Source organism: Eschrichtius robustus, chromosome 4, assembly GCF_028021215.1.
Source record: "Eschrichtius robustus isolate mEscRob2 chromosome 4, mEscRob2.pri, whole genome shotgun sequence".
NCBI classification, from domain to species: Eukaryota; Metazoa; Chordata; class Mammalia; order Artiodactyla; family Eschrichtiidae; genus Eschrichtius; species Eschrichtius robustus.
In genome coordinates, this window is record NC_090827.1 from 87,890,583 (window position 1) to 88,024,399 (window position 133,817).

General features: G+C 37.5%; 1 protein-coding gene, 1 non-coding gene and 1 pseudogene across 2 annotated transcripts; 2 read left to right on the forward strand and 1 right to left on the reverse strand.

Moving 5' to 3' along the window:
• Positions 1-3,219: 3,219 nt before the first annotated feature.
• UBE2K (ubiquitin conjugating enzyme E2 K) lies at positions 3,220-74,976 on the reverse strand. Its single transcript, XM_068543081.1, has 7 exons — positions 74,718-74,976; positions 38,785-38,878; positions 34,521-34,579; positions 24,928-25,010; positions 6,920-7,019; positions 3,819-3,947; positions 3,220-3,487 (listed from the first exon to the last, which is right to left on the reverse strand). The coding sequence occupies exons 1-7, from the start codon at positions 74,778-74,780 to the stop codon at positions 3,413-3,415; spliced, it is 603 nt and encodes a 200-aa protein (XP_068399182.1). The 5' UTR covers positions 74,781-74,976; the 3' UTR covers positions 3,220-3,412.
• On the forward strand, positions 31,313-31,438 carry LOC137764497 (U6atac minor spliceosomal RNA). The gene has a single exon (XR_011074000.1). It is a non-coding gene; the product is annotated as a U6atac minor spliceosomal RNA (small nuclear RNA).
• On the forward strand, positions 63,303-64,918 carry LOC137763784 (polyglutamylase complex subunit TTLL1-like; annotated as a pseudogene).
• Positions 74,977-133,817: the final 58,841 nt, after the last annotated feature.

The following is a 133,817-nucleotide window of genomic DNA, read 5'->3' on the forward strand; positions in this document are numbered from 1 at the left end:
CTGGTACTAAAAGAATGGAAATGCAAATTTTTAAAATCAATGGTTTGTACCCTGGAATTGAAGTTTCTTGAACTAGAAAAAGTGATTAATACAACATCATTTTGTACATCTCCATGAAATCAAGTTAACTGTAAACAGCTTCCTTTTCCTATCCAAACACTGTTTCCATCTAGGTACAAGAGTATACCTGGCTCCAACTCTTCCAAGCCCAAATCCATCTTTAAAACACCACAAAAAAAAAAAGAAAAAAAAAAAGAAAAGCTTTTGTTTCCTGTGCTAACAAGGATCGTGTAATATTATTATACCCCTATTGTAGAGTTTTAAAAGCTCAAATCAGGCATACACTTAGAGCCAAGAACTGCTTTTCACATTGATAAACTTATAAAGCAGTAGTAACACGATATGCTGCATTCTGTAGTGCATAAATAAGCAATACCCACTTTATCTGCCAATTCTTTCTTATACTTTAAAATTATTTTGCATAGTTTTAAGCGCCACCAGCAATCACAAACATTAAATACTTCCAAAAAAAGAAAAATTATGTCTTTCATTCCATAGATAACTCTCCTCAAAAGCAAAATGGTCAGAATACAAACACACATATATATACTTGAACGTGTTATTTAAGTAAATCATAGTCACAATTCCAAACATTTGGGGGAGCCAACACAGAGCATCTGATTTAGTACCAGTTTCTCAAATATTTATATATCTTACCGTATACTTATTTGGGTCACAAATTGCTACTCATTCATTCAGTCATCTGTACTGAAATATTACATAACTATTTGTTCTTTTAAAGGTCAGGCACATACTCAGGAAACAGACCTGATTACAGTAAAAGCCTATAGGAGTATCAGTGACTTGTAGCAAATCTGTCTGCCCTAAATGGGATAAAACTATTTATATTTTGTACCATAATTTTTGAGGCCTTCACAACTGACAAATCACAAATAATTGAGAATTATAAAAATAATTTCCATCAGGGTACCTCTTCCCTAGACCTGCACTTCTAATGTTCTTTTTCCAAACATATATAAGACCACAGAAAAGAGCAACTGCCTTTATTTCTATGTTTGGGAAATAAATCTACCTGTAGAAAAATAGGAAAAAAACAAAAACAAACAAAACAGAAGGCGACAGTAGGAAATGTACCAGAAAAAGAAAGAGATTATCACATTAAATGTAAATGAGGTAAATTTTAGAAATGAAAAATCCATTATGAAGAACCTCTCATACAAAATATTGTACTTTTCAATTTCCTGGGCATTGGGGATGTTGAATTGTAGTTAGATGAGTAAACCCTAAGGGGCTAATGTGCATAAAAGTCATAGGCAAGGTATAGCTGCCTCCAAGAGCAAAGTATATGATGCTTGACCCTTAGTAAATTCTCAGTTCTTTCTCTCTCATTTGTCAAACCACAGGACAATTAAATATACCCTGATAAAATGGGCAAATAGTAAACTGGGTAGAGGTGTCTGATATTTAAAATAATCCAAATATTATTAATATTACCAAGCCACCCGCCACTAAAAAAAAAATTAATTCTAACCAACAATGGAACAAAACTGTCCACATTTTCACACAATTCCAACCTTACTTCAAAAATATAAAGAAAAGTACATGGTTTTAGCTATTTAAAATAAATAAAGAAAAATCTTGTTTCCTTTGGCATCTTTAGAAAGTAACTAAACTACAACAAAAGGAGGTGACTGTGTAAAGAAATTTATACTTAAGCAAACATATGGGGAAAAAACCAGCAACTTGTGTTTAGTATGCAATAAAATCAACTACAAGAGTTTACTATTGATTAGGAAAGCCTTACAAGTTTTTGGAAGAACCTCCACATCTTAACATTACAATATATTTAATAATGGTTCTTTTATTGCTTCTAAGATTGAGAAGTCAAATGAAATTATGCTGAATTTACGGTTCAAAACTATTTTCCAAACACTTAACCATTATAATTTAGGATAAGTAACACTTGAAGAAAGCAAACCTTTTATAATATGACTTTCAGTATACAGCCTTACTTTAATTCATTCTGATTCCATTACATTTTTGTTATTTTTGCATTGGTCCTGAATATGTAATAAGAACTGTGTTTCTATGTATAGAACAGCCTACACAAATCCATTTCACCCTTCATAAAATGGTCACATTAGTGTTTGAGCTTGCAAAACTAATAATTTTCAAACTTTTGAACTTAGAATGAAATGTAAGTTTAATACGTATAGAAAGTCTGACTATGTACAAGAGAAGGTAAAGTTTTCAATTCTCATGTTATCAGAAACATCATAAAGAAAGCTAGATTTATAACACACTTCTATTCCTATGTGCATCTGAAGTATGTACAGTAAAACACCAACACAGCTTTCATGTGTCAATAGGGGGAAATGCAAGCAAGAGTGACTTTTAAAGGATCTGATAAAGCAATCTCTTATAAAGCCAAAATTAGGCTTAAAAAACTGCTAACAGTTGATTTCATCCTTGCAAGTTGTCAAAGAAAAATTTCATCAGTTTAAAAATAGAAAGATGTTAAACTCACTGAAAAATTAAGCTGGGTTCTTTCATTAAATCTGAGAATACTGCAACATCAAGTTTTTACTGTTTTTGCAAGAGAAATGAAACTGGCAGCTCCATTTTTACATTATTACTTACTTATATATGAAAGTTCTAAGAGTGAAGAATTGTGACAAAACATACCAAATGGACAACGTAAAAATGGAGCAAGGGATACTGTCCCTCAGCACATTTCCCCACCAAATAGAGAAATTTACTATTAGAATATTAGCTGTGTGTGGTAAGAGGGGAAAAACAGATATGGTGTCCCAGTCTGTTGACAAGGACAAAAAGGCTCTGAATAGGTCACCATCTTCAATTCTGAATAATCTCTTATTTAAGAATTCTCAAATGCTTAAAATGGTGGTCTTTTCAGCTACCCATCCTAAGAAGTCAAGTACAAGCATGCAAGTAAATTCACAGGCACAGAGGATCCATGTTAAAAACAGTTAAGGTAGCTGTGATGCAACATCAACAATTTGAATGGCCCTGACACACTCAAAATATTATCTTAATTATTCAACGAAATCCTGAAGCAAACTCTTGCTAGTCTTGGTACACTGCTAAACACTAAAGTAGCATGTTTTTTCCATGGTTTTAGCTTAGCTCAAAGAATTTTTACACTATTAAGTAAGAAAAAAATTAAAGTATTTCCCCTTTTTAAATTTACAGAGACGTTTAATTAGCTTTATTTACAGAGCAGAGATTTTTTTCAGTCTCCAATGGTGCCTAGATAACATCATTAGGCAAGAATGCCAGTTTAAAAGAAATCTACGCAGAATCCTAAAAATAACAGATGTTGATGCTCCTCAAGAAGGGGCAAGCTTGACTATATCAGCAGCTCTATGTCTCAGTTACTCAGAAGCAATTCTGTTGCAGTCTCTACATCCCAAGATTTTGAAGACAAGGCCACTATTACTGCATTCTGTAGAAAAGAAAAGGGGACAAAATAAATAAACAAATAAAATCTCAAGGAAACATTTTTAAAATACTGCATCACCCACTGTCTTTATATTAAGAAACCACACCTTGCTTTTTCATTTTTAAGTTACCTTGCACTTCATAAAAAGAAGCTTCTAAAACCAATGACTGGAATCAGCCAAAAAAAAAAAAGAAAGAAAGATCACTGGTTTTAATAACAAAGATTGTTTATCAAAATTAGATTTAGGGTATTTTTTGAGCCACTTTTGTCAGCCAAGGATTTGCAGCAATAATTTAATGAATAAGTAAAAATCAACATGCCTTTATGTACTTACCCTATCAAAGCCCATAGCACATAGGTTTTCTATTTTTTTGGTGTATTCTGGACTAGAAACTGGTGCTCCAGCATACACATGTGCCCAAAGTCGAGCTGTCTGTTTGAACATTTCGGGATTTTGTTTGTACTAGATGGGGGAAAAAAATTGATTGGCATGACAATGCAGTTATAATATTCAATATAGTAACTCATCTCTTAATTGCCTAAAAACCTGATTTTTCTAAGTAAAATGTAAATAAATGTAGATTAGATTTTTTAAATGTGACTGATTCACTTTCCACTGCAAACAAACTATGTCACTCAAGAAAAGACTGTTTAACCTGAAGCTGTGATTCACAAGTTTCACTGAGGAAAGAAAAACAAAAATAACGTTTATCAACTTTAATCTCCAATTTCAACAAAGTAGCAGAAAACTAATACTAAATGGAGTTATTAGAGTTGTCTCTAAACACTGTGCAGTGGTAAACATTACAGAGATAAACAGAATTACTAGCTTCTAAAATTATGTGGACATTAATAAATGTGACCAACTTTTGTATTAATCATAGCTCAGGCTAGAATACAACCTGACTTTGCTGTTTTGCTAGAGCTGTATTAGTGTACAGTGATTTAAGAAAACCCCATATGCAAAGTCCTAACTTACAGCACGTTTTGAGATGATTATGAACTCACCATAGAGTACTTTTTAAAAGGTAAGACTTTCCATATGCATTGGAAAGAAGTAAATTTATTCTCAAATATTCTGGGACTACCATTAATTAATAAAGCCAAGTATAAATTTAAAATATTAAATTCACTTTAATATTTCTTAAGATATTTTATACACATTAAATATTTCTATACATTAAAATGATAAATCTAGTTTCTACCATTATTAAAAGGAAATAAGTCAAACTACTGAACAGAGTTAAAAGAAAACTGAGTCCAACCTCAAACTTTGAGGCTCAGAACTCAACAGGAAATCAAAGCTGGAACTCAAGCCATGTTTCTGACTATCAAAAATGAATGAATAGCACATATATAACATGTTAAACCATAATTCTAAGCACTCTAAGGCAAATAATAGTAGACCACATTAACCAGGATATGCACAACATAAGGAGTGACGAACTTTTCAAAGGAAAGGAGGAAGTTTCTAAAAGGAAATGTTTTCTTAGGCAGAGGAAAAATGGCGGACTGGGTGAAATGACATGTAGGAATGACACCATCTTGAACAGCATGAGTTTGAAGAACAGTAAGAATTTAGGAGATGAAACTGGGTTTATAGACAGTTCAAATCATGGAGGAACTCTTCAAACTAAACAATTTGGACTTACCAAGTAGGTGATAGTAAAGCTACTAATAGGTTTTTAACAGTAAAGTGAAATAAGATTTACACTTTATAAAGCTAACTGCTATCAGTGTAGAATATGAGGGAAAGAAGAGGCTGAGGTAGGGAGCTCCATCAGAGCAGTCAAATGAGAAATTTTTAAACATGTGAATTAAGGCAATCAGAGAAGTATTACGACAGAGAGATACTGGGATACGAGAGAAAAGGAGACATAGAGAAGTACTCCAAGTCTGTGACTGGGATATATAAATAAGCTGATTATATTACAGAAGGATGAACAGGTTCACAGGTTTAAGATTCTGCATCCAGTTTTGGGAATGCTGTACTAAGGTACCCATGGAATATTCATACAGAGCTATCCATTTCCAAACAGGCTCTTGGGCTCAGGACAGAGGTCAAGCCTGAATATCGTTATCAACATACAGGTGGTAACATCAGCGTGGATATGATCATCCAAGTGAGAGTATATCATGGAAAGTGAAAGAAACAATGTAAGAACTGAGAAAGTATATTTAAAAGGGAGGAGAGGTAATTCCTTGGTGGTCCAGTGATTAGGACTCTGCACTTCCATTGCAGGGGGCACGGGTTCAATCCCTGGTTGGGGAACTAAGATCCCACAAGTCATGCAGTGTGGACAAGAAAAAAAAACAAAAACAAAAATGGAGGGTGGGGCAGAGGGGGGCAGAGTGGAGAAAGAAGAGAAACAACTGTAGGAAGCAGGAGGGAACAACCACAACTATGAAGATAGGAAAAGAAAGTAGTATCTCAGAAGTCAAGAGAAGAAAAAACTTCTAGGTTAAAAAACAAAAAAACACAAGGCTCAATAAATCCTAATGGCTTAAAGCAGGGGTCCCCAACCCCCAGGCTACAGACCAGTACCAATCCTCGGCCTGTTAGGAACCGGTCCACACAGCAGGAGGTGAGCAGCCAGCGAGCAAAGCTTCATCTGCCGCTCCCCATTGCTCGCATCACCGCCTGAACCATCTCCACCCCCCACCCTCCGCCACTGGTCTGTAGAAAAATTGTCTTCCACGAAACCAGTCCCTGGTTCCAAAACGGTTGGGAACCACTGGTTTAGAGTATGGGTTGGCAAACTTTCTTAAAGGACCAGATAATAATAATTCAGGCTTTCAGACAATACTGTCTCTGTCATAATTATTCAATTCTGCCACTTGTAGCTGTGAACAAATGGGGGTGGCTACGTTCCAATAAAACATTATCTACAAAAACAGTCAGCCTGGCTGTAATTTGCTAACCTCTGCCTTGGAAATCAAAGATCACAACTGAAAAATATTTATTCCATTTGGCAATTACAAGGTTTTTGATAACCTTCACCATGCAACTTCAGTGCCACAGTTGGAGCTGATTAACATTATCATCAGGGAAGGATCATCACTGAATTAAGAGACAGATAAATGGATACACACATGGTAAACCACATGTAGTAAAATGTTAATCATAGAATCAAGATGGTAGGTAGATATGTGGGTATTCACTGTGTAATTCTTTCAACATTGTGTGTTTGAAAACTTCATAATATGTTAGGAAAAAAGCATCTACCATATAAACAATTAAACTACTGTGTTAAAAAAAAATCACAAAATTAGGTTTTCACTATTACATCTGATACAATAATCTCACAGCAAGAAAGGAAACCATTTCCAAATTTACTTTCAATAGACGTCTGCTTCTGTTCTAACCACTGCAAACCACTAAAGTAAACACTCATAGGTAAGTAAAAGAAAGTCTTTCAAAAGCAGCTACCTTACCTGATTTGCTACTACTGCATCTTGTGGATCATCTGGTTCTGCAGCTGCCAGTAGCGCTTGCAATGACAATAATACCGTGCGGAGAGTCATTGCTGCTGCCCTGAAATTCAGAATAGGAAGATATCCCAGTTAAGAACACTTTGCATGACGAACCAAAATAGAGGTTTTCTGAATAAAACTGAAGCTAAAAATAATCTAGTTTTTTATCTTAATCATATAATTAAGTCTTAGAAATTTATAATTATATATCTGCCTACCATTTTTTTTTTTTTTACAACAAATGAGTCCTTCTATTTCTTAAGACAACTCAAATTGCCCTTAATTGGCTTAGTTTTTTTCGTTTTGCCCGTGTTGCTGACATATCCTTATGGTCAGCTTTATCTACTGACTTACTTTCTATCCATTTCTCTAGACACAAACTTAAAATAAAGTGATAAAGTAACATGTGAAACTTCCTTTCTGTGCAATTCTGAAAACAAGATACCATCAAGCAAATATCCTTTATTTTCAAGAAAACGTAAAATTACTTGGAGGGCATTATGCTAAGTGAAATATCAGATAAAGAAAGACAAATACTATATATGATAGCACTTAAATGTGAAATCTAAAAAATAAAACAAACTAGAGAATATAACAAAAAAGAAGCAGACTCAAAGACAAAGAGAACAAACTAGTGGTGACCAGTGGGGAGAAAGGAGGGAGGGGCAATATAGGGATGGGGTGTAAAAGGTACAAATTATTAAGTATAAAATAAGCTACAAGGATATACTGTACAACATGGGGAATACAGCCAATACTTTATAATAATAATAAATATATACTATAAGTATAAATGGAGTATAACCTTTAAAAATTGTGTATCACTATATTGTACACCTGTAACTTATAATATTGTATACCTGTAATTAACATAAAATTGAACACCTGTAACTTATATAATACTGTACAGCACCTACACTTCAAAAAAAAATGAAAGAAAATTAAAAAATCATTCTACAACATTCTGAAAAGGGAAAATTTTTTGCTTAATATACATAATATTCATGCCCCTAAATGTGTTTATAAAGCAAATATTTATCTAGAAAATGGTATCTACCTAATCAAAAAGGACTCTTAGCATTTCTGTTAAAAAATTACTTGACCAGTTAATATACAAATATTTCTGAATACAATAGTGAAATACCATAGTAGTGAACTATTTTAAATGTTGAATATTATTTTTTTTAGAAGATCATATGGTTTTTATTCTTCAATTTATTAATATGGTGTATCACATTGATTGATTTGCATATATTGCAAATGTTTGATAGAATTCACCTGTGAAGCCATCTGGTCCTCGACTTTGTTGGAAGATTTTTTTTTTTTTTTTTCTGGCTGTGTTGGGTCTTCGTTTCTGTACGAGGGCTTTCTCTAGTTGCGGCAAGCGGGGGCCCCTCTTCATCGCGGTGCACAGGTCTCTCACTATCGTGGCCTCTCTTGTTGCGGAGCACAGGCTCCAGACGCACAGGCTCAGTAGTTGTGGCTCACAGGCCTAGTTGCTCCGCGGCACGTGGGATCTTCCCAGACCAGGGCTCGAACCCGTGTCTCCTGCATTGGCAGGCAGATTCTCAACCACTGCGCCACCAGGGAAGCCCTGTTGGAAGACTTTTAATCACAATTTCATTACTTGTGATTGGTCTGTTCATATTTTCTATTTCTTCCTGGTTCAGTCTTGGAAGATTATACCTTTCTAAGAATTTGTCCATTTCTTCCAGGTTGTCCGTTTTATTGGCAAAGAGTTGCTTGTAGTAGTCTCTTAGGATGCTTTGTATTTCTGCTGTGTCTGTTGTAACTTCTCCTTTGCCATTTCTAATTTTATTGATTTGAGTCCTCTTCCTCTTTTTCTTGATGAGTCCGGCTAAAGGTTTAGCAATTTTGTTTATCATCTCAAAGAACCAGCTTTTAGTTTTATTGATCTTTGCTATTGTTTTCTTTGTTTCTACTTCATTTATTTCTGCTCCGATCTTTATGATTTCTTTCCTTCTACTAACTTTGGGTTTTGTTTGTTCTTCTTTCTCTAGTTCCTTTAGATGTAAGGTTAGATTGTTTGAGATTTTTCTTGTTTCTTGAGGTACACTTGTATTGCTATAAACTTCCCTCTTAGAACTGCTTTTGCTGCATCCCATAGGTTTTGGATCGCTGTGTTTTCGTTGTAATTTGTCTCTAGGTATTTTTTAATTTCCTCTTTGATGTCTTCAGTGATCTCTTGGTTATTTAGTAACATATTGTTTAGCCTCCATGTGTTTGTTGTTTTTACACTTTTTTCCCCCATAACTGGTTTCTAATCTCATAGCATTGCCGTCAGAAAAGATGCCTGATATGATTTCAATTATCTTAAATTTACTGAGGCTTGATCTGTGACTCAAGATGTGATCTATCCTGGAGAATGTTCCGTGTGCACTTGAGAAGAAAGTACAATCTGCTACTTTTGGAAGGAATGTCCTATAAATATCAATTAAGTCTATCTGGTCTATTGTGTCATTTAATTGATATAAATATCAATTAAATCTATCTGCTTCTATTGTGTTTCCTTATTAATTTTGTTTCGATGATTTGTCCATTGGTGTAAGTGAGGTGTTAAAGTCCCCCATTATTACTGTGTTACTGTCGATTTCCTCTTTTATAGCTGTTAGCAGTTGCCTTATGTATTGAAGTGCTCCTATGTTGGGTACATATATGTTTACAATTGTTAAATCTTCTTCTTGAATTGATCCCTTGATCATTATGTAGTGTCCTTCCTTGTCTCTTGTAACATTCTTTACTTTAAAGTCTATTTTATCTGATATGAGTATTGCTACTCCAGCTTTCTTTTGATTTCCATTTGCATGGAATATCTTTTTCCATCCCCTTACTTTCAGTCTGTATGTGTCCTTAGGTCTGAAGTGGGTCTCTTGTAGACAAGCATATACTTGGGTCTTGGTTTTGTATCCATTCAGCAAGCCTGTGTCTTTTGGTTGGAGCATTTAATCCATTCACGTTTAAGGTAATTATTGATAAGTATGTTCCTATTACCAATTTGTTGATAGTTGTGGGTTTGTTTTGTAGGTCCTTTTCTCTTGTGTTTCCCACTCAGAGAAGTTCCTTTAGCATTTGTTGTAGAGCTGGTTTAGTGGTGCTGAATTCTCTTAGCTTTTGCTTCTCTGTAAAGCTTTTGATTTCTGTCATATCTGAATGAGATCCTTGCCATGTAGAGTAACCTTGGTTGTAGATTCTTCCCTTTCATCACTTTAAATATATCATGCCACTCCCTTCTGGCTTGTAGAGTTTCTGCCGAGAAATCAGCTGTTAACCTTATGGGAGTTCCCTTGTATGTTATTTGCCATTTTTCCCTTGTTGCTTTTAATAATTTTTCTTTGCCTTTAATTTTTGTCAATTTGATTACTTATGTGTCTCGGTGTGTTTCTCCTTGGGTTTATCCTGTATGGGACTCCCTGCGTTTCCTGGACTTGGGTGGCTATTTCCTTTCCCATGTTAGGGAAGTTTTCGACTATAACCTCTTCAAGTATTTTCTCGGATCCTTTTTCTCTCTCTTCTCCTTCTGGGACCCCTATAATGCGAATGTTGTTGTGTTTCATGTTGTCCCCGAGGTCTCTTAGGCTGTCTTCATTTCTTTTCATTCTTTTTTCTCTATTCTGTTCCGCAGCAGTGAATTCCACCATTCTGTCTTCCAGGTCACTTATCCGTTCTTCTGCCTATTATTCTGCTATTGATTCCTTCTAGTGTAGTTTTCATTTCAGTTATCGTATTGTTCATCTCTGTTTGTTTGTTCTTTAATTTTTCTAGGTCTTTGTTAAACATTTCTTGCATCTTCTCGATCTTTGCCTCCATTCTTTTTCCGAGGTCCTGGATGATCTTCACTATCATTATTCTGAATTCTATTTTTTTCTGCAAGGTTGTCTATCTCCACTTCATTTAGTTCTTTTTCTGGGGTTTTATCTTGTTCCTTCATTTGGTACAAAGTCCTCTGCCTTTTCATTTTGTGTATCTTTTTGTGAATGTGGTTTTCCTTCCACAGGCTGCAGAATTGTAGTTCTTCCTGCTTCTGCTAAATGTTGAAGATTACTAAAGAACATGCCCATTTTCACCACACAAATTAGATAATTCTAAACCAGTCGTTTTCAACTGGGTTCCTCATTTTAACCACAGAACAGAGCAAATTACTAAGTATTTTCTCAATTTCCCCAAGGATGGTATATAAATAGTACCATCCTGGATGCTTAGGAAAAAAGTTAATTATCAACAACAAATGTCTTAAGGAAATGTGTCTCACACAACAGTGTGGTTTCTTCAACCGGTAGCAGCAACCTCACTTGGGAACTTCTAAGAAATGAAAATTATTAGCCCTGTCCCAGACCTACTGAATCAGAAACTCTGGGGCGGTTTAACAGATACTCCAAGTGATTCTGATGCAAGCTAATTTTTGAGAAATACTACTTTAGTGCATTACAGCTTAAAGCGAATTGAGAAAGGCTGTCTAAACCAATAAAATTAAACCAGTATCACAAACATGTCTATATTTTATCTATTAGAGAAAAATTACAATGCAAATGGTTCTTCATCTAAAATGCTATCGGAATTGTCATTTATATTAAATTCCACAAAATGCAAACTAATCTATAGTGACAGCAGATCAGTGGCTGCTGGGGAATGGGGGAGCAGGAAGGGTGGGAAGGAGCAATTACAAAGGGACACTCACTAGGAAACTTCTGGATATGTTGGTTATGTTCGCTATCTTGATTTGTGATAGCTTCATGGATGTATCTGTATGTCCAAACTTATCAAATTGTGCATTTTTAATGTGTGCAGTTTAAGATAAATCACACCTCAATAAAGCATTTTTAAAAGTTGTGTTTAACAAAAAAAGCTATCAGAATAAAAAATTTTATTGATCAACTTATCCTTTTAGAGAAGCTACAAAAATAGGAAAAACTTTGGTTATGATGTTTTAAAATTAGGTGAAATGCTAAACTAGCATTGAAAAGAGAATAAAATTTTAAAAACTTTTTAAACCGCTACATAGTTATATGAAATGGAAATTTTTTTTTTTTTTTTTTTTTTTTTTTGCCACACTGCACAGCACATGGGATCTTAGTTCCCTTACCAGGGATCAAACCTGCACCCCCTGTATTGGAAACATGGAATCTTAACCACTGGACCACCAAGGCAGTCCTGTGTAATGGAAATTTCTAATTCTGAAACAGGGCTGGGAAAATAGAAATTATTTTTCTAGACTAAATTTCTAAATTTCCTATGAGCGTGCACAACTTATTTTCAACCAAAAGTTTTAACATCTTTAGAATGGACAATATTCTTTTAAGACAGTAATCAAAGCATAAAATTCCAAATTTAGTCCTTAAATGTTAATTCTTGTTCTACCATTCATTATCACTATTAACAAGATGAAATCTTTCTTAATTACTTACTCACTCTAACTTCATTTTATATTTGGGTAATTGTAAAGAGAATGTTTAAAGGCACATGCGCGTCAAGAGCTGCCCAGATATATCACCTTGAAGCTAACTTAAACCACTCAAAAAAGGACAAAAACATACAAAATATCACAGAAATAGAATATACAAAGCTGGCTACTCTAATATCCCAGTAAAATTAAGCATCCTGATTTAGAAATCTTTTGTTTTTTGGCCACACCACGCAGCAGGCAGGATCTTAGTTCCCCAACCAGGGATCGAACCCGTGCCCCCTGCATTTGGACCACTGGGCCACAGGGAAGTTACGCAATTTAGACATCTATAACAACACTTTAAACAAAATATTAAGTTATATGTTTAATTGATCCCACATGATGCGTGGCACGGCCAACAGAATAAATAAATAAAATAAAATTATTTCAAGGAAATGTATCTGAATATGGAAGAAAACTCTTCACTCAGAGTATTTAACTGTATATACTAAAACAATTATAAAACTCCATAATTTTAATTTACAATAAAAACATATATGTTTACATCTCAACAAGGCAATAAACATTATTCTTTACAATTTAATGAGCTCTCCTATTTACGATAGCCAGAACATGGAAGCAACCTAAGTGTCCATCGAAAGATGAATGAATAAAGAAGATCTGGCACATATATACAATGGAATATTACTCAGCCATAAAAAGAAACGAAATTGAGTTATCTGTAGTGAGGTGGATGGACCTAGAGTCTGTTATACAGAGTGAAGTAAGTCAGAAACAGAAAAACAAACACTGTATGCTAACACATATATATGGAATCTTAAAAAAAAAATAAATGGTTCTAAAGAACCTAGGGGCAGGACAGGAATAAAGAGGCAGACATACAGAAAGAGAAAAACAAATATAGTATATTAACGCATGTATGTGGAACCTAGAAAAATGGTACAGATGAGCCGGTTTGCAGGGCAGAAGCTGAGCCACAGATGTAGAGAACAGACATATGGATACCAAGGGGGGGAAAACTGCGGTGGGGTGGGGATGGTGGTGTGCTGAATTGGGCGATTGGGATTGACATGTATACACTGATGTATATATAAGTGATGACTAATAAGAACCTGCAGTATAAAAAAACAAACAAACAAACAAAACAGACACAGACATAGAGAATGGACTTGAGGACACGGGGAGGGGGAAGGGTAAGCTGGGACAAAGTAAGAGAGTGGCATGGACATATATAAACTACCAAATGTAAAATAGATAGCTAGGGCCTTGAACCAAGATGGCGGAATAGAAGGACATGCTCTCCCTCTTGTGAGAACACCAGAACCACAACTAGCTGCTTTACAACCATCGACAGGAAGACACTGGAACTCACCAAAAAAGATACCCCACATCTAAAGACAAAGGAGAAGCCACAATGAGATGGTAGGAGGGGCGCAAGCACAGTAAAATCAAATCCCATAACTGCTGGGTGGGTGACTCACAGACTGGAGAACACTTATACCACAGAAGTCCACCCACTGGAGTGAAGGTTCTGAGCCCCACATCAGGCTTCCAAACCTGGGGGTCCAGCAACGGGAGGAGGAATTCCTAGAGAATCAGACTTTGAAGGCTAGTGGGATTTGATTGCAGGACTTCGACAGGACTGGGGGAAACAGAGACTCCACTCTTGGAGGGCACACACAAAGTAGTGCGTGCATCGGGACCCCAGGGGAGACTGAACCAGACCTACCTGCTAGTGCTGGAGGATCTCCTACAGAGGCGGGGTGGGCGGGGGAGGTGGCTGTGGCTCACCGTGGGGACAAGGACACTGGCAGCATAAGTTCTGGGACACACTCCCTGGCGTGAGCCCTCCCAGAGTCCACCATTAACCCCACCAAAGAGCCCGGGTAGGCTGAAGTGTTGGGTCGCCTCAGGCCAAACACCAACAGGGAAGGAACCCAGCCCCACCCATCAGCAGTCAAGCAGATTAAACTTTTACTGAGCTCTGCCCACCAGAGCAACAGTCAACTCTACCAACCACCAGTCCCTCCCATCAGGAAACTTGCACAAGCCTCTTAGATAGCCTCATCCACCAGAGGGCAGACAGCAGAAGCAAGAAGAACTACAATCCTGCAGCCTGTGGAACAAAAACCACATTCACAGAAAGACAGACAAGATGAAAAGGCAGAGGGCTACGTACCAGATGAAGGAACAAGATAAAACCCCAGAAAAACAACTAAATGAAGTGGAGATAGGCAAACTTCCAGAAAAAGAATTCAGAATAATCATAGTGAAGATCATCCAGGACCTCGGACAAAGAATGGAGGCAAAGATCGAGAAGACGAAAGAAATGTTTAACAAAGACCTAGAAGAATTAAAGAACAAACAAACAGAGATGAACAATACAATAATTGAAATGAAAACTACACTAGAAGGAATCAATAGCAGAATAACAGGCAGAAGAATGGATAAGTGACCTGGAAGACAGAATGGTGGAATTCACTGCTGTGGAACAGACTATAAAGAAAAAAGAATGAAAAGAAATGAAGACAGCCTAAGAGACCTCGAGGACAACATTAAACACAACAACATTTGCATTATAGGGGGCCCAGAAGGAGAAGAGAGAGAGAAAGGATCCAAGAAAACATTTGAAGAGATAATAGTCGAAAACTTCCCTAACATCGGAAAGGAAACAGCCACCCAAGTCCAGGAAGCACGGAGAGTGTCATACAAGATAAACAAAAGGAGAAACACACCAAGACACATATTAAGCAAACTGGCAAAAATTAAAGACAAAGAAAAATTATTGAAAGCAGCAAGGGAAAAATGACAAATAACATACAAGGGAACTCCCATAAGGTTAACAGTTGATTTCTCAGCAGAAACAATACAACAAGCCAGAAGGGAGTGGCATGATATACTTAAAGTGATGAAAGGGAAGAGCCAACAACCAAGATTACTCTACCCGGCAAGGATCTCATTCAGATTCGATGGAGAAATCAAAAGCTTTGAGACAGACAAGCAAAAGCCATGAGAATTCAGCACCACGAAACCAGCTCTACAACAAATGCTAAAGGAAATTCTCTAAGGAGGAAACACGAGAGAAGAAAAGGACCTACAAAAACAAACCCAAAGCAATTAAGAAAATGGTCATAGGAACATACATATCGATAATTACCTTAAACATGAATGGATTAAAAGCTCCAACCAAAAGACACAGGCTTGCTGAATGGATACAAAAACAAGACCCATATATATGCTGTCTACAAGAGACCCACTTCAGACCTAGGGACACATACAGACTGAAAGTGAGGGGATGGAAAAAGATATTCCATGTCAATGGAAATCAAAAGAAAGCTGGAGTAGCAATACTCACATCAGATAAAATAGACTTTAAAATAAAGAATGTTACAAGAGACAAGGAATGACACTACATAATGATCAAGGGATCAATCCAAGAAGAAGATATAACAATTGTAAATATATATGCACCCAACATAGGAGCACCTCAATACAAGGCAACTGCTAACAGCTATAAAAGAGGAAATCGACAGTAACACAGTAATAGTGGGGGACTTTAACACCTCACTTACACCAACGGACAGATCATCCAAACAGAAAATAAATAAGGAAACAGAAGCTTTAAATGACGCAACAGACCAGATAGACTTAATTTATACTTATAGGACATTCCATCCAAAAACAGCAGATTTCACTTTCTTCTCACGTGCGCACGGAACATTCTCCGGGATAGATCACATCTTGGGTCACAAATCAAACCTCAGTAAATTTAAAAATTTGAAATCGTATCAAGCATCTTTTCTGACCACAACGCTATGAGATTAGGAATGAATTACACGGAAAAAAACGTAAAAAAACCACAAATACATGAAGGCTAAACAATACGCTACTAAATAACCAAGAGATCACTGAAGAAATCAAAGATGAAATCAAAAAATACCTAGAGACAAATGACAATGAAAACACGACGATCCAAAACCTATGGGATGCAGCAAAAGCAGTCCTAAGAGGGAAGTTTATAGCTATACAAGCCTACTTCAAGAAACAAGAAAAATCTCAAATAAACAATCTAAACTTACACCTAAAGGAACGAGAGAAAGAAGAACAAACAAAACCCAAAGTTTGCAGAAGGAAAGAAATCATAAAGATCAGAGCAGAAATAAATAAAATAGAAACAAAGAAAACAATAGCAAAGATTAATAAAACTAAAAGCTGGTTCTGTGAGCAGATAAAACAAAATTGATAAACCATTAGCCAGACTCATCAAGAAAAAGAGGAAGAGGACTCAAATCAATAAAATTAGAAATGAAAAAGGAGAAGTTACAACAGACACTGCAGAAATACAAAGCACCCTAAAAGACTACTACAAGCAACTCTATGCCAATAAAATGGACAACCTGGAAGAAACTGACCAATTCTTAGAAAGGTATAATCTTCCAAGACTGAACCAGGAAGAAATAGAAAATATGAACAGACCAATCACAAGTAATGGAATTGAAACTGTGATTAAAAATCTTTCAACAAATAGAAGTCCAGGACCAGATGGCTTCACAGGTGAATTCTATCAAACATTTAAAGAAGAGCCAACACCCATCCTTCTCAAACTCTCCCAAAAAACTGCAGAGGAAGGAACACTCCCAAACTCATTCTATGAGGCCACCATCAACCTGATACCAAAACCAGACAAAGATACTACAAAAAAAGAAAATTACAGACCAATATCACTGATGAATATAGATGCAAAAATCCTCAACAAAATACTAGCAAACAGAATCCAACAACCCATTAAAAGGATCATACACCACGATCAAGTGGGATTTATCCCAGGGATGCAAGGATTCTTCAATACATGCAAATCAATCAATGTGATACACCATATTAAGAAACTGAAGGAGAAAAACCATCTCAATAGATGCAGAAAAAGCTTTGGATAAAATTCAACACCCATTATGATAAAAACTCTCCAGAAACTGGGCACAGAGGGAACCTACCTCAACATAATAAAGGCCATATACGACAAACCCATAGCAAACATCATTCTCAATGGTGAAAAACTGAAAGCATTTCCTCCAAGATCAGGAACAAGACAAGGATGTCCACTCTCACCACCATTATTCAACATAGTTTTGGACGTCCTAGCCACGGCAATCAGAGAAGAAAAAGAACTAAAAGGAATACAAATTGGAAAAGAAGAAGTAAAACTGTCACTGTTTGCAGATGACATGATACCATACATAGAGAATCCTAAAGATGCCACCAGAAAACTACTAGACCTAATCAATGAATCTGGTAAAGCTGCAGGATACAAAATTAATGCACAGAAATCTCTTGCATTCCTGTACACTAATGATGAAAAATCTGAAAGAGAAATTAAGGAAACACTCCCATTTACCATTGCAACAAAAAGAATAAAATACCTAGGAATAAACCTACCTAGGGAGACAAAAGACCTGTATGCAGAAAACTATAAGACACTGATGAAAGAAATTAAAGATGATACCAACAGATGGAGAGATAGACCATGTTCTTGGATTGGAAGAATCAACATTGTGAAAATGACTCTACTACCCAAAGCAATCTACAGATTCAATGCAATCCCTATCAAATTACTAATGGCATTTTTTACGGAACTACAAAAAAAAAATCTTAAAATTTGTATGGAGGCACAAAAGACCCTGAATAGCCAAAGCAGTCTTGAGGGAAAAAAACGGAGCGGGAGGAATCAGACTCCCTGACTTCAGACTATACTACAAAGCTACAGTAATCAAGACAATATGGTACTGGCACAAAAACAGAAACATAGATCAATGGAACAAGATAGAAAGCCCAGAGATAAACCCACACACCTACAGTCAACTAATCTATGACAAAGGGGGCAAGGATATACAATGGAGAAAAGACAGTCTCTTCAATAAGTGGTGCTGGGAAAACTGGACAGCTACATGTAAAAGAATGAAATTAGAACACTCCCTAACACCATACACAAAAATAAACTCAAAATGGATTCGAGACCTAAATGTAAGACTGGACACTATAAAACTCGTAGAGGAAAACATAGGAAGAACACTCTCTGACATAAATCACAGCAAGATCTTTTCTGATCCACCTCCTAGAGTAATGGAAATAAAAACAAAAATAAACAAATGGGACCTAATGAAACTTCAAAGATTTTGCACAGCAAAGGAAACCATAAACAAGACAAAAAGACAACCCTCAGAATGGGAGAAAATATCTGTAAACGAATCAATGGACAAAGGATTAATCTCCAAAATATATAAACAGCTCATGCAGCTCAATATTAAAGAAACAAACAACCCATTCCAAAAATGGGCAGAAGACCTAAATAGACATTTCTCCAGAGAAGACCTACAGATGGCCAAGAAGCACATGAAAAGATGCTCAACATCACTAATTGTTAGAGAAATGCAAATCAAAACTACAATGAGCTATCACCTCACACCAGTTAGAATGGGCATCATCAGAAAATCTACAAACAAATGCTGGAGAGGGTGTGGAGAAAAGGGAACCCTCTTGCACTGTTGGTGGGAATGTAAATTGATACAGCCACTATGGAGAACAGTATGGAGGTTCCTTAAAAAACTAAAAATAGGATTACCATATGATCCAGCAATCCCACTTCTGGGCATATACCCAGAGAAAACCATAATTCAAAAAGACAGATGCATCCCAATGTTCACTGCAGCACTATTTACAACAGCCAGGTCATGGAAGCAACCTAAATGCCCATCGACAGACGAATGGATAAAGATGTGGTACATATATACAATGGAATATTACTCAGCCATAAAAAGGAACGAAATTGGGTCATTTGTTGAGACGTGGATGGATCTAGAGACTGTCATACAGAGTGAAGTCAGAAAGAGAAAACAAATATCGTATATTAACGTATGTATGTGGAACCTAGAAAAACGGTACAGATGAACCGGTTTGCAGGGAAGAAGTTGAGACACAGATGTAGAGAACAAACGTATGGACACCAAGGGGGGGTAACCACGGGGGGGTGGGGATGGTGGTGTGATGAACTGGGCGATTGGGATTGACATGTATACACTGATGTGTATAAAACTGATGACTAATAAGAACCTGCTGTATAGAAAAATAAATAAAATTCAAAAAAAAAAGAAGAGCTTTGGCACAAGAAGAGAAAATAATATTCTTCTTCAAAAGTAAAAAAACATAAAAAAAGAAAAAGGAGGAAGCCCCCAATTTCTCCTAACATTATCATTTTTTTTTAATTTGCCAAAAATGTTGGATACATGTATATCTATAACTGATTCACTTTGCTGTACACCTGAAACACAACACTGTAAATCAATTATACGCCAATAAATTTAAAAATAAATAAATAAATAAAATAAAATAAAATAGATAGCTAGTGCAAAGCAGCCGCATACATAGCACAGGGAGATCAGCTAAGTGCTTTGTGACCACCTAGAGGGGTGGGATAGGGAGGGTGGGAGGGAGACGCAAGAGGGAGGAGATATGGGGATATATGTACATGTATAGCTGATTCACTCTGTTATAAAGCAGAAACTAACAGCATTGTGTAAAGAAATTATACTCCAATAAAGATGTTAAAACAAATAAATAAATAAAGCTACTGTGATAGAAAAAAAAACAAACAACTTAATGAGCTCTCAGAAAAGTGAAGTTGGACCTTTGCCATGCCTTATACCTTATATAAAAATTAACTCAACACAGGGAACTATACTCAATATCTTGTAATAACTTTTAATGGAAAAAAATCGGAAAAAGAATATACACATATATATGTATAACTGAATCACTTTGCTGTACACTTGAAACTAACACTACATTGTAAATTAACTATTCTTCAATTTTTAAAAAATCAGAAAAAAAATTAACTCAAAATGGATCAAGGACCTAAACGTAAGACTAATTTTTTTGCAGGGGGGCTGCGCCACATGGCTTGTGGGATCTTATTTCCCCAACCAGGGCCCCGGCAGTGCAAGCGCAGAGTTCTAACCACTGGACCTCTAGGGAATTCCCAAGACTAAACTTATTATTAAACTCTTAGAAGAAAACATAGGGTGAAAGCTCCACAACACGGCAGTTGGCCATGATTTCTTGGATATCAAAGGACAGGCAAAAGCCCAGGCAACGAAAGAAAAAAATAGAGAAACTGGTCTATAACTACATCAAAATTAAAAACTCCTGTGCAAAGAAAAAAAAATTTTTTTAAATCTTCCTAGGCAGAGAATACAGTCAACAGAGTGAAAGTCAATAGAGGGGAAGAATAGAATACAGTCACAGAATGGGGAGAAAATATTTACAAATCATAGATCTTACAAGGGAGTTAATATCTGAAATATATAAAGAACTCCTTCAACTCAACAAAAAAAAACAAACCTGACAAAGAAAGGACTTAAACAAGCATTTCTCCAAAGATGATATACCAGTAGCCGATAAGCACATGAAAAGATGCTTAACATCACTAATCATTAGGAAAATGTAAATGAAACAATGAGATACCACCTCACATCCATTAGGACAGCTACTGTCAAAAAACGGAAAATAACGGTGGTGAGGATGTGTAACTGGAATCCTGTGCACTGTTGGTGGGAATGAAAAGGGACAGTTTATTCTCAAAACTGAAGGAAAAATCTAGAGCTGTAACTTTAGATTCAATTCATAACAATCTCAATGAGCAAAGTTTTAAGTCTTCTGTATGCATGAAAACTTTCATAATAAATGCAATTGAGGTATTCATAAACCATTAAGAAAAAAGAAACCTAAATGAAAAGTTTTTAAAAGCTGAACACAAGATCAATGGCAAACAATGACCATGTTTTCATAATTAGCTGTAATAAAATTAACATTAAAACAAAACTTATTCTTTTGGCCCTAAATACTATAGAAACTATAACATCTTTGATGGTATAAAGAAATGTGTACATTTTTTGACTGCTCTACATAAATTTTAAAATCTAAACTTGGTAATGTGAAAAAATATACAAACGAAAATACAACTTTCTATTCCATTTATTTTGCTTTTCACAAACTACTGATTAAATTCATACTACATTAATATTTTTAGCATTTAATGTGTAAAATTAGCATAAATCTATTAAAAACAAATCCTAACAGGCAAACAGAAGTCTGAAATTTCAAAATGTGTTAGCTAATTTTAATTAATCAGTGGATACAAATAAGTGAGTACTTTATAAATCTATCTTCAGTAAATTAATTTTGCTCAGATCTCAAAAATCAATAAGCACAGTTAATATATGGACTAGGTGGGGCCTTTAATATGTAGAGTAAGCACTGAATTGTGTGTATTGTTGACTAACTTGTCTGTTAAGGATCTTCCAGAAAACCATTAATAAATAATCTATGTTCATTCGAAACACTGAATGCTACTTAAAAATAATGGCAGCTTTTTTGTTATATTTTTTTAAGGTATAATCAGAGTAAAATGCTTGACAGCTAGATGAATTTTTATACATGTATACACCTGTGGTAACCACCATCTAGATCAAAATACATAGTACTTCAGTACTTCCAGCACTCAGAAAGCCTCACTCTTGCCCCTGTTATTCACGACCCTACCTACCCACCACTGTCTTAGTTTCTATCACCCAAAATTAGCTTTGACTCATGTTGAATTTCATGAAATCATACAGTACGTACTCCTTTGTGTCTGGCTGTTGCCACTCAACATGTCTATGAGAATCATCCATGTTGTGTCAACATGTCTTTTTTTTTTTTTTTTTTTTTTTTTTACTGCTATGTAGTGCTCCATTGCATGATTATAGCATTATATATCCATTCTCTTGCTTATAGACATTTGGGTGACTTGCAGTTTGAATAAATCTGCTATGAATATTCTTGTACAAGTCTTTTGGTGGACATAGGCACTCATTTCTCTCAGATTTCTCTTGGATATATACCTAGGAGTAGAACTGCTGTGCCATAGTGAAGGTATATACTTATTTAGCTTTGGCAGATACTGCTGGTTGAGTGGCTGAACCACATTCTTACCAGCAATGCATGAGAACCATTTACAAGTGTGTAGTGGTATCTAATTGTGATTTGAATTTGCATTTCCCTGATGACTAATGGTGCTGAGCACAGCTTATCAACCATACAGATATTCTCTTAATGCCTGTTTGTGTGTTTTGGAAGAGCAGTATCAATGAATGCAATTTTTGTGTGTTGTCATTTTCTTCCCCAGGTAAACAGACACCTTTAGTCATAAGAAGTGTCAGCAGAAAAACATCAGAAGATGGTTTCCACACAGGGTAAGTTACAAAGTTAAGAAATAACCCATACTATCATAAGTTGTTAAATATTAAAGGTAAATCACCATCCACATGTATTAATAAAGACCAAGGTTAACAAACTGTTTTCTAAGATAACTGTTCCAAATTAGCCTAAACATTGACATTTAGATATCCACTGAATGTCAATTTACTTCAATAAAAGCGGGGGGGGGGGGAGGCTGACAGACCCATGGATATCCAATCTCACCTATTTTATCTGATGTCTCTGATATCTTTTATTATTTCAATGATATAGATATGAAAAGACTAAATTCAGCTATTTGACCTGCCTTAGGAAATAGGCATAGCTGATAAAAAGTGTTCTGATACAAAAATTCAAATTCTCTGTCTCTATATACACCATAATCTTTCAACTATTTATAGGAAGATAATCAGGTGGTAGTACTGCTGGTTTAACTCTGAGCAAATAGAGAAGACAGTGGAAAATTTTAGTGTGGAGTTTTGTTTTCAAAGGGGTGGAGGTTTCATTCCGTCTGGTGAGAATAGCCTGAGTAAAGTCAGAAGCAGAAGGACAGGCTACTGTAACCGTCCAGGCAAGAGGCAATGCAACTTTGGACCAAGGTAGTAGTAATGAACTGCTGCTAAAATGTTGGCGGTTTCAACAACAGGATTTGCAGATTTCTCTGGTATAAAGGTACCAGAGAAAGAAGAAACAAGCAGCACAATGAAGTTTTGGCCTTAGCAACTGCAAGGACGTAGCTGCCAAAACTTACATGGGGAAGAAGTAAGTTTTGGGTTGGGGAAATAGTTCAGTTTCCAACATGTTTAAGTTTGAGATGTCCATTACATATTCAAGTATAGATATTAAACAGGCAGCAGGACATGAGTCTGGAGTTCAGAAAACGTGAGTTGCTAGTATATAAACAGTGAAGTTATGAAATCAGATGAGCTCACCAAGGAAGTGAGTATAGATGGAAAAAAGCATTCTTAGCCCTGAGGTATTCTCATATACAAAGCTCCAGGAGATGAGGGAGGAACTAGTTGAGAAGTCAAGGAGAGGGAAAAGGAAGGGGAGAACAGAAGAACTGATGTCCTAGAAACCAAGTGAAAAAAAGGACAATGTCTCTAATACTGCAAATTTTCATTAATATCACTGAACAACAGAGCTATAAGGGGTCTTCGAGATGACTTTACAGATAAAAACATGGAGGCATAGAAATTCAATAAATTGTGAAAAGTCACAAATCAAAAGAATGACAGAAGATAAAGTTAGGTCTAGTTCACAATGTTCAATGTTTAACAGTATGGAATACAGATCAAGAAACTGGATCCCAAGAGATGATCTACTGAGGGAGAGGCTTTACTCAGGTGTGCCATCAGAATGGAAAAACAAAACAAAACCAGCAACTCTTGTCTGTTTATTCAATTACTAAATATACCAAGTGACCCATATGCTAAATGCTGTCATCCTGTTTCAGCTTATTCAGGTTCATTTCTTTCCCTTTCTTAACAAATCAAACGCATAACTTATTGTTTTCTTCCACCCCAATGTCTTTTTATATCTCTTGTCTTGGTTGTTCAATCCATACTGTTAGAATATGCCAGGCTCTAATCTAAGCCAAATACATAAAACAACTCATTTACTCTTCTCAACAGCCCTATGAAATAGGTATTAACCCCCAATTTTTTCAGATAAGGAAACGAAGGCAAAAGACCAGGTAATTTACTCAAGACCACAAAAATGAGTAAATGGCAGAGCCACGATTTTAACCTAGTGGTTAAACACTATACTGCTAAGATAAAATCAGACAAAACATGTGAAAGCACTGTACAAATGACGATACCACCTACAAAGGCACTTCTTAGAATCTTAGAACCTTAATCGCACTCAATTAACACAACTTTTAACGTTTTTGTTGTCTACATTCCATCCAAGTCAGAGCTGATTACTACAATACTTAAATTATTTTTGTCTTTCACAAATATCTTTCTGAGATAGCAAAAAATCAAATTTACCAAAACAACAAATATAATCCAAGATTTTTCAAGATGGAAAGCTAGCATCTGACATTACCTAATAAATCACTATTTAAATATAGATTCCAATTTCAACTGTAACATATTTTCTCTTATGTACTTAAGAGACTTCATCTAGTTTTAAAATTACTGCCAAATAAAAGTATAATATATGCTTATGTTTTGAGGCAAGTACACATTTAACACTCTAAACAGTCTTAGAATTCATATGAGAGAGGGTTGAAGGTGAATTCAACATCTCTTACCATTGATCTTTCAGGATATCCAAACAAATAGCCCCTGTGACGGAACTAATATTAGGATGCCATATTTTAGTGATAAACCGGACCTAGAATATAAAGCACATTTGAGTTTTAAAGTACAGAAGTAAAACATATATAGTTTAAGTAGAACTATAAGAAAATGAAATCCTCAAGCTAAAAAAAATGCTCATACTTACATCATTTTGCCTAAGTGAAGGGAAGGGTGTAGGAGACAAAGCATTCAGTGAGCCAAATGCTATCAATGACATACATTCTTTTTAAACCTTTTAATAAATGCTCAAAGAAACCCAACAATTAACTAGGTGTTTATAAATTACCTAGCATAGTGTTAGATGCTATGAGAAATTTAACATGGACTAAGATCAATTCAGGTAGATAAAGTAGTACAGAAAATCAAAATATAGATAGTAGATGGCAATTTTTTTAGAGTGAAGGGTGTAGAATAGGTTTGAAGGAAAAAGTAAGCAAAATCGGTACACGGAAACAGAAGTAGAAAGTGACTATAAGATTACTCCTGATTTTTTTGTAGCACTTTTTTTCTTAAATACTTTAAAAAATTTTTTGACAAATATTTTGACAAATATTTAAAGGCCTACTATTATTTGCCAGGCACTGAGGCTTAGAGTTTAAGAAATTTACCCAATATCAAGTAAGTAGCTCACAACAGAAGATACAAACTCACACAATCTAATTTCAGATTCTGAGTGTACTTATTTAAGCATGAAAGAATAAGAAATCAACAATGTGAAAATGCTAACTCTATCACATCACCTTGAAATGAAATCTAGTTCATCAGCTCTTACTTATGAGCTTTTGGAGGAGGAACAGGAGGAGGAGGAGGAGGAGGATTATATCTGACACATATATATGATAGTCATCTAAATCAAAATTCTTTAACATTTAACAGATTAATTACTATGAACCAAGCTATGTTCTAGTACCTTGCAAAACTTAACTCATCAATATATGCTCTGTGATGAATTGGGAGATTGGGATTGACATTATACACTAATATGTATAAAATGGATAACTAATAAGAACCCACTGTATAAAAAAATAAATAAAATAAAATTCAAAAAAAAATATATGCTCCAAATGTAAGCTATTTATGAAAAGAAGCTAAAAGATTTATCATGCTTCCACTTCTCTCCTTGTGACTTGTCTAAACTATCTGTTCTTAATTCCTCACATATTCACTCACTAACTTACACGCCATCTGAAAAAGCACTTCCAGTCACCAATGACTTCAAAACACCTAAAACTAATGGGGACTTTCCACTCCTTGATCCTTTTTAATTCTTAAAATAACCTTACTGCTCTCAATGATATCTACTTCTTTCCATCCACAGAACACCATGTCTTTAAAGGAGACTATCATTCTTTACCTGGGTTACTGTACAGTTTACTGATTTTACTGCCTTCAGTTTTCTTCCCTCCAATCCATTCTCCACACTGAAACCAGAGAGCCCTTTAAAACAAACCTGATTAATGTCACTATTCTACTTAAGGCCCTTTAACGACTTCTCATTCCCTTTATGTAAGCCCACACTCTTAAACTGATTCTAGCCTCGCTCTCAAATCTCACATCTACCCTACATTCAATACAAGTGCTCAACAAGTCATATTTAAAAAAAAAAAAAAATTTTTTCTTTTTGCCTCAGGGCCTTCATACATTTCTTCTTTCAATAACACACCTCGGCTTCCCGGGTGGCACAGTGGTTGAGAATCCACCTGCCAATGCAGGGGACACAGGTTCAATCCCTGGTCCAGGAAGATCCCACATGCCGCGGAGCAACTAAGCTCGTGTGCCACAACTACTGAGCCTGTGCTCTAGAGCCCGTGAGCCACAACTACTGAGCCCACGTGCCACAACTACTGAAGCCCGCACGCCTAGAGCCCGTGCTCCACAACGAGAGAAGCCACCGCAATGAGAAGCCCGCACACCGCAATGAAGAGTAGCCCCCGCTCGCCGCAAATAGAGAAAGCCCGCGCGCAGCAACGAAGACCCAACACAGCCAAAAATAAATAAAGTAAATAAATTTATTAAAAAAAAAAAAAAAACCTCGATATCCTCTTCTCCTGGCTAACTCCTACTTATCATTTAAGTTTCAGCTTCCATAATCACTTCTTCCTGACCTGTCCCATAGCACCCTGTACTTTTCCTATGTCACAGTACTTGATCACACTTCTATCATCTCTTTCTTATTTGCCTGGTTTTCTCTAAAATGCATGGTGTCTATCCTGTTTAGTAGAGCATTCCAAGCATCTAAAGTGCCTCACACTGAATGAATGTGCAATAATATCTATATATATATATATTTTTTTTTGGTTTGTTTGTTTTAATATTTTGGCGACGCCACATGGCATGTGGCATCTTAGTTCCCCAACTAGGGATTGAACCGTGCCCCCTGCATTGGAAATGCAGAGTCTTAACCACTGGACCACCAGGGAAGTCCCGAGGAAAACAGAATTTTAAATTACTACTGAAGATGTCAGAAGGTTTACAATTTAGGCAGATGATCTAAGGATGTGTGAATTGTAGCTTGCTTTTTAAAGAAGAATCTTCAATACATGATTCTCTGTAGACTCTACGTGAAAAACAAATATGCTTATATGCAGGACCAAGGAAATTATTAAACTATTTCTTTGTACTACAATCTACAGTTAGAAATAAATAACTTTGAATTTGCAGATAATCTAATAGAGAAATTAATTTTCAAGAGGCCACTCCATTATCTACCAGTACAGATGTAAGTAACTGTGCTATAAGTAGTTCTTTGTGTGGTTTTACACTCTTTTATCTATTCCTCTCTGTCATTCTTTATCATCAACTATCTCCTTTCTTAGATTTTTCACTGCTTTCTCAACTCCTAATATTACCAATGGTAACCACATATACCCCATCATTCTACGCTCAATTCATATCCACTGTATTCATCACTTTCTCCCAGAGTACTACCATCCCCGACCTATAGCAACAAAAACGTACAAAGAACTTGGAAGGGCTGAAGTATAAAAGTAACGATACAAAGACATTTATTATGACCTACCTGAGTCATACTTGACTGATTACAAAACAAATATGGGATGGTTTACAGTACTAAAATACTTACATGAATAACAATTCAAGTTTCCTTATTTTCACAAATGAAACTAATACTAGCACTGTCTGGGTAACTTGACAACACTCATTAGCTTTGAGGAGCACTCAAAGAATTTAGAAACAAAAATCTTAACACTATGTACACAGTGTTACCAGACTGAAACAAAGGAAGGGGACTATTTTTAGTTATTTATATTGGTACACCATCATCAGTAATCTTATCTCCTCCCACAGGATGCAGCCTATATTTATGCACTCTTCAGTTCAACAAATATTTTACCTTCCACCTCATGGTAGATGTGAGCTCTATTTTCATCAGGAATTTCCAGTTTCAAGCTTGGAACTCAAGGAAGTTACAATATTAAACCTGTTTTAACTAACTTATTGTACAAAAGAAAATGCTATTTTATTTTAAATATGCATGTGCAGAAGGGAAGACTCATAGAAGGCTATTAGCATTGGTATTTATACTCAATTTCATATATAAAAGTACTTAGGGCTTCCCTGGTGGCGCAGTGGTTGAGAGTCTGCCTGCTAATGCAGGGGATGTGGGTTCGAGCCCTGGTCTGGGAAGATCCCACATGCCGCGGAGCGGCTGGGCCTGTGAGCCACAACTGCTGAGCCTGCGCGTCTGGAGCCTGTGCTCCGTAACAAGAGAGGCCGCGATGGTGAGAGGGCGCGCACCGCAATGAAGAGTGGCCCCCGCTTGCCGCAACTGGAGGAAGCCCTCGCACAGAAATGAAGACCCAACACAGCCAAAATAAATAAATAAATAAATAATAATTAAAGGTGCTAATAATTAAAAAAAAAAAAAAATCTTTAAAAAAAAAAGTACTTATAACACAACACAAAGGAAAAAGAAGAAATTTCACAACCTAATCTCCAATAATAAGTTCGACAAATCACTGAGCTAGAGTTTTCCTAATTTAATGCGTTTTTCATTAATAGAATATTATTACAACTTACTTTAAAAATAAAGTATGCGGGCTTCCCTGGTGGCGCAGTGGTTAAGAATCTGCCTGCCAATGCAGGGGACACGGGTTCGAGCCCTGGTCCGGGAAGATCCAACATGCCGCGGACCAACTAAGCCTGTGTGCCGCAACTACTGAGCCTGCGCTCTAGAGCCCACGAGCCACAACTACTGAGCCCACGTGCCTGGAGTCCATGCTCTGCAACAAGAGAAGCCACCACAATGAGAAGCCCATGCACCACAACAAAGAGTAGCCCCCACTCGCCACAACTAGAGAAAGTCCACGTGCAGCAACAAAGACTCAATGCAGCCAAAAATAAATAAAGAAAATAAAATAAATTTTAAAAATAAATAAATAAATAAAGTATGCATTGAATCAAACTTCTTCTATGCTATACTCAGCTAATTCAAAGACACATCTTCTCTGTTCAGAAGTAAACCTTTTGCTCTTCAGGTCAATAGTTTACTGCAGAGTAATAAACAAAAAATACTCTAACCATGTTAAGATAAAATGTAGGTTTTCAATCGGGTGCAATTTTAGCTGTACAGTAGTGAGAATATGACAGTTAACTTCAATACTTTTACCTCAGAAGGCTTAAAATTAAACCTGAGGCTACATATTAAACATATGTGAACATAATTATGTAAGAAATTTACACAAATATTCCCCACTCTTTCCATCATTTATCTACCAACCAGTAAAAATTCAAATCTAATATAGTAAATATCTAGAACATATTTATCAACATTAACTAGCATCTACTCCAAAGCTTACTACCATAAATGGGAGGAGTACCATATTTAAAAGAATACTAAATTCCAAGTATAACTAACTGGTAGAAGCCAGAGGGAGACAAATGTGGGTTGACTGAAGGAAGACCTTTCTAAATCTTGAAGTTACCTCAACATGGTATGGCTGGAATTAAGACAGTAGTGGCCTGAAGAGCAACATGAACTAGTAGCAAAAACATCAGACAGACCTCAGTTCTTATGTTTTTAGCCCATTTTTCTTGCTTTTCTGAAAAAGGTGGGAGAAGGAAGTGTTAATAAAAGTGTTTTCAAAGATTAAATGAAATAATGTATCAAGTACCTAAAACAGAACTAGAACTATGCAATCACTTTGGATTTACATTTATAGACTACAGAGGGAAATAAACACTTTTATTGAGACAATAATTTGCCCCCATTTAAAGTGCACAACTTCATGGTGGTTAGTATATTCACAGTTGTGCAACCATCACCAAAATCTAATTTATGACCATTTCAACACCTCAAAAAGAAACTACAGGGACTTCCCTGGGGGTCCAGTAGTTAAGACTCCACACTCCCAATGCAGGGAGCCCAGGTTTGACCCCCGGTCAGGGAACCAGATCCTGCAGGCCGCAACTAAGACCCGGCGCAGCAAAAATAATTATTTATTTATTTATTTATTTAAAAAAAAAAAGAAAAAAAGAAGAAAAGAAAAAAAACTGGGCTTCCCTGGTGGCACAGTGGTTAAGAATCCACCTGCCAATGCAGGGGACACAGGTTTGAGCCCTGGTCCGGGAAGATCCCACATGTCGTGGAGCAACTAAGTCTGTGCGCCACAGCTACTGAGCCTGCGAACCACAACTACTGAGCCCGTGCGCTACAACTACTGAAGCCCACGCACCTAGAGACCGTGCTCCACAACAAGAGAAGCCACCGCAATGAGAAGCCCGCGCACCACAACGAAGAGTAGCCCCCGCTCACCACAACTACAGAAAGCCTGCTCACAGCAACGAAGATCCAACACAGTGAAAAATGAATAAATAAAATAAATTAAAAAATAAAATAAAATAAAAAATAAAAATAAACTAACTGTATTTCTATAAACTGTAAATAAACAATTTGAAAATGAATTAATTTAAAAAAAAAAAAAAGAAACTACATAACCAACAGCAGTCACTCCCCATTCCTCCACACTCCTCCAGCCCTAGGCAACCACCAGTCTACTTTTTTTCACTGTGATTTGCCTCTTCTAACGTTCATATAAATGAAATCATACAATGTGTGGCTTTTTGTGCCTGGCTTTTTCATTTAGCATGATGTTTTGAAAGTTCATCTATTTTGTACACATATCAGCACTTTTATCAATTTTATAACGAAATGTGGTATGGATATACCACATTTAATTTTTCCATTCAGTTGATGGACATTTAGGGCACTTCCATTTTTTGGCAGTTATGAATAGTGCTGGTATGAACATTTGTGTGCAAGTTGTGTGGACACGTTTTCGTTTCTATTGAGTAGATATCTAGAAGTAGAACTGCTATGTGTTGTATGAAAGGAGAGAAGGTTAGCACTGCCCTTGACAAGGATGGAAGAAGCTCTCGGGCCTGACAACATGCATATGGTTAAGGCACTGCCACCTATTTTGTGGCATCTAACCATTTTTTTTTTCAATAAAAAATAAATTAAAAAAAGAAATAAGTGTTGTAGAAGTAGAACTGCTAGGTCATAAGGTAACTCTATGTTTACCATTTTGACCAAGATATTTTCCAAAGCAGCTCCAACACTTTACATTCCTACCAGTAATGTATGAGAATTTCAAATTAAAGAGGAAATTTAAGCATCAATGCTACTGTATTTTACAATGTTGCAGAGGGAAGCCAACAGACTACTTCAAGAAGGGCCTCTTAGGGTGGTAGTCATTGGTTAATGCTAGCTAATATTTACAGCATGCTTAGTCTGTGCCGGCACTGTTCTAAGTATTGTATTTCACTGAATCTCAGGTACCATCAATTATTCAATACACCGTTATTTTATGTACCTTGAGAAAGAAAAAAACTCTGCCAATTAAGTTATAACATCTCATCCATTGAAAGATATATCCTGATTTCAGAGATGTTAAAAATATGAAAAAATATTTCGTAGAATTATTGAAATATTGTTTTTTAAATGGATGACTCCTTTAATCTTCATAATCCTTTCAAAGGATTTTACAAATGAGGAAACACACAGTGGTTAGATAGCTTGCCTAAAATCAAGAAGCCAGTTAAATGCCAGAAGTAAGATTTGAACTGTGGTTGATTATTTTTGTTCTTGGTAGAGTCATATTCACCGTTTCAGAGATTTTGCCCTTACTCCTTCCTCATTAGAATCAAGAAGTAGAGCACAGTGGGCCTTACAGGATCTAGTTTCTATTTAACCTCTAAGCCTCAGTCCCTCATTTATTAAGACTTGTTATGAAGACTTTCAGGAAAGGCATATAAAATTCCTAGCACAAAATAAGTGACAACTGCTACTATCATTATTTAATAGTAAAAATATAGTGGTTGAAAGCAGTCTCTCTTGAGATCTTTTCTTTCTTCCCTCCTTATTTCCATTAAAATTTTTGTAGGCTTTGAGGTCATCCTTATCTCGAAACATTTTAAAATCCTCTTTTCTTAAATTTACAGTATTCTACAATTAAAGTAACCTCAAGTGACTATTACTCATTCTAATGATAACACTGACAACCAAGATTACCTAGTGGAGGGTAACTAGGGTAAGGATGAAAATTAAGTCACAAATGTTAAGATGAAAGCTTAATAGTGGTCATCTCTAAGTGGTCATACTGAAAAAAAAAATGTTTTTTTTTAAATTCTTCACTATTCAAATTTCTACAACAAGCACAAACTACTTTTATAAAAGGCAAAAAAAAAAAAAAATCAACCAGGCTTAAAAGGTAGAAACCACCAAAATGTCCATCGATGGTTAAAGGGATAAACAAAATGTGGCGGGTATGTACAAGGGAATACTATTAAGCCTTAAAAAGGAATGACATGCTGACACAACTTATAATATGGACGAACCTTAAAGATATTATGCTAAGTGAAATAAGCCAGGTACAGAAGGACAAAAATCGTATGATTCCACTTAAATGAGGTACCTAGGGTAGGAAAAATTCATAGAGAAAAAGTATAACAGTGGTTACCAGCGTGGAATACCAGGGAGTTATTGTTTAGTAGGGAAGATGAAAACGTTCTGCAAATGGATGGTGGTGATACATGCAAAACAATGTGAATGTGCTTAGTGCCACTAGACTGCACACTTAAAAATGGTTAAAATAGTAAATTTTATGTTATGTATACTTTACCACAATTTAAAAACATCAACCAGGCTTATCAGAAAATAGATACACATAAACAACAGAATAACAGGCACCTCAAACTGGTAGGTGACTCAACTTCACCCTGGAACTTCCACTGCTGTGTCTATTCTTAAATGGGGGACAACCAGTAGGCTGAATGAATGAATTCTGGAACATTTTCTGAGTGACTACTATCATACGCTCAAGGGACGCTATACTTTCAGGAGCCATAGAAAATACAAAGGTGTATTAAGCCATGGTCTTTGACCTCAGGAGCACAAAAGCTAGTGAAAGATACATATCCCCAAATAATACAATACATTAATTGGTACTGTAACTGTGGTGGTACTATATAAATTATATAAAATGCTATTGGGAGTAGAGGGAGAAACATTTTGACAGGCACAGCGTAATGGAGAAAGTGATACTATACCTAGACCTCAAAAGAAAAGTAGAATTTTAAATGATAGGGACAATGGTTCAAGTGAAAATGACAGGAAAGTGTGAAAGAATAAGCATTAACCTACAAACAGCAAGTAATCTAGGCTGGAAAAAGAGACCCATATTGTGGGTGAGGGCAGCATAAGATTAGGATGGAAAAGAAGACTAAGGTCAGGTTAAAGGAGCTTTTAAATGCCCAGCTAAGGAGTTCAGACTATTAACAAGGAAAGAAAAGAAACATGATCAAAACTGCACTTCAGGAAGATTTATAGAACAGCAGTGCAAAGAATGAATAGTATGGCAAAGATGAAAGGGTGATTAAATACTAGGCAAAACAGGCGAAGTAATAAAGCTGAATGCCTAAACTAAAAATGGTGATGATAGCAAAAGTAAAGACATAAAGGGAGCAGTTCAGTCAAAAAATAAGTTTAGGTTAGTTCCCCTTGTTATACACAATCCTAGATTATTCTGTTTCCTCTTTTAACATTCATCACAGTTGCAATGATTTGTTCATTTTTTTCCCCCTACTAGAACATGAGCTCCATAAAAGCAAGGACAGCAGTGTAAGTCTTACTTATTGCTATATTGGCACACAAAGTACTCAAATAATTGTTGAATAAATTCAGAGTACTCTCTTCCCTAAAAAATATACTTCTCTGAGGCAAATAAGAACTTGTATAAGGATTCTCTAAATTTGGGAACACTACAAGTTTTTCCAGACCTAGAATTTAAGCGATTGTCAGATACACATCCTATTCCTGTCTAAAGCTATTACTAGCTGCCTCTGAGTAAGCTTACTTTTCATTCTAATTCCAGAAGCAAACCATCTGTCATTACCTGACATCTTGTCCATGCTAAATTTACACAGTAAACAACTAAAAAAATTGTAATTTTAATAAACACTAAAGTACATATTAATTAAACAAGCCATGAAATATAGTTCATGCACAAAAACAGGCTTACAATACCTTAGGGGGATTAAATGGATATGTTTCTGGTATCTTAATCTCTAGTTGATATCTTCCTCCTAAAAAATGGCGAAAACAGAAAGTTAACAATGCTGCTCACCTCAAATATGTAAAGCCAAATATAGTGATAGAACTTTCCAAAACATATACTATTTTATAGTCAATTACAACAGATTCATTTTAAAGCTAAAACCCAAAAAGGAAATAAACAAAAGCACTAGTTTTTAATTTAAAGGTTATTTAAAGCATACAGAATACCCATTTTAAACAACTGATATTAGTTTATCAGTGAATAACTGGAGAGATGGATGAATACATTAAATCCACAGATGATCCAATGCCAAAGACTTCACTGGAACAATTACGCAGCACAGGTTCCATCTCCTTTTGTTTCCTTTAGTCCACACTGATAAGAGTTGCTAAATAACAGGAAAAAATGGAAAGAAAAAAGGAAAAGAAGAAAAAAAGAAAGAAGGTAGGGAAGTATAAAGGCATAAATGGTACAGAGAAAAAGGATACACAGATTACGCCAAAAACTGAAAAATCTACTTCTAGCTGGTTCTCTCAAATGCAAAAATGTCCCAAAGTTTTAATCTGGGACATTAAATTAAATGACACTTCTTGTTAAAATTTAAAAAACAAAATTCAACAGTAAGACAAGAGGCAGGAATAAAGACAAAAACCTAGTCTCTTCCTGTAAATGGGTATACAAAGAGACTGTTCTAACCAGTAACATAAAAACAGTAGGCAACATTCCATTTTGGTCTGAAGTTATCTTGAGCAACTAGCAGCTAAATAAGTATTTTTTTTTCAAGTTTATCTAGCTTCCCATAACTAGGATATTAAAGGGGGAGGATAACTGCCTCTCAGGAAACTCTGAAGGGGGAATCTTGCAATGGATGGCAGACTGGATTTGAATCCTAACTCTACGGAACCTTCCAATTCTAAGATTTTATGATCCATTACCAAAGAATATTTATCATTCCAAAATACAGCAAATAAAACTGTGCTAGTGAAATATTTATATATGAAACTATGCCTGGGATTTGCTTCAAAATAATCAAGGGATGAATTACATCAAAGACTGGCCATGAAGTGATAGTTATTAAAGCTGGCTGATGAGTGCCTGGAGGTTTCTGCCTTCTGTATATATCGGAAATTTTCCATAATAAAAAGTAATAAAACAAAAACAGTAATTGTGCACTAGGAACACTACTGACTTCAAAATTCCGTACACTCAATTCTCAGTATATCCTGCCACTTCCTCCATTGTTAGGAACAGATGAATGTGGATCTAAGAAAAAAACAAAAGAGCAATTCACTTGGTACCACTTTCTTGAAGCCCTTTTGGTGCCAATTCTTCTTTTCTTCCTTATTCTTTTTAAAAGAATCCCATACTGACTGATGTACAAGTTGAACTAGATGCCTGAAGCACACAGAATACAGCAGCAGTGAAATATAAAGGAAAGAAGTCAAAAAAAAAAGAAACAAAAAAAGACAGGTAAGAGAAGAGTACCTCAAGAAATTTTTGTGTATACAGAGATAACTGTTTATATTGTTATAAATGCTAGCTTCAAATATAGGTGTAATAAATTTAGCCTGAGTAATGTGTACATTCTTCTTTTTCCTTCCTATGAATCTTACTTTTTTCATTAAATTCCAAATTACTGTCTCTATAACCTTTCATATAAAGTTTTTCCTTCTTTTTTTTTTTTTTTTTTAAGTTTTTCCTTCTTGAGTGTCCAAAACAATCTCTTAGGAGCAGTGTGAGAGCCCTGAAATACTATATAAATAATGCTGGACCCTAGAGTCCCCCAAATCCTATTTCTACTCCATATGCTATTAGTATGCTCTGTCTTGCACTATTTGACAACTTCAATATATAATCAATACAGCATTAACCACAGCATTATTTGATATATATCAGAGTAACACAACTAAGGGAGCTTTATGATAACTACATTATTATTATCATAACAGCTTTCACTATAAAACATTTACTTCTTGAAGAACAGCTTTTACTACTAAACATTTATAATCTTTAAATGGGGAAGGGATGAGATTTTTCAAAAAATACCAAGAATGATTCCATAAATTTAAAACAACTCTTAGGTACAAAGCCTCAAGAACTAAATTGTTCCTTTGCCACTGAGCCATTAAGGCAAAAGAAGAAAACAAGTACAATATGGTCATTTTAACTCAATCTGATTATTTTTAACACTACATAAAATAGCTACCTGATTTCTTAATGATGGTTATTAACAATTTAACATTCCACACGTAAACTTTTGCCCTGGCTATTGAGATAAAACAACAGCAACCAAAAAAATCCTCAAAAAAAATCCCTCAAAATTTAGCAAGAGTCCTGAGATAAATATTAGCAAAATATTTTACCCCTGTTTGTATTTCAAAAAAAAGTACCTAAGTTTATGCCCTCGAATGTGCTTTTCTTAAACAAAATGAACAACTTCAATAGTTTTATGATAAAAAGAATACAATTTAATCTGCTTCAAATATATACCCAAGAAGCATATTAAAACTAATCTTATCAAACATTAATGTCTCATTTAGTGGCAGCAGCAGACATAAGCACTTTAAAATGACCAAACTTGTTTCTAACTAATGAATGTGGTATAGTTATAATTTAATCATCCTACAAATAAGTGTGTATTGTCCAATTTTCTAAAAATTCATGTACCTTTATTAAGGGTTGCTAAGAAGGTAATAAACATTCTGCCTAGTTCAGGAGATCTCTTGTTTATAAATATCAATTTATTGGAAGAGCTCCATGGTGATAATGCTACTGCCCTACTATCTTTCAAAAATACATCTAAACAACCTAAAAAGTAATTCAAGAATATTTATAATGTATGCCTTCAAGAAGAAGCTTGTATATCATTACAAACAATATCTGCTGTTAAGGACGAACTTGATTTTTATATGATAACTAAAGATCTCTTCTCCATCTAACAACTGTCAAAAGGACTAAATGAATAGCATCCATGAAAGCATCCAGATGAGACCTGGCATACAGGAGGCACTCACAAAACAATATACAAAATTAAATAAGTCTAGAAATGGCTCATATGAACTATAAAACAGAAAATAAAATTTTGTCATTTAAGATTTGGTAGAATGTGCTAAAGACATTCTGGGGTGTTTAAAACTTAGAATGAAAAGAGAAAGTCTAGAACGTTGAATTTTTCTGAAAAATTTTGGGTAACTGTTCATTACAGAACTGTAGAACCACTACATTCAAAGGAGACATAACCACCACTTCCAATATTCAATCAATTCTGATTTATTCAAGAGCAGAAAGTGATTAGAAACACAGGCTTTGGAGTCAAAGGCTATTAGGACTCAAATCCCAGCTGTGCCGCTTAGATGTCTTAGCCAAGTTACTTAAACTTTCCTGAGCTTAAGTTTCTTCATCTATGAAACAGTGATAACCGTACTTACCTCATAAGATTTGTTATAAGGATTGAATGAGAAAATACACGTAAACCTCTGACAAGTAAGAACTCAATAAGTGCTACTACTACAAATTCCGTGACATGATTTCCATTAAACAAATATTTGAATGCTTATTATATGCAAGAATCTTGGTTATGCTATATAATCCAAATTTACAGTAACACTCACTACTGAAGATCTGCCTAATGAGGGAATAAAAAGCTATAAAGCTTCTTTCTGTATCTTACCACCCAATTCCATGGTCTAAAGTAGCTATAGACTTAGTTTGTAAACACAGAGTTCAGCAAAACTGCCTCCTTTCTATATGTCTTGAAACGATCACTCAAAGCTTTCCTGAATAAAGAAAATTAAATATTTCAAATACAGCCTGTATGAAGACATATGAGTAACTTACATGCTAAATGACAAACAGAGGAGAGAAGCTTTTCTTTAAAAATCAACACAAGTCAGAAATTTAAGGCAAGGTTTGTTTACAGATACCATATGAAGGGTAACTGAGAGTACATATAAGTTAAAGGCTTAACATGCTAGATGTTTTATACTGTTAGATTCTAACATAATATAACCTGTAACTTGGCTCTTTGGGAAAAGAAAAAAATTAGCTAAAATTCAGTAAGAAAAATCAGTCTAGATAAGTATCTAAATTTATTATTTAAAAACTGCTGTATATATCCTTAAGCCAAATGAAGTTACCTTTCACGTAGTTTATAAATGCTTGAGATTATTCTGATTTAATGTTTCGGACAAGTTCTAATACGCACAATATTTTGATACAGAAAAAAGTACTTGCCTTCATATGGTGTGTCTGGAGGTCCTGCTATTTCTCCTCTTAATTCTGTAAAATTCTCATCTACAAGATCTACTTTAATTTGATTTTTGCTCGTCTTAAAAATAAACAGAAAATAAATGTTAGTTATATCAGCAAGAAAAAAGCCTATTTTTATTAAAGTATTACCTATAAAAATTTTTGAAACACGCGCTTTCATAAGCTTATCTGCTCTAGTAAAAATAATAGTCTGCTTTTCTAGAACGTATTAGCCAATTTGAATATTTAAAACAAAAATACTAACAAATTTTAACTGCAATGTTTTTAATGACATAACACCACTTTGAACAACAGTACAATGTTTTGTTGACTTTACAGAATGTTTAGAGAAAACCAGCAGACACCTTTATTTTATATTTGCTGAGTTCATGTGTGTTAGGTCCAAAGTGATAATTCTATTCATCTGTAGATGAACTCTGCAATTCGATACCCCCGGGCTACATGGGTTCTAGCCCAAACAGAAAATTCAAGATCATTAAAAACTATTTAGACTATAAGCTCTCACTTAAATTTCTGCATGTTTAGGTTAACTGAAATACTACACCATCAGCCAGGATGATGAAAGCTCTAAGTGTCTAATTAATATCGTTTTCCACAATAATTCCTAAAGCCTAAATGCCTCAATAGAATCTTCTAATGCCTTCCTCAAACTGTTTTTCTGCTTAGTTTACTTCAATGGCAATTACTTACTTCTCAAAACAGATTTTTATATTTATCTACATCTACTTATTTTGTACTTTACACTTCTCAAAGTACTGTCATATCAATATTATCACTTCAATCTCTCAATAATCTTTAACAATCCATTCTCATAGTAAACAGTGATCATGATTCAGGAAACCCTCCAGTGGGATTCACTTTAACGCTCACAAGTACCTGCCTGCAAATGGGCTCTCCGCTTATATTATGTAACCTACCCCAGTATCTTACTGGTCTAGTCACCTAACACAATGATCCTCCCCTTTTCTCAATTTTTCAAAACATAAATCCTTAATATACAAAGCTTTCCTTTCATTTTTTGGTTAGGATTTTTATATTTATCTACATCTACTTATTTTGTACTTTACACTTCATACCTAAGTGACACATGTACTCTTATGAAAGAAAGCCCCACAAGATTTCAAAAGTAAATTTTTGCTTGAACCCACCTTCTTAAACTTGCTTACTGGATGGAACAGTGTAAGAATTATTGTTTTAAGGTCCTTGACTTCCTCCCCTCACCCCCAGGAGAAGATACCATCATTTTCACTTTCTCTGTAGTAAATAGTTTAGTACCGAATGTTAAGTACAGAAAAAATACATAATTTAAAACCCAAATTTTAAAGATTTCATGACTCCTAATTTATCTTATCTTTTAATAAGAACATAGGATTAAAAAACTTACTTTATGCATTTTAACTAGTACTGGTTTATTTCATAACCTTTTTCTACATTTGGGATTAAAGTATTTAATATTTTTCTGAAGATAATTTTACCCCCAAATTAAATTTAATTATAAATATGCATAATGGGGAACTTCTTCCTGTGCCCTAAAAAAATCATTATCATCCTTGGTATTTGCAGAAGAGGATGAAATGTACAATTTTAGTAATGGTAAAATACTTTTCCCAGTAAGCACAGGAATGAATAATGTTAAAATGAAAATCACAGGCACCAGACGTTCGTTCACTGACCAATTTAAGAAGCCAAAAGTGTAACTTACAGACATCTATTTTTCTCCCCTACGATTTCTAAGGGAAACAAGAGTAACCGAATCTTGCAAATCGTGAATGCTTTCAAAGTTCTCTATAAGGTTCCCACAATATCCCCTTCCCCAAAAGAAGTAAATAACCCTAAAATGGCAGGATACTAAAGGACACTTACTACACTGAAGTTTGGGGAAGGGTAGAAAGAAGTAACAAATTAGAAAAGCTGCCTTCTAGATTGCCCCCAACTGTTTGATTAGTAAAATGTTAAGTAAACAAATATTAATAAACATATATTACCTCTGTCCTCATTCCCCCAAAATTGTAATTCAGAGAAAAGTGAGTCTTTTTTTCACTCTAGGGAAAGAACACTATTCGTGTATGAAAAATTTACTAAAAAACTCAAGAAAATACAACCACCATGATGAATCCCATTATAAAGAAGTATTCTATGTTCAAGAGTAGGGTTTTTATCCACAGATAACCAAAGATAAAAAGAAAATGGAAAGTTAAAGACAGATTTTTCACAGCTTAATTTTTCCATCACGCAACAATTATCATTTATTACATCCATACTTTAATTCAAACATCCAGTATTTCCACAATCCAAAACTCCAACCCCACTGCCCACACAAAATAACTTAAAATCCCACTTTAAGACTCAAGAACCGTAAGGGGAAAAAATGGAAAACAGCAAAATGACAGACAGTATTTTAAAAAATCATGGCCTTGGGAGTCAGACAGATGTGAGGTGATTCCCAGTTCTGCCACTTATTTGTGATGTTAATTCAGGTAAGTCACCATCTAACTCTCAATTTTATTATTGTAAAATGAGAATACACCTCAGAATTAAATGAAAATTTCCTGGATAGAAGTAGCATAGTTACCATTCTCCTAACAATATTAATTGCAAAAACCTTTGATTTCAAAGCCCTATTTTATAAAATTTATTTCACAGGTCTGTTTCCAAACTAAGAATGGAAATTGTAATTTCTAAAAATAAATAAAATAATGTCTTTTCGATTTTAATGACTGCAACAACCAGGGAGGCTGAGGCTTTCGGATGAAACCTTGAATTGTTTTATCACTATACTATTCTTTCTGAGGACAGTTGGAAAGTTGCTTTACTATACTTTCTTCTCCCAACTTATCTAAACACACAGTGGGACCTCTGGTAGTCTTGATTTTTCTTACGTTTCCTTGTGGCTCCAATGCATTTCCAACACATAAAAGGAAAAGAGATGAACAAAAGCTACAGCTCCTAGTAAACAATTTTTCATTAAATATTTTATTAAGATATAACATGCATAAAGTATGCCAAACAGTACATAACGCTGAAGTTAATTTTGAAGTGGTAAATAAATGAACATTACTGCTAATAAGCAACAGTGCAAAATTTAAAGCAATTCTAGTAGATTCTCAAGGCCAAGTCTCTTGATGAACTGACATCATCATCATCACAAAATTCTTTCAAATAATTCCTGGGATCTACTACATGCCAGAAAGCAATCTCAACTGTCAGTGAAACAACTTAAGTGACAAAACTAAGTCCCTGCCCACTTGGAGCTTACATTCTCCTGGGAAAAACTAAAAATTGATAGATTTTATTGAGAAAGCACTAAGTATAAGCTACTGTTGTTTAACCTGTTTAAAACGTACTACCTATGTGACCTTGAGCAAGTTAACTAACCACTCCATACCTCAGTTTCATCCTCAGTCAATTGGGAATTATAATAGTACCTACCACATACAGTTCATGGGGGAATTTAATGAATACAGTATTAATGCCTACCAAATAGTAAATGCTGAATGTATAGTAGCCATTTTAACACTTCAATATATTGACCTTTGATAATGATGTTGGAGCAGAAAACTTCTACATAAAGCAAATATTATACTTTAAAGGAATAATTTATCACTTTAGCCTCTCTTCTATTTATTCTGGAAAAAGTTTTCTAAAATATAATTTAAATCCAAATTTCAGATAAGCAAATATAATTCTAAATGACCCCTAAAGTTATAGATAATTCTCATATGCTATTAAAAAAACTATTAATTTGTTTCCTAGTCAAATCACTGCTACCAAAATTCAGGAACATTGCTCATTATTATCATGTAAATAAATGTGAAATTCAATTCTTCCTCATTTGCTGGAAATGAGGTTTGTTTAACACTTGCCATTACTTTCTCATAATTCAACATAAATGACTTATGTTTCCCCTACTATTCTAGGGCTCAAGAAAAAACATTTCCACCTCCTAAGCAGTTAAAAACCTGAAACTTGGGACATTCACATTTCCAAAGCAGGGATGACATGGAAAATAAGAGACTAGAAGAAAAATGGGAAACTGAGGCCATGGGGACACATTTGTGGTCCTTACTAAAAAACAAATTCTAGATCAGTGCTATCCAATAGAAATATAACATAAGCCACAAATGTACTTTATTTTTTTCCAGTTATTCATAAGTGATTGTATTTTTTTTAATTGAAATATAGTTGATTTACAATGTTGTGTTAGCTTCTGGTATACAGCAAAATGATTCAGTTATACATATATATGCTTTTTTTAAAAAATATTTATTTAGTTATTTGGCTGCGTCGGGTCTTAGTTGCAGCACTCCGGATCTTTAGTTCAGCATGTGTGATCTAGCTCCCTGACCAGGGATCAAACCCAGGGCCCCTGCATTGGGAGTGCAGAGTCTTAGCCACTGGACCACCACAGAAGCCCCCATATATATTCTTTTTCATATTCTGTTCCATTATGGTTTATTACAGGATATTTAATATAGTTCCCTGTGCTAAACAGTAGGACCTTGTTATCTATTTTACATATAGCAGTTTGTATCTGCTAATCCCAAACTCCCAATTTATCCCTTCCACACCCCCTTCCCCTTTTGTAACCATAAATTTGTTTTCTATGTAAGTCTGTTTCTATTTTGTAAATAAGTTCATTTGCATCTTTTTTTTGGGAGGGGGCATGCAACTTGCGGGATCTTAGTTCCCCAACCAGGGCTTGAACCTGGGCCACCTCAGTGAAGGCACTGAGTCCTAACCACTGGACCTCCAGGAAATTCCCCATTTGTATCATTTCTTTAGGTTCCACATATAAGTGATATGATATTTGTCTTTCTCTGACTTACTTCATTTAGTATAATCTCTAGGTCCATCCATGTTGCTGCAAATGGAATTATTTCATTCTTTATATGGCGGACTAGTATGCCATCGTGTGTGTACATGTATATGTATATACACATCTTTTTTATCCATTCAACTGTTGATGAACATTAAGGTTGCTCCCATGTATTGGCTATTGTAAATAGTGCTGCTATGAACACTGGGGTGCATGTATCTTTCTGTATTATAGTTTTATCTGGATATATGCCCAGAAGTGGGATTGCTGGATCATATGGCAGCTCTAGTTTTTTAAGGAACCTCCATACTGTCTTCCATAGTAGCTGCACCAATTTACAGTCCCACCAATAACATGGGAGGGTTCCCTTTTCTCCACACCCTCTCCAGCATTTAAAATTTGTAGATTTTTTAATGATGGCCATTCTGACTGGTGTGAGGTGATACTTCATTGTAGTTTTGATTTGCACTTCTCTAATAATTAATGACGTTTGAGCATTGTTTCACGTGCCCACTGGTCATCTGTATGTTTTCTTTAGAGAAATGTCTATTTAGGTTTTCTGTCCATTTTTTGATTGGGTTGTTTGGTTTTTTTGTTATTGAGCTGTATGAGCCGTTTGTATATTTTGGAAATTAAGCCCTTGTTGGTCACAACATTTGCAAATATCTTCTCCCAGTCCATAGGTTGTCTTTTCATTTTGTTCATGGTTTCCTTTGCTATGCAAAAGCTTTTAAGTTTGGTTAGGTCCCATTTGTTTATTTTTGCTTTTAATTCTATAGCCTTGGGAGACTGACCTAGGAAAACACTGGTACAATTTATGCCAGAGAACGTTTTGCCTATGTTTTCTTCTAGGAGTTTTATGGTGTCATGTCTTATATTTTAAGTCTTTAAGCCATTTTGAGTTCACTTTTGTGTATGGTGTGAGGGAGTGTTCTACAAATGTATTTTTAAATTTTTCTAGCATTCACATTAAAAAGAGTAAAAGGAAACAGAAGAAATTTTAATATTTATCTCCAATATATTAAAAATTATCATTTTAACATGTAATCAAAATTAAAATTTCTGAGATACTTCACATTTTATAATACTAAGTCTTCAAGATCCAGTGTCTAACTTACAATTACAGCACCTTTCAATTTGGAATGGCCACACTTCAAGTGTTCTAAAGCCACATGTGATAGGCAGATCCACAGAAACAGAAAGTAAAATATCGGTTTCTCAGGGAGGAGGGGAAAATAGGAAGGATCTGTTAATAGGTACAGGGATTCTTTGGGGGGTGACGAGAATGTTCTGGAATTAGATACTTGTAATAACTGCACAACCTTGTGAATATACTAATAACCACTGACTTATACACCTTTAAAAAGAGTAATTTTTTTAAAACTTGAAGGAAAAAAAAACATCACACATAGCTAGTGGGTACAGTACTGGACAGTGTAGCTCCAAAGAACCAGGAAATAATAGCCTCTCCAATTACATCAACAGTGTGCCATTAAAATTTTACTTTCTGGACTTTTGTCATCACACTTAACACAATCTAGAGTACAGAATAACTACTGTTCTGAACCTACTAATTCCATGAATATTTATTAAGTACCCACCATTTGCAAGGCAAATAGGTACTGGTGGTAAAATCATCAACCAGAAATGTTCTCTAACCTACCTTATCCCCATAAATAGAATTTTCATTCTAAGGTATTAAACAACAAATTATATAATTTTAAAATGAAGGATAGGATACCATGAGTCATGATAAGAAAAGGATTCCCTCAGGAAATCACCTTTAAAAGATTTAACTTAGGCAATGACAGCATTTCAGGCAGAAAGTTCATCCTGTGCAAAGTAGAGGCAAGGAAGGACTTGGCATGTTTAGAAATTGAAAAGCCACCAATGTGACTAGAATACACAGAATAAAAGAGCAGAAATGAGGGAGGGAAAGTAGGCAGAAGCCAGATTATGCAGGGTCATGAAAAACAATAAGAAAAAAAGTTGTGACAAGACAAACAGATTTGGGTCTTTTAAAACATCCTGGCTGCAGTGGGAGGGAAATGCCTGGAGGGAGATTAAAGCAGATACAGAGAAGAAGGTTAGGAATCCAGTGCGAGTGATTAGAAAGTACAATGAGATGAAGAGAAGCAGATGAATTAAGACAAGTAGGAGATAAAATTTATAGGACTTAGTTATTACATACTAAAACTGTATGATCTTAAGGAGGGAACAAGGATCACTCTTACGGTTTTGATTTTCCACTGGGTCGATGGTAAAACAATAACTAAGATAAGGAAACGGGAAATTGAGGGGTCAGAGTTTGGGGAAGAGGGAAAATCAAAAATTCAGCTTTGGACATGTTGAAAAAAGATATTTATGAATATCTGGGCTGAAGATATGGTGAACAAGAGGAAAATCCAGGATAGTCTGTTATCACTGGCACCAAAGAAAGAAAAATGTTTCAAAAAGAAGAGTAGTTAGGGTTTCCCTGACGGTGCAGTGGTTAAGAATCCGCCTGCCAGTGCAGGGGACACGGGTTCAAGCCCTGATCCGGAAAGATCCCACATGCCACAGAGCAACTAAGCCCGCACGCCTAGAGCCCGTGCTCCGCAACAAGAGAAGCCACCGCCAATGAGAAGCCCACGCATCGCAACGAAGAGCAGCCCCTGCTCGCCACAACTTGAGAAAGCCCGCACGCAGCAATGAAGACCCAACGCAGCCAAAAGTAAATAAATTCATAAAAGAAAAAGAAGAGTAGTTAATGTTGCTGAGAGATTAATTAATAATAATAACTAATACACCATATAAGCTGTATCCTAACTGACTTACATGTAATAATTCACTTAACCCTCACAACAATTTTATGTGTTTACCAATAAGGAAACTAAGACAAAAAGAGATCACACACAGCTAATAATCAGCAAAGCCTGGTTCCAAAGATGATGCAGGAGCCAAGGCATATACATTCTATTTCACCGACTCTTAAGATACCATCAATTATAGGATGCCCCAGTGTCTGCCCAGTAAGAAATACACACCACCATTTACACTATGACACAATATTTACCATTTAGAATTTTTATTTTACACTTAACTCAAAGAGACTTTAGACTTTACATATATTACTATTAAGACTGCACAAAGAAAAAATAAGCAAAAATTATCTTCTTCACAGTGAAAGCCCTGAATGTGCACATACACAAACTTCCGAAAACACACACAAGAAACTGGCAATGGTGGATCCATGAAAGTAGGAAAACGAAAAACTACGGATCTGAGGTAAATGGGACACCATGGTGCTATTTGAAAATTATTTTAAACACATACACATATAACTTTTGTTCTGAAACACTTTAAAAAGGCTGAGCAGCAGGGAGGTCTTTGCAAAGTGAAAAGATAAAAGGACCCACTATTAACTGGATAGTCATGAAAGGTGAGGAAATGGAGAGCATGATTAGAGAGACCTCCTCCAAATGTTGGCTATAAAGGGGGAAGTGAGAAACAAAGCAGTAGTTTGGATGAAGAAAGAGGGCAGAAGGTGGGTTTTCTTTATAACATAGCCATTAAAAAGTATGTTTAAATGCTCATGACACAGCTATGGTAGAGTTAGACATTAAAAATAAGGATAGCAGGTAATGTAATGAAGAAGATGGAATGTGGTAGAATGGGTGAAATCCAAAATGAGAAGAATAAATGACTGCCCAAACTGATAATCAACTATTCTTCTTAGATCCATCAGACTTGAAGTCACAGGGTCAACCACAGCCCCCAAAACTGGAGAGACAAACGGGCAGAAAAAGAGAATCAAACCAGAACAAAAGCTCACAAGCTTCTCTGCTTGAACCACTACCAGAGTATGAAAACCTAAATTGTAATTGACATTGCTGGAGGCACAGTTGGGATAAATTTGAGAGTGAAAAACTCCCAGGGGGCCCTACTGCTTTTGTGAATTTTTACCTCCAGGACTCCTACAAGGTTTTCACAGTGAAGATCAGAGAAAAATCCCCTCATGCTTCTGGCAAGGGAAGGGAGAAAGTAGCCATTTCTCTTATTTAGAAATAAGCCCAGAGTATTTGATTCTTCTTAACAAGGCCTGCCCACAAGCGAAACTATTTCACCGGAGCATAACATCAACTGGGGTTTTAACAGATCTAACCAACCTGAGAGAGAGGCAATACCCTCCAGCCCCCTCTAGCCTGACACCTATAGCTACTGCAAATAGTAAACACAGCCTAAACCCTAGCCAGATAAACATAAAAGCTAACACTAAAGACCTACTTATATAGTTCCTTTTCTAGTACATCATGCCTGGCTTTCAAGAAAAAAATTACAAGGCATACTAAAAAAACACAGTTTAAAGAGGCAGAGTAAGCATCAGAACGAGACTCAGATATGGCAGAAATGTTGGAATTAGACTGGAAATTTAAAACTATGACTAATATGCTAAGTGCTGTAACAGAAAGCGTTGACAACATCCAAAACACATGGGTAATGTAAGCAGAGAGATGGAATCTCTAAGAAAGAATCAGAAGGAAATGCTAGAAATCAAAAAGATTGTAACAGAAAAAAAAATGCTTTTGATGGACTCATTAGTATATAAATGTGGAGAAAGAATCAGTGAGCTAGAAGAAATGTCAACAGAAACTTCCAAAACTGAAATGCAAAGGAAAAACACATGAAAAAGACAACAGAATATCCAAAAGGTGTAACATATGAGTAATGGGAATACCAGAAGGAGAAGAAAACAAGAAATATTTGAAGCAATAAATAAGAATTTCCGTAAATTAATGATAGATACCAAATCACAGATCCAGGAAGCTCAGAGTTCAAACCAAAATCTATACCTAAGTATACCATATTCAAACTGAAGAAAATCAGAACAAAGAAAACATCTTGAAAGAAGCCAGAGGAAAAAAAACACCTTGCCTATACAGGAGCAATGATAAGAGTTACATTAGACTTCTCTTCGGATTCATGGAAGCTAGAAGAGAATAGAGTGATACATTTAAAATGTTAAAAGAAAAAGCCCCACCAACCTAGATTTCTATATCCAATGGAGTTATCCCTCAGAAATCAACAATAAAGACTTTTCAGGTAAACAAAAATTAAGGGAATCTGTTGCCAGCAGACCTGCCTTGCAAGAAATGTTAAAAGAAATTCTTTAGAAAGAAGGATAATGATATCGATCAGATACTTTGAATGTATTTAAAGAAAGGAACAGCATTAGGGAAGGAATAAATGAAGATGAAATAAAATATGCACTACCCATGAAGTAATGTAGTGTTATCTGGAAGAGCATTTTTTTTTTTTGGCTGGGCTACACAGCTTGCAAGATCTTAGTTCCCCAACCAGGGATCGAACCCAGGCCCCCCGTCAGTGGAAGTGCAGAGTCCTAACCACTGGACCACCAGGGAATTCCTGGAAGAGCACTTTTAAGTAAGTGTGTATGGCAATTCAAGGGTAAAGTTGTTGTTTTTTTTTTAAAGCACAACTGCTACGCTAAAAGAAGAAAAAACTAGAATCATATAAAATGATCAATTAAAAACAAGATAAGGCAGAAAAGAGTGTTAGACAAAAGAAAGAACAAGGGCAATAAATAGAAAACCATTTTAAAAATATGGTAGGCATTAATCCAACTATCAATTATGATCTTACATGTCAATGGTCTAAATAATTAAAATATACTGCTGAAGTAGATAAAAAAAAGATTCAACTTTATGTTGTCTATAAAAATCCCACTTTAAATACAACACCAAAAACACAGGCAACAAAAGTAAAAATAAAACGGACTACATCAAAATGAAAAACTTCTGTGTATCAAAGCATACAATCAACAGAGTGAAAAGGCAACCTATGGAATAGGAGAAAATATCTGCAAATCATATAAATGACAAGCGGTTAATATCCAAAATATATAGAGCTCTTAAACTCAACAACAAAAAGCAAACAACCTAATTTAAAAATGGCAAAGTGGGACGTCCCTGGTGGTCCACTGGTTAAGAATCTGTCTTGCAATTCAGGGGACACCAGTTCGATCCCTGGTCAAGGAACTAAGATCCCACATGCTGCAGGGCAATTAAGCCTGCATGCCACAACTAGACAGCCTGCCTGTCGCAACTACAGAGCCTATGCGCACTGGAGCCCACGCGCCACAACTAGAGAAAAGCTGCAACTAAGACCGCAACGAAGAGCCCGTGCACCCGAACTAAGACCCGATGCAGCCAATAAATAAATAAATAATGAATGAATGAATGAATATTTTAAAAAATAAATAATAGGGAAACCATTAAAAAAATTTTTAATGGCAAAGTACTTGAATAGACATTTCTCTACAAGATATACAAATGGCCATCAAGTGCATAAAAAGATGCTCAATATCACTATGTAACTATCATTAGGAAAATGCAAATCAAAACCACAATGAGATACCACCTCACATCCATTGAGATGGCCACTATCAAAAAGACTGGAAATAACAAGTGTTGGCAAGGATGTGAAGAAACTGGAACTCTGTGCACTACTGGTGGGAATATAAAATGGTGTGGCCACAATGGAAAACAGTATGGTTCATCAAAAAATTGAAAATAGAATAACCATGTGATCCAGCAATTCCACTTCTGGGTACATACTCAAAAGAACTGCAGCAGGGTCTCAAATAAGATAATCTGCACACTCATGTTCATGATGGCATTATTCAAAAAAGCCAAAAGGTGGAAGAACCCAAGTGCCTATTGGCAGATGAATAAATAAACAAAATGTGGTGTATATATACAATGGATTATTCAGCCTTAAAAAGGAAGGAAATCTGACATGTTACAACATGGATGCACCTTGAGGACACTATGCTAAGTGAAATAAGTCAGTCACAAAAAGATACTTTATGATTCTACTTACAGAGTCAGAAAGTAAAACGGTAGTTACCAGGAGGTGGGGGTAGAGGGAAAAGGGAGTTATTGTTCACTGGGTATAGACTTTCAGTTTTGCAAGATGGTGGATTCACGGCAACATGAATGGTTAAGATGGTGACTTTTATGCGTATTTTACATCACAATTTTGAAAAAAAAGTAAAGGCATGGAGAAGAATATACTAATCCAAGGAAAGTTGTAGTGGGGATTTCCCTGGTGGTGCAGTGGTTAAGAATCCGCCTGCCAATGCAGGGGACACGGGTTCGAGCCCTGGTCCGGGAAGATCCCACATGCCACGGAGCAACTATGCCCGTGCGCCACAACTACTGAGCCTGCGCTCTAGAGCCCTCAAGCCACAACTACTGAAACCCACACACCTAGAGCCCATGCTCCACAACAAGAGAAGCCACCACAATGAGAAGCCTGCGCACCTGAACGAAAAGTAGCCCCTGCTCGCCGCAACTAGAGAAAAGCCTGCGCGCAGCAACAAAGACCCAACACAGCCAAAATAAATAAATAAATTTTTTTTAAAAAAAAATGGCCAAAGACCTAAACAGACACCTCACCAAAGTAGACACACAGATGACAAATAAGCATATGAAAAGACACTCCAGTCAAGTCATCGGGAAATGCAAATTAAAGTGAGATACCGCTACACACATATTAGAATGGCACAAATCCAGCACACTGACAAGAGCAAATGCTGACAAGGTTGTGGAGCAACAGGCACTCTCATTCATTACTAGTGGGAATACAAAATTATACAGCCACCGTGGAAGACAGTTTGGCAGTTTCTTAAAAAACTAAACATACTCTTACCATATGATACAGCAATCACACTCCTTGGTAATTACCAAAGGGATGTGAAAACTTATGTCCCCACAAAAACCTGCACACAGATGTTTATAGCAGCTTTATTCATGATGCCAAAACGTGGAAGCCAACAAGATGTCCTTTAACAGGAGAATGGATAAACAAGCTATTACATCCAATGAAATATTATACAGCAATAAAAATAGTTATCAAGCCATGAAGAGATATGGAGAAAACTTAAATACATATTAAGTGAAACAAGCAAATCTGAAAAGGCTATATATTACACAATCCCAACTCCATAACATTCTGGAAAAGCAAAACTATGAAGACAGTTAAAAAATCAGTGGTTGTCAGTGTTTTGAGAGGGAAGGATGAACAGGCAGAGCACAGAGGATTTTTAGGGCAGTGAAAATACTCTACACAATACTATAATGATAAATACATGTCATTATACATTTGTCCAAACTCACAGAATAAATAACACCAACAGTGAACCCTAAGGTAAACTATGGACTTTGGGTGATTATGAGGTATCAATGTAGATTCAACCACTGTAAAAGATATATATGTTGGTGGGGGATGTTGATAATGGGGAAGACTATGCATGTGTGGGGGCAGGAGGTATACGGGAAATCTCTGTACATTCCTCTCAATTTTGCTGTGAACCTGACAGCTATTTTTTTTTTTTAAGTCTTCAAGTTAAAAAAATGAGTACTAAACATTCAAAAGTGTTCATGATATGTAAAGAAAAAAATAGAACATAAAATATTTATTCTACGATTACCAGCTACAGAAATTTGCAGAATAAAAACTAACAAGATTGTAAAAATGAAAAACAGCCTTTGCATGTTTCTGAGACAACTGGAGAAATCTGAATATGGACTTTATTACATGATATCGAGATGTTTCGGTTAATCTGTTAGATGTAAAAATGGTACTTCTGTGTAAGAAAATATTTTTAAAGATATTAATACACGCTGAGAATATGAAAGACATTTATATGTGAAGCTATAGAGACAAGATAACATAGATATGCTTTAAAATTCCCGAATAAAGAAAAGGCAAGAAGAAAATTATCCTTGGGCCACTAAAGTATTTCCTAGATCTGGAAGATCCAAAATTATCTGTCAATCAATTACCATATCCACAGACACAACAGAGGCTTAAAATAAAAAGTTTGAGAGACAAAAATATTAAAATATTAACTGTTAAATAATATTAATATATCTAAATAACTAGAAATTTAATTAGTTCATGGAAATGAAAGGCTTTCTGTTAAAGTTGAAAGTTGTTTGTTAAATAGTTTATGCAAATAAAAATGAAAATAAACATAAAATGGAAGCACAAAGTTACCAATTCCAACAATAAATTTACACGTTGTTGAACTCTTCAAATGTGTCACCATATATATTAAAATCAAAATCCAGTAATCATTCCCTACAAGAAGGAATAAATACTTAAGTCTAAAAGACAAAAATGGACAAAGACTCAACAAGTCTGAGGAGAACAGCAAGAACTGATCTATCTTCTAGAAAGCATTGGAAACAAAAAGCACATCAAAAATACTATAATATTTGTTTGACTAACATCAAAAAAACAAGCAGAAATACAAAAAGTAAATAAATATAATTTTAATTATAGACCTCAACATTTCCTTGCAGGTACACTAAGATAATTTTAAAAGTGGGGAAAAAAAAGAAACTTCATCAAATATACACATTTTCACAAAATAACTGAGCATGTCCTAGGGGAACACAAATTGGTAAATAAAACTGGCAATGTATTCAACATGTCCATACCACAGGGTAATTTTTTTTTTTTAAAGCTAAGTCAGGACACAGTCATTTAAAAATACTCAAGTAATTTGTTCAGAAATATCATAATAAAACACTACAAAATCAAAAATAAAAATTTATTTTAAATTTTTATTAATCAGTTAATGGCATTCTCTTGTCAAAATCTAAAGGACTATAAAACTCTCTTACCAACGAATAAGGTGTCAGAAGGCTGTTCTTAGATCTCTTTGTTCAAAAGTCTTGTGATACTGCACAAGCTTTCCTTTACAACATCATCACACAGAGCTAAAATAACTTTTAGTGTGTCTGTACTCTTGTTTGTATTTATGAAAGTTCATAAACTTGTAGACGAAAAATACTGCTTGCAGTATCAGTAAACAAAGGATGTTGCAGCCATCTAGCATTCAGCCACTGCACCCAGTCCTGACGGTGTACCCTGAGGGGATTCAGGATGGAAAAAAGCAGGATACATACAGGCCCTAAATAGTTAAGGTGCATATCAAAGGAACGATTTCAATGAGCCCAAACTCTCGAATCTTCCCATACATAGAAAAGTGTTAAATTCATTACCTTGAGATATCTGGTTTTCTTTAATTAACGGTAATCTTTTGATGTTCCCACTACCTGGTTTTTGTTGCAAAACTCCTATAAGTCCTGGCTCCTCCCTTATCTCTTTGGACCAGTTCCTCAGAGCAATCTGAGAGGCTATCTCCCATGCTTAAGTCCTTGGAAAACCCGCCAAATAAAACATAATTCTCAACTTCTAGGTTGTGTATTTTTTTTTCAGTCAACAAACTACAAGTTCCTATGTTTTCTGAATATGTAGATGCATAGAAAAAGTTGTTAAAGTTTCCTTCTGAAAGAGAGGATTAGGATTGAGGGAAGGAAGGAAAGGGTGGATGGGTAACGAAAACTTTTACTCTGTATATTTCTGTAATTGAAAAATTTTAACAATGAGACTCTGTACTCTTAAGTAATTTAAAACAACTTTTAACTTTCCAAACTCCTATGTCACCTAAGAAAATTTAAGAAGGAATTTTAAAGGGTTCAAAGTACTGACAGCAAAAAGGAAACAAAAACAAAAACAAAAACTAAAGAACTGAACCAAACAAAAAGGAAGAAAAACAATGGAACTAGTGACTCAATGAAATAAAATAAATAAAACCAAAAAGTCATGGGCTCAACTGATAAAATACAGAATAAGTAAACTAAAAGGAAGATAGAGACAGGAAACTAAAAAACGAGATAAACCGAGACTTCCCTTGTAGCCCAGTGGTAAAGAATCCACCTTCCAATGCAGGGGACGTGGGTTTGATCCCTAGTTGGGGAACTAAGATCCCACGTGTCGTGGAGAAACTAAGCCCATGTACCACAACTACTGCGTCCGCACGCCCTGGAGCCTGTGCACCACAACTAGAGAGAAGCCCAAGTGCCGTAACGAACGCCACAACAAAGACCGGATGCAGCCCCCCCCCCAAAAAAAAGTAGAAATAAATAAATAAATAATTTTTTTAAAAAACCTTTAAAAAATGAGATAAACCATATCCTGTGTTTACTACACATTAAAAACAGATCATAAATAATAAGCGAAATGTAATATCTTAAATAAGAGATTTTTTTTTTTTGATGTGGACCATTTTTATTGAATTTGTTATAATACTGCTTCTGTTTTATGTTTTGGTTTTTTGGCCACAAGGCATGTGGGATCTCACCTCCCCTGACCAGGGACTGAACCCGCACCCCCCTGCATTGGAATGCGAAGTCTTAACCACTGGACCGCCAGGGAAGTCCCAAGAGATTTTTTTTAAAATACCTAAACTGACAAAAATTTAGCAACCACTCTCTAAAAAGCCACCTGGTTCTCAAACATACATTCCACTTTACAAAAAATGATCCCACACTGTTTCAAAACAATGAAAGGGACAGAATGATTACAAACACATTTTATAGGACAAACAATGGCTTTGATCCCCCAAACTCAGCCAGCACAATTCTGAACAAACACAGGCTAGTCTCACTAAAAAGTTACACAATTCTCAACAAAATCTTGGTTAACATACCATAACAAATTTAAGTACTATTCACTATGACCAAGGGGTTTATTCCAAAAATTCAAGAATACAATTCCATGAAAATTTTTATCAAAAAGGTATTTGGAAATGCCTTAATTTGACAAATACAGATGTTAAAGTGACAAAGGATATATATCTAAACTTGAGGCAAAACTATGTTTTCCTTAAAAAAAGGGGTAAGAATATTTGCCATCACTGCTACTACTTACAGTAATCCTTCCACCTAAACACAAACTCTTCTATAAAATCAAACATAGACAAATTTATTTTGCATAAACGTATTTTAACCACAAGAATTTCAAACAGAGACCAATCTCAAATTACTTTCACAGCTATGACTTGAAGTCCCCTGCCTCCAGAACTGTGAGAAAATGTATTTCTGTGGTTTATGCCACCCAGTCTATGGTATTTTGCTGTGGCAGCACGGGCTAAGACATCCACACACTGATTAAAAAAAGAGAAAAGGGGACTTCTCTGGTGGCGAAGTGGTTAAGAATCCGCCTGCCAGTGCAGGGGACACGGGTTCAATCCCTGGTCCGGGAAGATCCCACATGCCGCGGAGCAATTACGCCTGTGCACCACAACTACTGAGCCTGCACTCTAGAGCCCACAACTACTGAAGCCCTCGTGCTGCAACTACTGAAGCCCGCACGCCTAGACCCCGTGTTCCGCAACACGAGAAGCCACCGCAATGAGAAGCGCTGTTCGCCGCAACGAGAGAAAGCCCACATGCAGCAACGAAGACCCAATGCAGCCAAAAATAATAAATTAAAATATTTAAAAAAAAGAAAGAGGAAAATCATTTGTTGCCATAGGAGGTGACTATTACACCAAATCTATACTCTGATAATAAGTAATTTTCATCCCAGTTAATGATGGAAAGCTCTTCTTTCTGGAAGAATTCTAGCTAGGTAAATATAAAGTTGACAATTAGGAAAATCAATGGATGATGATCCTTATCAGGTGAAAGGATACTAAAGAGTAAGATATTTGCAAAGAACCAAAGCATTAACTTCAGTTTACTTGCGAACTGCAAAAGGAATAAAATATACCTTCACGAAGAGATCTTGTGGCTCCCACCTTAATCAAGTGATTACACAAGTGACCTGACATCACGAACAGTGCAAAAACCTGATATTACACATATATTAACATGATTCAATATGAAGTACCGACATTACACTTGGAGTCTTGCCAAAAATGTTTAACCTGCTAATCCAGTCAAACCTTTATACCTAAACTCCCAGTTTATAAGAAATACAAGTTAAAGCATCACCATGAGGAAATCTCCAGAATTAAAAATGGAGGTGTGTGCAGGAGAACCATCATAAATTTTAAAAGACTAAAAATTACATTCAGGGAATCCCCTGGCTAGGACTCAGTGCTTTCACTGCCATTACCAGGGTTCAATCCCTGGTCCAGGAACCAAGATCCCGCAAGCCAAAAAAAAAACCCCAAACAAACAAGCAAAAATACTACATTCATATGCAATGTGTAAACCTTAAGCGGATTCTTCAAAAAAAAAAATCCAAAAAACTATAAAAGACATTTTTTTAAGTAACTAGGGAGATATGGAAAATATGAATATTAGATACTAAGGAATTAACAATTTTCTTAGGTAGAATAATGATACTGTGGTTATGTAAAAGAATGCTATTTAGAGGAGATGCATGCTCAGCTTTTGATAGTGAATTATCTTCATAACAGCAGCATTAACAATTGTTGAATCTAGGCAGTGATGACAGAGGCATACTGTTCTTTCAACTCTTCCACTTGAAAATTTTCTTAATAAAAAGTTAAATGAATTTTTTTTTATTTTTTCTGCCACTTACTTGCCCATAAAATGTCTAGTTCATAGAACTTACTCAAGTTCACTGGATAAACTAGGGCTTGGTCAAATGTTTATCTAAATAAACTCAATGTTTTTCAAAAAAAAAAAGTTAAATAAACAGATAAAATGGGACAGTTAATTTTTCTATCTGACTTTAAAAAAAAAGGTTGTATTAATGGTGAGAATATGATGAAATGGGCTGCCTCATACAGTGCCAGTACTAGAGCAATTTACAACAAACTTCCTAGAAAACACCTTGGTCATAAGTTCAGATACTATGACCTAGTAATTTTCTTCCAGTAATCTATCTTATGGAAATAAACTCAGATAAAAAGTATCATGGGACGTCCCTGGTGGTGCAGCGGGTTGAGAATCCGCCTGCCAAAGCAGGGGACACAGGTTCAATCCCTGGTCTGGGAAGATCCCACATGCTGTGGAGCAACTAAGCCTGTGCGCTACAACTACTGGGCCTGCGCTCTAGAGCCCGCGAACCACAACTACTGAAGTCCGTGTGCCTAGAGCCGGTGCTCTGCAACAAGAGAAGCCACCGCAATGAGAAGCCCGCGCAACGCAATGAAGAGTAGCCCTTGCTCACCGCAACAAGAGAAAGCCCGTGCACAGCAACGAAGACCCAATGCAGCCAAAAATAAATAAATTTATTTTAAAAAAAAGTATTATGTAAAGATATGCCTTTCAGCAGGAAAGGCTATAACAAGAAAAAATAGAAACAATTTATAAATGTTCGACAAAAGAATGGTTTAGTCAGGCAGTACTAAACATTAATATGTAAATACTATTTAATTCTAATACTCAAAGTTAAACACTAAATATTTAAAAAGAATATTTAATGCCCTGAAGAAAACACAAGCTATATTAACAGGAAAAAGATATAAAACAGTATACATACAAAGATCCTGATTTGATTAAAAGGCTGTTTATATCAACAGCTATCTGTGGTTGATGAGACTGTTGCCTAATTTGTCATCTTTGTACATTTCTTCTCAATTCTCATAGACAAGCAAGGAGACAGGATTAAGACTGCCTGTGTTCCCGACAAATATTAACAGACTGTAAGCTCTTATCCCCATAATCATACTCTTGATTTTGTCGTCACCTAAACCTGCACCTTCTCCGAAGTCCACTTCAAGTTTCTCAGATTCCCAACCTCCATGGATTAAATAAATTCACTTTGGTACCCCAAACCCAGCTATTAGCTGGCTTCATCAAAACAGAACCACTCTCCCTGACTCTCCCTCATTATCAATCACCTTTAAGGTCCTCACTTCCTCCTTAGCCAGTTTAGATTCCTTGGGCATTCATTATAATCACTCCCTTGCAAATACTCTTGACAACCTTGATACCTTTCTTCCTGCAGTGTACTCATATGGCAAAGCCCTAATGCTAATTAAATTCATTCCCCAATTAACTAAAAAAAAAAAAACAAAAAAAAAACTTCCTGTGTCTGCCCCAAGCAGCACTGCTGGGGGAGGGAGCAGGGAACAACCACCATTAAGCGGTCTTATGTTCAAGTGAAAACCACAAATCCCAAATGGAAACTTAACATTGCCCTAAGTGTCTCTGCTCCTATTAAAGATTAATCCTTCCACTTACGTTAGGAACACCACCCCCTGTTCTTCTCAAGGACTTTGCTCCTTCAGTTACTCCTCTCTCTAGCATAATCAATTTCTCCCATCCATCAACATACAAACATACTCTAATATCTACTAGAAATTTTTTTTTTAAAGATCTCTGAAGCCATGGTCTTCTCCAGCTCCCCCACTTCTCTCCTTCCCTGTAAAAGCAAAACTCCTTTAAAAAGTTGACCATAGTTGCCAGTTCCTCATCTCATTCCTCTTAACAATCCACCCCAATAACACATGCACACCATTCCAATGAAAATATTCCAGTCAAGGTCACCAATGATCACACTGCAAATTGAACAGTCATTTCTCCCATTTAAGCAGCATGATAAAGTTGACCACCCTCTTCTTGGAACTCTGTCTTCTCTTGGCTTCAATGACACCACGCTCTCCTTTGTTGGTTCTCATCAATTCAACTTCAACATGTGCTATGGAACCAGGACAAAAACCAGATTTTGTCCTAGACCCCTCCTTTTCTAACCAAATTCTCCTAGAGTTAAGTTACCCAGTCTAAGCTTCAAATTATACCATCTATGTATCTATGATGCCAAATCTCTCTTCAGATCTAACCTCCACTCACATAATGAACTGCTTAAATTCTTATCCTCCCCACCTCCAGTGTGCTCTTCCCACTCCTCAACTCAGAAATTAGCACCACCATCTATCTAGTTGCAAAAGACAAAAATCTAGGTGTTTTTCCAGCTTCATTATTTCTCTACACCATCAGCAAGCTCTGGTGACTCCACTCTTAAAACATAACCCAAACACTTCTCTTAAGCCCCCTCTATTCTACCCTAACCCCAAGCTACAATCATCTCTTGCCTAGGCTACCTAGAAAGGCTTCCCAAATGATCTTCCTGAGTTCATTCCTGCCTCCTATCCCCAACCCCACATGGGAAGTGCCTAACAAATTTCCTTCTCCTTCCTTACTAACAAAACCCTCATTTTAATTGGGGAGCAATGTGCTCAGCTAATAAACATTTCCTAGCCTGCCTTAAACCAAGAAGTGATTATGACACTGGTGAATAAAAAAATAAAAAGAGAGGTCACTGAATGGAACCTCAGATATCTCTTTAAAGGGAGTGAACTCAGCTGGCAGTGCCTGGTGCCTTTCCCTTTTTGAAATTCAGATAGGCTGCCTGGTCCTCTGATAGCCATTCTGAGAGTTTAGGGACAAGGGTCAAACTCCTAAGAATAGTAACCTGAAAGTTAGAAGTAGACTATTAACACTATAAAGCCCCTAACCAAGCAACTTTGGGATACTTTCCCTCCAGACTTTTTCTATTTATTTCAATCACTACTACTGTTTCTTTTGTTATATCCAGCAAAACTCAACCTTTAAGTAGTAAACGTTTCCTCATATCTTCAGGGTCAATTCATTCTCCACAGCAGCCAAAGTGATCTTTTAAAAACACAAATTCTGTCGTTTGCTTTAAATCCTCAAATGGCTTGTGTGTGATCTGGCTCCCACCTACATCTCCAACTTCATCTTGCACCATTCTCCTCCGTTACCCACAATACTCCAGCCACAACAACCTCCTTTTGGTTGCTTACGCATAGCAAATTCATTCCCACTTTAGAGCTTTTACACTAACAGTTTCCTCTGATCTGGACTGTTCTTCCCCTAGTGACGTGCTTTTAACATTCAGATCTCAATTTAAGTTTACAATTCTAGGATAAGCCTTTTCTGAACACCCAATCAAAAACAACCAATTAATTTCATCTGGACAATATTATTATACAGCTCTGCACTGCATTTATTACTTATTTGTCTGTCTTCCCTTATCCCACTCATTACTATATCCCCAACACATATCATGGTGCCTACCATAGAGGGAGCCCTCAAATATCTGTTAAAGAGCTCTTGGTACTGATAATACAAAGATGGATGAGCCATGATGCCTACCCTTGAGAAGCTTGGAGTCTAATAGGGAAAAACAACTTCAAATGATTAAAAATTACACATTTCGGTTTAAAGTCCCATGGGAATTGTATTCAACGCTCCCCCACCCCAAAAAAATTCTAAATATGTATATATATGTACATACATAGATAAAATGAAAGGAATACCAAAATTAAGATGTATCTCTGTATATGTGAAATATTTCATAGACAAACATTTTTTAAAGAAAAGAATTATCTCTGGGAGTGAGATTACCGATAATTTTTACTTTATGATATAGTTCCCTGTATTTTTCAAAGTTTAATCAGTTTGTTACTTTTATATTCACAGAATTTTGACTATTTAAAAGAGAAAAGCAATTAAATGGTTTACATTCTTGACTATATAATTATTAGCTTTCTATGTGCATGTAAGAGTTGATCATCCTAATATATGACTAAGTTAATTCCAATTTATCCTCCCAAGTATTAGTTTAAGGGTTACTCCCAAGGAACTCTTTCCCTGAGTTCAGGTTACCTCACCCTCACAGTTCTCCTTACTTAAACTCAACAAACATAACTAGCTGTTCAATGTCTCACCATCTTACTGGACCATAATTTACTCCATAACAGCATGGACCATGTCTAGCTTATTAACAAACACAGATGGCATTCAATAAATATTTGTTGAATAAATGAAGAAAAATGTAGAGTTAACTAAAGAGTTTAAACCACAAGATACAGATGATGTCATATATACTTCTAAATAGATGCCCCCTGAGATCTTCAAAGCGGAAAACTACAAAATAAAGCAAAAAAGATTCTCTTCCCACCATCTTATTTCCCCAGTTTTGAGCTTGGACAGTATACCATCCCAATTCAGGACCTGACTACGTTATCAACAGAAACCCAACTTCACTGGCGGCCACCTTTATCAACATATTCAATTCTTCCAGAAGCAGGATGAAAGGTATTACTTTCATAGTGCTTGGAGATTAGCTCCCTGGAGCTTAAGAAATACTGAAACTCATTCAGGAAAACAAATGCCTCCTGCTCACCAGGCAATGTGCTAAGCAATGGAGGATGGAAAAATCAGTAAGACAGGTCTATGTCCTCAATGACACACATTCACGGTTCCATCAGACAGATAGAGATAAAGCATGTAAGTAAACACCTAAGGATATAATCAAAGTATGACCAAGCCAAGAGACGTTAAAAAAAGTCTGACATATATAACCCTCTAAAATCTAACCTAGCAGTACACACTAAATTCTTGCACATTTGTACCAGCAAGAAACTGGAAATAACCAAATATCCAATGCACAGATGCATAAACTGCAGTATATTCTATACATATATTTTAAAAATAAAGGAACTACTACAGAATGACTTAAGAAAAATGAAGCACAAAGTGTTTTATATCACTGTTGAAAAGCAACAGTATCAGACAACCCACAATTAAGTACACCAATCCCAAATAGGATGGTTCACATGAATCAAAGAAACCTAGAAGTAAAGCATCCCACAGTCACTTGAGAGAAAAGGCTACATATGGTAGCTAGCCCTGCATTTGTAATCACTAGAAAAATCCATAATCACACAAAGACTAAAAATAATGAACAGAGTAACATAGACCTGTCCTAAACCTAGGCAAAGAGCACTTTCAGCAATAGCTCCAAAAGATTAAACACCTATCAAAGATTTGGGCGGTGGGTGGGTGGGGGTGGGGGTGGGGTGGCATACTTTAAATGTTACTAAGCCTAATACATTTCAGGCACCATACTGGATGCTGAAGAGAAAAAGATGAATAAGAATCCTCAAGGAGCCCAGTGATCTAGCAGGAGCAAAAAGACATATATACAATTACCAAAAATATAATAACTGCTCTAAAAAAATCCCAACAAAGTGATACTGGAGAAAAAAGGTAAACTGTGGGTTCAAGAAAAGCTTCCCTGATGGTGCAGCAGTGCTAATGCAGGAAACACGGGTTCGAGCCCTGGTCCGAGAAGACTCCACACGCTGCGGAGCAACTAAGCCCGTGCACCACAACTACTGAGCCTGCGCTCTAGAGCCCGTGAGCCACAACTACTGAAGCCCTCACACCTAGAGCCTATGCTCCGCAACAAGAGAAGCCACCGCAATGAGAAGCCCGCGCACCGCAATGAAGAGTAGCCCCTGCTCGCCGCAACTGGAGAAAGCCCGTGCACAGCAATGAAGACCCAGTGCAGCCAAAAACAAATAAATAAATAAATTTTAAAAAAAGAAAAAAGAAAAAAGAAAAGCTTATCAGGAATGGCATTTTAGGAGAAGTAAGTTTTTCAAAAGGCAAAGAAAGGAGGCTAAGGACTTATTCCAAGCAGACAGAACAACTCAATATAGCTAAAGGCTGGAGGAAGAGTGAGGGTCTGAGGTATGTTCAGGCATACAACTAAGTTGAGACTTGACAAGAAATAAGTCAGGAAAGGTAGGCTAGAACAACAGTAAAAAGGTTTTGACTTCATGCAATAGGGGGTAGACAATGTAAAGGAAAATGACAAAATAACGTTTTAAAAATTAAATCCAGGGAGGCGGGGCCGCACCGCGGTGCGGGGCCACCGTCCTCCACGCTCCTGGGCGCTCCTCCGTGCTGTGCGCCCCACAGGAGGAAGTCACAGGAAAACAATCTGACATCAGGTGAGAATCCAAGTCAAATCTGGGTGAAACTGAAAAGAAATTGGACGTTCCCGTTGGCTCCATAAGTACCTATGGATTATGGCAGGAAAAGTGAAATAGATCACTGATATCGAGAAGTCGGTGCTGATAAATAACTTTGAAGAGAGAGGATGGGTCCAAGTGACAGAAAACGAGGACTGGAATTTTTACTGGAAGAGCAAGCAAACCATCCACAACGTTTTTAGTGTCAAAACTGGCTACCAGGGCTTCCCTGGTGGCGCAGTGGTTGAGAATCTGCCTGCCAATGCAGGGGACACGGGTTCGAGCCCTGGTCTGGGAAGATCCCACATGCCGCGGAGCAACTGGGCCCGTGAGCCACAACTACTGAGCCTGCGCGTCTGGAGCCTGTGCCCCGCAATGGGAGGGGCCGCGATAGTGAAAGGCCCACGCACCGTGATGAAGAGTGGCCCCCGCTTGCCGCAACTAGAGAAAGCCCTCGCACGAAACGAAGACCCAACACAGCCAAAAATAAATAAATAAATAAATAAAGTAGCTATTAAAAAAAAAAAAAACAAAAACTGGCTACCGGCTCTCAGATGATCAAATAGTCAACCATTTCCTGAACCACTATGAACTGATGCAGAAGGATCTGATGGTGAAAAACATCAAAAGATAACAGGAAAGAGCTGGAGAAGAAAGGAAGTCCTTTAGTAGAGAAGGACGAAAGTGGGAAACACCTCTACCTGGACTTCGTCCCCGTCACCTACATGCTGCCCGCCGACTACAACCTGTTCGTGGAGTTCAGGAAAAGCCCCTCCAGCACCTGGATCATGAAACCTTGCGGCAAAGCTCAGGGAAAGGGCATCTTTCTGATCAACAAGCTCTCGCAAATCAAAAGTGCTCCTGGGACAGCAAAACATCTTTGTTCATGACTCAGTCTACCAAGGAAGCCTACGTGATCTCTCTGTACATTAACAACCCGTTACTAATCGGCGGCAGGAAGTTTGACCTGCGCTTGTATGTTCTGGTGTCTACGTACCGTCCACTGCGCTACTACATGCATAAACTTGGATTTTTCTGCTTTTGCACAGTAAAATACACCCCGAGTACCAGTGAGCTGGATAACATGTTTGTTCATCTCACCAACGTTGCCATTCAGAAACATGGGGAGGACTACAACCAAATCCACGGGGGGACGGGGGCACGTGGACCGTGAACAACCTGCGGCTCTACCTGGAGAGCACCTGAGGCGAGGAGGTGACCAGCAAGCTGTTCAACGAGATCCACTGGATCTTCATGCAGTCCCTGAAGGCCGTGGCACCCATGATGAACAACGACAAACACTGCTTTGAGTGCTACAGCTACGACATCATCATCAACGACAAGCTGAAGCCCTGGCTGATTGAGGTGAACGCGTCCCCATCCCTCACCTCCACATTGCCAACGACCAAATCCTTAAGTATAACCTGATTAATGACACCCTCAACATCGCGGTCCCTAACGTTGAAATTCCAGACTGTAAATGAAACAAGTCACCCCCAAAGAAAGTCCTTGGCAATTATGAAATTCTGTATGACGAGGAGCTGGCACAGGGCGACAAGGCTGACCAAGGGCTGAGAAGTCCGCCGGGCCAGTCGCTGGGGCCCAGAGGGGGCCGATTGAGAGACTCCAGGAGGACCGTCCTCACAACCCGGAAGTGACCTCTAGTGAGAGCAAGACTCCAGCCTGGACTTGTCACTGCACCCACCCTTGCTGAAGACCTATTTTGGAAATTTCCTTTTTCTAGAGCTTTTTTCTTTTCCTAAACCCTGTAATAAAAGCACTTCTTTGGAAAGTTAAAAAAAAAATTTAAATCCAGTGGCATGGCGCCAGTTGAATTAGAAGTTGGGACAGACCAAAGGCAGAGAACTAAATGTAAATAAGCAAACTATTTTAATATAAATAGTCCATCTGAGAAATGAAAACCTGACCTAAGATGATTAACAAAAAATGCAAAAGCGGAAACAAAAATTCAGGAGATAAATGGGGGATGGAGGACGAAATCAGTAACTTACAAAGGGTAGTAAGAGAAGTTGAAGAAAAACCAGAAAAGTCGTATCAGAATAACCAAAAGGGGAAAGCTCTAAGATGGAACTGGAAACGTGGAAGAAAGATGTACAAAATGGACAACTGCTGAAAAGTTACTTTTTGTTTCACAATTTAGAAGATATTGGTAATGCCTGGAAAAGTAGTTTCAATATGACATGATAGAGACAGAAGAAACCTGAGTACAGAAGTTAAAGAATGAATTAACTTTTAAGAACCAAATACAGAAGAATATCTTTATGATAACCAGAGTAGGAAAAGATTCCTTAAACAAAATACAAAAACCACACCATAGGGCTTCCCTGGTGGCACAGCGGTTGAGAATCTGCCTGCCAATGCAGGGGACACGGGTCCGAGCCCCGGTCTGGGAAGATCCCGCATGCCGCGGAGCAGCTGGGCCCGTGAGCCACAACTACTGAGCCTGCGCATCTGGAGCCTGTGCTCCGCAACAGGAGAGGCCGCGATAGTGAGAGGCCCGCGCACCGCGATGAAGAGTGGCCCCCACTTGCCGCAACTAGAGGAAGCCCTCACACAGAAACGAAGACCCAACATAGCCATAAATAAATAAATAAATAAATAAATAAATAAAATTTATTTTAAAAAACAAAAACAAAAAACCACACCACATAGGAAAAGACAGACAAATTTGACTACTTTAAAAGTAAACTCAGTTAGATCAAAGATACAATAAAGTGAAATAAGCCAGCAGAACAAATAATGTATAATAATCAAATCATAGAGACAGAAAATATTCAATAGAATGGTAACTGCCAGGGGTTGATCATTGAGAAGTAAGGAGTTAGTGTTTAATGGGTACAGAGTTTCAGTTTTACAGAAAGTAAAGTCTTGGAGATGGATGGTGGTATTGGTTGTACAACAATGTGAATGTACTTAATGCCACTGAAATTGTGCACTTAAATATATACAGGATGAGGGACTTCCCTGGTGATCCCGCAGTCAAAGACTCCTCGCTCCCAATGCAGGGGGCCCAGGTTTGATCCCTGGTCAGGGAACTAGAGCCTGCATGCTGCAACTAAAAGATCCCTCATGCGGCAACGAAGACGCCGCGTGCCACAACTAAGACCCCAATGCAGCAAAATAAATAAATATTTTTTAAAAATACAATGAAAAGTTTTATGATATTATTTACCACAATTTTTTAAAAAAAGAGCATAAAAAAAGATAAGACAGTTAGAAATTAAGCCACATAACAGAAATAGAGAAAATTATACAGATAAAGAATTCTTACAGATCAATAAGAAAAATACAAACCACACAAATTCTTAAAAATGGGTAAGGAATGCAAACACTAATTTTACAAAAGAAAGACTTATGGCCAATAAACACAAAAACATGCTTAATATCTCTATTGACAAGGGAAATGAAAATTAAAATAAACTACCATTTCATATCCATCAGACTGACAAAAATCTAAACCTTCCAAATGTCAGGTCCCTAGAATTCTTATTTACTTCTACAGCAAGTGTAAATTGATACAATCATTGGGAGAACAATGATGCAATATCGAGTCATGCAGAAGATGCAAATACACTCAGATCCTGAAAGTCTACTTCCTATAAAACCCTTATGTGCCCAAGAAAACAACTATAATAATGTTCAATGCATCCCTTTTTATAATTTCTAAAAGTTGGAACTACACGCCATCAATAAGAGAATGAATTTTAAAAACTGTGACACGAAATACTCTACGTAGTAGACCCTTGAACAACGAGGGGGGTTAGGGATACCAACCCCCTGCTCAGACAAAAATTGAAGTATAACTTATAGTTGGCCCTCCATATACCCAGTTCCTCCACATCTACACATTCAATCAACAGTGGATTGTATAGTACTGCAGTATTTACTATGGAAAAAAATCCGCATATAAACAGATTCATGCAGTTCAAACCCATGTTGGCCAAGGGTCAACTGTAGTTTAAAACTGAAGAACTAGAGCAATATGCATTGTCACAGATAAATCTCAAAAAACAACGTTGAGAAGAAAAGTTGCAGGAGATGTAGAATATTATAACCATCTATGAAAAAAATTTTTTTAGAAGTTTAAAATACTAAAAAGTGATTTTACACTCAAAAATACTGTGTTTATCAATAGTAAAAACAAAAATATGAATGGGGGGATGTACTCAACCCCAGCATAGTGGTTACTTACAAGAAGGAAAGAGAACAGAATGAGCTTTGTCTGTATGTTTTATTTCTTGGGCAGGTGGAAGAGGAGCTAAACCCAGCATGAGTTAAGATCTATTAAATCTGGACCGTGGATATAAAGATGTTCATATATTATTTCTTAACTTCTAAGTCTAAAATATAATTTTTTAAAACATCTTTAAAGATAATGGATAGGAAGCAAGCAACAGATATGATTATACTCTATTCTTTCCACCATAACCAGTAAACAGAGTCAGAGACCTGGTTTTAAACCCCTGTTCCACGAAGTTACTCGACACTGAGGAAAATTACTTAATTTCTTCAGAGCTGCAACTTTCTAATCCATAAAACAAGAATAACACCCATCTCATAAGGCTGTCATATATATAAAATATCGGACAGTAGACATTCAACTACAGGTAGTTACTGTTTTAAATTTGCAGTAAAGGCACTTCCTTGGTGGTCCAGTGGGTAAGACTCCATGCTCCCAGTGCAGGGGGCCCAGGTTCAATCCCTGGCCGGGGAACTAGATCCCGCACGCGTGCCACAACTAAGTAGTCCACATGCCGCAACTAAAGATGACGTGCCACAACTAAGACCCAGAGCAGCCAAAATAAATAAATAAATGTTAAATTTGCAGTAAAAGCAAAGAACTAAAGGCAGGGAAAGGACAAGGGTTTTGAATGAAATGAACTTGTCTCACCTTTTCAGAATTACATAACAGAACATATGACGGATGTCAATGGATGTGACCACGACTTTCTAGTTTCCAAGACCCAACTTTAAAATAGGGATTTTACAAAGGAATTCAAGATTACACACTAGAGGATTAGCATATGGATTCCATGGTCCAGTTAAAGGAGACCAGAGCCATGTCAAGAAATCCAAAATAATCCCATTACTCCATATTATATGAAAGGCTCCCAAATAATTTACTTCTTTTTCACTCAGAAAGGTCATTTTAACACAAACTTCTCTCCAATTTATAACTGTCTCCTAAGGAATGACTAACTAACATCTTCAGAACAAAGCCCACATATATTCTTTTGTATTCCCCTTGGCCACCAGCCTCCATAGGTTATTTGCACACAAAGAAACAATATCAGAAGTACTAAAGTCCCTCATCAGGTTAAGCCTTTTCTGGAGGCAAATTCGTATACAGCTTTCACTAAACCATTGAAGGAAACCTTTATGGTCCAAGGACAACAATAAGCAGAGTATGAAAGTACAATTAATTTTGACATCTTAGCAGCCATCCATTTACTGAATGTTCCAAGCATTGCTCTAAGCACTGTAAAGCCTCTCTTGATCTCCCTATTTACAGATAAGAAAGCTGAAACAGTCAGTGCTGTAGGTATTAAGCAGAAAAGCCAGGACTGAACACAAATCTAATTCCAAAGCCTACACTCTTAATCACTAAGCTAAACTCACTACATTATGCTTGGGGAAGTAAGTATATCTGCCTCCTGGCAAACTTTTCTCACACCAAGAGAGAAAAGCAAAATATATTTAAATACAATACTCAATATTGAACTGTCACCCACTGTTGTACTTAGTTTTATTAGCATTCAGCTTTTATGGTGTTGTTTATGAAAAGTATAGTCCCATAAAGCAACCACATATAATGGTTGGAGTAAACTGGTATGCCAAAAGCTTGGGTGAAGTTCACCATAAACCAGATTTGAGTCACTGAGCAACAATCAATCTCTCTAGGCCTCAGTTTCCTGATCTTATAGATGAAGTTTTTGGCCTAGATCTAAGGTCTCTTTCAACTTTAACATTCAACACATTTTCTAAGACACTGTTAATGCATGTTTTGAACAAAGATTTTGAAAGTCATCTTTTGAAAACCTTTAAAATGAAATCATATAGTATATGCTCTTATGTCTATCCTTTTACTCAAACATACTCAAAGCAAAAAACAAAAAAACATACTCAAAGCTAGTCTGTGCTATTAAAAACCAGGAAAATGACTGGAAAGGGGTGGGGTGTGGGGATTCTGCTGGTGCTGGTAATATTGTTTTGGGTGCTGGTCACACTTTATTGTATGTACTTTGTATATTACCATTTATTACTGTGATATGAAAAAGGTGTTTTTTTTCTCCAAAGAAAACTTATGTGTTCTAACTCCACAACTATGTTTGTGTATATCAGAGCTGTGCAACCTTTTTTTTATAAATATATAAATGCGACCACCTAGAGGGGTGGGATAGGGAGGGTGGGAGGGAGACGCAAGAGGAAGGAGATACGGGGATATATGTATATGTATAGCTGATTCACTTTGTTATAAAGCAGAACCTAACACACCACTGTAAAGCAATTATACCCCAATAAAGATGTTAAAATATACAAATATATATATATACACACATATATATAAAAATGTGTTTCTTGCCTAATTTTGTCCATAACCCTGCTCCCTAGTTCCAGTTCAGGCATCTACAGAAGAGATCATTTACTTGTAAATGACAGTATTCCTGTAATTCCTTTATGACTGTCTCCTGAAATTCCAAGTCAGTCTTAACTTTCCTTTGGAACCTAGCTCAAGAACCTCCCTACATACACATACCCTCAGAACTCCCATAGCATTGATTCTTTGCATCTAACATTTTTATCTACCTCCAACCAGGTAAGTCTTTTAGAGCTGTTGTCAATATGCTCAATAACTGCTGATAATATATTTACTGAGAAATAAGAATATATATTCTTTACAAAGGGGTGACCTGCAAAGGGATCCCAAATGCATCTAACTCTGTGCCTGAGGGACAGAGATCAAAGCCTTTATAATAACTAAAAAAAAAAAAAGAGAGAAGAAGAGAAATGCACCCCAAAGAGTATTACTTGGACAGGCTTTTTAAGTTGTTGGTTTTTTTTAACTCAATCTATAACACTTTCCTTGCTCAACCTACACCCAGAACCTCTTAAGGCACACTATCTAAATAAGTTACACTGAACTATAATTTACATAGCTGTAAAAACACACCACTTTTCTATTCGTAAAAAATTGTTCAAATTCTGGTAACATTAGTTTATAGCAGGAAATTTCACCTTTTTCCTTAAATCAAAAAGGAAAAAGTTTAAAAGAAAATGATGATAATTAATTGATAAGGGGCAAAGTCTTAAAACAAAAACAGAACATTCAAACCTAGTAGTAGCCATGCTATATAATTTTTTGTACCTTTACTTCCATTCATTCATCTTTTAGAGAAATTATACTACACATCCTACCTAGTTAACAGTCTTAAATGTTCTTCTAAAGAGTTTTGTCTACAGCAGTGGTTCTCAGCATTTGGCAAAGTCTGGACACATTTTTAGTTGATATGATTGGCAGGGAGAGGGTAGGGAGGTGGAGGGAGGATTGCCTGTGCTATTGGCATCTAGTGCTATTAGTCAGGGATAGTGCTAAACATCCTACAATGCACAGGAGAACCACCCACAACAAAGAATTCATTATCTGCCCCACATGCCCCACATAGTGCCAAGGTTGCATGGTCTACAGAAATCAAGAGACTTTCTTCTAAAGATTTGCAACTAGTTCTACACAGAATAATCAAATATATAAAATTTAAAATAAAAGATACAAAAATCCATTTAAATACTTAAGGAAAATGTATACAATAGTAGTTTTCATGAAACCAATTTGTTAATGCCATAGATTTAAATATTCCCTATGAGAATCCTAGAAAATCCTAGTTAGCAAAGTGCAGCTACAATATGAAAAAACCTACAGGTACCATACAGCTCAAGAACAAGCAAGAGTATGTGCACTGATTTAAGGGCATTTTACTTCACTGAACATCAAATTTAAAAATATTTTCCATATTGAAATGCAAGTAAACATTTAATTACAGGTAACACTTATTTTAATGTTTAAACTAACAATTAAATTAGGTTGTATTTAAATCCTTTAATCAGTAATACAAACCAGGTTCAATTATTTTTAAATAATTAAAAGTACGCCTACCTTTGGCAAGTCATGACAGCATGGTACAATATAAACACAAGCAGACTTAGATCTACATCTCAAAGCTACACATTTGTGGACAAATAATTTAACTTCTCTGAATCTCAATTTTCTCATCTAAGAAATAACAAATCTAATTCAAAGACCTGTTCTTGAGAATTAGCAATAATGTATATAAACAAATGGAACTGAGAGCTCCTCTACAAATGGTGGTTAATTGTTTACACCAATAATAATTGATAGTAAATAATAATACAACCTATGAATACAGATTATAGTTTTATTCTATCCTTGTAAGCAACAACTCACTTATGTACTTCAACTCAAAAATAACTATAAAATGTACTTTAAATCAGTTTTCCATGCCTAGCAACTTTGAAACATTACTTAAAATTCACACTCAGATTTAAATAAACCTGACACATAAAGGACAGACTTCCAAACACAGTCTCAGGAAAAAAGGCCTACATGGTTTATTTATTTTGAGTAAATAACATATTAGCATGACTCAAAATTCAAAAGGGATCTTTTGATGCCTGTTGCCCCAGACACCCAATTCTCCGACAGACAAGCAATCAATGTTACCAATTTCTCATTAATCCTTTCACCTATACAGACAAATACACCTATTCTCCCACTTCTGACACAAATGGTGGCCTCCTCCCACTATTCTGCACTGTGCTTTTCACATTTAATTTATCTTGGAGGCTATATTTTAATTAACAACACACTCCAACAGTGGCCACTTACTACTTCTTATGGCCAGAATTCAGCAAATGTCAGCTATCTTTACTAAAGCACTTAAAAGGGGGAAAAAAAATCCTTAAAATCAATCAGGAGTCTTAGTAAACACAAACATATGAAATAAACTTTGCTAAAATGGAGATTTACATGAGGAAATACTTGATTACTTGACCAGCCACTCAAATACTGCATTTACATGCATAAAAAGGAAACACGTGGACTGTACTACAAGTTCTTCTACGAGTTGAAAATAATCAACATAATCCACTTATAGAACTGGACCTAGTAAAATAACAATTAAATAAAATATTGGTGAAAATAAAGCTATTTACTGGTTATATATTCCAATATCTGACTCTTCCCTAAATGTTCTTTTAACTTACTTTCTGGAAGAAGTTTCATTCCAGATTTATAAAGGTACTGTTCTTAAAAAAATAATTTGCCTGTTTGTATTTTCTGTTTTCTTCCTCTGAAACACTATGTCACTTGAAGCAAGGCTTCATCATCCCTTACTTAATATAGAACTGTATTATTTTAACAATATGCATTAGTATAGCAATACAAGATTTCTTTTAAGCATCAATTTAAGTACTAAAAATATCATGGTGAAAAGTCAACTCACATAATGCAGAGACTATATGAATTATGAGAGCAGTAACTTACCACTTTTAATTAATAGAAAATAACGCATTAAAGTCTTATATTAAGTTTCAGGCTTGTACAACCGTATTATAGAAGAAATGTTTTAGGCTACTGGCAACAATATTAGCTGCAAACTTTCATTAGGAAGATATATGTCAACTGTCCTGGAATATATTTTCTTAGAGAAAAACTTAGAATCACTGTTTCATTGTATATCAGTACAGGCATTTACGACTCTTTTTCTGCACTGTACCACAAAAATACAAAGTCATCCTTCCATTCAGAGTTTTGGCACTTGAACAAATACAGAGGTCAGAGTACATACACATGTTCTGTAAAACCAATCATTACTTATATACTATTACATTCAATAAATCTGCTAGGATTTGGCATTTTTAAATAATCTTAAACAATTTTCTCCATGTCTAGCTGGAAAAATACATAATCACTTTAGACTCAAAGTTCAACTGCTATCAGACTTATGTTAGTAACTCATCACATACTTAGAATGCTGAATTTCACAAATCAATGAGATCATTAAAGTACCAATGTAAGAGTAAAATACAAATAGCAATAATACATCCAATAATGATATGTGATATCTTGAAAATAACCAGTCAGTATTTTTAATCTTTCTTTGTTGAATCCAAGGAGGAAAACAACCTAGCATTCTTCTTGATTTGGGTATGAAAAAAAAAACTGTACTGATACGTTCATAATTTTGAGTCAAATTACTATAACACTTTAAATATCTTACATTAATAAGTGCGGCTAATACTAGAGTATCTAAAATTTCCAAAGGACTCAAGAGCAGATTAAGACAAAAATTTTTTTAATCATTTCAGATATAAATATGTTGGGATAAACCTACTTTCTTAATAAGGAAATATAGCAATGTATTAATCTGTTGAAACCTCATGTTTTTTAATAGGGATGTTCCTCAAAAGTAAGAATCAAGTTAACTATGAGGGACTTCATAATGAAGTTAACTATGAAGGACATCATAGTGAAGTTTCATGGCACAACACAACAGTGTCACAGAGGCACTGTCTTGGGACACTCTGTAACTTGTAGACAGTATTTTGAAATAAGCTTCTCGTACACTCCATTATTTTTTCCTAATCCTAGCTAAAAATATTTAAATGTCTTTAATACACCAAAACAGCTTGCCTTTACCCAGTCAAAAAGCTTTAGATGTCAATCGAAAAGAGGCCTAGATGTCGGGGTAAGTAGAAATGAGATAACGGTCTAATATGGAATTAATTTCCTACCTCAGGTAAAAATTCCCTTATCCCCCCCCCCACTCAAAGAAGATAGTACCCCATTATGCCTTCTCTTCTCTCCCAATACCGAACTGAGAGGGAGTAACTCTGAACGTCCTTCTTTCATCAATACCTAAGGACTCGCATCGCTCCTTCCCTAAGAAAAGGACCGTGGCGGCCAGACCGGTTATAACCCAGAATACCCTTAAAAAGAGTGGGCCTTTGGACAGCGCGGCTCTCCGGATCCAGTTACCACCTTTCCCCTTCCCCCAACCCACTTCCCGGGTTTTCTCAGGCTCGGCCTGCTCCCTCCCCACCCTACAGCCACACTTCCAGCTGTTGCCACTGCCTTGGGGCTCTCTCTAGAGCTCACACCACGCCGATAAGCGCCCCTCCTCCATCCGCCCCCCAAAACCGTATTCCTCCCCAGACCACCGCCCGCGAGACCGTCCATCCCAGGGCCCTGGGAGGGGAGGGGAAAACGGCGGAAGGAGGGGGAGACTGCTGCTTCCCCACAAGCAGAACGGTGGCAGCAAAGGCGGCCACCCGGGGGTTACCAGGGATATTGGGGTCGCCACTGGAAGGGCCCTCCCGCCCTGGGCTGAGATGGGGCACGTCCGGTAGTTCATTTCTGACCTCCTCGCTCTTCAGCACCTCCTTGAACTCCCGCTTGATTCGCTGCACCGCGATGTTGGCCATGTCTCCGCCCGCAGCTGATTCGTACCCGCCTCCTCCGCCACCGCTACGACCACCGCCACCGCCGCCACCTCTTCCGCCACCGCCTCCTCCCTCTGCGATTCACACCCCAGCACACGAACGCTGCCAACGCCACCCCGGCCGCCGCGCTCTCCTGAGTGTGGAATCACCTCCGCGCCCGGCCACCAAAATGGCGCCGCGTCCGCGCATGCGTACGACGCTGACCCGGCCGGGCGGCGCAGCCGCTGCCGTCGTAGCCCCTTACGCCTCAGTCGCGAACCCGCGCCGCGCTGCGCCGCGCCTCGCGTCTCTGCCCGAACTGCGGCCGCGTGGCTCCGCCCTGCCGGCGTTTGGGGCCAGGAGGGTGTGGCTTCTGCGCCGGCCGGCTGGCACTACCGGGGCCTCCCCGGTCCTCTCCGCCGCCTCCTCTTCTGTAAGAACCAATGTGATATGGTCGAGGCTTCCAGAATTTAGCCTCTAACCGAAGGTTCGAATCCAACCTGACCGGTTCACGCGGCCCCACTCGGCTCAGAGCGCCGCCCTGACTCAGCCAGACCCAGAACCCACGGGATTAATGTAGCCGGCTGTGTCTAGTGTCTGAAAACACTGCCCCGGAACTCAGTCCGGCCCATTTTCTATTGGTAAAGAACATCCACTACGGTTCGTTTTTGTTCTTAAGCCATTATAATACTGTTACTACAATCATCCCAGGATCTTTCCAGGTACAACAAATCATTAAATTAAGTATGGTCATTGTTGGGTCTCAGTTGTATCTGAGACCGCTACTCCACGGAGATGCCTGAGAGTTAAGAAGCCGGATGTTGATCTTTGACCTACTTAGATAATTGATGCCAAGCCGTGGAACTAAAACCATAGTTTTTAAACTGGAATGTACATCAGAATCCCTGGAGAGCTTGTTTAAAAACAACAACAAAAAAAAAGATTGCTGAAGTGGAGTGTGGGCCTAATAATTTGCATTTTTAACAAGTTCCCAGGTGCTTCTGCTCCTGCTGCTGGTTCAGGGACCACACTATGAGAACCACTGAACTAAGGCCTGTAAAAATAGTTTATAAAGTGAAGAATGGAGAAATAGATGCTTCTTGGGGACGAAGGGCAGCTTCTGTAAGCCTAAGGTCTACAACAGTGTCTGGAGCTAGTAGGCAGTCAATAAATATTGAATGAATAAATGAGTAAAGATAAGAGTAAAATGTTTTAAGTGGAAAGTAAATTTGAAAGTGGTTGCTAGGGCTTCCAGTAACTAATATGGTTTTGATGCTGAGGGATGCTTTGAATAGAAAACATTTTGTAATAAGTAATAACGTTTATTTAGAAGTTTATATTTCTTGCATTTCTTTCACCTAACCAATCAGTAGAGTGTCCTATTAGAAGAATATCATAAATACACCGTCTTAGCAAAAATTACTAAAATTGTGGCAGTAAAAAAGAAAATAGCCACTGGGGGTGAATCATTCAGTGGAGGCACATGGCAAAAAAGAATTTATTGAACTCCTGCCGCGGGAACCAAGAGGGGATTTTAAATTCCAGCTCTCCTCCATACCAGCTCTCTCGGCCAAACTTGGTTTCCTCTTCTGCAAAATAAGGACGCTGGATGAGATGATCTCTTTCAAGTTTTAAGAGTTCAGAAATCTAAAACATCATCTCGAAACATTCTCCTAAATGGGCTAACGTAACTGTAAAACCCTTCCAGCAGAGCCCCCTAGTGGTCCTAACAGGAACCGACTATACATGTGGGTCATGGCCCAATAAATTATTGGTATAATGTATAAATCATGCAATGCTATGTGAATTTGTGCCAGTACATTAAAAATAGTTATTTCGAAGTGTGCAAAATTTTTCTGAATACTTTACATTTATCACCTTCATTCAGTCCCCAATATTAATCTTGGAACTTCAAAGAAATTTACAACACTCAAATCACAGGGAGACTAATTAGAAGGGTATGCTAATTTCTTTGGGGAAGAGAGGTTTGGTAATTTTTAAATGCACATAATCATTGGTCCTGAAATTCCACTTTCAGTCCATTTTTACAGTCCTTCCAGAGAATGAGGCAACTGCATATAAACTGACCTGAGACGATCCTCAAAATACATTCTAAGGGAAAAAGAGCATTATGCTAAAAGCAATGTGGTATCCTGGATTGGACCCTAGAACCAAAAGGACATAATTAGTGAAATCTGAATAAATTCTGTAATTTAGTTAGTAGTATTGTAGAGATGTTAATTTCCTAGTTTTGACATGGTACTATGATTATGTAAGATGCTAACAGTAGTAGAAGTGAGTAGAGTATACAAGATTCTCTAAAACTTTTCTATAAATACAAAATTATTCCAAAAGAAAAATTTTATTTAAAAAAAATCACTATTCAATCCAGATTGTGTGTAGTATACCACAAAGTATGTGATAGAAGAAAGGAATATGCTTGTGTATATGCTTGTGAATCCATAAAATATCACTGGAAAAATACATCAGAAACTGACAGCATCATTGTAAAACAACTGTACCCCAATGAAAATAAATAAATAAATAAAATAAAAACGTACAGAACATTAAAAAGAAAAAAAAAGAAACTGACAGCAGTGGTTATCTCTGAGAAAGCAACTTAAGTTCCTTGGGGAAGGCAAAGTGGGAGACTTTTCATCATGTATCCTATTGTAAATTTTACCTGTTCAAAACTAATTTTTTAAAAATGAGTTTCCAGTAATGCAGATTATAAGCTCTTCACTATGATGATCTTTCTGATTGCTTACTTCATTACATAATTAATTAAACAAATAATTATTGAATGCCTACTATGTGCCAGGCATAATCTAAGCCCTGGAGGCATACTAGTGAACAAGACCAAAAAACCCCTCGAATCGTAAAAGGATTTGCATTCTAGCAAGGATAAGGAAAAATTCATCTCAAAGTATAGTCTGAAGGCACCTGGGGGGCCCCTGAGATGTCTTCAGGAGTCAATGTGCAATGCCCAAACTATTATCATAATAAAACTAAGATATTATTTGCCTTTTTACTGTGTTGACATATGCACTGATGATGTAGAAGCAGTAGTGTGCAAAAAATTACTGTACTAGTAATAATTTTACTAATGCCATACACTCACTATTTGAAAATGCCAGTTTCACTTTAGAATGTATTCAGTGAAGCAATAGAATTTTTTTTAATTTATTTATTTTATTTTTATTTATTTTTGGCTGCGTTGGGTCTTCATTGCTGCGCGCGGGCTTTCTCTAGTTGTGGCGAGCGGGGGCTACCCTTCATAGCGGTGCGTGGGCTTCTCACTGCAGTGGCTTCTCGGAGCACGGGCTCTAGGCACGCAGCCTTCATTAGTTGTGGCGCATAGGCTCAGGCTCTAGAGCGCAGGCTCAGTAGTCTTGGCGCACCGGCATAGTTGCTCTGCGGCATGTGGGATCTTCCCAGTCCAAGGCTCGAACCCGTGTCCCCTGCATTGGCAGGCGGATTCGTAACCACTGCACCACCAGGGATGCCCCAGAAATTATTAATTTTATTAAACTTCAACTTTAAAGTACATGTCTTAATATTCTGTATGATACATGGGAAAGGTACATAAAGGACTTCTGCATACCAAAGTTCATGGTAAAGCACTCGCGCAAATGGTTGCGTTGCAAGCTGAACTTGGCCGCTTTTTTCATGGAACACCATTTTTACTTAAAATAATGATTGAGACAAACTATGTTTATTAAGAGTTAGGTATTTGGCAGGCATTTTATCAAAAATGAACAAGGTAAGCCTATCATGTCAAGGAAAACAACTGGCAGAATTTGTTGAAATGATAAAATTCAAGCTTTCAACTGAAAATTAGAGGGTTTTTTTTTTAACCCATAAGAAAACTTTTTAATATGCATCTTATTTTTTAACAACTTATATACAGGAAGTTCTACGCATATAATATATGTACATTATAAACCACACAGATATTTTTTAAATGATACAAAGGCAAATAGGTTCTAATATTTTCTTTTCCTAACTCCTAAGGCATTAGAAAATTAGAGTTTCAGAAAACATATCTGCCACTGTGACTTGACGGCTTCCCAATATGCTTAAAGACCTTTCTGATTAAATTGGGTGATATTAACAAATGTGATTGCTAGAAATTATGCAATGAAGTATGTCAACATTTGGAAGATCTGCATAAATTAGTGAGGCAATAGTTTCCAAATGACCAATGCATGATGTCACAAAATCATGCATGGGTAAAACATCCATTCAAGGATCAAGACAGACCAATGGATTTTAATGTAACAGAATACAAAAAGTTCATAACATTTCAGATTCCGTATTGCACCTAACCTTTGAGAAACTACCATTTGTCTAGATTTAGTTATCTGAAAAAAGTTATTAAAATATTCTTTCCCTTTCCAACTATGTATCTGTGTGAGGCTGGATTTTCTTCATGTACTTCAACCAAAACAACATGTGCAACATATTGAATGCAAAGACATACATGAAAATCCAGCTGTGTTCTATTAAGCCAGGCATTAAAGAGATTTTGTTTGGGAAATATAGTTATTTTTCACTGAAGTTATACTATTTATATAAGCATGTATGGATTTTATTATAGTTTATTATAGTTATTAATAAATGTTTCAATAACTTCTCAGTTTTAATTTCGAACACAATGTTGTTTAACCCACGTAAACAAATGCTTTTTGGAATCCTCAATATTTTTGAAGAGTGTAAAGGAGAACATCTGAGTATACTGTGCTGCTTAAGCATGAGATTTAGATCTAAAAAGTTTCCCAATTTCAGAATACATAATATATGTAAACATTATTTATGTGAACGTTGTGAAATTGGCTTTAGATGGATGGAGGAAAGTTCATCTGGTAACTCTTCTGATGTCTCTAACAGAACAATGTGTTTTGATGTGTTGAAGCGCATAAAAAGAAACGTGACAAGGGATAATTGTGCTTTGCTGACCCCTGATAATACTCGCCTACACTGGAACTGTGCAAGTCTTCCTTTTTGTAGCTCCTGCTAGTTACTATTACTGCTCTGCAGATTCAAATTTCCTGTTCTAAATGCAGAGCAATATTCTTTTTTTCCTACAGCCCTTTCCTGACCTTGTGTTTTGCCAGCTTTTTGAGACTTTTTTCCTCCGTCTCTTACCAATGCCTATTCTATCCAAGTCTGTCATTTAACTCTCTTTTTGAAACACTCAGTCATAACTCTAAGGTCGTTTTGCATTTTTTCTCCTCTTTCACTGAGTCCGTACGCTTCCCATCTTGTTAGCTCCTCTCCTTGTTACCCACCCCAGCTGGGGTGAGGAGCTCTAGCAGCAAGAGTAGAAAGCACCATTTAGATCCGCAGTCGAACTGCATATTGATTGTAATGCACACTGTATTATCCCAAATATAGAGAATAGATCAGAAACCCCACCATTGTGGCTTTCAGAATATCTGCAGCATGGAGTAGAAAGCTTGTTTCAGTAGCACAGAATATGCTTCCTTGCCTTACGTTACTTATTGTTCCTGTCAGGCACAGAGGTTCTTTAGGTGGGAGATTTTTTAGGAAAGGACCTCATAATTCCACTCTGTCCAAGGAATATGCAGCTACAACTGGGACATGGCTATAGGACCTTCACACTCCACAGTCAATACACCAGCCACCTTTCTGGTAGACTGCCCTCTGCTGATCATCCCATTTGTTTTTGCTGAGTTCATGAATTCTTTCTGTCCTTTAAACCAGAGTCCTCTCTTTTAGAGCCTAGAATCACTGGAGCCCCAATGCAAAGCTCCCAATCCTCCAGAAGCTACTCTTCAAAATCCTCTTCCTCTGGTTGTCTCAAAGGCCATGAACTAGTCAACATGGGACTTCCTGCTAATTAAAATCCACAACTAGCTTCTACCTACTCAGCCCCTCAATTATGTCAGTTATTAAAAAAAAATATTTATTTATTTGGTTGCGCTAGGTCTTAGCTGCGGCACTCTGGTTCTTCGTTGCCACATGCGGGATCTAGTTCCCTGACCAGTGATCAAACCCAGGCCCCCTGCATTGAGAGCATGGAGTCTTAACCACTGGACCACCAGAGAAGTCCCACTTATGTCAATCATTTATCTTTCATTTAGAATACAGATTTTCACAAATCATATAAGCCTCATTAAATTGGCCAGATGTTCTTTGTTTGCTCCTCCAAATCCACTCTCCAATATTTTCTACTTTGTGCGCCTAGCTGCTGGAAGTATGGGCTACCAAGTAGTTGTTACATGTAGAAAGCTTTCTTACCATCTGGATTCCACTTGAGCATGGCCAATGGAAGGCTCTGGCAGGAGATGAAGCCAAGGGTTAACAATGCTACCTTTCCCTACCAAGCCCACAGTTCTGATAGCTCTTTCCTTCAACTGCAGCTATAGCTACTGCTATCGCTCTTTCAAGATTCCAGTAATCATGCTCCCCTATCCTTTCAAGCCTGGAGGTGCCAAGAGCTCCCTGCTCTTGTTAGCCTTTGCCAGCTTCCTTTAACTTTTTTTTTTTTTTTTTTTTTGGCTGCTTTGGGTCTTCGTTGCTGCGCGCGGGCTTTCTCTAGTTGCTGAGAGCGGGGGCTACTCTTCGTTGCGGTGCGTGGGCTTCTCATTGCGGTGGCTTCTCTTGTTGCGGAGCATGGGCTCTAAGGCGCTTGGGCTCAGTAGTTGTGGCACGCGGGCTCAGCAGTTGTAGCTCACAGGCTCTAGAGCGTAGGCTCAGTAGTTGTGGCACACGGGCTTAGTTGCTCCGTGGCATGTGGGATCTTCCCGGACCAGGGCTCGAACCCGTGTCCCCTGAATTGGCAAGCGGATTCTTAACCACTGTGCCACCAGGGAAGTCCCTTCCTTTAACTTTTGTAAACAGTCTCTTAACAAACTCTTCTCAATATCCACGGGCTTCCAGCGGGGATCCTGTCTGATACACCAAGGTAAAACCATAATTTCTTACTCTCCTGGATGTTGTTATTATTGAGAAAAATTGCCTATTGATCTCTCCTGCTCTACAGCCTCTACATCAGGATTACTTAGAGGAGCTCAAAGTTATAGCTTTCCCCACTAAGGTGAAACTCTGAAGGGCCAACTGAGGTTTTGCCCTAAGAACAATAGATAAATATCTTTCCCTTTATTGGTGCTCCCTGTAGTGGAGATTCACACCGACTTCCACCTCTTTATAGCTGGACATTTCAGCTGTACGATCCTAGGGAGTGACTCCTTTCCAGGGTGAACAATCCAGCTTTATCCCTTTCCCTAGAGGCTTAGGGAAGCATATGCAAAAGAATTCCCCCATACCCTCTGAAGTTAGCAAGCACCATGACTTAGACACTCTCAGGAGACCCTACAGAAACATAATGAAAATCATAATTGAAAGCAGCAGGAGACATATTTATCATATAAATATCTCAGCAAAAGCACTGTGCTCAGAATTTTTTTTTAATTTTTAAATTTTATTTTATTTTTTTTTATACAGCAGGTTCTTATTAGTCATCAATTTTATACACATCAGTGTATACATGTCAATCCCAATCGCCCAATTCATCACACCACCATCCCCACCCCCCAGCGGCTTTCCCCCCTTGGTGTCCATACGTTTGTTCTCTACATCTGTGTCTCAACTTCTGCCCCGCAAACTGGTTCATCTGTACCATTTTTCTAGGTTCCACATACATGCGTTAATATACGATATTTGTTTTCCTCTTTCTGACTTACTTCACTCTGTATGACAGTCTCTAGATCCATCCACGTCTCAACAAATGACCCAATTTTGTTCCTTTTTATGGCTGAGTAATATTCCATTGTATATATGTACCATATCTTCTTTATCCATTCGTCTGTCGATGGGCATTTAGGTTGCTTCCATGACCTGGCTACTGTAAATAGTGCTGCAATGAACATTGGGATGCATGTGTCTTTTTGAATTATGGTTTTCTCTGGATATATGCCCAGTAGTGGGATTGCTGGATCATATGGTAATCCTATTTTTAGTTTTTTAAGGAACCTCCATACTGTTCTCCATAGTGGCTGTATCAATTTACATTCCCACCAACAGTGCAGGAGGGTTCCCTTTTCTCCACACCCTCTCCAGCATTTGTTGTTTGTAGATTTTCTGATGATGCCCATTCTAACTGGTGTGAGGTGATACCTCATTGTACTTTTGATTTGCATTTCTCTAATAATTAGTGATGTTGAGCATCTTTTCATGTGCTTCTTGGCCATCTGTAGGTCTTCTTTGGAGAAATGTCTATTTAGGTCTTCTGCCCATTTTTGGATTGGGTTGTTTGTTTCTTTAATATTGAGCTGCATGAGCTGTGTATATATTTTAGAGATTAATCCTTTGTCCGTTGATTCGTTTGCAAATATTTTCTCCCATTCTGAGGGTTGTCTTTTCATCTTGTTTATGGTTTCCTTTGCTGTGCAAAAGCTTTGAAGTTTCATTAGGTCCCATTTGTTTATTTTTGTTTTTATTTCCATTACTCTAGGAGGTGGATCAAAAAAGATCTTGCTGTGATTTATGTCAGAGAGTGTTCTTCCTACGTTTTCCTCTAAGAGTTTTATAGTGTCCAGTCTTACATTTAGGTCTCGAATCCATTTTGAGTTTATTTTTGTGTATGGTGTTAGGGAGTGTTCTAATTTCATTCTTTTACATGTAGCTGTCCAGTTTTCCCAGCACCACTTGTTGAAGAGACTGTCTTTTCTCCATTGTATATCCTGGCCTCCTTTGTCATAGATTAGTTGACCATAGGTGCATGGGTCTATCTCTGGGCTTTCTATCTTGTTCCATTGATCTATGTTTCTGTTTTTGTGCCAGTACCATATTGCCTTGATTACTGTAGCTTTGTAGTATAGTCTGAAGTCAGGGAGTCTGATTCCTCCCGCTCCGTTTTTTTCCCTCAAGACTCCTTGGGCTATTCGGCGTCTTTTGTGTCGCCATACAAATTTTAAGATTTTCTGTTCTAGTTCGGTAAAAAATGCCATTGGTAATTTGATAGGGATTGCATTGAATCTGTAGATTGCTTTGGGTAGTATAGGCATTTTCACAATATTAATTCTTCCAATCCAAGAACATGGTATATCTCTCCATCTGTTGGTATCATCTTTAATTTCTTTCATCAGTGTCTTATAGTTTTCTGCATACAGGTCTTTTGTCTCCCTAGGTAGGTTTATTCCTAGGTATTTTATTCTTTTTGTTGCAATGGTAAATGGGAGTGTCTCCTTAATTTCTCTTTCAGATTTTTCATCATTAGTGTATAGGAATGCAAGAGATTTCTGTGCATTAATTTTGTATCCTGCAACTTTACCAAATTCATTGATTAGCTCTAGTAGTTTTCAGGTGGCATCTTTAGGATTCTCTATGTATAGTATCATGTCATCTGCAAACAGTGACAGTTTTACTTCTTCTTTTCCAATTTGTATTCCTTTTAGTTCTTTTTCTTCTCTGATTGCCGTGGCTAGGACTTCCAAAACTATGTTGAATAATAGTGGTGAGAGTGGACATCCTTGTCTCATTTCTGATCTTAGAGGAAATTCTTTCAGTTTTTCACCATTGAGAATGATGTTTGCTGTGGGTTTGTCATATATGGCCTTAATTATGTTGAGGTAGGTTCCCTCTATGCCCACTTTCTGGAGAGTTTTTTGTTTGTTTGTTTGTTTTTTTGTTTTTTTTTTGGAGAGTTTTTATCATACACGGGTGTTGAATTTTGTCAAAAGCTTTTTCTGCATCTATTGAGATGATCATATGGTTTTTATTCTTCAGTTTGTTAACATGGTGTATCACATTGATTGATTTACGTATATTGAAGAATCCTTGCATCCCTGGGATAAATCCCACTTGATCATGGTGTATGATCCTTTTAATGTGCTGTTGGATTCTGTTTGCTAGTATTTTGTTGAGGATTTTTGCATCTATATTCATCAGTAATATTGGTCTGTAATTTTCTTTTTTTGTAGTATCTTTGTCTGGTTTTGGTGTCGGGGTGATGGTGGCCTCATAGAATGAGTTTGGGAGTGTTCCTTCCTCCGCAATTTTTTGGAAGACTTTGAGAAGGATGGGTGTTGGCTTTTCTCTAAATGTTTGATAGAATTCACCTGTGAAGCCATCTGGTCCTGGACTTTTGTTTGTTGGAAGATTTTTAATCACAATTTCAATTTCATTACTTGTGATTGGTCTGTTCATATTTTCTGTTTCTTCCTGGTTCAGTCTTGGAAGATGATACCTTTCTAAGAATTTGTCCATTTCTTCCAGGTTGTCCGTTTTATTGGCAAAGAGTTGCTTGTAGTAGTCTCTTAGGATGCTTTGTATTTCTGCTGTGTCTGTTGTAACTTCTCCTTTGTCATTTCTAATTTTATTGATTTGAGTCCTCTCCCTCTTTTTCTTGATGGGTCTGGCTAAAGGTTTAGCAATTTTGTTTATCTTCTTAAAGAACCAGCTTTTAGTTTTATTGATCTTTGCTAATGTTTTCTTTGTTTCTATTTTATTTATTTCTGCTCTGATCTTTATGATTTCTTTCCTTCTGCTAACTTTGGGTTTTGTTTGTTCCTCTTCCTCTAGTTCCTTTGGGTGTAAGGTTAGATTGTTTATTTGAGATTTTTCTTGTTTCTTGAGGTAGGCTTGTAGAGCTATAAACTTCCCTCTTAGAACTGCTATTGCTGCATCCCACAGGTTTTGGATCGTCGTGTTTTCGTTGTCATTTGTCTCTAGGTATTTTCTGATTTCCTCTGATTTCTTCAGTGATCTCTTGGTTATTTAGTAACATATTGTTTAGCCTCCATGTGTTTGTGTTTTTTTACGTTATTTTCCCTGTAATTCATTTCTAATCTCATAGCGTTGTGGTCAGAAAAGATGCTGGATATGATTTCAGTTTTCTTAAATTTACTGAGGCTTGATTTGTGACCCAAGATGTGATCTATCCTGGAGAATGTTCTGTGTGCACTTGAGAAGAAAGTGTAATCTGCTGTTTTTGGATGGAATGTCCTATAAATATCAATTAAATCTATCTGGTCTATTGTGTCATTTAAAGCTTCTGTTTCCTTATTTATTTTCATTTTGGATGATCTGTCCATTGGTGTAAGTGAGGTGTTTAAGTCCCCCACTATTATTGTGTTACTGTCGATTTCCTCTTTTATAGCTGTTAGCAGTTGCCTTGTATTGAGGTGCTCCTATGTTGGGTGCATATATATTTACAATTGTTATATCTTCTTCTTGGATTGATCCCTTGATCATTATGTAGTGTCCTTCCTTGTCTCTTGTAACATTCTTTACTTTAAAGTCTATTTTATCTAATGTGAGTATTGCTTCTCCAGCTTTCTTTTGATTTCCATTGGCATGGAATATCTTTTTCCATCCCCCCACTTTCAGTCTGTATGTGTCCCTAGGTCTGAAGTGGGTCTCTTGTAGACAGCATATATATGGGTTGTTTTTGTGTCCATTCAGCAAGCCTGTGTCTTTTGTTTGGAGCATTTAATCCATTCACGTTTAAGGTAATTGTCGATATGTATGTTCCTGTGACCATTTTCTTAATTGTTTTCGGTTTGTTTTGTAGGTCCTTTTCTCTTGTGTTTCCCACTCAGAGAAGTTCCTTTAGCATTTGTTGTAGAGCTGGTTTGGTGGTGCTGAATTCTCTTAGCTTTTGCTTGTCTGTAAAGCTTTTGATTTCTCTGTCGAATCTGAATGAGATCCTTGCCGGGTAGAGTAATCTTGGTTGTAGGTTCTTCCCTTTCATCTCTTTAAGTATATCATGCCACTCCCTTCTGACTTGTAGAGTTTCTGCTGAGAAATCAGCTATTAACCTTATGGGAGTTTCCTTGTATGTTATTTGTCGTTTTTCCCTTGCTGCTTTCAATAATTTTTCTTTGCCTTTAATTTTTGCCGGTTTGATTACTATGTGCCTCGGCGTGTTTCTCCTTGGGTTTATCCTGTATGGGACTCTCTGCGCTTCCTGGACTTGGGTGGCTATTTCCTTTCCCATGTTAGGGAAGTTTTCGACTATAATCTCTTCAAATATTTTCTCTGGTCCTTTTTCTCTCTCTTCTCCTTCTGGGACCCCTATAATGCAAATGTTGTTGCATTTAATGTTGTCCCAGAAGTCTCTTAGGCTGTCTTCATTTCTTTTCATTCTTTTTTCTTTAGTCTGTTCCGCAGCAGTGAATTCCACCATTCTGTCTTCCAGGTCACTTATCCGTTCTTCTGCCTCAGTTATTCTGCTATTGATTCCTTCTAGTGTAGTTTTCATTTCAGTTTTTGTATTGGTCATCTCTGTTTGTTTGTTCTTTAATTCTTCTAGGTCTTTGTTAAACATTTCTTGCATCTTCTCAATCTTTGCCTCCATTCTTTTTCCGAGGTCCTGGATGATCTTCACTATCATTATTCTGAATTCTTTTTCTGGAAGGTTGCCTATCTCCACTTCATTTAGTTGTTTTTCTGGGGTTTTATCTTGTTCCTTCATCTGGTACATAGCCCTCTGCCTTTTCATCTTCTCTGTCTTTCTGTGAATGTGGTTTTTGTTCTACAGGCTGCAGGATTCTGTGCTCAGAATTTGATGCAACTACATTTTATTCTTTTTAAAGTGATTTTGATGGGGACTTCCCTGGCAGTCCAGTGGTTAAGACTCTGCGCATCCACTGCAGGAGGTGTAGGTTGGACCCCTGGTTGGGGTACTAAGATCATGCATGCTACACGGCACAGCCAAAAAATAAAAATAAATAAAGTCTTAATATGATTAATTAATTTTAAAAAATGATTTTGATGTGTTAACAATAGTATGAGTTCTTATACATCTCTAACCTATTAACATAAAATTTTATCAAGTTAACATTAGGCAGGAGGTTAAAGAAAAAATAGTTTAAAGTAGCATTTGGTAACTTAGTATTCCATGGTTTTGTTTCTTTTCTGTTCATTTGTTTTAATAAGTTTTTACATTTTTTAATATTTATTTTTTTATTTTTATTTTTTGGCTGCATTGGGTCTTCGTTGAGGCATGCGGGATCTTCCCTTGCAGCGAACGGGCTCTTCGTTGCGGCGCCAGGCTTCTCTCTAGTTGTGGTGTGCAGGTTTTCTCTTCTCTGGTTGTGGTGTGTGGGTTTTCTCTTCTCTAGTTGTGGCTTGTGGGCTCCAGAGCGCGTGGGCTCTGTAGTTTGCGGCATGCGGGCTCTCTTGTTGAGGCGCGTGAGCTCAGTAGTTGTGGCTTGTGGGCTTAGTTGCCCTGCAGCATGTGGGATCTTAGTTCCCCAATCAGGGATCAAACCCATGTACCCTGCATTGGAAGGTGGATTCTTTACCACTGGACCACCAGGGAAGTCCCATTATTCCACAGTTTTGTATACTTGATTAAGGAAGCTACATTCTTATATTTCCCAAATGAAAAGTACAGGAAAGCACTTAGCTACTACAACAATTAGAGCTTCAAATATGTGTAGACTAGTATGTAGACTGAGCACACTTACTGCTAAATAGAATTATTTTTTAAAAACACAAAGCCTTATTCTTCACACTGGATAATTAGATTTTTAGATTTTTGTCATTTTATTTTATTTTTTTAATAAATTTATTTATTTATTTATTTTTGGCTGCATTGGGTCTTCGTTCCTGCACGTGGGCTTTCTCTAGTTGCAGCGAGCGGGGGCTACTCTTCATTGCAGTGCACGGTTTTCTCATTGCAGTGGCTTCTCTTGTTGTGGAACATAGGCTCTAGGCACACAGGCTTCAGTAGTTGTGGCTTGCAGGCTCTAGAGTGCAGGCTCAGTAGTTGTGGCACACGAGCTTAGTTGCTCCGCGGCATGTGGGATCTTCCCAGACCAGGGCTCGAACCTGTGTCCCCTGCATTGGCAGATGGATTCTTAACCACTGCGCCGCCAGGGAAGTCCCAGATTTCTGTCATTTTATAAAATTAAGTACCAAGGATTTCTATACAGGTTCTCGCTAGGCTTCCTTGCAACCCCTCATCCCAGGCTTTTTTATTTTTTGAAATTTTGGTAAAGTATACAAACATAAAATTTACTTTTACCCGGTTTTTAAAAATATTTATTTGTTTTTATTTTTGGCTATGTTGGGTCTTCATTGCTGTGCGTGGGCTTTCTCTAGTTGTGGCAAGCAGGGGGCTACTCTTCATTGTGGTGCACAGCCTTCTCATTGCCATGGCTTCTCTTGTTGCAGAGCACAGGCTCTAGGCATGCGGGTTTCAGTAATTGTGGCACGCAGGCTCAGTAGTTGTGGCTCGCAGGGTCTAGAGCACAGGCTCAGTAGTTGTGGTGCACGGGCTTAGTTGCTCCACGGCATGTGGGATCTTCCTGTGCCAGGGATCAAACCCATGTCCCCTGCATTGGCAAGCAGATTCCTAACCACTGCACCACCAGGGAAGCCCTACTCTTACCCATTTTTAAGTGTACTGTTCAGTGGCATTAAATACATTCACGTTGTGTAACCATCACCACCATACGTCTCTGGAACTTTTTCATCATCCCAAATTGAAACTGTACATCCATTAAAAAATAACTCTCCACTCCTCCCTTCTTTCAGCCCCCAGTAACCGTTATCCTACTTTCTGTATCTATGAACTTGACTATTCTAGGTATCTCATGTAAGTAGAATCAGACAATATTTGTCCTTTTGTGTCTGTCTTATTTCACTTAACAATGTTTTCAAAGTTCATCCACTCTGTAGCATGTATAAGGCTTTCCTTCCTTTTTAAGACTGAAAAATTTAAGATTCCATTGTACATATATGCCACATTTTGTTTATTCGTTCATCATCCATCAAAGGACAACTGGGTTTTTTTCATCTTTTAGCTACTGTGAATAATGCTGCTATGAACATGGGTGTGCCAATTCTCTCTTTGAGACCTTGCTTTAGATCTTTTGAATATATACCCGGAAGTAAAATTGGTGGATCGTTTGGTAATTCTATTTAATTTTTTGAGGAACCACCATACCATTATCCACAGTGGCTGCGCCATTTCACATTCCCACCAGCAGTTCACAGGGGTTTGGATTTTTCTACATCTTTGTCAGCACTCACTACTTTCTGTTTTTTTGATAATAGCTATCCTCATGGCTGTGAGGTGGTATCACATTGTGGTTTTGATATGCATTTCCCTAGTGATTAGTGATGTTAAGCATCTTTTCATGTGCTTATTGACATTTGTATATCTTCTTTGGAGAAGTATCTATGTATGTCCATTGTTTATTTTTGAATCAGGTTGTTTGTTTTGTTGTTGTTGAGTTTTTGGAGGTTTTAAAATATATATATGTATTCTGGATATTAATCCCTTATTCAGATATATGATTTGCAAATATTTTCTCCTATTTTGTGGGTCAACTTTTCACTAACTTATAGTGTCCTTCGATGCAAAAAGTTTTACATTTTCATGAAGCCCAATTTTTTTTTTTGTCACCCATGCTTTTGGTGTCATATCTAAAAAATCATTGTCAAATGCATTGTCATAAGATTTTCCCCTATGTTTTCTTCCAAGGCTTTTATAGTATTAGCTGTTTTATAGTTTTAGCTGTTTAACTGTCTTTGATCCATTTTGAGTTAATTTTTGTATATGGTGTAAGGTAAGGTTCCCACTACATTCTTTTGCATGTGGATATCCAGTTTTCCCAGTATAATTTGTTGAAGAGACTGTCCTTTCCCTGTTGAAGGGTCTTGGACTTGTCAAAAATCATCTCAAGCTTTTAACCACAGAAGGTTATTCTTATCTTTCTTCCCAGGCAAAGCCATATATTTGAAAAAATGCCACTATAATTATCAGTATTTATGGATGCTCAAGTAACTGTGACGCAAGGGGTACATGGAGAAATAAGATATGGACTCTGGTACTGAAACTATCGATTTGTTGGGGAAGATAGAATATCTCATTAAAAGACAACTACAAACAGGATAGCACATGCTAATTTTAAAATAAGTGGCACAGAAATTACATATCTTGAGAGTTCAGAGGTTGTGGTTTTAGGAATGGATTTTAAATATGAAGTTACCAGTATGTACACAAATGTTCATAGCAGCATTTTTCGTATCAACCAATAAAAATAGAAACAATGCAAATGTCCATCAGCTGATGGATAAACAATATGCGGATATATATATATATACACACAATGAAATAGTATTCAGCAATTAAAAGAAAGAAAGTACTGACACATGGTGTAACATGTATAAACCTTAATAACATTACGCTAAGTGGAAGAAACCAGTCACAATGGACCACATATTGTGTTATTCCATTTTTATGAAATGTCAAGAATAGGGAAATCCATACAAACAGAAAGTAAATTACTGGTTACCTAGGTCTGGAGGGTAGTGGAGGATCAGAAGGGAGGAATGGAAAATGACTGCTAATGGACATGGCGTTTGTTTTGGGGGTGATGAGAATATTCTGAAACTGATTATGATGGTGATTGTACAACTCTGTAAATGGTTGAATCGTGTGGTATGCAAATTGTATCCCAATAAAGATGTTATTTTAAAAATAAACACAAATAAAAAACCTCACCAACCCCGTCTCTCTAGGAAAAAATACGAATTTTATCATATGAGATCATATACATCTCAATAAAGCAGTTAATAAAAAAGAAAGAAAAGATAGCAATCAGTAATCCAGAAATAACTATAGTCTGGGCCAGATGACCTGTTTCTCTTAGGTTTATAGAATCCTATCAGAAACAATGCAAAAGAGTGTGAATTTTTAATATCTGAGGCAATGAGTAATTATTGAAAGTTTTTGATTAAGGTAATGATATACTAAAACTGTGTTTTAGGAAGATTGATACTGGCAGCTCTCAGTAGGCTGGACTGGAATGGAGAGGGACTGGAAGAGGGACGCCTGCTTGGGTAGCTGTTAAAATATTCTAGAACGGTAGTTTCCAAATTCTGTCAAACAGTGTCAGTATCACCTAGGAACTTGTTAGAAATGCAAATTCTTGGTTCCCACCTCCAAGCTAGAATCAGAAACTCAAGGTTAGGGTCCAGCAATCTGTGTTTTAATAAATCCTCCTGGTGATTCTGATGCAGGAAAATACTGAGAATATTTCTGCTCTAGGAGAAAAGTAATGGGTATCTGAAAGAAAGTGGTAATAATGTGAATGAAGAAAAGCTTATGATGTGTAGGTAATATATTTCCAGGCAACTATTTGAAAATAAAGGCAAGAGGAAGGAAGGAAGCAAAGAAAATTCACAGATTTCCTTTGGTATCATTAACAGAAATAAGGAGGAGAGGAAGAGGTGCAGGTATAGGAAGAAGACAAGGAGTTCAAATGTTTACATTCTGAGCTGATTTATAAAGCGGACACTGTTAATTGCCTATCCAAATTTGTTTCCCTCACCTGCCCCATCCTCCTTCTTAGCCAAGTCCCTTTTTGTTCGAGTGTTCATCCTCCACGCAGCCATGTGCTCAAGGGAGTCTAGGTCCCTCCTAAGACCTAAAAGGCGACCCTTGATTGACCCAATAGTCATGGTCATCTTAGATGACCAATTAGATTAGGCATGAGCATGTGCCATAATTCTGGCCAGTGAGCAATGAGGGGAAATCTGCGGGGGGTCTGAGATAGGAGAAGGAGTTTTCTTCAAAAGGACTTAACGCAGGGTCATTCCTTTTTCCCTGCCTCTGGGTTATAACACTGAGTTGGAACTCACGACTGTGAGGGTACTATTTAACAGTGATCTGGAAGTTCTAAACAGTTCAAAATTCCAAGGCATAAAAGGAATATTTTGAGTGCTTAGTTAGTGTTAGGCATGCTTCAGGTACTTTACACATGTGATTATGTTATTAAAATGTAAATTAACTTTTAATCTTATAATAACCTAATTTTGCAGTTGAGGAAACTGAAACATGGCAAATTAAGTAACTTGCCCAACACAAAGTTAAATACTAGGAAATGAAAAGGCAGGATTCCCATAGGTCTTTGACTCCAGAGCCTACACCCTTAACTTCAATGCTCAAATTACCGAGATCAGAAAACAAGGGACAAGATTATAATTATTTGTAGATGCTCTGACTGTTTACAAAAGAAAGAAAAAATATCAACTGAAAATTTTTTAGAAATATTGAATTCAGTACTTGTAAAAAATTAATTAGTGTAAATCTCAACTAAATAGAACTGGGAGATCAGAATAGGGAACTCTCATGCCCTGCAATGATAACAGAACCCAACAGGAAGGAGAAAGACTCCTTTTTTTTCCTGGCAAGGCCTCAGCCAGTGAAAAGCTATGGACTCTCTGTTTACTACAACCCTCCCAAATCCTTTTGCACCCTATAAAAGTGTTCTCCTTCCCTTGCCATGAGGGGGACTGCATATGGTTGCAGATCCCAAATTGCAATCCTCTGCTGATCCCAAATAAACCCATCTTTGCTAAAGAGATATCTGGCAGAATACTTGTTTTAGGTCAACATTTTGGTGGCCCATATAGGGACCAGAGAAGACCCCAGAAGACTCTGGGGCTGGTTAGCAAACAGGTGCAGTTCCTACAAATTGAGCCCATTGTCACTCACTGCTTTTCTCACCGACCCTGAAGCTTGGACGTAGATCTTTCTCCTGGATCCAGGCTCACACCCTTTTTGCATTTTGAAGGTCTCCAGGTTCTTAAGGTTTTTTTCTTCCAGGTTAAGTCCTGGTTCTGTATTCGAGTACTTGTTTGGCACTTCATTCTGATTTTTAGATCAGACTGTTTGAATCAAAGGTGGCTGACAATGCCTTCAGCCCATTCCTTTGGAAACAGGGGCTGCTTCATGGAAACTGTGCCAGGTTTTTCAGCTGGAAACTGGCTTTAAAAAGCCTTTGGTCTGGCTCCTCCAGGACCAAACTGTTTCCTTAGAATTGACTGTGATTAACTTACAAAACGGTTTGAATTGAGCTGTTTGAACTGTAAGGTGTTTGAGCTGTTTTAAAATTATTCTTTAGGGACTTCCCTGGTGGCATAGTGGATAAGACTCCATACTCCCAATGCAGGGGGCCCAGGTTCGATTCCTGTTCAGGGAACTAGATCCCGCATGCACACCGCAACTAAGGAGCTGGTGAGCTGCAACTAAGGAGCCCACCTGCCACAACTAAGACCCGGTGCAACCAAATAAATAATAAAAATTTTTTAAAATAAATTAAAAAATAAATAAAATTATTCTTTAGAGAAAAATCTCTGAGAATTGAAATCCAAGTTATCTAAATATTTTGAGGGTGCTCTGTCCACAGGGTTCCAGCTAATTTTATGTTTAAGAACAATGGTCCTTGTCATGCTCATTTCTAATTAAATGGACTGACCTGACCAAAGGCAATTTAGAATATCAATGGCCATTTTGGGGAACTCTTGAAATTCTCAAACTTAATTTCCTTAAAACCAAATTTAATTACAATAGCTCAAAAATTTCCAGAACTGAGTGGAATGGTTATTTCATTTGGTATTTTGAGGCTTCCCAACATTATCAGGAGTCTAAATTTGCCTCTGTAAAATAAAATTTTAAGATGAAATGAGGTAAACAATTAAAGACAAAATGACTCCCAAAGCTTCAGGCTCTTCTTCCTTGGCTTCTTTATTTCAGGCTCTGCCTCCTGTGCCATCTTGTCTCTCTCCTTCTGCTCCACCTCTGGTGCCATCTTCCCACTTCCTTTCTATGCCACCTATACCTCCTCTATACCCTCAAATTCCCCCACACAAATTCTGTCACTTCCTCTTTTCTCTGAAACTCTTCCTACTCCCTTTTCCTCTGAACTTGTCAGAACCTATCCCTTTAAAATTAAGCCTTCTGAGGATCCAAATGCCAAATCCTTAATTTCTTGTATTCCCTAGACTAAAACTGAACTGCAAGCCATAGTCGAATATTTTCCCAAAGTAACTGAAGATCCTCACAGATTTGCTGAGGACTTTAATACAGTCACTCAAACTTATTGACCTGGTTTTTCTGACTTAAATCAGCTAGTTCATATGCTTATTGGTGAAGGACAGGCCCAGCAATTAGATGAAAACTGCTCATTGGGAAAATCCTGAAAGTTCTCTAGAATTACAACCAGGAGACCAGTCTGCTAACTTATTATATAATCAGGTTTGGGCAATTGCTAGACAACTTCACCAAGCAGTTCCTAGAACTTTTCCAAAGCCCATTGACTGGAACAAAATTCAGGCTTGCACACAAAAATCTGATGAATCTGTTCATGTTTATTACAATTGATTTCAGATTATTTTTAAAAATCTGGTCTTCCATCAGGTGTTGATTCCACCTGGGCAGCTTTTAATTCTATGTTTATTAATTGGCCAGACCAGGACCTTTCCCTCTAGTAAAAAGGACCAGGATGGAATGGGAAACTATATCCACTCCATATTTAGTTAATCTGTCAAATCAGCTCTCTCACACTCTAGATGAGTCACCTGAAAGGAAGACCACCAAAAATCTTAATCTTCAACTGCAGCAAATGAATGCTTCTAAATGAAACCAAAACCCTCCTAGTTTCTGCTATTATTGCAAAGAGCCAGGACATTGGAAAAGAGAGTGATACAAATGTAAGCACTCTGAGTGGCTTCAGTCCTCTAATCAGCCTTTCCAACATCCTCCCAATTCTCAATGACAGGGTTCTGAGGAAATACAAAGGCTCTTCCCAATTCTCCCTTTTAATTAGCTTGGAGAAACTTTTCTCCAGATTGGGGATTAATCTCTTTCAGTTCTAACAGACACTGGAGCCACACTCTTGATGCTTGACCCCCACTGCTATAAAACAGCCCCTGCCTCAGAGTACTAAAACAGTTCAGATAGTGGGGATCACTAATGAACCTCAAGAGGTACCTGTCTCTGAACCTGTTCCCATTTGTTTAGGCCCTTTGAGAGATACACACCCTTTTCTCCTAATTTCTCCACCCTTACCCATTTATTAGGCTTGAGACTTCTTAGAGAAATATAGTGCCAGAATTTCTCTCTCCCAAAAGTGTGAAATAATTGTAGAATTTGACAGTAGTTATCAAAATAACCCACCAGGTGAATTAAATGATCCTTTGACATTTTTAATTTGTTCTATCTCTGACAGTACTAGAACAGATTCTGGAAGCACCTCCCTAATGGAGAAAATTTCCAGCTGATGTTGGCAGAATTCATAGCTCACCTCCCATCACGATTCAAATAGATCCCTCAAAACCTCTTCACAGAATTAATTAATACTCTGTGTGTAAAGGAGCCCTTCAAGGCATACAGCCCATAATAGAAGATTTTAAGGCTCACGGCCTCATTATCCCTTGTACTAGTCACTGTAACAACCCCAATTTACCAGTGAGAAAACCTAAGGGCTGAGGGTACAGATTTGTCTAGGACCTCCAAGCAATAAACAACATCGTTATCAACACCCTGTTTTTCACAGCCTTGATACTTACTAACTTCCATTCCCACGGGATGTAAATTCTCTGCTGTAATTGATTTATGCAGTGCATTCTTCAGTATTTCAGTTGATGAAGCTAGCCAATATCTTTTTGCCTTTGCTTGGGAAGAAAAACAGTTCACTTGGACAGTGATGACTCAGGGTTTTTACTGAGAATACGTCTGTCTCGAAAATCATGAAGGCTAATTTGGATGATATAAAGTTCCCTAGAGGCCCTACTTTATTGCAGTATGTGGATAATTTGCTCTCCTTCTCAAGTCTCCTCACAGGAAGGCAGCATTCATTTACTAAAATTTTTAGCCTTAAGAAAAACAAAAAATTTTTAGCTTTAAAGGGACATAAGATAGCCAAAGAAAAATTACAGTTTGCCCAAACCCAGGTTTGATACTGAGGGCATCCGAAATCAAAACAAGGGCTCCACCTAGATCCAGATACATTTCATGGTGTTCTAAGTGTCCCCAAACCCAAAACTAAATGCCAGCTGCAAGGTTTTCTTGAGCTATTTGGTTATTGCTGAAATTGGATTCCAAATTTTTCTCTTATGGCAAAACCTCTATTTTACTAAACAATAACAACCTCGACCCAATTTTATGGGAAGAATGGGACCACAGGCCTTAAAGGAGAGTTTGATGAACCCACCTGCCCTGGGCATCCCAATAATCAGATTCCCCTTTTCCTTTTTGTATATGAAAAGTAGGGACTTCCCTGGTGGCGCGCAGTGGTTAAGAATCCGCCTGCCAATGCAGGGGACACAGGTTCGAGCTCTGGTCCGGGAAGATCCCACATGCCTGGGAGCAACTAAGCCCGCGAGCCACAACTACTGAGCCTTCATGCTGCAACTACTGAAGCCTGCGCTCCTAGAGCCCATGCTCCACAACAAGAGAAGCCACTGTAATGAGAAGCCCACGCATTGCAATGAATAGTAGTCCCTCTTGCCACAACTAGAGAAAGCCTGTGTGCAGCAACAAAGACCCAACCCAGCCAAAAATAAATAAATAAATAAATAAAATATTAAATTACTTTAAAAAAAAAGAAAGAAAGAAAAATAAAGTAATGCCCTTGGGGTACTCACCCAAAAATACAGGGACCACCATCAACCCGTAGAGTATTATAGCCAGCCATAGGGAACACATGGATACCTCCTGCATTGCCTTAGAACAATTAGAGCCACCATCCGTTTGATTAAGACCAAGAAAATCATTGTGGGATCCCTTTTAACCATTTTTATACCTTATGAAATAGAAATTCTCCTGAAATCTTATCACACTCAACATTTCTCATCAACCACATTACCTCCTATGAGGTCCTTTTGTTAACTGCTCCTCACAAAGCTCTTTTACAATGTAGTGACCTTAACCCTGCTACTATTTTCCCCTTTGTCAGTGATGAAGTCCTTCACAACTGCTTAATGCTGATGGATCACCTCCTGACTCCTCTTAATGATCTACAAGAAACTCTTGTAGGTAATGCTGACTTTTCATAGTTCACTGATGGTTCTTATTTAAAAGGTCAAATGATGGCAAATGTTGTGCTGGGTATACTATTGCAACTCCATTGATGTTGCTGAGGCAGCATTTTTACCTAAGGCTACTTCAGCCCAACATGCTGAATTATATGCTCTTACATGGGCTTGTATTTTAGCCAAGGATAAAACTGCCTGTATGTATACTTATAGTAGATATGTTTTCAGAGTAACTCATGATTTTGGAATGCTGTGGAAGCAATGTGGCTTCCTTCCTTACAAAAATAAAAATGGCCTCTAAGTTCAGGAATTATTAGATGCAATACATTTACTTGCCCCTTTAGCTATTAATTACTAACATTTCAGGGAATTCTAAACTTGACTCCTTGGAAGCTAAGGGAAATCACCTTGCTGATATTTCCACAAGGAATGCTGCCCTTAAAGGGACCGACAGCAGCCAAACCTCTGTCATTGTCCATAGGGATATTACCCCAAATGATAACTTCGAAAAACTGGCTAGAAAAGGCCAGCAATTGGCCTCAGAAAAGGAAAAACAAGATTGGAAATTCAACAATTGTTGGTTGGATAAAAAAGAAAAAGCTCTGGTTTGGACTAAATAACAACCCAGTCCTATCAGAGACTCTAAAATTTCCACTCCTCACCACTGTACATGAATTAAACCATTGGTCTACTGACAAAATGACAGCCTTCTTGAATCACCGTTGATGGGAAAACACTAACAGGGCCACAGAAAGTGCCTGACTCACTTGTCCCATTTATCCGAAGTACAACCCAGTGAAGTCTGTTTGTACTGCTCCCAGACATTTTAAACTGCCCAATGGACCATTCAAGTTCCGGCAAATGGATTTCATACAACTTCCTCCTTCTCATGGATATAAATATATTTGTAGTCATGGTCTATATGTTTTCACACTGAACTGAAGCCACCATTACAGTATCATACAGAATAGTTTCACTGGCCTAAAATATCCTCTGTGAATGAAGTGACGAATAAATGAATGGCTGTCATAAGCCCACGTGGTCACTGGCTCTGAAACAAAATTACCTCAGTTTGAATCTCATCTCCCCACTTACTAGCTGTGTGATCTTGGACAAAATGACTTAACCTTTCTGTATTTCAGCTCCCTCATCTGAAATGGCTATAATTGTTACCTTATAGGATTGTTATGAAGATTTAAAATCTAGCACAGACTTCTCCTTCCTGGGAGAAATGGAGATGTACTTTTCCCTATTCCTTCCACTAAATGCAACTAAAATCCCTGGATATTCTATATAAAACAAAATATAAGGAGACTCTAAGAAATGTAGAGGGAAAGCAGACCAGCTAAAGATGTCAGGACCCAAGGAAGAATATAGTGGTGAGTTCCTAGGGTTTTCTTTTCACCAAATATATTCCAGTCTGGATACTGGAGAAGCCAGCAGCCTGGAAACACCAATGGTTGCAGACAGAAAAAAAGAAAAAAGCCCCAAGAGAAACCTGTTCTCTCCAGCCAAAGGACCAGGAAAGGGACAGTCTAGCAAGACAGAAAACCTTTAAAAAATAACTGCTTTACTTTAGGCAAACATCACAGAAAAGAACTGAGACTCCACCCACACAATCTCCCAGTGGGGAGACCCAGTGGGGAGCCAAGACTTCCACTCTTTCCAGGCTGTAATGAGTCATCCCAAACTCCCTGCCAGGGTAGTAACAGAGAAAGCCAAATGGAGAACCATGACTTTCATCTCTGCTTGGTGGTAAAGAGCACCAGATCCTCCCCACCCCAGCTGTCAGTGGAGACCATATGGGGAGCCTGGACTTTCATCTGCACCCAAGGCACCCCTCCTCCTCCTTGCCCAGTGATGTCAGAGTAAGCCTAGTAGAGAGCCAGGACTTCCACCACCTTTCAGTGGTAACAATGCCATATGCACCTCCACGGAGTTGGCAGAGGCCACAGAGGGAGCCAGAACTCCCACCCCCACTCAGCAGTAATGAAATGCCCCTTCCTCCACCGAGGGTATCACAGAGGAGAGCCAAGACTTCTTCTCACACCTGGCAGTGATGAGGTAGCAACTCCTGGCCCCTTTACCCACCAGAGCAGTGTCAGAGGAGGCTTGCTAAAACACAAGCTCTAAATAAGATCTAGAGTCTTATTAGAACATCCCAAATGCCCAGGTTTCAATTAAAAAAATCACTCATCATACAAAAAAACCAAGAAAACCTCAAAGCGAATGAGAAAAAGACAATTAACAAATGCCAACACCAAGGTGACACAGATGTTAGAATTATTTAACAAGGATTTTAAAGCAGCCATCAATTGCAATTATAAGCATACTTGAAACAAATGAAAAAATAGAAAGTTTCAGCAAAGAAATAGAAAGTCTTAGAAAAGAAATAGGATATAAAGGAGACCCAAATGGAAATTTAGAACTAAAAAATACAATAACCCAAATAAAAATCTTGATGGATGGGCTCAACAGAAGAATGGAAATTAGAAAGAATAGAAATTACCCAGCCTGAACAACAGAGAAAATGGATTTTTTAAAAAATTAACAGAATCTTGAGGACCTGTGAGACTATAACAAAAAAATCTAACATTCATACCATCAGAGCCCTGAAAGAGAGGAGGAAGAGAATAGGGCTAAAAAAGCATTTGAAGAAATAATGGCTGAAAATCTTTCAAATCTGGCAAAAAAAACATAAACATGCAGTTTATGACTATATGACTGAACTCCAAACAGGATACTTGAAGAAATTATATCAAGGCACATCATAATCAATCTTCTGAAAACTGAAGACAAAGAAAAATCTTGAAAGCAGTCAGAGAGAAATGAAACATTACCTATAGAGGAGAACAATTGGAATAATAGCAGATTTCTCATCAGAAACCACAGAGGCCAAAAAGAAGGCTCACAAAACTTTTGAAGTGCTGAAAGAGAAGAACTGTCAACCCAGAATTCTGTATCCAGAGACAATATCCTTCAGAAATGATCAATTGAGACAACCTCAGATGAAGGAAAACCAATAGAATATGACACCGAATTCACCAAATTAGACCTACCCTAAGACAATGGTCAAGGGAAGTTCTCTTCTAAACAGAAAGAAAATGAAAAAGAAAAAATCTTGGAACATCAAGAAGGAAAAAAGGCTTCCCTGGTGGCGCAGTTGTTAAGAATTCACCTGCCAATGCAGGGGACACGGGTTCAAGTCCTGGTCCGGGAAGATCCCACAAGCCACGGAGCAACTAAGCCCGTGCGCCACAACTACTGAGCCTGCACTCTAGAGCCCGCGAGCCACAACTACTGAATCCACACACCACAACTACTGAAGCCCTCGCGCCCTGGAGCCGGTGCTCTGCAACAGGAGAAGCCACTGCAATGAGAAGCCTGCGCGTCGCAACGAAGAGTAGCCCCCGCTCGCCGCAACTAGAGAAAGCCTGTGCTCAGCAGCGAAGACCCAACGCAGCCAAAAATAAATAAATAAAGTAAATAAATTTATTTTTAAAGAAGAAGGAAAAAAGAACACTGAAAGAGCAAAAATATAGGTAAATACAGTAGACTTTCCTTGTCTTGGGTTTTCAAAGTTATGTTGGGCAGTTGAAGCAAAAATTATAACACTGTCTAATGTCATTCTCAATGTATGTAGAAGAAATCATTAAGGCAATTATATTATAAACGGGGGAGGATAAAGGTACATAAAGGGAGGTAAGGTAAAATATCAACATCAATAAATTTTCTCCATGTGTGAGAAGATGACATATAACTATACACACACATTGTACTGATGTCAAATTCCTGGTTTTGTTGTTGTTCAATAATTATATGAGGTAACCATTGGGAAAAACTGGATGAAGCGTATGTGGGACTTCTCTGTAATGCAACTTCCTGTGAATCTACAATTATTTCAGAATTAAAAGCTATTAAAAAGTTAACATACAGGGACTTCCCTGGTGGTCCAGCGGTTAAGACTCCACACTCCCAGTGCAGGGGGCCCGGGTTTGATCCCTGGTCGGGGAACTAGATCCTGCATGCAATGGGAAGAATATCTTTTAAAAGATATTTGTATAGTGAACAGCCTTGGAAGAAAGAGATAGTGTCTTCCTCTGGGGCAGAGGGCAGATTTGTTTCCTCTGCAGTATAATCAGACAATAATATGATACTGTCACTCTCCAAGGCAAAGGTTGGGCAGATTCGCTTGCAGCCCATTATAAAAGATTGGGAGGGTTTTTTGTTTTTTGTTTTCTGTTTTGGTGGGGGGCGGGGACAAAATGAGCTGTATGAACAAGAAGCTTATGCAGCCTGCTATGCTGTGAGTAATAAAATCCTCTATCTGTAACCTGGGAGTCTCATGTCTTCTGCTAGATCCATGAACTGTGGCAAACTTTTAAGTGGGCAAAATCTGAGACTCTACAGTTCATAACACTATGTACAGAGGTGAATTCTGGGAAATGTAGTTCCAGCTTAGCTAAATTGACAACACAAATCCAATGCAGAGGGCCAGAGGGAGAGAGGAGGAGGAAGGGGAGGAGAGACACAAATGTGGCAAAAAGTTAGCACATGGTGCATCCAGAGGAAAGCTATGTCAGTATAAATGGTACTAGTCTTTCAACTGAAATTTACAAAATAGAGGGGACAATTACTCAGACTGCTATGTGAGACAGTAGAGTGGGAAGAGTTGAAGCAGCGGTATTAGTTAGGAAGTCTCAAACAGCTATCCAAATCACAAACCAGAAATCTAGTACCAATACTTCGGTCAGGACCTAGACTAATAATCTCCTAAATGGTGATCCTGCCTTGAGTCAAGCTCTCTACAAGTCATCCTTCATCTTGCTGCCAGGATGATTTTCAGAGATCTTTCTCTGACCAGTCATTTCCCCAGTCAAAACCCTCTCATCCAGGGCAAGGTTCAAATTCGTGTACGTGGCATATATGGCATCACAATCTGGACCTCACACTCCATTTACACATTGCACTAGAACATTGGTCATCTTTGTTTCTACACACATCATGTTCTTTACATGGCGTGTCTGCTGTCTGGAACGTCCTTTCCACCTTGACTTCCTGCTGCATACGTATTCACTCTTTCACATCTGTGACTGCAACATTCACTGGTGTTCTGTGACACTTTCCTGAACCTCACAAAGAGAATATCCTCTTTTGCACTATTTCACTCCCTTGCACATGCTTCACTTGTTTCACACATCACACACTGTTGTATTTTTTATTGACAAGGCTATCTTCCCAACGAGGCTTTGAGTGCCTTAAAGACAGAGACTGACTCATAGTTATAATCTGATGCAAAGGACAGGCAATATGTGTGGCAGCTGTTCTAGAACAGTCCATTGAAGTGAACTGAAAATCCTGCCACATTAAGAGAATTTAGGAAGAGCAGAGAAGACATAAAATGCTGAACATAAACTTTGCAGTGGCCGAATCCTAAGATGCCCACCCAAAGAGTCAGCTCTGAGTCACCTCTTTTGAGTTTCAAAATCACATAAATGAGGCAACCGAACGTAGAATCTAACCACTTACTTTGAAGAGGGTTTCTTGCTAGCTATTTGGGGAAATACAAAATTATGTAAATATCTTTTTTTAAATAGAAAACCTGTGGATATTCAAATCAAGTATTAAATTGCAAGGCTAGTTTACCTCTCCAGAGAGAATGAATAACTTGCAAGGGGGGAAAATGGTCTAAACAAAATTTCTATTATTAATATACAATAGTATTTCTTATTTTTCCTGCATTATCATTTTGTACTTTCTGAGAGATGGAACTCAATTTCTATCTCTACCATTTAAACGGGCTTCCATTTAAGTCTAAAAAAGCCGAATGCAGAGAAACAGAGAGAAGAGTGGTGGTTACCAGGGACGGAGGGATATAGGAAATGGGGAGATATTGGTCAAAGGGTACAGACTTCCAGTTGTAAGATTAACAAGTTCTGGGGATCTAATATACAGCATGGTGATTACAGCTAATAATACCACATTATGTACTTGAAAGTTGCTAAGAGAGTTGATCTTAAGTGTTCTCACCAGAAAAAAGAAATGGTAATTATGGCACAGGATGGAGGTGGTAGCTAACACTATGGTGGTTACCATTTTGCAATATATAAATGTATCAAATCATCAGGCTTGTACACCTTAAACTTATACAGTGTTCTATGTCAATTATATCTCAATAAAGCTGGGAAAAAAAGATCTCCATTTTAACAATAAAGTTGTTGAATTACTGTCCGATACTCTACATTTTAGAGGAAATGTTATCAATAGAATACTTTGTAGTTATTATTTCATAAAAGAACAGCTATAAAAATGCTTTGGAATAGGTAAAATATTTTTAAAAGCAAGGTTTTGTACTAAGCTGCCTATGATGTATTTTAATAAACTAATCCCAAAATACTAACTTGTAATAATAGTGTTTAACAGCACTAATACATAAAGGCAGTGTTAGGAAAACTGATGTTCTGAGCAAGAAGAACAAGGAACAGAAGTTGCAATGATAACAGATGACAGAGGAAAAAGCAGAATTCATCAGCTCCTACTTTGCTTTCATTTTCCATCACTGAGAACTATCCTCAAATTAGAAAGGGTAGGATCTACGTGGAAAGGAGGGAATTTTTTTTTTTTTTTTTGGCCGCGCCATGCAGCTTGTGGGATCTTAGTTCCCCGACCAGGGATTGAACGTGGGCCCTCTACAGTGAGAATGCAGAGTCCTAACCACTGGACCGCCAGGGAATTCCCCTCATTTTCTAAAAAAAGAAACTGTAAGCCCGTGAGCACAATTTTCCTTGGCAAAATTCTGGAACGGATAATAAAGCAAATGGTTTGTGAATCTTTAGAAAAGTGGTAAAAACAAGGCCCAACTTGAATTCACTAAGAAATAGGTGGATGTTGCTGATAGGTTTCCTACTCTCCCTGGTCTGACCCCTGCATGGTCGTACAAGGGAAGAAAGTGGGCCTTGGAGTGGAATGAGGCTGAACTTCCAAACCCAGCGCCACCACTTACCAAAAGTGAGGCTTGGACACGACTTCTCTGAGCCTGTCATGTAACCCAAATGTAATGGAGCTTCTTTGGGCTAACTCTGCTCTCAGCCAGGGCCTTCTTGGAGACCAATCTCACACACATGGTCTTACCACAAAACAACACCAACAATCCAAACTTCGAAGGCATTGATAAATAACGGGGATTATGTTATAATGACGCATCAAAAACTTCATAAGAATCCCCTTATCTAACCTGACCCTTTCCCTAAAGTTCCTGCCCTAGGGAATCTACATCATCTCCTTCACTTCTAACTCCCTCAAAAGAACAACAACAACAACAAAGATACTCCACAGCTTCTCCACTTATACTTCTGCTTTCCCACCAGTCAGTAAAACAACGATACTTACAAAGATATGTGGTTAGCCAAAACCAAACTACATCCATGTATGCCCTAGGGAGCCTGAATTATTCTGCCATAGCAAAAATTAAAATAATAATGCCTACTTCACAGAGTTTTTGAGAGGACTATATTTAAAATAATATATGAAAAAAGCTTAGACTGGTCACTCAGTAAGTATTCATCACTATTATTTTTCATCACTACTCTCACTACTGTGGTAGATCAAGAAAATGGTGTGAACCTTGTTTTTTGAGGCATTTGACAAGTCTTCACAAATAAGGAGGGCTGGATGATAGCACAGTTTGTTGGAAGTTCAAATGATTTCTACAAGGGTGAAACAGAAGTTTCCAGCAGTTTGTCAAAGCCCTCCATAGCCCCATCCTGTTAAACATCTTCATGAATCACTTAATATGAATGAGCATACTGGAAACTCATTATCAAGTTTGCAGATAGTACAAAATGGGGGGTGTTTAATAGGTGATAAGCTAAATGACAGAATGAAGAATCCAGATCTAAAAAGGCTGATCCAAAAGGTAATTTAATACGGGTTAATGTAAAACTGAGTTGTGTGTTTAAAAAAAACCCCTGCTGCTTAAAAACAGAATGGTGAGGCTTGGATTTACTTGTATATCAAGTGAAAAACAAAAAAACAAAAAAAGAACCAGGAAAGTCTTCTTGACTACAAGATCAAAATGAGCATTCAGTATTGTATGAAAGTTAAACAGCAACTACAGCCCTACAAATAGAATGCAAAGAGAGGTGTCTGGTTTTGAGTTACGTTCCCACTTCCTGTAGCATAGGGTAGTGGTGTCATAGCCTCAAGATCCCAGCTTCTAGTCTTGGCTCCGAGCAATCATTACCTGTGTGACTTTGGCAAGTTGGTGAACCTTTCTGGGAGCTCCTTAATCTTGAAATTCAAAAGAAGTAGGGAGGAAAGTTTGGACTAAATTATTTCTTCTTTTTTTTTTTTTAATAAATTTATTTATTTATTTATGGCTGCGTTGGGTCTTCGTTGCTGCACGCGGGCTTTCTCTAGTTACGGCGAGCGAGGGCTACTCTTCGTTGCGGTGCGCAGGCTTCTTATTGTGGTGGCTTCTCTTGTTGCAGAGCACGGGCTCTAGGCATGCGGGCTTCAGTAGTTGTGGCACGCAGGCTCCGTAGTCGTGGCTCACAGGCTCTAGAGCGCAGGCTCAGTAGTTGTGGCTTACGGGCTTAGTTGCTCCGCAGCATGTGGGATCTTCCCGGACCAGGGCTTGAATCCCTGTCCCCTGCATTAGCAGGTGGATTCTTAACCACTGTGCCACCACGGAAACCCCCTGGACTAAATTATTTCTGAAAGAACTCTGGCCATGAAGTTCAATTTCAATTATTTAATTCAAGTAGTTTAAGTAATTTAAACTAATTTACCTTAGGAGATTAACTAACTGCCACTTTAGATATGAGGGATATATTAGTGGTTATAAGTGATATAAACCCAACTCAAATTATTTTAGGTAAAATGGAAGTATATAGGCTCTCCAAATGTGAAGAATGGTTCATGAAATCATGAGAATAACAGAGAAGCTGGACTTCAGGAACACTGATGTCCACACAAAGAGAATTTGGTTCTGAGGGAAGGAAGGTTTGAAACTGGTTAGCTGATGTAGATGGGAAAGTCAGCCTGGAGTGATAATTTAGGGAAAAAGGGAGAGGCAACAGGAACTGAGCTTTGTTGAATGTCTACTATGTGTCAGGTTCTGTGCTAATCTATTTCAAGTATGCTATCTCCTTTAATCCTTACTTTTATAGAAACTGAAATTCAGAGTGGTTTAAGAAACTTGCCTAAAGTTAAGTAGTAGAACCAAAGAAATGGCAATGGCCAATGTAGTTTTTAGTGGTGTGGCCTAAAGATGCTTGACTAATAATGTGCTTGTAGATGTTGTTTAATAATGCTAGCATAGGGAATTCCCTGGCAGTCCAGTGCTCAGGACTCCAAGCTCTCACTGCCGAGGGCCTGGGTTCCATCCCTGGTCAGGGAACTAAGATCCTGCAAGCTGTGTGGCACGGCCAAAAATAAATAAATTAATTAATTAATTAATTTTAAAAAATAATGGTAGCACATTTATAGTGTTTACTGTGTAACAATAACTATTCTAAGTACTTTATGTATGTTAACTTTTAAAAAAATATTTTATTTATTTATTTTTTGGCTGCGCCTGGTCTTAGTTGCAGCACTCGGGATCTTCATTGCACTATGTGATATTCTTCACTATGACCAGAAGGGGAAGTCAAATACAGCAACATTTCAAAAATGATTTTCTCTTTCTCTTAGTTATGGAATAACAAGCTTCTTATTTTTTATTTTTTTACTCTTCAGTTTTTTTCAATTTACTTCAATGAAAAAGTTTTCCCTGTATTCAGGAAAAACCTACAGCTTTAAATATATGTATATTTCTTTTTTACACTTATAATTGTCTTGCTTCTACCCTGGGGTGGACACACTCTATTTTGTAGGTCAACCTTGCATTCTGGGATTAAGTTGAAAAGGTCATTAACTAGGAGAACAGTAGAAAACAAACACTGCACCAAGAATTGGGACATAATGCTTCTCTCTAACATCATGCATGCATTCTAGATAGGAATAAGGGTAAAGGTGAAAAGCAAAAGGAAGTATGAATGCCAAATGAGTTTATCCCCATTCTATTGGTAAGAAAGAATAGGTTAATTGATATTGGGTAGACAATTTGAAACCTCTGCCTAGCAATTGAGACCTAAGAAATTATCTAGTTCATACTCATTTTGCAAATGAGAAAACTGAGGCTTGGAAAAGTTAGTTTGCCTCCAGTCATATAGCTTATTAATTATAACAAGTTGGAGTAGAAAGAGCATGGGCTTCTAGAGTCATATACTGGCTCCACCACTCCCTAATTGTGCAAATTTTGGGTCAAGTTATTTAACTTCTCAGAGTCTCAGTTTCTTCATTTTCAAAATGATAGTAATCTTACCTATTGCAATTGATTGTTGTGAGAATTAAATGTATAAGTACATAGCTAATCCCAAATAGACACTTGGTGTTCAATAAATTTTATCTTCAAATTCCTTCTAGTTATTTGCAAAGCAAGGTCACCGTCTATAACTCGTAGAGATTGTACAGTATACTGCTTTGAATAAAGAAATTTGTAAGACTCAAATATTGAAATGATACACTTGTTATAAAACAGTGGTGCTGGAAACATTTTAAAGAGTATGCAGGACAAAGAATTAAACATATTTAAAAAAATTTTTTTAAATTATTCTTATTTTTAAAATATTTATTTATTTATTTAGGCTGCTCTGGGTCTTCATTTCAGCATGCGGGATTTTCGTTGCAACCTGCGGGATCCCTCAGCCACAGCACGCGGGCTTCTTAGTTGCGGCATGTGAACTTCTAGTTGCGGCATGCATGTGGGATCCAGTTCCCCCACCAGGGATCGAACCCGGGCCCCCTTCATTGGGAGCGTGGAGTCCCACCCACTGGACCACCAGGGAAGTCCCCATATTTTAATTTATATATATTGATAATACCTATGATGGTTAATTTTATGTATCTATTTGACTGGGCCACCGGGTTCCCAGATATTAGGTCAAACATTATTCTAGTTGGGTATGTGAGGGTGTTTCTGGATGAGATTAACATACGAATCAGTAGACTAAATAAAGCAGATTTCCCCCTAATTTAGAGAGTGGGCCTTATTTAATCAGTTGAAGGCCTGAATAGAGCAAAAAGAGTGACCTTCCCTCAAGTAAGTGAGAATTTTTCCTGCCTACAGACTCAAACTGAAACATCAACTCTTCCTGGGTCTCTAGCCTGCCAGCCTTTGGACTGGAACTGAAACATTGACTCTCCCGGTTCTCAGGCCTTTGGACGTGGACTTGAAGTACACCAGCTCCCCTGGACTTCCAGTTTATCTGCTCACTCACCCTCCGGATCTTGGGACTTGCCAGCTCCCATGATTACATGAGCCAATGCCTTGTAATAAGTCTCTTTATAATTATAAATAATCATACACACACACACATCCTAATGGTTCTGTTTCTCAGCAGAACACTAATACCATACCAGAGGTATACACGTGCACATACCTACTCCTCATGTTTTCATAACAGTCAACAAGTAAGTATCCATTTCAAGGAATGCTTATGCAAATCCACAAGAAGTTGGGAAATACTGGGCAACAGTTAATGTCTCACATCTGATAAACCTCTTAACAATATATCTGCCTCTCTGAGAGCACTGCTCTTCTCCAGAAGAACATGGCTAGTTCCAGGAGAAGGAGAGGTGACTTAGGAGCAGCAGAACCAAAGAATACATGTCAATCAACTCATTCCTAAGAGGGTTACCTTGAGGGATAGAAAGTTTGAGCAACTCTTTTGTAACCTTTCCTATTCATGGTGCCCTCAAGCAACCAGCTTTTGCAATGCTCTATCTATGGCATTCTGTTTAGTGGAATTGGCAATATCATGAATCATATTTTCATGATCTGTCTCGTCACTGGTTGGTGATTGGTGGCAGCTGGATGGGGAATCCATTAAATAGAATACATTTTTCCAATCCTTTCATATGTTTGGTGTAAGTGCTATCATCAATTCAACATTAAATAAATGTTTTATGATTCTGGCTTTTAAATCGCTGAAATAGGGATAATAATGCCATCTATATATTTTTAAATATGGTAGGAAAATTATAAAAAGTAAAAGCATTATAAAGTATTATAAGTTAATACTTTTACTTTTCAGATGTGTTGAAATGGTGCAAACACAAAATATTGCAAACACTAGAAGGCACTATTTCTCTACTGAGGCAGAAAATGTTCTACCACAAATTTCTTATGTCCTAAACTCCTCCTCTTGCCCAGTTCCTTTTCAAGAACAAAAAGTGCAGTATGAGAAACTTTAAAATATACATTTCTACAATGTACTAAGCAGTGTAAAGAAAAGGGAAAAGGAGGACTAGTGATATAAAGGACACAAAGAAAAAATGTAAATCCAATAAAAAGAAGACAGAAACATAAAAGCTGCAAAAGATGATAAAGGGGAAGACGGACAATGAGAAGAAAATGAGGTCAAAGCAAGTTTCTTTTATACAATATAATATATGGGAACTGTTTTCCATGTCATAACTCTTTGTCATGTTATATTTAAAAACCCTAATTTATAATTAATCAGTGGCTCTCTAGGTCTGCGCTGGCTTCCCTTTCCAATCTTCTCACTCATCCTATTTCTTTCAACTGCACCTTGCAGGGAGGATACTGGGAATGCATCAGAATCTATAATGAAGACAAGAGTGACTGAGGGGTTTGGAATTAACTGTGGAAATGCAAGTGCTGTTTTGATAGTACTGGCTCGTAGGAAGGAAAGTAGACAAATGTCCTACTTATCCCTCCCTAAAAAAATTGTGTCTGAACACTTGGTTGAGACTTACAAAAAAATTGAGGGGATTGTGAATAATGGAGAACTAAACAGTCCTGGACTATTTGGTTAGAGGCTTTTTAAAAAATTTAACTCTTGGGACTTAAGGTTTCACAATAGCTTGAGGTTCATTTGTTGTTGTTGGTGGTGGTGGTTTTATTTTTCTTTCTACCTCTGAAAGGATGCCTTCTTCACCTTTTAACTGTTTTTTTAAAAAATATTTATTTATTTATTTTGGCTGCACTGGATCTTCGTTGCGGCATGCGGGATCCTTAGTTGTGGCATGCAGACCTCTTAGTTTCAGCATGCATGCGGGATCTAGTTCCCCAACCCGGCTCCCTGCATTGGGATCGCCGTCTTACCCACTGGACCACCAGAGAAATCCCCACCTTTTAATTCTTGACAATTAAAGGAATCCAGGAGGAGGCAGCACAGAGCTGCCTGGCTGCTGAGGATCTGACCTAGTTTTAAAGAGTGATCTTGAGGTTGGCTTCTACTAATCTATCTTTGAAATCAACTTAGAAAAGTAAACAGGAACTGAAAGTCACATTTGTCAAATCAAATATTGTACATTTAAGGGCCAAGGCGATCATGTTTGAGACTCAGGAAATTTTACTAACTGTGCTTTGAGAACAAGGAAATCGAAGTGCCTCATTTAACACATTTAGATTGGAGGTTAAAACACCTGGCCAAACAATTTCTCAGCAATAAATACTCTATTAAACTATGAGCTCTCAGAGAATCATGTCTTACATCTTATACACCTCAACTTGTCTTTGTACCCACAAAGCCTAGTATATATCAGGCACTCAATAAATGGTAGTTGAATGAATGAACATGAAAACATTCTCCTGGAGTTAGGCATTCAGGCTATCAACTGTTTTGTTTTGTTTTGTTTTGTTTTCCTCTGATCTTTTTTGTCGTTGCTTTCATTGAACCATGCTCTTATGTTGGAACGTATTAATTAACAATCTCTTTCTCACCTCTTATCAGGAAGAGTGTCTGAGTCCAAAGAACATAATTGAGACTGTGCCAATCTCTGAGTTAGAGGGAGAGAGGAGACTTTGATAGCCAGTAAGTAAATTTGTGGTGCCCTCAAGTTCCTTGGAGGAGTAGGAAAAAAAAAATTGGGAAGTTATTAACTCAACTGGGGGTCTTGATGACAGAGGACACACTCTTTCTTCAGTATGAATTTAGACTTTGATGCCTTCAAGAAAAATCATTAATGCAAGTCCTTGGGAGATATTCTCACCTCATATATGACCAAGGGACTGGCAGTGTTGATGCCCACCTAGCTGAAGTTCAGAAAGTTCTTGTCTAGCAAGAGCAAATTAGTATTGATGTGCAATATAGTCAGCCTTCTTATAGTGACTTGTGCTGCCTTTCTTCTGCTCTTGTAGTCCCTCTTTGAGACCATAGGGCTAGACTACGGAAGATTAAGGGAGAAGGGTCCAGGGGATGAATCTCTTCCTATGGAAGGAACAAGAGCAGGTTCCCCCCCACCCCCAGGAATAGGGTGGCATTTGTAGGGCTGAGTGTCTTAAAGAGGGGGTACTTGGGGTAGGGGAAGGGGCAGAGCCTGGAATTTCCTGTTAGGAATGGAGGGGAGGGCCCAAAGAGGACTCCCTCCTAATGAAATCTTCGGGTGCTTTCCCTTTTGGAATGCAAGGGAAAGTTGAAGTTAGTTGATATGTTAACTCTTGCCTCTTCTATAGTATGATTTTCTATATAAATAATTAATTCCTATCCCAGCAGAGTCTGTTGTATTTATATGTGGAGGCTGAAGGGACAGGGTAGTGAGGAGGAATGGGCTCTTCTACCATATTCTTTTTAAGCACTCCAGTAGAGATAGGGTATAAGCCCAGCAGGTAGACTGTGGCTGTTGACTAGAGACCTCATATCTTTGCCAAGTGGACCTCTTCTCATGATATGAGTGATCCAAGAAAGACCAACACAGAAGTGAGCCTTTATGACCTAACCTTGAAGTGGCATACCATCACTTCTGCCATGGTCACAGAGACCAACCCTGATGCATTGTGGGAAAGCACTACAGACGGGAGTAAATACCCAGAGACAAGGATCATTGTGGACTAGCCTGGAATTTGGCTACCTCAGATGAAATTCCTAAATTTATTTGATCATAACACCTTTTTTGAAAATAATAATTTCCTGGGGCTATTGTTCTATGGAACACATTTTAGGAAATGCTTTTATAGGTAATGGAAATCCATTGGAGTTTCTACAAGATTGTGACATGAATCTATCTATGTTTTGGAAGATTGCTGGCAGAAACATGCTGAATGAATCTAAGGAAGAGGAAGGATTAGAGAGATTCCAGTTAAGAGGTTTTGCAGTGTTGTAGATGAGAGGTGATGGAAGTGGGGAATGGGAATTGGGGAGGAAAAGAGGAATTAAGGTGAGATATATTGTGGAGGCAGAAACAACAGAACAATGTGATTGCGAAAGAGGGAGGCATCCAAAATGACATGGATTTCTGGCTGAAGTGATTAGGACCATGATAAGTCCATTAACTAACGTTGGAAATACAGAATGAGGATCAGGTTTGGGAGAAGCTTTGATGAACTCAGTTCTAGATATCTTGAAATTTTGTGTAAGTAAGCCTAGTTACAGTAAGGAGCCGATTTACATGAATACATCAATTCACACATTTTGGGCCACAAACAACAAAAACCCCTATTCAAAATGGCTGAAATGATAAAGACAGTATTTGGCTCACAAATTGGAAATCCAGAGGTGGGATTGGCTTTAGGGTTGACCTAAAGTGTCTCCAGTTCCATTTCCCAGTGATTCTCTTGGCTCTGCTCTCTTCCCTATGTCAGCTTCTTCCTTAGGCTGGTTTTTAAGAAAACCGCAGCTATTCTGGCCTCACACCTGCACATGACTATACTGGAGAAAAAAAGGGCCATCTCTCCCCCTGAATTGGTCTTTCCTCATTTGTCAAAGCCAAGATTGAATCTCATGCCCAGCATTAATCAGTCCTTGAGGCCAGAAGAATGCCTTGTGCTCATGTAAACCAATTATTGGCAAGGTGGTTGGATAGGATTCTTAGACCACAGAATCATTCTTAGACCAGTGAAACCTGCCTCTGGAACTAGGGTGTAATGGATATAGAGGAGATAAAGTCCATTGGAATGAGTCCAGCAGGCAATTGGAAATGTGATTCCAGAGCACAAAGAATTGCAGATTTGGGAATCATTTGCAGTGATGTTAATTTGAAGACTTGGCAGAATTTGAGATCATGTAGGGTGACATTGTATGGTAAGAAGAACAAGAGAACGTTGGGGAGCAGTTACATTAAAGGGTCAATGCTTAGTGATGGCAGCCAGCAAAAAAAAGTGAGGTGTGGCCAGAGAGGCAGGTATTTGTGGAACCAGGGTAGTAACAGCTTCTCTGTAGCCATGAGAGAGGAAAAAGAGTTTATTTTTCATTTGTTTTTTCATACCTCTCCAACTCAGTAGTTCTTCATAGGCAAATGCCATGTCATTTATTTCCTTTTCTCTCTCACAGTGTCCTTCAAAGTCTCATATATATGGCGAATGCTCAGTAATTATCTGTTGATTGATTTTTTTTTTTATGGTGGGAAATTTGGCTAAGAAAGCACATTTTATGAATGTATAGGGAAAAGTGTAACCAAAAGCAAGAACATTTGAAGAACTCTGGATCTTAATTAAACTCAAACATTGGTGTCATATTTTAAAAAAATTTTTTGAAACCAGAAGTTATTTTTGTGCTAGTAAAACCACTAGGAAGCATCTCCTAAGTATACTGTTGTCTTCAGAAACATTGTTTGAAACATTTACTAAAAATATGACAAAATTGTTTAAAATGTAAAAGTTTGCATTTGGAAAAATGTCTATCCTATGTAATGTGAATTTAGTGGTTCTTTTGTTGCTTTTCTCCTCTCAGAATATGAGTTTAAATGTGTACATTTTGCATATAAGTAAGATAAGGGCAAAGAAGCACCTCTTTATCAGACAGTTCAGCCTCTGTTTTAAAAACTTTTATTTTGCATTATCTAATTTTATCATGCAATGCCTTCTCAAAATTTGTGTAGGCAGGGATTTGTTTTGCTGTATTGAAGGGAATCGGCACCTGATAACATCCCCAGCACACTAGGAAGCATCAGGAATCACACTGGGAATTAATGAAACTTTTGATTTATTGACTGATTGATTCTTTAAGATTCTAGCATCTATGCCATGCACAGTTTACAATTAACACTGGATGATGATGATGATGATGATGAAGAAACTATTTTATAAAAGTGGAAATTTAATTGGTGCTGTGACATATAAATTATGCACAACTTATATTAAAAAAAGAGGTAGAATAAATTCTTTATGATGAATTCTGCATTTGAAGTAATCACTTTTGGGTAACTAAAGTCTAGTAAGCTGCTTTATTTTCAGAAATTCTTTCTCCATTGTTGCCCCTAGCCACTCAGCACAGGTCATGAAACAATGGCCTGAAACAATGTAGAGACAAGAGTTTTAGAGAACAGAGATTAAAAGCTCTGGCTCTGAAGTCAGAAAGTTGGAATGGAAGTTTTAAATTCCAGTTTTAAATTTCTCAGTTTCCTCATCTGTAAAAAGGTAATAATGTTATCTATTGCATTATTGTGAGAATTACACACAGCATGAAAGCCAGACATCAAAAATGCTCAGCTGGGCTTCCCTGGTGGCGCAGTGGTTGAGAATCTGCCTGCCAATGCAGGGGACACGGGTTCGAGCCCTGGTCTGGGAAGATCCCACATGCCGCGGAGCAACTAGGCCCGTGAGCCACAACTACTGAGCCTGCGCGTCTGGAGCTTGTGCTACGCAACAAGAGAGGCTGCGACAGTGAGAGGCCCACGCACCGCGATGAAGAGTGGCCCCCGCTCGCCGCAACTAGAGGAAGCCCTCGCACAGAAACTAAGACCCAACACAGCCATAAATAAATAAAAATAAAAATAAAAAATAGTAAATATATATATACAAAAAAAATACTAAAAAAAAAAAAAAAAATGCTCAGCTATTGCTGGCTAGTGACTGTTAGGTTTTATTTTGGACTGTCCCTGATGATCTATCTACTCTGTTTGCAAGTAATTCGTGGACATAGTCATCCATAATTTAATGGCAGTTGCTGCTTATGTGATTTCCAGTATTTGGGTGGAGAACTATTTATCAAAGCCAAGGACTCTGTGTTCTGTTTCTGTGTCATGTTTATTCAGTCATTAAGTAACCACAGTGTCTTGTCTTTGGCCCTATATTACTCAGTATCTATGATTTAATTGTTGAAAATGATATCTGGACCCAAATTATGTTTGTAAGTCAGGTCAGTCTTCCTGTAGAGAAAGCAGGCCTCCACCCATATAGATCGTCTGCTCAGAAAACTGCATCCTAGATTTTGTTCCTGGTTCAAATACAAATACCTTGGTTTTTATAGTTTTAGAGTAAGACTTCTTTGTTCTCATACCGTACTTTCAAACTATTGCCAATATAATCTCTTTTTCATTCTTGTCATTTGGATCTAACTGATCTTATGCTGTCTCAAAACTTTTGCCCTAGCCCTAGATAACTTACATTCAAGAACTGAAAGTTCTGTGGGAGGTATCTATTTCCAACTTCTTCCCATTTCAATTCATGTTGGATGCTACAAAGTATTTCATCAGACATACCAATTTATTCATGAATACCTCTCCTTAAACTTCCCCAGAGTCTCATTTAATTAAATTAATTAATTTGTTTATTCATTTATTTATTTTTGGCCACACCGTGCAGCTTGTGGGATCTTAGTTCCCTGACCAGGGATTGAACCCGGGCCCTCAGCAGTGAAAGCACAGCGTCCTAACCACTGGACCGCCAGGGAATTCCAATCAGAGTCTCATTTTAGACATAAACCATGGTGCCCTTAGCTCGGAGTTAGGGGAGACTGTAGGATTATATGTTTTAAATATCATAAAATCATTCGTTGGAATCTGACCATACTCTTGGCCAGCCACACTGTGATATCATAGCAGTTGAAAGTTTAGCCAAGTATTTTAATTTCAAATAAACTTCTATGTGTTGAAGATGGTTCTGACTGGAATTGGAGCAGCCAGTGTTGACTCTCCTCTTAAGTAGTGGCGGGTCTAGAGTCAAAATATTCTGCCTATTATTTTTCTCCTAATTAGGTAATATTATATCCTTTTGTCATCCTTTCTTATCTTTTAAACAGAGCCCCTGATAATAACCTAACCTGTATGGGCTTATTATCTTAGAATACTTTATTTAATGTGTAATCTCTATACATGCACTAACAGTAGTAGTTAAATAGAGTTTAATTGCTAAAGAAGATTCAAAGGACTCAAAATGACAATGCTTGTAAATTTACAGTTTAAGGACTTCCCTGGTCGGTCCAGTGGTTAAGATTCCATGCTCCCAATGCAGGGAGCCTGGGTTTGATCCCTGGTCAAGGAACTAGATCCACATGCCACAACAAAGATCCTGCATGCCGCAATGAAGACCCAGGCACACCCAAATAAATAAATAAATAAATATTTTTTAAAAGATAAAAAAATAAATTTACAGTTTATTACAGGAAAAGAATATATCAATGGCATTAAAGTAAGGATTGCATCTCTGCAAAGGCTGACTCACTGTAAGGGGTCCAGAGAGGCCAGGTCGGGCTGCTTTGTTCACCCTCTGTAAGAGTTGAGGTCAGATGCAGCGGTTGGGAACCACTGATGTGAACACAGAATACCTTGAAAGCAGAAAGCCCCAAATGGAGTCTTAGGTGGAGTTTTTTGTGTTTGCTGGTCACATAGACAAATTCCTGCCAAATAACCAGTCTCAACAGCAGAGCTGAGACCAGGTGTAAAACACTGATCTCACTGATATTAATAATCAATGTTGACAAAGTGGTACAAACCGCAACTACCCCGAAACTCCTCTGACCCATGGTTACAAAACAACACTGTTAATGAATATGTTTCATGCCTTGACCAGGGTCAGTGCCATGCAGGAACTTTAGCAAAACAGTTCAGGCTGATTCCTGACCTGTTGGAATTAACTGTCACAGTTAAGGTTCACCACCCTAAGCTGTGGTCAAGACCTTTGTACGACAAAACAATTATCCTTAGTTTGACAGAAATTAACTTGCCTTACAATCAGAATGCACACACGGATTCTAAACATTTGCAATAATCAGTGAGGAGTTGGTACAGATTTAAACAGAAACTAAACCATTCAGTAAGAACAGCATAACTTTTCTCATAATTTTACAATGATTTTATAATTCTTTTGCCTCCCTGATCTATAGCTATCTGAACTTTAAGGTATACATCTGCTGAATGATTAAGAACCATGATCAATCTACCATTAATTAAGTTAACATCTTCCTTAGGCTAATTCTTCTCCATAAGAATAATGTCCTATGAAACAAAAATCAAAAGACATAGCCACATTAGTATTTTTCTATGTAGTCATAGTTAGAGATCTCCTTTTTTCATTCATTTTGAGAATGTAGACTACTTCTGGATGTTTGTTTTTCATTCAGCTCACTTCTTGGCTCTTCTAAAGGGAAAAGGTTTTTTCAGGGTCTTTCTCCCCAACAGGCACTGAAGTCCACGCTAAGACAGAATATTATTCTTTTGTTTTAAGCCTCATCAGAATTGCTGGATTTTCCCTTTTGTAAAACACATTTATTGGCTCCTTTCCTCTCAGCAATAATTTCACCTCTCTTTCATTAATCATTAATTTAAATCCAAACCTTTCCGCCCTGAAATAGATCCCTGTGGTTCAACCACTGGGCTAGTACATTTGACTTGTAGCAAGATGAGACATGGCTGGATTTCCCTTTCAGTCCATACCTAATTGTAGGGGGTCAGATTGGGTAAGTAGAGAAAATGGAGCTATCCTGTCCACCAGCAACAAAACATTGGTACAGTTAGCCCCAATGTGGCAAGTGGGGGAAGGGATAATCTATCCCACCAATCTCTTTGGAATTCTTGCATTAGGTTCAAATTAGTAGGAACAGTATCTTGTTTTACATTATCAGCCTCTGGAGCCCTTAATTACACACCTAGTCTAGAGACTACGAATTTGGCATTTGTTATGGACTGAATTTTGTGTAACCCCCCAAATTAATATGTTAAACCCTACTCCCAATGTGATAGTATTAGGAGGTGAAGTCTTGGGGAGGTAATTAGGATTAAATGAGGTTATGAGGGCAGAGTTCTCATGAATGGAATTAGTGCCCTTATAAGAGTCACGAGGGAGCTTGCTGCTCTCTGCTCTCTGCCTTGTAAGGATATAAGCAGGAGCAGTTTGCAACCTGGAGGAGGGTCCTCACCAGAATCTGACCATGCCAGCACTGTGATCTCCAACTGCCAGCCTCCAGAACTGTTGTTCATAAAGCATCCAGTCTATGGCACTTTGTTAGAGCAGCGCAAACAGACTAAGACAGCATTGAAAAAGAAAATTATGGAAGACTTGTATTTAAATTCTTGCATCATTCCTCATTCTCTTTTCCCTACTTCCATTGTAAAAGCATAACAATTTATCTAATGGAGACATGACGTTAGTCAACTTCGTGTTAAGTTGCAAAATACAAACTATAGGTTTGTAGACCAATCCTTCAATCCATCGTCACCCCTACATCTTTTTAAGCAGTTGTGTTTAGTTCAATTGTCTATTAATCTACCACTTTGAGGGTGATAAAGAATATAATAAGTCCAGTCCATTGAATGTGATGTTTCTTTGCCCATTTTAGTACCATGTGGGCAGAGAAGTGAGTGTCTTGATCCGAGGAAATGTGACTAGGAGGGTCAAACTGGTACAATATTTTTGTTCTAACATTTTTTTTTTTTGGCTGCACCACGTGGCATGTGGAACTTCTCTGACCAGAGGTTGAACCCATGCCGCCTGCAGTAGAAGTGCAGAGTCTTAACCACTGGACCATCAGGGAAGCCCTGTTCTAACTTTTTGTTAGTATTAAAAACATTGGCTTCAGTCACTGGGTATGCAAAGCCAAACCCAGAATATGAATCAAGTTCTGTCAATAGCCATCTAAGTTCCCCTAGGGCAATAGATAAGGGATCAATATTACCTACTTGCCAGCTATGACCTGGGCATTCTCCCTTGGGAATACTTCCCAGGGCTAATTGCAAACGCTGCTTTTCTGATGGCAAACAGAATAATTATTATTAATGGTTTAAGCTTCAGTAAGGGCCACTGGTATATTTGTCATTTGGTCCATTGATGCATGGTTTGAATTCCCCCATGTCAACTCATTTCATGGACCCAGGTTGCCACTTCAAGTGGTCAAGCTAAGTCATCAACTTGTTGATTCCTTGCATAAGGCTTCTTTGCTGAGCATTCACATGTCCCACTTTGGTTTGCTCTTAGAATTTACATAAAGATTTCCAAAGAGCAGTACCCCTTTTATCATCTAGTTATCTATGGCCCACTTGCCAGACCAAATTGCATATCCATTGGTCAAGAGTCAGTATACACTCAAAAAGTAGGACATTTACTTGTATCTAATTCTTATATCACTGCCAGGAATACATCCTATAATTTAGCTCCCTGGACCAAGTTGTTCTTATCTTCCCTCATGAGAATTTTACTATCTGCTGGACACCAAACCACAGCTTTCCTTACTGAGCCATGACCTTCAATTCTGGAACATCTATCTGCGAACCAGGCAAATTGCCTAATATCCTTGAAAAATTGGTTGAAGTGAGGGGTCCAATTCCACAACAGCAGCAGGCAAAGCCAGGCTTAGGTTACTCTAAAGGCTCCCATTTTGCATCTTCAACTAGTGTTGGCCAAAAGGTCGATGAATGTATCATTCCTTTTTAAATTTTACCTAATAGAGGAGAAATTTCCATTCAAACATACCTATACCAATTATACATTCAGGTAGAGGCGATACTTTCACATAAATTAAAAAAATCATACATTCTAAATTTCTTTTTTTTTTTTTGGCCACCACACCGCATGGCATGCGGGATCTTAGTTCCCTAACCAGGGATCGAACCTGTGCCCCCTGCATTGGGAGCACAGAGTCTTAACCACTGGACCACCAGGGAAGTCCCATACATTCTAAATTTTAACCATATTTTAATTTTCATTACTTTTACAGTAGCATGCCATATCCCTTAAATTAATTCTATCACCCTAAGGGGTTGATTAGCAAGCCTAACCAGTATTGTACATTGTGCACATATATTCAATGGATCTAAAAGTTTATTCTTTACTCCCAAGCCATTTTATATAATCTTGGTGTTCAACTGATATACCAAATTATCATCTTGAGCTGAATACTGTAAGAAACAAGAGCTCATAAATCAGTGGCTGGATAAAATACCCTATAGACAAACATTTTTAAATTAGGGGTGGAGGTTGCATAGGCCACTTGACTCCATTAATTATACCTTTGGATTTCTTATTGATGGGAAGGATTCTCAGAGACTGTGAGTATGTAAAGCTGTAATAGGATTTGATCAGAGAAGTAGTACCACTGGGAATAATATAGTATTTTTTATAGAGATTTGACCTTACACAATTGTGGAAACTGGTTAGATAGTTTATGTATGGCTTTTGCTTCTATGTCTGGTGCCGGACCTGATGCTAGCATGGCAGGAAGTCAAGAAGGAAAGATGGACGTGAAGTGGGGAAGAACAAAGACAAGCTGGAACCTGCCTTGGTCCCTTACCACCTCTAAGCCTCTAACCTTAGTGATTCAGATGACCTGCAATAGAAGCTAGTATCCTTTATTATGAAGCTAAATGTACAGTTGACCCAGGAGTAGAGTTGGAGAAACTGAAGAAGGAGATCCAGCAGGAGATGGATTGCTGTGGACCCAGCTGCTGCCTCACATCTCCAAAGTGAGTCAAAAAATCAGTGACAACCTGTGTGAGCTACAACAGTACCTGATCCTCTGCACTGACCCTCTGAGTGTAAAAAGATGACGACAATGGTGAGTTGTATGGTATGAGAATTATGTCTCAAAAAAGCTTTTTTTTTAAAAAAATAGCTGCTGTTTTACTGCTGCCTTCTTAAATCTTGCACAAAACGTCTTTTATTGTCCAGGCTAACCTGTAAGTATGCAGGGGAGGGAATTTCTGGGAATCATAGCTCCGCTTGAATAAGTTACCACTGTATAAACCTGCCGCAAATGTTTTCTGTTCAGTTATATAAATTTTTTAATTTAATTAATTAATTATTTTATCTTGCTGTGCTGGGTCTTCGTTGCTGCACGCGGGCTTTCTCTATTTGCAGCGAGTGGGGGCTACTCTTCCTTGCGGTGCGCGGGCTTCTCATTGTGGTGGTTTCTCTTGTTGCAGAGTACCGGCTCTAGGCACGCAGGCTTCCGTAGTTGCGGCTCGCAGGCTCAGTAGTTATGGCTCACAGGCTCTAGAGGGCAGGCTCAGTAGTTGTGGCGCACGGGCTTAGTTGGTCCGTGGCATGTGGGATCTTCCCAGACCAGGGTTCGAACCTGTGTTCCCTGCATTGGCAGATGGATTCTTAACCACTGTGCCAAAGTCCCAGATTATATAAACTGTGTTTAAAAATGTAAACTTTGAAGCTAGTTGGAGAATCCATGCTCTAATTCTAATAAAGTCATTATTGGATATCAGTAAAAGGTTCTCTATCAATATCTTTGCACTTTAAAAAATAGTGTGCTTATAAAGGTAATTATAGGACTAAATAACATGGGAAAGCATTAACTAGTACTAAAAGTTATATTTGTAAATAGTTACAATTTTTTTTTTGTCCCTAAGAATAATACAAGCTATCTATTATTGTACCAGGAATCATTATTTTTCAAAAAGCAAATACAGTTTACATCTTGGAGATCTTTCAGAAGTCAAAGCAAACTAAAACTTTTACATTTATTAAAAAGATGGGGAGAAATAGTCTTTTCAACAAATGGTACTAGGACAGCTGGGTCTCCACATGCAAAAGAATTAACTAGGATCCCTAACTCATACCATATAAAAATTAATTCAAATGGATCATAAACCTAAGTATAAGAGCTAAAGCTATAAAACTCATAGAAAAAATACAGGGGCAGGGACTTCCCTGGTGGTGCAGTGGTTAAGACTCCGCACTCCCAATGCAGGGGGTGCAGGTTCGATCCCTGGTCAGGGAACTAGATCCCACATGCATGCCACAACTAAGAGTTTGCATGCCACAACTAAGGAGCCCACCTGCCGCAACTAAGGAGCCCACTCATCGCAACTAAGACCCAGGGCAACCAAATAAATAAATAAATAAAATAAATATTAAAAAAATATATAGTGGCAAATCATCATGACCTCAGATTAGGCAATAGTTTATTAGATATGACACCAAAAGCAAAAAAAAAAAAAAAAAAAAAAAGGATAAACTGGATTTCATCAAAATTAAAAACCTTTGTGCTCCAAAGGGCACTATCAAGAAAGTAAAAACACAACCCCACTGAAGAGAAAATATTTGCAAATCATATACCTGATAAGGGATATTTTATCCAGAATATATAAAGAACTCTTACAACTCAACAATAAAAAGACAATTTGATTAAGAAGTGGGTGAAAGATATGAATATTTCTCCAAAGAAGATATACAAATGGCCACTAAGCACATGTAAAGATGTCCCACATAATTAGTCATTAGGGAAATGCAAATCAAAACCACATTGAGATACCTCTTCATATGCAATAAGGGGGTTAAAATTAAAAAAAAAAAAAGACAGTAACAAGTGTCAGTGAGAATGCAGAGAAATTGGAACTCTCATACATTGCCGGTGAGATGTAAAATGGTATAGCCACTTTGGAAAACAGTTTGATTGTTACTTAGAATGTTGAATTTAGAGCTACCATATGCCCCAGCAATTCTCCTGCTACATCAGAAAATCCACAGAAATAGAAAGCATATTAGTGGTTGCCAGGGGATGGAAGGAGGAGGTAAATGGGAAGTGATTCTTAATGATTATGGGGGTTATTTTTGGAGTGATGAAAATGTTTTGAACGTAGATAGTTGCACAAATCTATGAATATACTAAAAACAACTAAATTGTACACTTTAAAGGGTGAATTTTATGGTGTGTGAATTATATCTCAATAAAGCTATTAAACTATTAAAAAGGAGCTCTTAGAGGAAATAGTAAACACTTGAAAGTTTCAACTTCATGTTTGTATCTCCTGAAAGCTGCTTCATTAACATATTTAGGCTTACTTTACCAAAGAGGATATATAGATGGCAATGAGCCCATGAAAAGGTGCTCAACATCATTAGCTATTAGGGAAGTGCAAGTTAATACCACAATGAGATAACACTCCACACCTATTAGAATGCCTAAAACTAAAAAGACTGACCATGACAATTATTGGTAAGGATATAGAGGAATTAACCCTTACACACTGCTGTAGGAATGTAAAATGATACTTTGGAAGTCTGGCAGTTTATTAAAAGTTAAATATACACCTTCCATATGACCCAACCATTCCAATTCTAGGTGTTTACTCAAGAAACATGAAAGTATATATTCATACAAGGGCTTATACACAAATGTTCCTAGTATAATAGCCAAAACTGGAAACCCAAAGGTGCATGGATAAGAAAATCCTGGTATATCCATACAATGGAATGCTACAGCAATAAAAAGGAATGAACTATTGATACATGAAACAACAGAGATAAGTATGCTGGGTGAAAGAAGCCAGACAAAAAAAGGAGTACATATTGTATGAATCCATTTATAATATATAAAAGTCTAGAAAATGCAAAATAATCTGTAGTTACAGAAACTAAGATCAGTGATTGCCTGGGGGGAGAGACTCGGATGAAGAGGAAGGAGGGATTACAAAATCAACACTTGGGTGTTCTACATAAATTAGTTTCCTTGGTTGTGGCGATAGTTTGATGGATGTATACATATGTTAATTCTCATCAAATTGTACTCTTTAAACATGAGCAGTTTCTTATAAGTTAATTTTATCTCACTAAGATTGTAAAAAAAAAAAAAAGAAATCCTTGGTCTTTTGCACAGAGATAAAAACTTCTTGGTGAAAATTGGTATAGTTTTAGTGAACCTCACTTCATACAGCAGACTTATTTATGAAAACTTGCAGTAAGCTAAACATGGATAAACAAAGTAACATTTTTAAGCATCAAGGAAGTTCTTTATGCAGAGAATTCTTTTTTTTTCTTTTGAATTAAAAAATTTACATACAAAATCGTGTGTATGTGTGAGTGTGTGGGTACATTTCTAGGAGATTTTATACGCTCATAAGTTCTTGTAACTACCACCACAGACAGTCTAGAAAACAGTTGAGCACCTGAATGAATTCCCTCTCGCTGCCCCTTTGTATTTACATCATTTTCCACACCTAGTCTTGCCTACCACTGACCTGTGTGCATTATATCTGTTCCTATATTTTAGCTTTTTTCAGAATGTCATATAAAATGGAAACATACAGCATGTAATCTTTTGATATTGGGTACTTTCACTTAGCATAATGCATTTGAGATTCATCCATGTTGTTGTATGTATCAGTAATCCATTCCTGTTTATTGTTGAGTAGTATTCCATTGTGTGGATGAACTACAGTTTATTTATCCATTTATCTATTGAAGAACAAGTGGATAGTTTCCAGTTTGGGACACTTATGTATAATAATGCTTATACAGAGAATTATTTGACAAATTAAAAACTCTTTGCAGTGTAAATAATCGTTATTTCCTTTAATACTTTTGTAAAATTTAGCCTTTAGTGTATCAAACTTCCTTCAAGAGGGGCACCTTTTTTTTTTTTTTTTTTTTTTCTTTTATCTGCGTTGGGTCTTTGTTGCTGCACACGGGCTTTCTCTATTGCAGCGAGCGGGGGCTACTCTCGTTGCGGTGCGCGGGCTTCTCATTGCGGTGGCTTCTCTTGTTGCGGGGCACGGGCTCTAGGTGCGCGGGCTTCAGTAGTTGAGGTGCACGGGCTCAGTAGTTGTGGTGCACCAGCTTAGTAGCTCCGCGGCATGTGGGATCTTCCCGAACCCGTGTCCCCTGCATTGGTAGGCGGATTCTTAACCACTGCGCCACCAGGGAAGCCCTGGAATCTTTATATCTTTTATATCTTGACCTGGGTGGCGGTTACATGGGTATTTACATATGTAAAAATTCAAGTTGTAAACTTAAGATTTTTAACATGGATTCCCAGTTGTCCCAGCACCAGCACAGAACTCCACACAATGATTTGCTCATAGAAGGCACTCAATTTAATTGAACTGAACCAAGACTGCAACAGCAAGACCTGTCCTTCTATAAGCACTCAATAGGTGTTTGTTATCATTGCTGACTGTGATGACTATTTGTGGACTGTGAACCTGCTTCCTGGTCCAAGAAACATTTGCCTGGAAGTCAGTTATGTAATGATTAACTAAAGCTACAGTTATTCCAAGTTGGTACTTTCTCTTTTTCTCCTTGAGATTTTTAACTCAAAATTGGAACATGTTTTCTTTTTACAATGGGTCATGTTCATGATTTCGGTTTTATCAAAATACTGGTTGTAGATAACTGTGCTATGTTGTCTCTCATTTCCTTTCCACCCTTTCTCTGCTTTAAATTAGCTTGTCTGTGCCTCTTCCTCCAAGAGTTTGCTCACATGTGATATTCCCTTTTCAGCCCCCAGCCCCCAGGAGTAAACTAAGCTAGGCCAATTGGCTTTTCTCTCCCCAGAATTTGGAATTGGGATTTAGAAACCCCAGAAGTCTCTTTGGCTGCTTGAACTGGGTAATATAAGGCTGGTATGGGTACGCATTGCATATGCATTTGTGCATATATGTGGTAATGGGCCATTGTCTGGGACCATGCTATACCATACAGTACCACTTGACTCTTGGGAATCTTTTTACCATTCCAAACAGTAGAAATAAAGAGTGCCCCACCATTCTGACACCTTCCTCTCTCAGCTTTCCCTACTCTCTCATGTCTCTTTTTCTATTCCCTAGCAGCACCAGGACAATGGTTTGGCAATTTTTAGTCCAGAGGCTATCACCAATCTCAACTCATTGAAGCTGATAATGGTTCAGAGGGTTCAAGCACCCCTACTTTATTAGTGATTCTTTGGTGACTCCCTCCCCAGTCTTAGAGAAGGGGAAAAATCTCTACCCTCTTTCACCATGTAAGGAGGGAAAATAACCTCTCTTTAGAACACTGCATTCCCCCCCAAAAGGCAACCTTCACTTGTTCTGTCTTCCCCTTATATGAGGGAGGGGATAGTGGTGCGGGTAGTGATGATTTTCTTAACTGGTACCTCTCACTGGGCCCAGTGGGGAAGGGATAGACTCCAAAAGCTGATGGTTCTTCAAACATAGAATAGGTAGCATTGTGTATTCTTAGCTTTGGGCTCAAAAACAGGATCTAATTTCACTTAAAATGAAAAAAATCCCTGACATAGACAATGATATGAGTTGGACTCCTTTCCAATGCTGTTTCATATAATTAGCAGCATAAGTGAATCATTTCTGGTAGTGACTTGCAAATATGTGCATAAGACAAATTTTACAAGTTTCAGTACTGGTTGATTTTTTAATAGTCTAGTTCATTACTGTTTACAAAGCATTTTCACATATATTGTGCCATTTAATTAAGTGTCTGGACTGTCACTGATCCACAACCCTATCCAGAGATTACATTGGAACCTTCCAGAGCACCCCTGATATCCTAGTTTACTTTCCAATTACCTTTCCTCCTCAAGGTGCATAGCCTCCTTTCCAGATCCAAAAGAATTCTAGTCAGAGCTGATCATAGATTAAAGCCTGTCTCAGGAAAGAACATCTTTTCATCAATTTTATTCTCCCATTAATTTGGCATTTAGATTATTTTTAACAATTGCATTTGGAATCCATTTCAGGATTTTTGTACTGTCTGCATATCTACCTTTATTTATCTTTGCTACAATATAAGAAAAAGCACAAGGCCCTGTGGAATTCCTGGACTTCTTGACCCCTCCATGGTTCTATTTCCTCTTTTTTTTTTTAATGTTTATTTATTTATTTGGCTGCACTGGGTCTTAGTTGCGGCATGCGGGATCTCCCGTTGCAGCGTGTGGGATCTAGTCCCCTGATCAGGGATTGAACCTGGGCCCCCTGCATTGGGAGCATGGAGCCTTAGCCACTAGACCACCAGGAAAGTCCTATTTCCTCCTCTTTTTAACTCTTACAACCTTTGCTAGTATGCCATTTGGATTGTGGCTGAAGCTAAAAGTCTGTGGATTTAATCACATAAAGAGATAATATAATGCTTAGGAAGAGGCATTTAAAATCCTCCTGTAATACTTGGGGGTCCTTCAAGATTTACAATCCTAAATATCACATTAGAAGAAAAAATATCCTGATAGCAGAAGGTGATATCCTTTTAAACTTTAGAGAAGAAGACTGAAATACCTTTGTGATGGATTAGATGGAGATTGGGGAATAAAAATAGACATAGCTTAATGAATTCCAGAACTCAATTATCTGTTTGTGTGTGTGTGTGGGTGGGTGGGTGTGTGTTTAACATGCTCCAGAGGATGAAATAAGTAATATTTCTAAAAAGAAGAAATGTTGAAGCGCAGTTGGCAACAATACTGAAGCTATCACATCTGCTTCTCCACACTTATTATTAAAAATTATCCCCAAGGTCAGAGCACAAATAGTTTGCCTTTTATTTATTTCATCCTAAATGTCTTTCTTTCTTCCCATAACATTTCTGAAGTCTTCCTTATTTTCCTTCAGTAGGCCTCCTTCTTCAATTTTTTATTACACAAAATCTTGAAAAATCATTCTATTACTTTCTTAAAAATTGGTACATAGGATATTGTCAATATATCAATTACTATATAGCAAAAAATGAATATATAAGATCTTGTTTGCCTTTGAAGTTTTAAATTATGAAAATACAACTCATGTTCTCTATCTTCAGGAAATAGTAAGATAGCAATGAAATGTCAAACTTTTCAAAATATAGGAGTAATTTGATTTATTCCTATGACTATAAAAGTGAACATACTTTCTCAAGATCTATTTCTACTGAATTTAAGTTGTATAACTACCTTCAACAGTGAAGGTTTTACACCGAATAATAAAACAGCTCTACTGTGAATTTGAACTGCCTCATTAACTTTACTGGAGTAGCATTTTTTTTTTTTAATCTTTTATTTATTTATATATTTTATTTTTGGCTATTTTGGGTCTTCGTGTCTGTGCGAGGGCTTTCTCCAGCTGCGGCAAGCGGGGGCCACTCTTCATCGCGGTGCGCGGGCCTCTTCACTATCGCGGCCTCTCTTGTTGTGGAGCACAGACTCCAGACGCGTAGGCTCAGTAGTTGTGGCTCACGGGCCTGGTTGCTCCGCGGCATGTGGGATCTTCCCAGACCAGGGCTCGAACCCGTGTCCCCTGCATTGGCAGGCAGATTCTCAACCACTGCGCCACCAGGGAAGCCCCTGGAGTAGCATTTTTAACCAAAATTAATTCCAAATAAATTGAGTTTAAATATAATAAATAACTGAGAAGTTAGAAGACATTTGAACTAAATATTTATTAAATGTTTGGATCTGAATGTTCTTTGTAGGCCTCAGGATTTTCATATTCATAAATGTGCCCCTAGTGCCCAACACACAGTAGGTATTCAACAAATACCTACTGAAATGAAGATAACCTTCGAGCTCAGAAGTAAAAAACAAACAAACAAGAATCTCAAAGGAAAATAGGAAACAATTCACTAAATTTTTAAAATTTAATCTTAGTACATTAAAATTATAATGAATAAAATGAAAAAGAAGATAGTGAACTGTAAGAGTATTTGAAGCAAATTTGAGAGATGAAAAGTAGAAATCTTTATTTAAAAAATTCCATTTATAATAGCATCAAAAAGAATAAAATATTTAGGAATAAACTTAACCAAGGAGGTGAAAAACTAATACACTGAAAACTAGAAAACATTGCTGAAAGAAATTAAATACACAAAGAAATGGAAAGACATTCTGCGTTCACAGATTGGAAGATTTTATATTACTAAGATATTGATACTACCCAATGATACTATAGATCAATGCAATTCCTATCAAAATCCCAGTGACATTTTTTTTTGCAGAAATAGAAAAATTTATCCTAAAATTCAGATGGAATCACAAGAGGCCCTGAATAGCCAAACCAATCTTAAAAATAAAAAGAACAAAGTTGAAAATCTCACATTTCCTGATTTCAAAACTTACTATAGAGCCATGGTAATCAAAATAATGTGGTACTGGCATAAAGATGGATATATATAAACACAAATGTAATAGAATAGAGAACTTAGGAAAAAAACACTCACATATATAATAAAATGATTTTTGACAAGGGTACCAAGATCACTCAATGGGGAAAGAATAGTCTTTTTTAACAAATGTTGGGAAAAATGAATATCCAAATGCAAAAGAATGAGGTTGGACCCTTACCTTACACCATATATAAAAATTAGCTGAAAATTGATTAAAGACCTAATGTAATAGCTAAAACTATAAAAATCTTAGAAGAAAACAGGGGAAAAGCTTCATGGCTTTGGATTTGGCAATAATTTCTTGGAGATGATACCAAAAACACATGCAACAAAAGAAAAAATAAATTAAATTGGACTTCATCAAAATAAAAGATAAATTGAACTTCATTGAAATTAAAAACTTTTGTGGACATTATCAACAGAGTGAAAAGGCAGCTCACGGAATGAGAGAAAATATTTGCAAATCATGTATCTGATAAGGGATTAATATCCAGAATACATAAAGAACTCGTACAACTTAACAACAACAAAAAAAACCAACCAATTAAAAAATGGGCAAAAGGGACTTCCCTGGTGGCACAGTGGTTAAGAATCCTCCTGCCAATGCAAGAGACATGGGTTCAATCCCTGGTCCAGGAAGATGTCACATGCTGTGGAACAACTAAGCCCGTGTGCCACAACTACTGAGCCTGTGCTCTAGAGCCCGCGAGCCACAACTACTGAGTCCACGTGCCACAACTACTAAAGCCCGCGTGCCCTGGAGCCCGCACGCTGCAACTACTGAGCCCGCATGCTGCAACTACTGAGCCCGCGTGCCTAGAGACCGTGCTCCGCAACAAGAGAAGCCACTGCAATGAGAAGCCGGCGCACCACAACGAAGAGTAGACCCTGCTCGCCACAACTAGAGAAAGCCCGCGCACAGCAGCAAAGACCCAGTGCAGCCAAAAAAAAAAAAAAGAAAGAAAAAATGGGCAAAGGACTTGAATAGATCGTTCTCTGAAGAAGGTATACAAATTGACAATTAGCACATGAAAACATACTAATTATCAGGAAATACAAATCAAAACCACAATGAAAAACCAACTCACACCCATTAGGATGGCTAATATTAAAAAACAAAAACAGAAAGTAACAAGTGTTGGTGAGGACGTGGAGAAATTGGAACCCTCATGCACTGCTGGTGGAAATGTAAAATGGTGCAGCCACTGTGAAACAGTATGATTATTCCTCAAAAAATTAAATACAGAATAACCATATGATCCAATAATTTCCCTTCTGGTTATATACCCAAAAGAATTGAAACCAGGGGCTTGAACAGATATTTGTACAGCCATGTTCATAATAGTGTTATACACAGTAGCCAAAAGGTGGAAGCAAGCCAAGTTTTAATCAACGGATGAATGAATAAACAAAATATGGTGTGTGCGTGTGTGTATACATATATGTAACATGGATGACCTTAAATTATGCTAAGTGAAATAAGTCAGTCATAAAAGGATAAATATTGTACAAGTCCCCTTATATGAAGTACCAAAAGTAGTCAAATTTACAGAGACAGTAAGTAGAATGGTGGTTTCCAGGGACTAGGAGGAAGGGAGACTAGGGAGTTACAGTATAATAGGCACAGAGTTTTAATTGGTAAAGATGAAAATGTTCTGGAGATAGATGTTGGTGATAGTTGCACAACAAGATGAATGTATTTAAAGCCACAGAACTGTACACTTAAAAATGGTTAAGATGGTAAATTTTATGTTATATATATTTAACCGGTTAATGGACTGACTTGTGTCCACCCAAGTTCATATGTTGAAGCCCTAACCCCCACTGTGACTACTTGGAGATAGGGACTTTAAGGGCGTGAGTAAGATTAAATGAGGTCATAAGGGTAAGCCCTAATCCAGTAGGAATAGTGTCCTTATAAGAGAAAGAGAAACCAGGAGTGCCTTTGCACGGAGGAAAGGCCATGTGAGGACAAAGTGAGATGGTGGTCATCTGCAAGCCAGGAAGAGAGGTCTCACCAAAAATCAACCCTGCCGGCACCTTGATCTTGGGGATTTCCTGCCTCCAGAACTTCAAGAAAATAAATGTTTTTTTTTAAAATAAATTTACTTATTTTTTTATTTTTGGCTGTGTTGGGTCTTTGTTGCTGCGTGCAGGCTTTCTCTAGTTGCGGCAAGTGGGGGCTACTCTTTGTTGCAGTGCGTGGGCTTCTCATTGTGGTGGCTTCTCTTGTTGCGGAGCACGGGTTCTAGGCGCACGTACTTCAGTAGTTGTGGCACGTGGGCTCAGTAGTTGTGGCTCATGGGCTCTAGAGCTCAGGCTCAGTAGCTGTGGCGCACGGGCTTAGTTGCTCCGCAGCAGGTGGGATCTTCCCAGACCAGGGCTTGAACCTGTGTCCCCTGCATTGGCAGGCAGATTCTTAACCACTGCACCACCAGGGAAGCCCCTAAATATCTGTTGTTTAAGACATCCAGTCTGTGCTATTCTGTTATGGCAGCCTGAGCAGACTAATACAACCACAATTTTTTTAAGTTAAAAAAAATTATTAATGATATTTTGAATTGTAAAAATAATGCATTGATATGAAAAAATTCAAATCATACAAAGGGTAAACAATCATAAGGAAGCCTCTCACCCCATCCCCAGAGTAACCAATGCCAATAGTTATAAGAATATCTTCCAGAATGCTTTTATGAATATATAAAACATATATATTTATATTATAAACACTTTCTTCTTCTAAAGCAAGAATCAAAGTAGGGTCTGGTTCAGAAAGGGAAGATACCTTCAAGTTTGTTAATGCCTAAAACATAGTTTAACATATTCATCCATTCCATCCATTGTATATTTAGATTATTTCTAGATTTTTTTCCTCCGTCATAAAATGTGATTAACTTCCTTATAGTCACTTAAAATTATTTCTATTCTCGAGTTTTTTAGATCCTAACATACAATGCAACATTTAGCCTTTCCATTACCATTGTTTACATAGGTTATTTCCCTATTTTTCTCCCATCATATAAATGCAATTCATATCTCTACAATGTTACTCTTTTAAATTATTTCATTAAGTTCCTAGTAATGAAAATCGGTCAACAGATGTGATATTTTTATGGAACTTGGTATATATTGCCAAATTGATTACCTGCCAACTTACATTTCTACAGCAGTGCTAACGGTACCAATATTAGATATTCCTCTTTAAAAATATCTCCCTCTCTGCTAAAAAAAAACACAAAACTCCCTAAAGTAGTAGTTAAAAAAGGAAATCTTAATTTGCATTTTTGATTACTACTGAGATTGAAGATTTTCAAATATCTATTAGTCATTAGTATCTCCTTTTTGTGTGTAAACCATCAACCCATACTCTTTACTCATACATGTATTAGAGGCATTAATATCTTTCTTATTGATTTGTATGAGTCCTTCATACATTATATTACTCCTTTATCTATCAATATTTATTCCAAATATTTCCCAGTTGGTTTCTGTCTTTTTTTTTTTTTTTTTTTATGGCTGTGTTGGGTCGTCGTTTCTGTGCAAGGGCTTTCTCTAGTTGCAGCAAGTGGGGGCCACTCTTCATCGCGGTGCGCGGGCCTCTCACTATCGCGGCCTCTCTTGTTGCGGAGCACAGGCTCCAGATGCACGGGCTCAGTAATTGTGGCTCACGGGCCTAGCTGCTCCGCGGCATGTGGGATCTTCCCAGACCAGGGCTCGAACCCGTGTCCCCTGCATTGGCAGGCAGATTCTCAACCACTGCACCACCAGGGAAGCCCGGTTTCTGTCTTTTAATTTTATGTGTCCATTCAACAAATATTCACTATCTACTATGTTCCAGGTACTATGGTAGGAATTCTACGTTATTTTCTAAATTACTTTATATAGAGAATTACACATATACTTTTTCATTCTTCCATTGTTTAAAGTTTTGAAAGGTTGAACTTAGATCAGGGCAAAAACCCACATATGATCCTGTATCACTGTCTGCGTGTCAGAGCTGGGCCTTTCTATCTCTCATGAGATTGCAAGCAGATGTTGGGCAAGGAGTCATCGAATGCTTGATTGGGGTTGCAGGATGAGCCCAATCAAGGTAGTTCACTCACATGGGGATAAAGCGGTGAAGCTGTTGGTGGAGGCTTTTGTTCCTCTCCACATGGGTCTCTTCATACACA

Coding starts and splice junctions, on each gene's coding strand:
- UBE2K (XM_068543081.1), bottom strand. CDS start 74,780: ATGGCCAACATCGCGGTGCAGCGAATCAAGCGGGAGTTCAAGGAGGTG. Junction 7,020..24,927: donor GATATCCTGAAAGATCAATG/GTAAGAGATGTT, acceptor TCTGAATTTCAG/GGCAGCAGCAATGACTCTCC. Junction 3,488..3,818: donor GTGCTATGGGCTTTGATAGG/GTAAGTACATAA, acceptor TCTTTTCTACAG/AATGCAGTAATAGTGGCCTT.